This window comes from Odontesthes bonariensis, chromosome 17 (assembly GCF_027942865.1).
Source record: "Odontesthes bonariensis isolate fOdoBon6 chromosome 17, fOdoBon6.hap1, whole genome shotgun sequence".
In the NCBI taxonomy this organism is placed as follows: Eukaryota; Metazoa; Chordata; class Actinopteri; order Atheriniformes; family Atherinopsidae; genus Odontesthes; species Odontesthes bonariensis.
In genome coordinates this window covers 26,797,885-26,938,308 of record NC_134522.1, presented here as the reverse complement: position 1 = coordinate 26,938,308, position 140,424 = coordinate 26,797,885, and the positions used below count along the sequence as shown (strand labels likewise).

Genomic DNA, 140,424 nt, shown 5'->3' with positions numbered 1-140,424 from the left:
CAGTACCATAGATGGGTAATGCATAACAGTGTAGTGACAGCAGCATATAGGTTCAGTCTTCTTAGGAATGTGTTTGACACAGTTATGAAGTGTTTCTTATTCATGTTTGACTATGATAAACACAGCAAACGCTTCACTTTTGACTCCTTTTGTCTGAGTTACTGAGTGCAATCTTAAAGATTTAGCCAGTTACTGACATTTTTGCTTGTGGTCTCTTGCCACATCAAGTTAATTGTTCCACTAAGAGAAGATGCCCTTATAAACTTATCAGATCGTGTCATCCAAATTAGGGCTTGAGGTGAGATTATTCAGTCTTTTATGAAAATTGTTTTTTTTTTCTTCTTTTCTGTTTCATCATTAATCTCACAACCTTTGAGATACATCTTGTGAGTCCCAATAAATGTATTGGCTGCCAGCTGGAAACTGCCAGCCTAAACTTACCGACCGTGTAAACCTCGAACATACTTTGCACCAGTAATAGTATACAAACATAATGACGTAGATACTAGTGGAACTGTGCATTTTGTAGATGATGCTTTTGTAATTTGACAGAAATAGGCTTCTTGAAAGAACTTGAAGTGTTTTTTATAATATACTCAAATTGTCTTGCTGATTTGTGTGAACTCAGTAACTTTGTTGATTGTCCACAACAGCCTGTGTATGCAAAGGGACTTAGAAAGATTTCCATGAAAATCCAAAAGTTGCAACATTCACTCTGATTGCCTGCTCCACTCTGCCATGACACGAGTGGAGTATTGGAAGTCCACAGTGAGAACTCCATCCATCCATCCATTTTCTATACCCACTTAATCCGTTGGTCGGGTCGCCGGGGGGGTGGAGTCTATCCCAGCAGTCATCGGGCGAGAGGTGGGGTAAAACCTGGACAGGTCTCCAGTCCATCACAGGGCCACATAGAGACAAATGAGACAAACAACCACACACATGCTCACACTCACTCCTAGGGACAATTTTAGAGACACCAATTAACCTAACATGCATGTTTTTGGACAGTGGGAGGAAGCCAGAGCACCCAGAGAGAACCCACGCATACACAGGGAGAACATGCTAACTCCACACAGAAAGGGCCCAGCTGGGAGTTGAACCTGGAACCCTCTCGCTGTGGGGCGATGGTGCTAACCACCACACTACCGTGCAGCCCCCAGTGAGAACTCATGACGTCTAAACGTCCTCAGGACCTGTTCCTGAAGGGGCCTTGATTCAAGTCCCGTGCTAGGTCATTGTTTTCCCACTCAAGCTGTTCACACATGAACTTCATAGTTTGACATTTTTCTGCTTCAGACTTGCTTTCACCGCGTGAAGTACAAGTGGGTGAGCATCTGATGAAAAAAGTGTGCTGTGGAAATTGCTGTTTTCTACCACAACAAGTCAATAATGGCTGTGGCTGTGGCAATAATGGATGAGGCTCCTTTATGACTATTTAAGGGTTGGTGTCCATGTTATTTGACTGTATCCACAATATTGATAAGGGAGTGTGAAGCAGTATGTCAGTTAGCAACAGAATGAAGCAGCAACTCTTACTTGTTCCGTTACGTTTAATTTCAATAAATGCTCTGGAAGATTTGCTGCTATGTTCACACATTGTCTCACCTGCTTTTGTTGGGGCCATTTTACAAGGCGGCTAAGTGGAACATCACCGCGAAAAATCTGGAACGAAAGCTGCAGACATTTGCGTGAAAAAAGCTTTGACTACTTCTTGAAGACTGATTATCAAATGAGTCGCGTATGAGAATATTGCCTTGTAAGTGTCACGCTCTTTTGCAGGTTGGTTATGTTTTGGCACCAAAACAACTCTGTTAGGGTCAGATAGTTGGTTTTAGCTAATACTCCTTTCTGATTGCACTACAATCACAGACAAAAAATGTTTTAAATGCTCATACGTTAAACCAACCCAAATAGTATGAAATAAAAGCTCTTAAACCAGACTTACACACCCAAATTATGCAGTTGGGTGTTGAATCCCTCATGCATGTATACACTCAATTGGACCCAATGGGCCTAAGCACTTCACACATGCCGCAGAGTTCCAACTTTTTGCACTTGTTTGTAAAAACAGTACAAGTATTTGCATATTGTAACACAGCTGATTTCCCAATAAATCTCTTCTTTTGAAGTACAGCCAAACACATCAGAAATTTGACTGAAAAGGTGCCCATTAAGATTACGTCTCAATTTGAGCTCACGTAAAGCGTTTTGTTGTTGTGCTCTAATAAAACCCTGACTTTATGACCATAGCGTTATCTGACAAAATCATATATATATATATATATATATATATATATATATAGACACTTATATGTACGATGATCTCCCACAGAGAAAGTTAGAAGCCGCAGAATGCCTTGAATGTTTTCTCACGGTATCTGACACATTTCAGTAAAAAACTTGATTCCCCTCGTGTGCACGTACGTCCCTCCTGTGGGACGTAGCAGTAATAAATCCAAGAAAAATGATATTTTGATGCATATATATATATATACATATATATATGATATATGCAATATATTCGTTTCCTAACCTAAACCATGTTGTTTTCAACACCGAATCTTCATCAGTTACATTGTAATGCCTAACAATTATAACCATGTCATGTAGTTTTAATACCTAATCTTAACCAAGTAGTTTGTTTTGAGTAGAAAAGCCGCAATAAAGTGAGTTAATGCAGAAGGAAGTAGCGAGAGAGAGCAAAATTTCAGAGAAAAGTTACATTGAAACAACAGTGAATGAATCCAAAAATGACATTTCAAAATAAGGTTACCTGAAAACACTAGTGGTCAGTACCGGAAGCGATCTCAAGTCTCTCAATTGGCAGCCGGGAGTGGAATGCCATTTTACTTTCCCTGCGATTAATTCAAAATTATTGAATGTCATAGCCTGATAAACCAGCCTAAATGGATTGGCGTCCAGCAGTTGGCGCTGGTTTTCCAGGCTATGAATGTCATTCAATATTCAAAACAAGACTATCTGACAAAACACAGTTACTCTGGAGTAACTTCTGGAGTAATTTTTCTGTTCAGTAGCACAACAAAACAGTGGAAATCATGTTGGAGGGTAAGAAGCAATGGAATAAATTTACACGACTGTATCACTTTTTTGTTTTGAGACTGTGTCTGAATACTGGAACAAAGACAGTTAAATATTTAGATTGAACCGTAACTGGGGCTTGAGTCAGCTGTGCATGTAACTGTACTAAGTTATGTCCTTCTGCATACTCACTGGACTTGCAGTGGCAGTGCTGTAGTCTTTGGTGGTGTATGGGCTTTGATGTGTTGATTATCTTATCTGGACGCCCCGGTGACGGTGTGGATATAAAGCTTCCCAAGAAGTTCACAGCTCTTTCTGCTGCAGCTCAGGACGCTCATATTGGCATAACCTACAATTTATCTTTGGTTTCTTTATCCAAAATCTACATGTTTTCAATTGATTCAATCAATTACACAGAGATTTTTAGGGTATGTTAAGAGTAGTGTGTTTGGGTACCTATACTGAGAGGTATCTGTGCTTAGCTTTAAGTAAAATGTATGTAACAGGATTTTTTATCTTTTCAGTAACCAGCTGCGACCGATTATTTTTTTGTTCAGTTTTATGTGGGCCCATGTTTTATGCATTCATGTGCATGAAGTCTGCCCACCTTTGGTTACTTGTTGAGGCATTTCAGATGGCTTGTTTGTTTGCTTTTGCAGCTTGTGACCTCTGTGTGGTGTTGTGTTGACTACAGTTGCGACCTCTGGAAGATGTACAGTAACTTAGTGTGAGTAATGCTTACTATTGTGTTTTTACGTTTATGCATTTGGCAGACGCTTTTATCCCAGGTAGGCAGGTAGCGTAAGGGGGTCTTGCCAAAGGATCCCTACTGGAGTACCTTTCCTATGGGAGGTCAAGATTTAAACAATGATCACCCACATGAAAGGCGGAAATCTTAGCAGTACACTCCAGTCACTATTGTGTGTTCCTTGTATCAACTCACTATCCTCATCATCAAGGGTGACTCTGCAGCTATGTTCAACTTGTTATTTAATTTTTTTAAAGTTCAGATGCTTTCTAATGCTGTTCTGTGAAAGTGAACAAGTTGGTGTGCGAGATTGTAGGGGTTTAGCCCATTCCTAATGAAGGGGCAATCGTATCCGAACTTTGTTGACAACAGGAGAAATATTTGACAACAAGGTTGTCTTTGTAGATATTCAGGAAGCTAAAACTTTTCACCTCCACCTCAGCTCAACTGATGTAATGTTCAAAAACAAAGAAACATAACGGCATAGCTGAAGCTCTTCCTACTAATTATCCTAAAAATTATTATTGTCGTTTTACCAACAGTGCAAACCTCAAAAATATGTTTGTGATAAATTATATTACACATAGAAATGTATGAAATACATATAATTTTAAAGCTGGAACATTGGAATTTTGAGCTATTGTATTTAGAATGAATAAGTAGTTGGGGCCAAAACGCCTTCGACAGAAATCTGTCGGATTCTTTTTGGCGCGGAACTGTTCTTCAGAAACATGACTTCCGGTAGGAAAGTTCCGTTTCCAGCATTTTCTTCGCTCGGCGGACAAACGCATGAGCACCGCTAACTGCCAGCATCAGCCAGAGACTTCTAGAAGCAGCGGCATCGTGTAGCGGACATTCGCCAGCAGACCGACCTACTCTCCGCCTAACGTTGGAAATTTAGTTTTATTTCATTATTTATCTGTAAAAATGGCTAAGTGGGGAGAAGGGGACCCTCGTTGGATTGTAGAAGAGAGAGCTGATGCGACTAATGTCAACAACTGGCACTGGTGAGACACGATGAAAGGGCACTGACGATTAGCTTGCTTGCTAATTCTAAAAGCACGCGTTGAGCTTTTATTAGTATTCGGTTGTAGCTTTATAGTATTTTTTTTAATGATTTGCTCATATTTGTAGGTTTTATGTGTGAGTGATACACTTTAAATACAAGCAATGTGCAACATTTGAGATCATATTACCATTTTCCAAATTAGCTTCGCTTGTAGCTGCTGAAGCTCCAATCTCATGTGTCTCAGTTGTTACATGTTAGTAGTCATTATCAGCACCAACACTTGCTGCGTCTTAAGTATCTTTTGCTTTTATGTGTCATAACATGCTTTGTTGTCTATAATGCAGTTAGATTCTTAGTCTTTTTCACAAATTATGTTGAACACGTGAGGTGACCAAGTTGCAACGTGACTATTTCATAATTTCCCTGCGGAAATTAAAACGAATGAATCAAGTTGTTCTTGTATTTATTTCTACCTTGTATTGAGCGCACAACAGTTATGTTTAATGTTTACAATGAGTCAAACACACGAATATCCATGGTAACGTCAACTGGTGGTATCACGCACCTAATTTCTTCACCTCAATACTCGTAAAGCTTGTACTGATACTCTTGTCAAATGAGTAAAACCTGCTCTGTGTTACTGTGATGCTTCTTTATCAATTTGTAAGATCTGAAGAAGCACAAAGTTTTAACAGATTCAGGTAAGGGTGACTTAAAAAGTCACAGGAATTTACTGTAGCCGTCATCAGGGCTTTCACTACAGGAAGATTGTAGCACACGTTGTGCCATGTGAATATATGCGATTGACAAGCTTAACATTGATGCTAGTGGAAGCTGGCTGGTTGCTCAGATTTCATAAGTTATGTGCTTTACACGGTCGATGGCATCGAGTTTACTGCAGTCAGAACTGAGATGGTGGAAAACAACATGGAAATATGGCATTACTCCTAGTTTCAACCAGCTATGTACATACAGGTGAATGGAAATGATTCTCCAGACTGAAGGTGGTCGGCTGTGATAAATGCACTTGGCTATGACTGCTAAATGCCGAGCTGAAGATTGACATTATTGAAGTTGCTAATATGAATGGGAATCATTCAACTAATGACCATTTAAAGTTGTACCTGTGCAGAGTGTTTGTAGGGTGCAAATTCAACACGGAAAACGGATGATCAAGCCACGAGTCGTGTTCACGGTGTCTGCTGTTTTGTGGTCTCTGCTGGACTTTTCAGGACCGAAAGGGATGCGACAAACTGGTCTTCGGATAAATTGAAAGCGTTGCTTCTTGGGTTGAGTGTGGAGAATGAAGAGGGGAGGTGTGAGGTGACAGAAGTCAGCAAGGTGGAGGGAGAGGCCTCAATTAACAACCGCAAGGGGAAACTTATTTTCTTTTATGAATGGAACCTAAAAGCCACTTGGACCGGTGAGTAGAAAAAATTGGGGTCTCTGCTTGTTTTAAGTAAGATGGTAGTTTGGCCCAAATTACGTTTGCAACCAGTCATTTTCTCTTGACGGGCAGTAGGCTAATTCTCTTTGAGGTGTCACAACATTGCTGCTGTACTTTGTGTCCTTATATTCACTAAACACAGGTTTTAATCTGCCAAATGTTGAATCTTTGCTGACATACTTATTCCCTTTTTTTCCTTTTTCCTTTAAACCAGGAACATCAAACGCAGGAGTCAAATATAAAGGAGCTATCGAAGTTCCGAACTTGTCAGATGAAAACGACATGGAGGATCTTGATGTAAGTGTCACCAAACGACTTGTTTGGGGTGGTTGTGAGTGTTCAGTGGAGGATTTATGCAACAATGTCCTCTCTTCAATCTGTGTTCAGATTTCCATATCGTTGAACAAAGATGAACCCGACACACCACTGATCAGCCTGATGAGAACAAAGGGAGCCGATAAAGTCCGTTCTGTGCTGGGAAGTTATGTTGGGTATTTGAAAACAGGTTGGTGGCACAGATATTCATATATATATATATATATATATATATATATATATATATATTTATTTATTTATTTACATATTAACCCTGAATGAAGTATTGTAACATAAATGTTTCACTGGAATCTTTACAGAAACTGGCCTGAATAGTAAAAGTGCTAATATGGTAACATTTCAGACAAAAAGAAAAGTTTTTTCCTCCAGAAAATCATTAACTTAGGACTGTGCATTCATTTTTACTTTCTCACTATGGGACTTTGAGGACAACATAGCTTTTGGATAGTAGAACTTGTTTCTGTAGTGATCAGGATAAACATTGTTAACAGCTACGATCACGTGAAAAAGAAAGTACAACCTCGTTCAATTAGTTTTCGGTAGCGTTTTCTTTTTTTAATCATCTGGTGGGACCTTAACAGAGCTGTGCATTTACGCGAGCAACCGATAACATGGTGCAGAAAAGCATCGCTTCGGGTTCCCGAAGCTGTTGAATTGTGGAGTGAACTCAGCTTTTCACACACTGCTTCTGCATATTGGCGTTTGTTTTTGTTGAATGTCGTCACGGTATCATTCGTCGTGCTTGTTGTTCATCAGAGGTTAAATTGACCCAATTTTAAGATCTAGTAAGAACCAGGTGATTTTAAAAAAAAAAAAAAAAATTATGTCCTGATGTGGAAGACTTTATACTTTAAAAGCATATGCTTTTCTCACGTGACTGTCTGTGTAATTTTAGACTTGGACCCCTTTTGATTACTTTGTGGAATTCCTTTGAAAAATACTTTAAGACATGGGGAATTTTTATTTCTTCATTGCAGAATTCACGCAAGGGATGATCCTGCCTACAGCCAACGGTATAGCCAAGCTGCAGTCCACCTCGCAGTCCAAAGCCAAGTTGGATAAAACTCAGGTTTGCGCTGTTGCTCCTCTGCTGGATAAAGCTCCTGTTCCTTAAGTGATTAATGTCACGTGCAAAGCAGACAATTTTTTTTTTTTATAGTAGCATTGAAATAATAATCTGCTCTTTTCTTCTTTTCTGGAACAGATTTCCTCCACCAGCAGCACAACAGCTCCTATTAACACTGGCGTCAAGATCCCCACCTGTAAATTCAGCATGAGAGACACGTTTCTCACCTCCCCGCCAGAACTCTACAGAGTCTTTGTCAACCAGGAGGTGAGCTAGCCACAAAAGTTTGCGTTATTATGACGGACAGAAAAGCAGAAAAAAGATACACGTTAACCGAACGAACGTTGTGGCCACGGTCAGTGAAAGTTGTTGCTTTGTGGATTATATAGATGGTTCAGGCATTCACGCACGCCTCTGCCACGGTCGATGGAGAGAGGGGTGGAAAGTTCCGTCTGCTGGAAGGGAATGTTTTTGGAGAATTCACAGAGCTGGTAAGACCAACGTGCAGTCGTAGAATAAAATGGAATCTGGGTGTGAACGTTCACTGTGAATCCTCTCTCCAACAGATTCCTGATGAGAAAATAGTTATGAAGTGGAGGTATAACAACTGGCCCTGTGGTGAGTATTTGTAGTTGGTTTACAGCAGTAGAACTGACAGGAAACTTGTTTGTATTTGAAGTAAATGCAGAGCAGTAACTAGTTGCATTTTCCCATATGTTAAGAGATTAAGATCAGATTTTATTGTCCTGCATAAACACGAAATTTGTCCTCCGCTTTTAACCCATCCAGGTTGGCACCTGTTGACACACACACATGCACAGGGTCACACACTCATAGAGACAGATGCCAACTTAGAGCGGTGGGCAGCCATTCACAGCGCCCGGGGGGTACGGTGCCTTGACGTGACAAGGAGGTGGACTGACACCCCTCCAGCTGTCAGTTCCACCAATCATTTTCAGTGGCGAGAGTGGGAATCGAACCTGCCAACCTTCCGGTTATTGGACGACCGACTCTGACCACTGAGCCACGGTCGTGACCGTTGACCTTTTATGACAGAATTGTGAACACACTAGAAACGGTTAGAATTTGGAGAAATGATGATGGTGTGGATCATTTGAGATGCAGCTTGATCATTTAGTCTTTTTAATGACGTATGCAGTGTATAAAAGCTTTGAGCATCAAAATGAATTTTTTTTAAAAAAAAACTTCCGCACCCTCCATCAGTCATAGATCACCAGCTGGGGTCGTGATGTAATTGTTGTACAACTTGAGAAAGAGATGTTAAATTGTGATTGTTTGTCGGGGTTCCTTTGCCTTACAGAGCACTACGCAACAATCGTGCTGACTTTCTTGGACCGGAGCAGCGAGACGGAGCTGAAGGTGGAGTGTCGAGGAGTCCCGGACAGCCAAGAGGAACAGACGAAAGAGGGCTGGAAGAGATACTACTTCGAGGCCATTAAACAGACTTTTGGCTTTGGAGCCCGGCTCTTCTGAAGATACTGTTTATTAGTACCGTCTTCTTTTTTTGAAATCTTGTCCTTAAATCTCTCGGGCACTAAAACACCCAGTTGTACATCTGTAGGACAAGTTGATGAAAGAGAGGAAGTGAGGTCAGTTTGTCACTGTATGTGTAAATGTTTAATTTCTGAATCTATTTAAATTAAGATTTTTTCATCCTTCAGTATTTGGGTCAGCTGTTCACAGGAGTGTAAATGGACTGTGCTTTTTTGGACAAGTTGAAAATGGATTAAATAAAGCAAAGAGGAAACTACCGAACCACTAACGTAAATTGGCGCCCACTTCTATACGGATATGTAATTATGGCAGGAGATTAAACTAAATATGAGTTTCTTTTTATTTGGGGGGGGGGGGATTTTGCTTTGAACGTGAATGCTTATTTTGTACTTATTTTACTCATTTTGAGTGTAACTGTCGTGGAAAAAAAAAAAGCTTCGAGATGCATGTTTAATTTTAAATGGGCGGGGGGATTATTACTGGATCTGAGCTTTACCTGCGAGCTCTGTCACTTAGAGCTCAGGCCGTCTGTGCTGTGGCTTGTTTCCACGCGCCAGGACCATCGCTCCGCTTGGACCTTCATCTGGACATTAATGCAAATGTCTGTCAGTGTTGGAAACACACTTCATCGTGCAGGTAGCTCGCGTAGCAGTTAAAGAAAGACGTTTAGCTGTATTTGGCTTTAAAATGGACATATCCAGTAAAAGCTTTCAGAACGTGCTGCATCTATTTATTCCTCACTTCAGCCCCGTCACCATGTAAAAATAATAGTTTCTTGGAATAAAGAAAATGCCTGTGAGCTCTTGCTTTGCTTTTTATTTAGCTTATGCACGCTATGTCCGACAGTCACAGAGGTTGAAATGAACTGGTTTATTTACACATTACTTCATTTGCAAAGGCTTTGTCTTTAAAACATTAATTTACAAGTGCTTTAAAAATAGACGCCACGACGGCCGCTATTAAGTAAAACAAGCACTCAAGTTGGTTTTAAAGATTTGCTACAGGTCACATGATCAGTCTTAACAGGAAACTGAGTTTTACTTCAGTTCCAAAGCATACGGTGTTGAATACAAGTAAAACTAAAGGGAAACATTCCCAGTAACACAAGAATTCTAAACGTTGCACTTTTTTTACATTTACTCTGGTGCAAACTTCCACAAAATATTCAGGTTCTCCAAGATATCCTTAAAAAAAAAAAAAAAAAAACATCCTTTCAAACAAAAAGTAAAGAGCCCGATAACAAAAATCCATCTTTTTTTTCTAAACATCTATGACCCTGGGGGCTTAAATAAACATGACGAGAAATGTGATGAAATGACGCGCTGCTGTAAGTTCACTGCAGCTTCTGCTGGTCGTACATGCACAGCTATAAGCAGATGTAAAGCTCCGACTCCTGGAAGAGGAACAAGAAGTGAGTCACTTACAGAGACCTGATTCAGCATCTGTGCGTGTACCTGCATACATGCAGTGTGCCTCCTGATGAGCTTTTCTCTAGTCAGGGGAAAAAAGGACAATTTGTCAGCTCTGTTGGAAGTAAATGAGCAACAGGAAAAATTCTCTTCTCAACAACAACAAACGTGCCCCAAGCACAGATTCTTACAACTTTTTGATTCAGTTTTCATGCTAGAAGATGAATGTTGGTGAGTGTGATCAGGAGCGTGATACGTACACTGGAGCTCGAGTCTTTGTCCAGTGAGACGAGGCTCCTTTGTGGCGCCGCCTCAGAGGGTTTTTTAACGGAAATGTTGCGCCTATTGTTCCTTGAAAAAGAAATTCATCAACATGTTAAAGTAATGGCGAGAAGATGCATCGGTCCCTGGGGGCAGGATGGACTGACTAAAGTGAGGGGGGCAGTGAGGTATGTGTTCCTCTTACTTTCCCTGCTGGTCAATGTTTTAATTCGGCCTGAATGCAGTCTGCATGTGAAAACTGTACAGTGTGGCGTTTTAGTCCCTTTCAAAGCAAACTTGTTGTCAATTGAACAAAAAAAACATAGCCTCCAGTGGGGGTGAAACAAGTTCAACAAAACCAGGCTTAATTTGGGTAGCCCAGCTCGCCAAACCTGAACCCACACTCTGAGGTAACGGGTACGGCAACCATGGTCCTGTTATTTCTTTGTTAAGCAAAGCTTTACTCTTTGGGTTCTGCACGCACTCGCAGAAAAAAGCCAGTTGCTGCCGCCACTTCGGGACAAAAACGCACCGGTCTCCTCATACTTCATTCGGAGAAAATCATTACGGCACAAAAGCAACAGCGTTGGTGCGATGAAGATAAGGCAAACAAAACAAAAAGTTAAGACATTCCCGCTGTTTACGTGCAGCAGCACAAAGCTTTTAACCTCATAATCAAGAAGTGAATTCAGCTGTGAAACTGTCATATAACAACGCATCAGCACAGGTTCAATAGTTCTTCATGACAACATCTAAATCTGCCTTCAGTCCAATTTTGCTTTCTCAGATATCATCAGGAAAAGAATCGGTTAAAGGACCGTGCTTTTAACTGAAGATTTCATCTCAAATGCTGTGTGTTGAGCCCAGGTTACCATGGTGATCGAGCAGGTTAAAGCAGAGCCACCATCATGACAGTGAAAACTTTGACTTGAGTCTCAACATACCCTGCTAAGCCTTGGATTTTTTTTTATTAATATAAAAAACAGATTAAAAAAAAATAAAACTTTGAAGAGACCTTTACAGCATTTTACAATCTTTAAAATCCAAAATGTAACAACTGAAAATGAGCATCCAGTATCTACCTGTACAAAGGCCAAATACTCATGTCTCGGTTGTCCTTCTGGGTTGCCGTAGATGTGCCTCCTTCGACCAGGCCTTTAAGGAAATGGAAGAGCTTTTCGGACTCTATGCACTGTTTCCTACATAGAAAAAAAAAAAAAAAAGCACAGCATGCTATATGTTATTTCCCCAGAATTCATACACACATGCAACATTTTGACAAGTTGTGTGAGTTGGTTCCAAACTAAATACTGAAGTGCTTTGGGTAGATTGTAGAACAGAAGAAACAAAGTGAGCAGATTTACAGAACTTTTGAGCGCTGGGTGTGTGTGTGTGTGTGGGTGTGTGTGTGTGTGTGTGGACCAGCTGTGAGAAGGTGGAACAACAGTTGCACTTACATGTGAGCCATGGATACAACGGAGCTGAACTTTGACTCAGTTATCAGACAGGTTTTGATGAGCAGAGACTTCAGGAACATCTCCAAAACACGAGCTGATCACTGCAGTTCAGGAATTCACATTTCAACGGTCAAAATCTTCCCCAGGGGAAGCTCAAAACAGGTCCAGAGGAGGCTCAGCGAATGGAGGTGGAACATTTTGATTTATCAAAAGGACAGAACACAGAATAATGTAAATGTGCAAGATTTGGTGGAAGAGCCCGTTCAACATGTTTTCTAAAAGAAACAACCAACAAATACATGTAGAAAAATACCACAAAGAGCCACAAGACAACAAACAGGAGTTACAAAAATAATGATAAAAACAAAAAAACACAAAGACACCCTAAATAACCACACAGATACAAAAGGTGACAATGAAGAGACAACCAAGCCCAGACAAAAAACAAGCAAACAAAAAGAATTGCATAATACCCAACAAAAGACTCAAAATAGTCACTATAAGGTGTGTACAGCTACCAAGATGCCCTGAGATGCAGAATGACAAAAAGACTGGAAACTCAAAATGGCCACTAAGTGACACAAAAGCACGTAGACAAACAGGATGAAAATTAAAAAACACCCTCAAAGTGACTCAACAACAACCAATGTTCATGAGTTGGAAATTAAATTGTGCATCTGAACAGACCTTTTTTCAAAGTGTTCAGTGAACATAGGTCAAACAGCAATAGTTTTGCTTTGGCTCACTTGTTGAGAATCTGTAGGATCAAACTTGATAATCATGAGCATTCTTTAACCATCAAAGGACTGAGGTCAGTTAAGGGGAGCAACTTTTACTTAGTCCGGGGAGAGGCCAGGACGCCCCGACTGAAAATGCCTGCACCAGACTTAGGAGTTTAACATGAATCTTTACAAGATGTTTGTAATAGCAATAAAATAATTTCACATGAATTTAAATTATTTCTAAATTTAGATAATAAGAGCATAAACAATCAAGGCTACATCCTGAATGATCATTTATGACCCTATTTGTTCCTTGAACAGTTAATGTAAAAGTAAATTGAATTTCTAAAGATGCGTTAACCTGGTTCAGGCGTCTTGTTCAGCATTTGGACTACAACTCCCAGCATGCTTAGACACGATGAAAGACGATGATGAGTTCGAGGGCCGTTGCAAGATGAGTAAAAACCAATAACATCTTCACAGAGCTGATGGAATTACATTTTACACAGCATAACAACGTATGAAGGATACAGATGATCACAGGAACTGCCATCGCAATCCTCCCCACCTCTGTGTCCTTCTGCATGATTTTCTTGATGCGGCTCTGTAAACAAAAGCAATGTTTCAGAAGTATTCTTCACAAATACTGAGAATAGTTTCTGTTCTGTTGAAGCATTCACTTTTCTGTGATATAGCACTACATATTAATGTAAACTGGACGGCTAAAAATAGTAATAGTTGTTACTATTACTATTTTTACTGAGGGGCTAAAAAAAAAAAATTCAACCTCCCCCACATTTTAATACTTGATCCAGTGCACCTACAATACAGCAACTTCCGACAGTCCCTCAATGCAGCAAATACAAATTCTCGCCCTGCTATCTGAGCTAGCTTTTGGCTCGCTTTACTTGACTTTTAAACAACTTTCATTCCAATATGAAAGTTTATACTCACAGGAGGGAAACGTACGTTATATCTTCTCTTCTGTCCGGGCATTTTCCTCGCATTAATACGCGCGGCGCCACCACAGTTTTCATGTTTCTACCGCAAATCGCCGCTTCGTCCATTTGTTTACCTTCAGCAGGAAGAAACCTAAAAAACCGAGGGGAGAAAAAAAAAAAAAAGGAAAACACTGTAAGGTCAACCCCATCTGACCCCCAACAGTGGCGCCATGACATCTTGGTAACATCCATCAATACATATGATGGAGATGTTTTACAGAAACACAAAACTATGAATGACTTATTATTAAATCTAATTTCTTTGAAAAAGAGAGGATTGCATTTTCGTCGCACTATTTTATTTTCTTTCATCATAAAGGTTCAACAGATTAACTACAATTTGTTCTGTTGAGGGTTAAAATAAATCATTTCCTAAATCCAAAAGATGAAGCTTCAAGGTGGAAATAAATCGCTGCATAACTTCAGATTTGATCCTCAACAAGTTCACACCGAGCTTTTAGACAAGTCTGCACAAGAGTTGAGTTCAGACGTCGTAGGTGCTATTTACGCTTTTTGTTTCCTGGCTGCTTTCCTCCGGAATGATTGACGGGCTCCCATTAAGTCAATTACTTTTCATGATATTACTTTGATACATTAAAATGTACATTTCAGCCATGCTGATTAAACCAAAAACCAAGTTAAAGTCCCCCCTTGGTGACACATGGAGTAGTTTTGTTAAAGTTTTGGCTACTTTACCGCACAGTAATTTCGTTGCCTGAAGGTCAAATTGATGTGGGTTCAAACACAAACATATTGAATACAATGCAACACCTTATTTCTCTTTTTTATCCCCAATAAATGTGTGATGACTTGAAATAAATCATGAATAATTCATTTAGAAGAAAAACATTTATTGTAGGTGAAATCTACATGGGTATGAAAGACGAGCTGAGGAAGCCTCTGACTGAAGACAGTTTATCATTCTTGAGTCAAAAGGTTGTATAGAGGCTGTGCAGTTTTTCCATTACGCTGAGCATTTCTGCAACGTTCTTCTTAGCAAAATCCGCTCCAGCAGCTCCAGAGCTGTTCCCAGCACAGAGCCAGCCTTCTTTATCAGTTTGTTCGGTTTCTTTGAGTCACTAGCTCTGATGCTGCGTCCCCAACAGGTGGGAATGTATTTGTGTGAAATTCCTGGAGGATGTTTTTGGAGCAGATTTCCTCCAGCTATGCTCTCACCCTTTATTCCATCATCCTGACATGACTACATCTCCCACCATCCCCACCTCAGGTGAGCACTGCTTCACAAACTACTGCGTGCCATCTGGGGATGCAATTATTAGCATGCCCAGTGGGTAGTTTTATTTTTGCCTTCAGGAGAAATAAACTGACCCTTGTTTTGCTTTTAATGTATAGAAATCAGCCATAACAGTTTGACCAGAATACTGAATTGGTCTCTCTTTAGCCACCAAAACAAATCCGACCCATCAAGGCATCTTGAGGTGTGCCGTCATATGTGGCTCCACGTTGTCAGTGGTGGATCTTTTCAGCCCTGTAAGTAACAAAGTGAGACCTTCCTGAATCAAGCTTTTTCGGCTACATCATCTGATAGACACCTAATTTGATTGAGATTTGGAGAATTCGGAGGCTATACCCTACCTCAGTTTTGATGTTGTGCTCCGTAAAGCATTCTTGCGCATTATACTGTTGAAGGAGGTCACTGCCATCAGGGAATATCGAAGCAGATAAGGGAGAACCCATTGGGCTAAACACGAAAACACTATGAATGAAATGTAAACTTGATGCAACATTTAGGTGGCCTATGACAGTTCCCAAAGCTAGAAGGAGCTTCGGGCCCGGATGAGTTGAGACAGTTTGCTGGTCAGACTTCCTTGGGAAGACTGTAAATACTCGGTCCCTTTGTTTTCTCAGTCGAGAGCAAGATGCAACTCGTATCCCCTGCTCAGAAGACCTAAGGGCTATAGTATTCAAGTCATATAAAGTTCACTCAGTAGCCTCGCTAGTCCTCGCTGCAGCTGGCCCCGTTTCAAGTCCCGCATCGGACGGCCCTGTGCTGCATGTTGTTCCCCCTCTCTCTGCCCCCTGCTTCCTCTCTCTCTCCACTGTCCTATCCAATAAAGGCATAACCCCCCCCCCGAAAAAAATAAGATTCTTTATTAGGATCCAGCAGTGTTGTCTATTGGTGCTGTATTTGGTTACCACCACAAAGGGGCAGTAGCGGAGTTGCTCTTGGGAGACGGTGTACAGTTATGGTGGCTCAAATAGCAATAGCCATGTTACACATCCTGAAATTAAAAAGAAAAAGCCAGCTTATTCGCTGATCATTTATTTCACAAGAGGTATCATAGTCACTTTGTTTCTGTCGTAGACAGCCGACTTTTGCGGATGAAGTTGGGAATAGCTCAGGTTGAAAAGAGTTTCTTCAAGTAAACTCTGTGGCAACGAGAGAAAACGTCGAAAATGGCGTAAAAAGGAACAATCAAAGGAAGTTAAAAGCCTATCTCGAAAGGTTGGAACAGTTCTTCATTGGAAATGGGCTGGTGGGGGGCACACTCTGTCTGTGGACTTATGTGCACCATTGAAATCGACAGAGAAAGAGCTGTCAGGAGTTAACTGACTTCCTTAAACTTACTGCATATTTTGTGCTTTGAAGCCAGACAGACTGTGAGTCTACAAACGTACAGACTCCTTCAACTACTCACTATGTGTTCACACTACTTGTCACAAAGCAGAGTTCTACACAAAGCCAAATCCAGCTTTCAGTGAGGCCTGACGCAGTGTGAGGTGAACCTTTCAACACTGCCAGTTTGATTTGTGCTAGGGCTGGAAACGTTTCTGATGATTAATCACAGAATACAACAATTCCTCTTTTACAAGCCCTTTTGGTGTCACATCGCAGGGATATGTAAGGCCAATGAACAGATCTGTAGATGAATGGATGAGGCATACAGAGTTAAGTAAATGTGTGTGATATTCTTGACCACAGGTGCTCCTCTCGCCTCACAACTTCATCCACCACACTTTTCCTTGCAGATGTAACTGCCAGCTGTGGCGGTTTGCTGCAATACGTTTTTCCACATTTGCAGACTATTTCTTTTTTTTATATATCAAATGGTAACAGGTTTAGCCATTTGATCTGTCATTCCTGGAAAATTTCATCTCTCATTCTCTGACTTCAGGCTGACGGGATCACTTTGGCTGATATGATGTAAATGTTGAGCAGGAGTACAGCACAGGCGAGCTATACTTGGCTTGTAAGCATAAAGTCTTTGGCATGTCAAATGTAAATGATTCTTCCTTTAAAGGTACAGTGTGCACGTCCGGTTTCAGTCATTTAGAAATTTGAATATGTTTGTAAAGTCAGATGAGAATACCGGAAGGATTCCGTTCATCCAGTACAATGAATGTCAGTGTTAGACGTTGAGACAGAATTTGTTCGATGCAAATCTCAGCCAGAAATACATTAGCCCTGAGAGCTCATGAATGTGAAAAACCACAACACAAATACTACAATAGCGGCTTGCTACTTGCTTGCTAACTGAAGTGATCACACCACATCAGTGTGAGTGAGTTAACAGAAGTATTGCTGAATGTTTGCAGTGTAACCGATGGACTATCCTACACTCTTGAAAGAGAAAGCTTCACAGTAAGTAAGCGGAATTTGTTTGGCAGTTATGATTAATGCTGCCACCTCAGTGTCCTCATTTTTGTGTACATTGCCATCTAAAATGAGTTTTTATGCAGTAACGTTTGCATTCAGGCAGTTGATGAACCATAATCAATCGAAGAAAATAAGCTATTCTCGCGCTGGAGCGAATGGTATTCCACCACTCTAACCAACTGTAATGTTCCGGTGCACTTCCCAGCCAACACACACATGTGAGGATAGCATCAGGGCTCATATTTGGGGCCTACTTGGGATACGCAGTTGGGGCCCGGCTAATTTTTTGTTTGCACAGATGGGTTTATGACGAGCCTCGGATGGGCCCCACAGTTGATTCGGTGATGGATTAATGGGTCTACTGGGCCTTGCACAGACATATTTGAAGATACACAGCATTCATGTAAAGTGCACATATAGATAAGGATCTGTACAGTTAATGTACTTCAGCTACATTGTTTTCCTTATATCAGAGCTGTTACTTTTGCACTTGTGTTGTGGCTGGTTGCAGTGCGGTCCACAGCAACAAAACAAAGGCAGGATTTAACTCTCTTCACATGAGCAGAAACATTTCCAACCTGTCAGTAATTATTTTAGTTTTTTTCTTTCATACATTTAGCTTTTTTGGTAACCTTTCACCCCTCTGCTGCCTTACAACACTGAAACCACGACAGAAGGCATTCAGAAATGTGACAAAGCTCACTTCCACGGTCAGAAAGTAATGATTGGTGTCCTCTGGTTTCAGATCACCTAGGTGGTGGTGTATGTGGTGCATATTCTTTCCATGAAGGCCTACAGAGAAGTTCAGAAACTACTACAGCCACAATTTGGTCGTTTGGGGTCACTACTAAATGATATTAAGAATAAGGTGAGTATTTCCAGTCTGTTTTTAGATGCTCGGTTAGAGTTAACAGTACAACTATCATCTTTATCTTTCAATATGGATCTTGGACCTCTTCTGTTTAACTTGTATATGCTCCCTTTGGGTCAGATATTGCAGAACTTTAAGATCAATAGTCACAGTTATTCAGACGATACACAGCTTTATGTGTCTCTGTCACCGGACGACTGTAGCCCAGCAGACGTACTGTGTCAGTGTCTGGAGGAAATAAACACCTGGATGAGAGAGAATTTTCTACAATTAAATGAAGACAAAACTGACATTATTCTGTTTGGGAGCAAAGAGAAGAGGGTCAGCGTTGGTAAATATCTTGAGACTCGGGACCTTTCAATCACTGACCAGGTTCGTAACCTCGGAGTGTTGATAGAATAGAATAGAATAGAATAGAATAGAATAGAATAGAAAAATACTTTATTTAACCCCCAATGGGGGAAATTCAAATTCGTCAAGTAGCTCAACATTTTTTTAAATATTTACAATGATTGAATTAACAACAATAAAACAACAATAATAATTCTACTACTAACAAAATAATAATAAATGACTAAATGGCAAAATAAACAAATAAATTTATGATATGAATGATAGACTCAGATCTGACTTTCAGCAGCCACATCAAAGCTGTCACCAAGGCAGCTTTTTACCATCTCAGAAACATCAACAGAATTAAAGGTTTCCTCTCCCAAAAAGACCAGGAGAAACTCATCCATGCATTCATCTCCAGTAGACTCGATTACTGTAACGCTCTTTTAACTGGACTTCCCAAAAAGAGCATTAAATATCTGCAGCTCATCCAGAACGCTGCTGCCAGAGTTTCAACCCGGACTATCTAATCTGAACACATCAGACAAGTTTTAAAATCTTTACACTGGCTTCCAGTCAGTCACAGAATAGATTTTAAAAGCCTGCTGATGGTTTACAAATCCCAGAACGGTTTAGGGCCAAAATACATCTGTGATATGTTCAGAGAATATAAACCCAGCAGAGCTCTTAGATCCAAGGACTCAGGCCAGCTGGTCCAGTCCAGAGTCCAGACTAAACATGGAGAAGCAGCATTTAGCTGTTATGATGAAAACAAGTGGAACAAACTGCCAGTGGAGATTAAACTTTCACCAAATGTAGACATTTTTAAATCCAGGTTAAAAACTTTTATTTTCTCATGTGTCTATGCATGAAATCTGCACAGTATCTTTTAACTTATCTTGACTGTTGCTTGTTTTTAAATTAATTTAAAAACATTTAAAAATTTAAATGATTTTCTTTGTTTGATTTGATGATTTTATTTGTTTCTCTTTATATTCTTTTATGTATTTTGAATGCTTCTTCCACTCCCTGCTGCAATGCTTTTATTTTATGTAAAGGACTTTGAATTGTTTGTACATGAAATGTGTATACAAATAAATTTCATTTGATTTGATTTGATATGAAGATATGGTTTGATTTACAATGACTATTCACAGCTACGTTATATTTCATTAAGATAAGATCAATTTATTTCAAAGAGATAGACAAGACTTCTGATACAAATGTCTTTCCAATTTGTTTATTATCATAATTTAAATGTGACTGAAATTTCCTTTAATTTTACCCATCCATTCATGATCTTCCTCTTCTGCGAGGTTGGGTCACAGATGTTACAGGTCCAGGAGGGAAACCTCTCTCACCCGATGACAGTCTCCAGCTCCTACCCTGGGATCCCGAGGCGTTCCCTGACTCCTTTCAAGGCAGAGAAACAACGCCTCTACTCTGAGCTCCCTGCATACTTTATGTGTTTTTTTTCCATTTAATTTTTACCAACACAACATATTCAGCATTTCACATTTTCACCTTCTATCCAATACATGGGATTTACAAAGCGTAGATATTAACACTTTTGGACGTCATCTGATCCTTTAAAATCGAACACGAACATCTCTGAATGCGAGTTACGTTTTTCAGGTATGCAAACTGAGAACTGCAGACTTGAGAATAAAGTGAAGTAGGATACATAACAACAAAAGGAAATGATCTGATCACACCATTATGCAAACATACACTGTTCAACCACAGTGAAATCTTCGAAAATAGATAAAGAATGTATAGAAGTGTTTTACAATGTCGAATTAGTTGGAGTGGAATTTGAAATGGGCGAATAGAGTAACTAAAAACACCTCACTCCTGTCTCAAAGGAACACTTAAATGGTCCAATGTTTGCCTGCCCACTGGCAAAATGAGAAGTTTAGCTGGCGTCATTTTATGTCTTAAAACTTACATCTTAAAGATATATAACAAAAACTGGCAGATTTTTCTGCACGCTGGTCAAATTACTGAACTCTCTTCGAAGACAACGTAATCTGTAATTTGTAAAAAAAAAAAGCTGTGAGCATTTATGTAAAGAAATTATTTACACAATTCTGACCTTTTTCTATCAGTTTGTGTATATGCGACCTTTTGTGCTGATGATGCAGGTCCTATAGTGGTAGCTGGTAAAAAATCAAGCTGGCTTGGCTGAAGCTCTAGGTGGAAACGTCGTCAGACCTGTTTGTGAACAAGGTGACATTTACCTAACTTGCCCTTACTTTAAGGGAATTAGATGCAGGCTCCATGGCCATTCAGTGGCAGAAGGGCCTGGTAAAGTTGAATAGGTACCAGCTGGAGCATTACCTTTTGGTGCTGGGGCCTGTGAGCCTATTTCTGTGGTGTTGAAGCTGCTGTGGTTACAATGGTGGACGTAACTTTATTATTTGGTTCTGGAGCTTTCAGGGTGAATGCTAAGCCTTGTGAAGCTGTAACAGTGCTGAGGTCCAGGACGGGGTCAAGGTGTGTGTTAAAGGGATAGTTCGCCTCTTTTGACATGAAGCTGTATGACATCCCATACTATCAATATCATTTATGAACATTGACTTACCCCCTGCTGCGTACTATGAGCCGAGTTCCAGCCTCGTTTTGGTGTTGATGAAGGTAGTCCGGCTAGTTGGCTGGGGTTTAAAAATTAAAGCATGTTGCTTCTCAAAACAATATGCGTTCAAAAGAGTAATACATTTGCATCACAAAATCTTTTTCCAGGAAAAAGTCAGACCTCACAATTGCGTGGCGCTATTTTCTCTCCCTTCGTATCACTGCGTGCTGTGTAGACCATGCAGACCGAAGTGCAGAACGAGCAGTCCCCTGCTTCCGAGCAGTGAACACCGTAACAGGCGCGGCTGTCGGCAGCACGCAGTGATACGAAGGGAGAGAAAATAGCGCCAAGCGATTGTGAGTTTAAGTTTTAAATGTCTGTTCATGAAAGACATTGCTATCAACAACGTTTCTTCCATACCGCAAGAGCATTCTTACTTCTATACCAAACCTCCTGATTGTATCGTCCACACTGGAACATTTCACTGTGAAGATGATGGCTCTCCTTTCAGTATTCATCAGGTATAATCAGAATCAGAAACAGTTTTATTGCCAAGTTTACACATACAAGGAATTTGTTGTGGAATGCTGGTGCTTTGTTTTCTGAAAAGTTAATTAAAAAAACAATAAATAAGAACAGTAAGTAAAAGTAGAAGTGAAACAATGGAATGAGTATGTACAGAGATTGTGTAGACAGTCAGTGGAGGAGATAGTACACATTAATGTAATGTGCAGTGGGTGGTGAGGGTGGAAAATCAGTGTCAATGGGGGTCTCTGGTCTTTATATAAGCTTTAATAAGCTTTAATTTGACAGACAGATTGAAGCACAAACACGTGTGGTGGAGGGTTTTATTTATTAGTAATTCAGCTGTAATACTGACTAAGAATAGTCAGAATATCAAAAAACATACACCCTTTACATGTTATAAGTTTTCTTAATTTTGAATTTATTTCTACTTAATCATTTTACAGTTCATTAAAGTAGCAGATAAATATACTCTCACACTGTCTGCATAAGGTTTGCACAGATAAATTATCATCCCACTAAGCTAGATAATGTATACAACTGATGTGTGCACAGATAGATATAGAGCTGAGTATGTTGCAGTACTTGGGGTGACCACGGGGGGCAGCAGAATCAGTGTTTACAGCATGAGGGTAGCAAGCAGCTCGAGCTCCTGGCTGGTAGCGTGGAGTTGAAACTAGAGACACCCAGAGAGGAGGTCGCTGTAGTACTTTTTATTTTTTTTAAAAAAGTTATTGAAACTCGCAGAAGAATCAAATTATTGTGTGTCGTTTTCATGGCAGCCAACTACTGATTTGGAGGTAATTGTTTCTTGATATGAAACGGTCTATCAGCGCGGAAAAAATAATTTAACTTGGGCTCGCTGGCTTCTGCATGGTCCCTAGCTAGCTAACAGTTAGCTGCAGAGGCTACTTGGCTAGCTGGCTAGCGAGGTCCAGCCCAAAATTTGTTTACCTCAAGTTGTGGATGTGGTCACCCCATTAGCTTTTCACGACTTTTCTCTGGGATTAGAAAGCCAGGACCAAGAATCCACACTGGATTTAACACTGTGCGCTGTTAGGAAACTAGCAGGATGTCCACCGAGGTTGAGTGTAGTCAGGTTGACTCGGGTTTGACAGCGGCCAGCTCCAGTGGAGTGCAGGAGAAGAATCAAAACAAGTCGGAGGAGGCTCATCTGCACAAAGAACAAGAGAATCAGGGGCAAAAATGCTCGGAAAAACAACTAGCAGATGCCCATAAATCCGAGTCAACCAAGAGCCCAACGGACACGCACAAGAAATGCAAAGAAAAAGATAAAGAAAACGACCAAAGCAGCAACGCTGACTCGGCTGTTGAGACGGTGAAGAAGAAAGTTGTTGAAGCTCCTCCACCGAAAGTCAACCCGTGGACGAAAAGGACCACGGGCAGAGTGCCGGTTAATAATATGAACTCAAGCTCCCAAGAGAAAGGTGAGATGGTTTTAAATTTACTCGCTTTTAGACAGATGAAGCTCAACAATATGGTAACAGCAGACACAATCCCTCATCAGCAGCGATTGGTCACGTTGTTGCTGCATTTTGACAGCTTCACTGCAGGGGAATCAAACAAACTCTACTGCACGGGTCTGTCATAGCTCATTCAAGCACAATGAGAGTTGGATAGAACGCATAAATTCGAATGTCAGCGCAGACAAGAGGCGATGTTGGTAGCACATTTGCCCCATCCCCCTCTGTGCTCGGATTGCCACTGAGCACCACGTGTTGATTGCTGACAACTGCTACTTCTTTAGCCGCCACCAACTATCGCTCCTGGTGCTTTTCCCTTAATGGGAATGCCGGTGACAAAGGGCCAGAGCTAGTGTTGGTGAAATAAAGTAAAGGGAGAAGCTTGATCTGAGCCGAAATCGGCCTCGTGTGTGTGCTGCAGGGTTGACTCGGTAGTCAAAGCTAAAGTAGCCAGGCTAACTGCTCCTGCTGCTGTAAAGGCACGTTTTGCATGTCCAATGGCCTGTCTGCCTGCAGTTCCTCCCACCAGCCAGCTCGCTGTCACAAGCGAAAGCACACGTATGTGAACATGGTGGTTGAACAGGTGGACAGATAACATGGGTTCAGGTTGTGAACTAACGCATATTTGTGATGTTGTCTAAATGGTTAGAAGGTACATTCCGAGATGTACCAGTAAATGGTAATTACAAGTGAAAAATGTTAACACTGTGATAACCTCCACCCTTTAAGAGTGAAAGGTTTGGGTACATTTACCCAATCAGAATGAATGAGCACATATGTCCACATTTTTGACTGGGAATGTATATACCAATGGCTGGATTGGAGTGAAAGGCGTGGGATTGAAACCAGTTTCACTCAATTCAATTCCTCCATCTTCTTTATTTTAAATGTGAGCTATGCCTCATTCTGTCCAACCTATGCTTGAAAATCCAAAGATACTCACTTAACACTGACATAAGATCTCAGGTTTTAGAAGCTGAGTCGCATTTCAGCAGGTTTGAAGACCAAATATGACTTAGCATTGTGATGCGTTGCGTTTTTTTTTGGTGTTTAGCACCCAGCTTCTGTTGGACTGCTTTCATATGATCAAAAACGATGGCATCGTTGACATCAGTTTTTTCTTACTTTGAAACCAGGAAATTTGCGAAGCTGTTGCACACTCTTTCCATCTGCGGACATGTAGAAAGACGTGAAACCAGCTGCAGACTGGGGCCAGACACCACGTTGATAGCAATGAGCTGTAGAAGAATCGGAAAAGTCTATGTACTTAAAAAAAAAACAACAACAACGTAGTATCATGCACAATTATTGACATACAGATAATTATTTTTTTGTCCTTGTAACTGAATAACAACATCCAAAGAATACATATATTTACACATGAATTTCAGCTGACATTTGGAACACGTTTTTTTAAAAAGTTAACTCTTTGATCGTCCTCTTTGGCTCGTACTTTTCCTGAAACCCTGTGGTGTGCAGAGGTTGTAAGAAATAAAGATGCAATCAAGAGGGATTATGGGAAATGAAAGATTCCAGGGATTTTGGTTTGTTACAAATAATAGAAAGTAGAAGTCTGAGTATCTCAAACTACTAGTAGCCATTAAATCATTAGTTATCAAAATTGGCCTGATTCCTCTTATTACGATTAAACAACTCATTAACCCGCTAATCATTTCGTTGAGATAGCGAGCTCTGAAATAAAACAGCAGCTTTATGTGTTGAATTCAAACCACACAGTTCAATGTGTGTTCTGAATGTGTGTCAGAGCACAGAGCAACTAGGGGGGAGCTATATTTGAAGCGTACAGCTCTGGCACAGGCATCATTTTACAGGGTTACTGTACAGCCAGCTCTGTGGGTGGATGTCTGCAGATTCACTCAGGCATACACCCATTCATATGGAAGCCTCGGCCCTGCATGTCTTATCAATTCAGCCATCCACTGCCGAGTGATAGGGACTGTCGGGCTGCAGCGGGCCACTCCCAGCCTGTGGAGACGCAGCCACATACCGCTGCTGGCTGTACACAAAACACCCTCTACAGCTTCAGTTGTTCAGTCCCCCAGGAAGGAGTATATTTATTCATTCTGTACTGACAGAAATTACTAATGCTGCCCAAACACAGCAAAGCTGAGTGTGCAAGAGTAGATGACTGGACTTTTTAACTGCAGTGTTGAGCAACTATTCTAGGCTGGCAACCAGCTCACTACTGTTGTTAAAACTCTTGAATCCATTTGTTGTTGGATTTAGGCCTCTACCGCCATTTAAATGTGATGATGTCTGTTTCCCTTATCGACTGTGTGTCTGCAGATCAACAAAATGCTCTGAAAGTTGTCCGAGCTAGCAAGCCAAGAACGAGGAAATCCAGCAAGGTAATGTTCTTTACTTTTCTATCTTTTGCTTTTTAAAAGCTTCCACAGACTCTCTTGAACCATAGTGAAATGTCACGCACATTAATCCTTAGTATCATTGATGTATGTATGTACAAGTGATCCCATAGAAATGCTCAATAGTCGACACGTTCCGCTGCTTTGGTCTGTTGTTTAATGTCTGAGCTAACGTACAAATTTGCCTCGTATAAGAAGTTGTAGGTGACGATTGTGTTGGCTTTGCGTTTTTCTAATTTGAAAGGAAACAATCGTGTTCGGCTCTTAGAAGTTATCTCATGTATCTCTATTACCATAAAGTACTGCCATGCAGAGTGGGAAATTAACATCTGCTGCCAAATGTTAGCTGGTTTAAGCTGCTATCCAGCAGATGTTTGCTTTTCCAACCAGTTTTCCCACTGCGCTTCCTTTAAATGAATCGCCAAACTCTTTAAAGTTGGGGAGAAAGATGTATATGAAGCAGGGTAAGATTTGACCCAACAGTGTATCCGATCAGTGGAGCTTTATTTCTAAATTTACATTAGTTATTATTTATGTCATCTCATCTCCATGATAAAGGTGTGACATCTATTCAGATGGTTTTGAACTTGCTCCATGCTCTGGGTTTTTAAGTATTCTGTTGACCCAGAATACAACCTGCTGACAGTCTGGAAGGCCACACTAGCTGGAACATTTTTACATGCTGTTAAGTTTGCATTGTAGTCATTTTTATGATCACATAATAAACATGGACATTTTCAGGCTTTAACAAAACACACACTCAATATTTATACTGAAGTTTAAAAGCATTGACTTGTTCTAATGTTATGGCATATAGAAGTATTTTACAGTTAAACAAAAATTGAGATAACCTGTTTTGTTTTTTTTTGTTTTTTTATGGATAGCTTTAATTCACTGTAAACACCCGGTAAAAACAAGTCTTTTAACGTAAACGCAAATGGAAAACTCAGCTAAGTTGGCAATGTTTTGTCAAGCAGTTTTACATGTCAATAATCAATCCAAATGCAGTTTGAGTGGGATGAATTCTCAAATCACAAACCCAAAAATCTACAAGAAAAACTCTGTAACAGTATTAACCTGTTACAGGGTAATAATACACATATACGTGCATACACGTGAAAATGTCTTTTAGTTTCCTGGAGCTGTTTTAAAGTAGATGAAGAGAAAAAAAGACAATTTTGCCAAGTGAACGAATAATTGCACTGGCCCTATTTTGTAATAATTGTTACAGGGCTAGTTATTACCAAGTGTCTTTTCCCAAGTGCCTTTTTCTACATTTTTTTTTTTCATAAAATGTTTCCTTTTTTATATATATATATACTTTGGGTGAACTGTGGCTTAAACCTCTCAGTCAGTGCACTCTCATCAGTAAACATGGTCACAACTTCCATAAGGATCAATGCTGTTGGCCTCAATCACTCCTGTAAACTCCCATTTTAGGTGCCCTGTCGTCGAAAACCTCTGATCGAAATTTCTGTTTTCATCTCTCAGCTCATCTTACTACACAGCTCTCAGTGGAACCACACTCACTGCCTTTTTAACCTTTATCTCGTATCATTTGTCCACATTTACAACGTCCACAATGGTGGTAAATGACTCGGCCTTTTATAGGTGTTTGCCGTATCCTTACATGGGAGCACTGACCTCCTTTTCCTCCCAGCTGATCTTTACCTGTTACCACACAATGTCGAAATGACTCCTGGTGACGGAGTCAACCTTTGACTGCTGAAATTATGACATTGCTGTTGATTATAGTGTTATGTGTGTCTTGCTTTCACAGTCAAGTGACTTCAGTGATATCACGAACTGGCCCACACCTGGGGAGCTGGCCAAAGAGGTAAGACACGTGGCTGGATGATAGTGAGAGCGAAAGCTGAGAGTTGAATCATACGACAAGAAGTAGTGCTCGTTTTCTCTCCGGTTTTACTGAATGTTGTTGGTTAGATCTTGCAGAAGCTTTTCTGATTCCTGCTCACTAGATGGAGCGCTAAAAACATTCAGAAATTTTCTGGGTTGAGCTTAGCCTAGCAAGCCAGACCCGTACAGCAAAAAGCTGTACAGGGGTCTAGTGACGCTGGATAGCAGTGTGGGCGGGATAAACGGCTGTCTGTCAAGTTCAACGCCACGCAATAGGATGGCGCAACAACCAATCAGAGCGATGAAGTAGTTTTACGTAGTCAACGCGACGGAATGGTTTGTAGTCTATGGCCTGAAAAGCTGATTTATCTTAAGCTCTAAACTTTGTAAATATATAACTTTAGCAACATTTGAAACATTTTCAGGCGAGAAAGTAGTCGTTTAGATCCCCAAGGTGTTGAAAATCTGACAAAATACCGGCTATTTACAATTTTGTTCCCACGAATTCGGCACTGCTAAAGCTAGCCGCAGTGAGCAACGCACTTCCGGTTTTGTCGTTTTGACTACTCTCGTCCCGTTAACGGAATTTGACCGTTCAAATTCCTTACCGGAGAGTTTTGTCAGTTCTGAGACGAAGATCGGCCCGCTGTCTTTGGTACATCATGCTCGCAATTGACTGGGGATTGCTCTCAGATGTAAGTTTACTTCGTTTCCCTATAAATCTAAAGAGAGCTAGCTAAATAGCTAATGGGACTTTTTTTTTTTTTTTTTTTTTTAATAAACCTCTCTCTGGAACTACACACTGAAACGTCGCACCTCTGTCGTCACTAGGTAGCCCGGCCTCCGACCCCGCTCCTCACGATTTGATTGGCTCGATTAAGTTTTGATTTGGAACCTTGCAAAACGACCACAAATGACTAGACTAGCCCCGGAGCAAATTCCATTTGCGGCCGCTAGGGGCGTCTAGATTTCTAGGCTAGGTTGAGCTGTGCAGGTGGCCCTCAAAAGTGATGTGCAAAATAATTTTGTATGTTTTATAACATGTAAAGTGTTTCTGATAATGCTGAGGAAATCAAAAGAGTCAAAATCGGTTTGCATTGTTTAGTTTAAAAATAATAGTTTAAAATAGTTTAAAATCAAACTTCTGAAATGTTTTCTATTAATTTTTGTGTAATGAGAAACACTTTTTTAGACTAAAAAAGCAGACTGAAAATGTATAGATTTTAATAATCATTTTTGGAATCATTTGATTCCACATTTAAGACCTTAAATAAGGTTTCAATTGTCTGCAAATGCATTAGATTGTGTTTAAAAGAGTTACGTTTTTGTGTAAAAGAAACAAAAGAGGTGAGAATGAAAAGACCATATTGAATTCTTCCTCACAGTATGAATGAAAACTTTTTTCACGTTTGTTTTTAGCAACAACAAAATGTCTTCAACAACGACGGAAAGAAGCCCCCCTCACGCAGGGAGAGGGACAAGAGAAGAGAGCGACCAGACAGGAAATCGGAGAGCAGCCACGATGGAGGTGAGAGCAAAGAGAACCAGGAGGCTCAGCTGGACCCGCTGGGGGAGCTGCCCAAAGACCGAGAGTCAAAGGTGGGACAGGACAACAAGAACACCAACCTGAAGAAGAGGGGAGGTGAGGGTGAGGAAACCTGTTCCTTTTTTTTTTTAGCATTGTTTCAGTGTTTTAGACAAGGCCGATGATTGTGGCTGATGTCCTAACTGCGGCCGGTCACCACACATTTCACTGCCTTAAAAACTTCCCACATTTTTTACAATTTGGAAAAAGTTTTCTAATCTTTATGTGGATGCTGTGATGAGCCTAAGAATCCACTTTACCGAAAAATTGGTGATGCATGTTTTTTCACCTAATTGCATTGATTTCTATACCTGATAGTTGCATAAGAAGCATGTCAGATTAACTTTATTGATCACTGTTGGTAGTTGCTGGTTGGTGCATGCTGTGCTGTGGTAATCTAATCTGTTCCACTTCCCATGATTCACTCCCACCTTTTAGATATTAAACCACAAGCAGCTAATACAAGACCTGCCATCAACTGTCTAAACCAACGATGAATTGAAGAGTTTTGTTCCAAAATGAAATGTCATCGGCTTTGAAAAAAGTTTGTAGTTTTTAAGGAAACCTTGATCTGTTCAGTAAAACGGGTTTGGACTGAATATAGATTTAAAATGACGTTATCATTCCATTAATCTCTACTAAGTCGTAAATGAGAAGCAGTGATATTGGGCATTGGGTATGACCTTCCAAACAAATTCAGACGAAACGTTTTATCACTCATGACCGTGTCTGTAACATCTCAGAAACTGCGTCCACAGTCAGAATTGCAGCACAATGCATTATCCATTGTATGGTGTATCTACAAGCCAAAAAACAAAGCAACAGAATGTTGCTGTAGTTCACGCTGTATCCTCGATTTCACGACACTGTGAATCAATTTGGAAAAGAGGAGATTATCCAGAGAGCCGCTTTGATCAGCAGAAAAGTTCTGTATCTGAAAAAGATGAATGCAGAATGTGATGATTTAATGTAGGAATTCTGTTAGCAAACGCACAAACCAAGCTAAATTCCTGATTTTTCACTTTCTTTAATCTTGCTGTTGATAGAAGAAAATACTTTACAAGTTGATTGTTGCAACAAAAAGAGTCTTTAAGTTGATGTACTGACATCCGGAACAATACGGATGTTACCAACCAGAAAGGATATTACTGCCTTAATATAATATTATAAACCAGAAATGATATTACCGACTTAAAATTATATTATCAACCAGAAAGGATATGACTAATTAAGAAAAAGACAGTGACTGCACACTATGGTTTCGCACACCCATCAGCCACCATGCTGAGCTGTTTTGTGAAAGGATGTTGGCAAAATCTATGAAACCCGGAAAACACAGAACCATAATTGAACATTTTAAGACAAATGCTTCCTGTTTGAGAGTTCAGACAGGCCAATGCCACTAAATAAGAGACTGAGGTGAGGCAAGCTTAGAAAGGAATGGAGGGTAACAAAAGCTACCTACCGTTAACGTTCCTAATGTAGACATTGTTCTATGTTTTTTTATTGTTCTTTATTTTTTTTTTATGATCTTTTTTTTGTGTTTATATGCCTTTAAAGCTATGGTAGGTAATCCTAGAGAGCTAGCAAGAGAGCTAGCAAGATTCGAAAGTGTCCCCTCCTCTAAGCTCCACCCCCCCCCTCCCCATTCCGTCAGTGCTTCATCCAAAGCCGGTAGAACCGCGTGCGCACATGGAGCAGGGAGCCGGCAGAGGGGGGCGTAGGCAGAAAGCAGAGGCATCTGATTGGTTTTTTGTAGGCGCTGATCTCGGATTGGTCAGCTTTTTCTCAGTCCTGCAGCTGCCACAGAGGTCTGATTATTTTCGTCCCTTTTTCTAAATACATCTTGTATAGATTTCTCTCAGGATAGACGGACCATTTCACCCAGTATTACAAAATGTGTTTCTGAACAGGATTACCAACCATGTCTTTAATGGATAGGACAGTTTAGAGAGACAGGAAGCAGGGGGCAGAGAGAGGGGGAACGACATGCAGCAAAGGGCCGTCCGATGCGGGACTTGAACCGGGGTCAGCTGCAGTGAGGACTATAGCCTCTTGTACATGGGGCGCCTTTGTACCCACTACGCCATGGACCATCCCATTATAGCCATCTTTAGTCTTCACTTGTTGTTGTTGTGGTTTAGTAACCTGCAGGAAGAGAAAGAAAAGTGATCAGAAGTGAACTGCCAATCTTGCAAGTGTTGGTAATATAGCTAGGAACAAAAGATTTATTAAGATGATGATAAAAGTGATAAATACGGCATCTGCTGGGATTTTTATTGACTCTTCAGATGTTGAATATTGATGTGCATTCTAGTGATATTAGCATGTAATCTAGCAATTGGAACATGTCATAACTCAGCCAGTTCAGTCAGTTTTTAGTGTAGTATTTTATAGTTAAGCAAAGCTTCATTAATCTTTTTTTTTTTTTTTTTTTACAATGAAAGTGTTTTAAACTTCAACAGATTCTAATGTTAAGAGCTTTTAAATCTTCAACTTGAAAGTTCAATATAATGAGGTGTTTAGACAGGAAATGTGTGTGTCGTGTTAGTAATTTGCTGAGGTATAGTCATGCGTAAATCTCCCTTAGAAACCCCAACCTGCTGAAACTCAGCTGATGATGAAATTGTTCCAAACTGGAACTTTCTTACTCTTTGCATTTTGGACCAAAGCTCTTCAAGCTGTCTTCTCGGTGTGCAATCATGGCTAGGTAACAAACGTAAGTGGGTTTCTCTGCCGCTGGAAGAAGTGTCCCGAGACGATCTCGACAAGACGCCTAGTGGGGGCCCAACTCGCTCGGACACAGAGCCCGTCGGCGACTCATCTGACCCCACGTCGCCCAATCAAACCCTCCATAATAACAGGGCACATGATAGCAGCCGGAGTAAGTGGCCAGCAGCTCACTGTTTGTTTGTTTTTTCTTTTCTCACCATCTGCTCCTGTTTTTCTTTACTCTCTGCTTTGCTGTTTGCTCTTTACCCCTCTGATATGGCTTCATGTTTGCTTACCACTTTTCCCCAGCTGCCATCTGTCTTTACAGTGATCTTGTTTTCCAAAATGCATGGCACAGGGAAAGCATGGCATTGGGTCGATTCATTTTTTATTTTTATTTTTTTTTTTAATTTATTGTGGTTCGTGAAATAAATATGAAGATGTCACTTTGGAGTTTTGTAATTCATTTAGAGGTCTAAGATCATTATCAGAACTTTTAAAAACTTAAGCAAGTTGTTGTGAAATACCAGGATATTTATCAGTGTTAGAAGTTGTAGCTGTGCTTTTGATAACCTCAAAAATTGATTTCGATAATCTGACTGTAGTCAGGGTTTGTTTACAACAAATTTGTTTTAGGCGTTACAGCACTCCTAGTTTAGTCTGGTAGTTTTGGAAATGGTTTAATTTGTTTGGTGTTACTACGTTCCTCAAAAGTACTAAGTAGCCCCGTGATATAAATCATCTCTAGATTATGTAAGGTCCCATCATTTGTTAACCTCCCACGTGCATGGAATACTGACTCTGAACAAACATGTTTCCCCATCGGCAGGTTGGAGAGCAGAACCGCGGGATTATGGAGACGATACTGTCAGCAACCGAAGTGAAGGTGGGAGCGTTCGCGGAGGCATACGAGGCCGGGGGAAGGGCCGCGGACGTGGGAGAGGTCGTGGACGGGGTTAGAATTTGAATTTTATATTATTCTTCTCTATACTTTGGATGTACTTTATACTATACTTTGCTTCTTGCCCCAGTGGAAAAAGTTGATATTGTTGGAAGTCTACTTTCTCCACAATCTGTTATTTTTTTTCTTTATTTCTTGCTGCATTACGCTCAGTTATTCGAGGATCTTCTGTCACCTTGTCTTTCTTTTGGCCTCAGCACTGAGTATGTTTTTCTCTGTTGTGCTTCCGCAGGTCGGTATGAATACTCTCTGAACTTCCGCGACACTCAGTCAACAGATGGCTCCGCTCCGGCTTCCACAGAGTTCGGTAACAACATGGTTTACTACTATGACAACGGCAGTAAGGTTCAGATGTATACGGTGGACGAAAAACTTCTTAAGGAATACATCAAACGTCAAATGTAAGTTATTTAAAAAAAAACTTCTTTAAATAATCTGTTTGGCTGCAGAGAATTGGATTTATAAATAACAGGTGCACTTCAAGAAGCAAATCTACATCTGGAAGCTCGTAGACACATTCTTCAGAGAAGGTGAACGAGACATGTTGCATGCTGGGATAGGAGCACAATCTTTAAAGGAATGTTCTTCTGTTGCTTCCGCCAATTGTTTTTATTGTCCTGTTAGTTTTGGTTTGTTTGGCTAAAAGCGGACAAATCTAAATTAGAAAGAAAAAGATTGAGATTTGGTAATGCTGAAATCTAAAGTCATTCCAAGTGGTAATACAACACGATGTCTAAACAGGCTGACGTGTGGCGACATGTGTCAACTTTTGAGTTCTATATACTAAGTGAAAAAGAAGTGGTTCCCCTCAACAAAAAATCATAATATGCAGAAGCTTGAGTTCTTATCTTCTAATATGTTCATTTATGCTTTTTCATTTTGATTTCCACATCTCCTAGATATTGCACAGTTCAAGTTCCCATTCACATTTCCATTGTTCAGCAGATTCCAGCTGTCATCATATGAATTGACAACAGCCATTTTAATAACTGAAAAATAGTTTGACACTTTTCAAGCTGTTTGTACTTGCAGCTTTTCAAAAGTTTGATTTACTGTTCATTGGTCACCCTGAATTATAGTAGGTGGGGAAATGTTTTTGTGGGATAAGGCTCGTTGCTAGATAGTGCATGAGAATAATAAAAATATATGTGAGTAATTAAAGATTAGAGCTGTTAATCTTCACTGATCTCAAGATTTGATTAGTTTATATTTATCTGGTGTTGTTTTGATGCGTCTAAAGATGCATTTCAGGGTGTTGCATCACTAAATTACTGTTCAACCACACATAGTATGACAATCAGTCATATTAGTGTGAAATCCTGTGTCTGAGCTCAGTACTGTACACACTGAATGTTACATACAAGTCAGTCACCTCTGAAATCTACAAATGTCCTGCCATGGCTATCTTGACTAGCTTTACATACCAATTTCTTTTCCATTTAGTTTGGTTGTAGGATACAGACATAGCCATTTCTATAAAGGGATTATGTGATGGAAGCTTATACCTTAGGTTCAATATCTTAAACTGCTGGTAAACTAGGTGAGCTGGGGTTCTCCACCACTGAGTTAGCCCATAGGTCTTTAGCTTTTCAAGTTGCCACAGATTTGGATGGCACCCTTCCTTCTCTCAAAGTTGCTGCACTCGCAGTGCCTCATTAATTCTTGACTCATAAGCCGTTTAGGCAGTGCTGCTTGCTGTTGTAGATGTTCGGTCAAAGTAAAAACAGCTAATGTAATTTTTCAATTGAATTGTGTTACCAGAGTAATGAATTTACACGACCTGTATGTCTCTTATAGTTTGTGCTCTCCATTAAGTTTCTAAAAACAAATATGTGTCCAGATATCCACTCAAAAAATACTCTGTGATGGGCATTTTTATCACACATCACAGTAAAGCTGAATAACAATAGAGCTACTTAAAGGAGAATGCGGTATTTTCAACATTAAGCCTCATTTATGAGTCGTCTGCAGTGTTTTAGAACCCCCCTCACCGCTTTTTTGATGTTTACTGCTGTCTCCGGTATTTGCCTCATTTTGATTCTTCTCAACCTGCTTCAGAATGGCAAGTCGTTGCGAAAAGTTGCGTCTGTCGTGTTTTATTTGACATTTTGTACTGGATGTTCGTTGATATTACTCTGCCACCGCGAAGAAAATAGTGCGAGCATGAACGAGCTGCCAAATAAAACACGACAGAAGCAACTTTTCGCAACGAAATTTGATATGGATTACCAGTGCACACCAGTAACCACTCCGGTGAGTTGATGATTTTGAAAACGGATGTTTATGGTGCTTTTACGGACCTTTTTGTACATACACCGTACTTGCCATTCTGAAGCAGGTTGAGAAGAATCAAAATTAGGCAAATACCGGAGACAGCAGTAAACATCAAAAAAGCGGTGAGGGGGGTTCTACAACATTGCAGACGACTCATAAATGAGGCTTAATGTTGAAAATACCACAGTTCTCCTTTAATGTAACTTAGTCTTTATTTGGTGTTTTACTGTAGTTGAATCTAACATGCTGCTTTAAGTGCAACTTTATTGTTTTACTGAGGCTGGAAAACCAGTGGTTAATGATAGAATCTTTTTGTAATCGAGTAATCTACCGATTATTTCATCAATTAATTGGATAAAAGATAATTTTGTGTTATTAAACAACAAATTCAAATAATGCTTAATGGAAATGATGTGGCTGTAAAATGATCAAGGAATTGGCTCTTATTTCTCAAAAAAACATACAGGTATTTGTTCCAACTCCAACACTTTGCTCCCAAACTAAGCCCATTCATTGCAACTTACCCATTTAGTGCTTTTACGTGCCAGTGCCCCTCGGCTCTCCGCTATTGCGCCAACTGAATTCCGAATGTAACACCATTGACATTATACACGTAGACGCCTCATGGCGTGCTGGAACGTAATCCAGCGTTGCCGCCATATTGGGTGGTTCTCCTCACTCTAGGCTAGCACCTGAGTTAATTGAGTCGACGGAGAGTGAGCAACTGTGCACGTATTTTGTGCAGTTTATGGTTGCTGGATTGATACCAGATCGCGTGGGATTACCTTTCACAAGTAAGATTGAACAGTAATTTTGGTTATTTTACCATATATAATATTATGTCATCGTAACTAACATTACTTGCGTGTAACGTTATTACAGCGGGAACTGGTACTCTCTCTCATTGTCTTTTGCTGTTTTGTTTTTTTTCTTCTTCTTCATATTTTGAAGGTTTCCCAGTGATATAGGGTTGAGGAGCCAGTGGGAAGTTGCTATAAGATGGGAGGGTTTTGTTGCGACTGAGTCGTCAAAGCTCTGTAGTGAGCCCTTCAAGCCTGATGATGGGGGTGCGTGTGTGTGTGTGAGAAAGAGAAATAGATTCAAATAAACAATCAAACTCGTTTCTTTATTAAAATATAAAATTAATTGATTTATACATTTATCAATATACCATATGGCTTCGTTAAAGAGCATAATACAAAGTCATTCAGCATGAAGGCACGTATTTTTATTGTGTGACAGCGTCCTGTGTCATAGCTAAATATCTGCTGTTTGTAACAAACTAAACCGTGTGAAAATCTGGTAAAAATTCAGGGAGTTATGAGTATTGTAGTTGGGGATATACACCATCCTCAGTCGAAATTTTAATGCATTGGGGACCCATCCAAGATGGCGGGCGCGCTGATACGTCAGCTCCAATAGGCGGCGTCAGTCTGTGAGGCATCTACGTATTTTATGTCTATGTGTAACACGCTCTAGTGGTGTGCTTCCTCAAAAACGGTCCGTGTGGAACAATGATCCCTGCGCTGAGCAGGGAGCATAGGAATTTAACGAAACTTCGAGGAGTTTTTGCCTCGAGGATTTTTTGTAATCGAGTTACTCGAGTAACTTGAGGAATTGTTTCAGCCCTACTATAATTAAATATAGGCTGCATACTTTCAAATATGTTCTATCACAGCATTGTTGCTGAATTGACATATTAGAGGATAGAGAAATTTCCACACTTGTAATAAAGATGGACAAATAAACTTAATGAATGTAGAAGTCATAATGGCACTCCACCTCTCTCTTTTTTGTCCAAATACACAAGGTATTTATTTGATCTTAACTTAACCCTTTAGATATATTTCTGAAACCCTGTATTGCAGCTGTATAGTTAAATGTGCCGGTCTGAGGTGTGACTGTCTGAGGGAAACAGTTCAGCCTGCAGGGGGCAGCGTGCTCTGTGTCTTCCTGGCAGTTTTAGCCTCATTAAAGATCAGACTCCGACCAGTGGAGGGTGAGCGTAAGGGGAACTTCTAAATATAGACTGTGTGCTTTTGAGGGGACAGGCAATGAATTATATGCCGGACTGAGAAAGGGGGGAGAAAAAAACGGATAGAATGGTGACTCGTGAGAGAAAGATGGAGAGGAGGTAACAGTGGGATAGGATGTTCTCGTCTTCCTATCACAGTTTTTTAGGCTGCTCGCTCAGCCAACGTCACTCCACATGAAATAACGTCTCACTGCCTGCAGGCTGAGCTCGACAAATCCAAGTGCTCATGTGCGCGTGCAGAGGCATGCCATGGTGACTTGAAGTGCTGTGACAAGAATTAGACCAGGAGCATTTAGGGATCAGCCTACATTTGGTGCTCTGGTAAGAATGTTCAGTTCAATAGAAACACGATTTTGCTGCACTATAAAGCAATATCAAAGATATGCTGTTGTTTTTTATTCATAATAAAATAAAACATTTAGGAAGGTTGTGTAACTGAGAGAGGTGTGGTAGTAATGTTCACCTTGAATGGATTCAGGCAGCGTTTTTTTTTTGTTTTTTTTTTTTAGCTTGGCAGCAGCTGAGCTAATCAGTACACTTAGTGTCTGCAGGTAACAGGTGAAATCTCTAAGTAGACAACATGGACTGAAACTCACATCATACAGTTGGGTACAGCTGGGCTACAGAGATGCTCCTTTTCATCTGTTGCTAACAAGCACTGTAATTCTTCCTTATTCACTGTCCCCTCTCTATCTACAGGCTGTCTGCCCAAATTTAATTCCATTCACTCCTCTTCAACTCATCTTGATTTGGAGTCTTATTAGTCAGTTCGCTGCTCCAACGGGTTTACAACTTTCCTGTTGCCATGGTTATGGATCATCAACAAAAAATGTACACACTTACAAGCTGAAGTTCATCCAAACCAGCTCAGAAAATGCTTGAAATGAATGCTCTGCATTCCTTGACATCTCTTCTTCAACTCATCAGGATTTGGTGTTTTATTTACAGCATTACCTGGGGCTTTGGGGCTCCATCAGCAGCTCCCACATGCAAAAAAAAAAAAATGGTTATGCATCATAACAAATTTTTAAAAAGTGCCAGAGGTTACCAGCAGATGTCATTCCAGCAGCACAACACCCAAAGCAGCATAGAACAATGTTGTTTACTTGTGAAAGTCGGTGTTCTCTGGAGAACCTGAACACTAATCTCTAATACAGATTAAAACAATGGATTTCACATAAAACACCAGACAGAAACTCCCACAGCCTTTTTCACAACTCTCAGAGGTACTTCTTACATCCAAAACTGGTGCTGTGTGTGTATATATATATCTTTTACATCAATACTTGGTTGTTGAAGTTGTTACTATAGCTCCCAGTGGTTGTTTTAACTTGATTGAGTAATTTGTTCATTTCAGCATTTTATTAACGTTCAACAGTAAAGATTTTGTTCTCATTGTCAGTTGAAATAAAAGAAAAGTAAATGTGCTTGTGCTTGTGTAGCGCTTTTCTAGTCTAGCTGACCACTCAAAGCGCTTCTAAATAAAATACATTTAACACTACATGCCACGTTCACACACACACTCATACAGCACGTCTACGTGCTTTCTAAACACGGATGGATTTATCGGTAGGCAACGTGGGATTCAGTGTCTTGCCCAGGAAACTTCGACATGTACCAATGAGGACTAAATGTGTTCTGTTGTCTCCCTCCAGCGAATACTACTTCAGCATCCACAACTTGGAGAGAGACTTCTTCCTGAGGAGAAAGATGGACACACAGGGCTTCCTGCCCATCTCTCTCATCGCCAGTTTCCACAGAGTCCAGGCTCTCACCACTGATGTCACCCTCATTGTGGAGGTAATTTCACATCATCATTGAGTCAAATGATCTGTGAATGTTCATATAGTATCGTTTGCAAGCTAAAAATGTGGATACGACTTTCCCTCTGGGATTTGGAAGCTTTTATATGCGTTTGTCTCTGCAGGCTCTGAAAAGCAGCACAGAAGTGGAGCTGGTGGACGACAAGATTCGCTGTAAAACAGAGCCCGAGCGTTGGCCCATCCCCGTCCCTCCCGTTGTGGGTTCCCCTCGCACCGACTTCTCTCAGCTCATCAACTGTCCCGAGTTTGTTCCCCGACAGAACCTTAGCTCCACAAATTCTGGTCAGTTTTCGACTTTTCACACCAAGTGAAAAAATAAAAGCTGGTGAAATTCACTGTTTTGTCAACAAACACAAAACAAACTGCAACCAACAACGAAGGTGTCTCACTCAAAACAAAGCCTGACACATCTTTGTCTTCTGCACTGTAGTGTGCTCCATTGATGTTAAAAAACGAACAGAAAATTCCCAAACCCACTTGAATGCTGGCTTAAAAACTTTGACTACAACATGCTGCTGTCCCAAATACTCACTTGAGCAGCAAAAATGGATTCGCTGGGCAGGGAATAGTTTGTGTGAGATGCACTGTTTCCAGCAGTTACTCCTGTCCTGCCATTTCTGAGCGTTTCTATTGAACTAAATTAAACTATACATTAATTAGTAGATGGAAGGGTTTACATGTGAGAGCTTCTAACAATGTAGTAAGTTGGAAAGAATTAAGAGACAGATGGTTGGTTTTTATCTTATTGGGAAATTTGTTGACAGTATAAACAATATTAAGGGCTTTCTGTGTCCTTCAGTAAGTAAGGAATTCACCACTGTTGGTTATTTAAAAACTAAACCCTTGATTAAATACACAAGCAATGTGATGACTGATTAATACTGGCCGATGGAATATGATGGGATTACCCCCGAGATGTCAGGAATCACGACTTATTTTCTGTAGTTTGGTACCGTACAGTGCGGTTTAACGGCTCTTCTATGCTTAATTTTCCACTTCACACCGTGGCCGGGATCAGTGGGTTAAATTTGCAGCATGTGTGAAGCTGCAGAGACAAAGAAACAAGACACACAACTCCACTGTATGTGTGTTTGTTACATTAGGGTACATTAAAGTAAAAGTTTGTAACAGGCTTTTTGTTCAGAGGCCATAAGTGCTTCTCTCTGCTTCACTATGTCTACTCTCAGTGGGTCAAAGCAGTCACTGATCATGTCACCTTTAAAGTCTACAGACTTTTACTGTTTTATACCTTCAAAAAATAAATCTACCTATTAATAAGAAATTGGCATGTGCTTACAGCCCAACTCTTGGGTGGCAAAAAAAAAAAGGAAACTGAAATTAAATGTCTGAAAATATGGGTTTTATTATAATTTTCAAAAAGTGCTGCCAGATTTGATGTGTTTTTAAAGCATTAACAGTTTTAATTTATCGCTGTTTCGCCATGAATACAAGTGAATGTATGTTTATTTCAGTAGGGTACGTAAATAATTCTGATTACAATTAATTGAATTCCAATTGGCTTGAATTTATTATCTAAGTGCCTTGAGATGACATTTGTTGTATTTGGCGCTATACAAATAAAAATGAATTGAATTGAATTGAATAAAGCCAACTTGATCACAAGTAAGCCAAGCAAAAAACGGCTGTTTGATTTAAGCCAGCTGTTGTAGATCAGCACGGCACAAAATGGAGATAATCGTAAGAGTGTGAAACCTGGATGTATCTGGACACTTAGTGGCTAATTATGAGTAATGCAAGCACGTGGGACTGGATACATTTCTCAGCCGTGTCAGACTTCCCAAAGCAGCTCACCATCACATTCGCCACCTTCTTAAAGGACGAGGCTACTGGTAGTTATGATACATTTGTTTGAGGGTTTTTGCATGTTTAAAATCTTTCATCTGGGAAGATTCACACACATAAGTCCGTGCACCACCCCAAGATTCAGCTTTTAAAATGATTAAGAAAAAAAGTTAAATAAATACAGGATGTGATAAATGCAAGCAAGTAAAGCTGGATGCCATCAGTCTGCAAAACCAAACATTATTGTTGAATTGTCGTTGAAATACACAGACCTGTATAGTGTTGAGATTTTAGTCCTCACCTCTGCACCTACACAAGAGTTGCCGGTGTGATGAGTGATTATAAAAGTGCACTTACACACGTCTGAGTGTCTGCATGATGTGTTGGGCTTTTCAGCTTCATCGCCTGTGAAGGAGACTCCTCTTGGGTCAGCGCAGCCTCGAAACTCTGCCGAACCCAGCTCCTCCAGCCAGGAGTCCCTCCCAGCCGAGGACGGCTCTAAAGACGCGGCCACTCCCAAGCCCAACCCCGACGCCTGGATCCAAGTGGAGAAACGCCACCGACAGGCCTCCGGAAAGCCAAAGGTATCGAACGGGAACAGGGAAAAATCCCAAGGAACTTTCCTCAGTAAAAGGGTTCCCTAAATATTGACTGCAGGAATGAGCCTTTTATGGAGTTTCTTCATATCAGTGATAGTCAGCACAAATAGGCTTGAACATGAGTGGTGTGGCCTTGCCTTGTGGTTTTGGTTAAAAACCTGGCATCTGGGCTCTGTATAGTCTGTTGTTGGTTATATTAACTTCGCTATGCATTATGAATTAAGAAATAAAAGTGAAAAAATACAGGATTGAGCAGAAAATACAAGAATACACATTATATTTCCAAGATTTAAGACCACCATTCCCACAGCACATAAGTCACACCTATCCATGTTTCCATCTTTCATCCTTTCTTATCATCTCTTCCAATGTTTTGCTTCACCTGTCATCTCCTCCTGTCCTTCTCCCATCTTTTTGCCAGCAGCATGTCAAGGATGATGTGTGTGCTGCTGGCTCATCTCCCCCCTCAGTGCTCCAGCCTGACCTCCTTCCCCCTACAGTTGAGTACTTCTTCCTCTCACTCGCGCATCTTAGCCTGTCTTCATCTCCTCCTTCTCTTGGACTCTCATTTATGTCATTTCTCATTTAGCTTCCAGTTTTCTAGGCACAACTGTAAGCACTTGTAGGCACACAACTGACATATCCTCGTCAACAAAGAGAATATTTGTGAAACTGGCAACGTGTTAATTTCAAAACTCCTCTTCCATTTTATCATTTTTCTCCTGTTTGTCTTGCCTGTTCTGTTCTTAATGCCTTTGCGTTCACTGTGTCGTCCAGGGTGACAGCAAGACACCTCCTCCCGGCCGTCAGGCACCTCCGCAGGTGGAGCAATGCCAGGAGGAGCTGGACTTCATGTTCGATGAGGAGATGGAGCAGATGGCACCCAGGAAGAACAAGTTCACAGACTGGTCGGATGAGGACGACTCGGACTACGAGCTGGATGACCAAGACGTCAACAAGATCCTCATCGTCACCCAGACTCCTCCCTACATCCGTAAGCACCCCAGTGGCGACCGAACAGGCAACCATGAGTCCCGAGCCAAGATCACAACTGACCTGGCTAAAGCCATCAATGACGGGCTGTACTACTACGAACAGGACCTGTGGAAGGGAGAGGAGCAGATTGAGTGCAGCAAGGTAGGAGCAACAGAGCAAATTCAATTTGAAATAAAAAATTTGATTATTAATGAATTTATTTTCTGTTCTTTATAGGGGATTAGAAAGTGTTTAAAGTTAGATTTTAGAAATATATTTTCTTCTGTACTGCCAACTACTGCAGATTTGGACATGTATATATGTCATACTTTTACAATTTACTTTGAATGTGTAAAGCTGATTAAATCCATTTTGTACTCAAACTATTTCAGATCACATTCACAATAAGCTTCAGACATTTTCAGAACATTAAGCACTCTGTGATTACTCTTTCTGGTGAAAAAAGACGTGAGAAGTGATCGTGAAGACAACCAATTCCATATATCTGAACTCTAATTCAGGTTTTTCCCTCTGGGGGTGAAAACTGAATAACATCACATCAGTTTAGAGAGTCTAGCTGGCATGTTTAAGCAGGTCTGTTGCAGAGAGTATGAGAAGAACAACCAGTATTACTTCTTCCAGAAACTTAAAAATTTTAAGTCTCGTGTATTCTCCAGCTTGTTCTGGTCATTTGACCTTTACTGCGTTCCTCTTCCTGTTGTTGCTTTTCAGCTGCTTCAAATTTAACCCCTGAGGTATTTGAGCTTCGCCCAGCTTCAGTCCCTGTGACAGTGGGTCATTGGGTTACTGTCCAAAATCAAACCTCAGAGCCACCCAGCATGTACAGTAGAGCTGCAGGTTTTGCATACGAAATACACTCAGTGCAGTGTGTTTGTAAGACCAGCTACAGTTGCAGCTCGGCTTGGCCAGTTGATTGGACTCCTCCCCTTTGTCCTTGTGTACAAGTAGGGACCAGGAACTGAGTTATTGACTGACGTGTCTCCAGTGGAAAAACATTCAAAGATGTTCTGCAGCTTCTTTAAGTATAGAAAGAAGTACCATTCTTACATGGATATAAAAATGGAGGGTTTATCTTGTCAATTTCATAACACTATAAGCTCTTTTTAACCCAAATCATTCTTGTTGAAAATGCATCAATGACTTTGCATACACTTGACACATTATACCCTGTTTCTGCAGTCAGTAGCACATGGACACCCAGCACAAAGCACTATGACATAAAGTCTTAGGGCCAGGGCTGTTAAACCTTAAACTGTGAAAAGGGGACCAAAATACACTCGGCCACCATAAGAGCCTCTGGACTCCATGCGTGCCACACAGCTGCTTTCCAGAACTGAGTGACCTTCTTTTTGGAAATACTCCAGTGTCTGCAGAAACCACCGCACACGTACAAACTTTAAAAATAGGTTCCACAGGATGACGCAACATTATGTGAGGGCAAGGATTCTGTTTCTCATGGCACATAAATCAGTCTCCTTTTACAACGTTGATAGTATTGTCTTTTTTTGTAGAGATTTCCTTTACACTCCCGAGTTGTTGCTGAAAAATTCATACTAAAAGTTGAAAGTAGGTGAAAATTCTTTGATCTCATTTACTCGAGGCAACAAATAGTCTCCCAATGTTTTCGTCACAGGGGTCGTGATTCAGGAGTTAATCAGGGACACGCTTGTTGATTCAGAACAATTCTAGCTTAAAAAGAAAAAACACACAGTGGTCAGGGTCCAGAAGAAGAGAAAAGCCAGGACCAGCAGCCATTATTCAAAATATTGTACATTGGCAGGAATTTCAAAAGGCAAAAATAAATAGATAAATTTCACCCTCAATATTAGGATTGTAAGATTATGTACCGTCTGCAGTGCTTGAATTTGCCAGATGTGGTCTTGGTGAAAGGGAAGTGTTGGGTCAGAGGTCCGCAGAAGGGAAATGAGAGTGAGAGTGAAAGCCATTCGTTGACCTTTGATACGCATGAGCTACAGCAGTAGGCTGAACATCGGGGATTCTGACGCCCCGCCGGCCTCGGCACGCTCCAACACTCACTCAAACAAAAGTGGATTTGTTCCGATGAGATGTCCGTGTTACCGTTTATCAGTCAGACTCTATCATCGGTACAAAGAAGGAAATATGTTGCGAGCAATGCGTTTGATTTAAAGCGTTGTCCAAAAATTGTCTACACCTCGGAAAATACAGATTGAACTCACCAAATATTACAATATCATTAAAAACTAATGAATGATTTTTTTTTAAAGCTATTCAACGCATGGATGCAGCAATACTGACATTTTAAATTGGTTTATGTTATGTTTAATGCGAATTATCCCCCTCTGATCAGTAGATTTTAGATTTAAGAATATAATGCTGCCCTTCTAAATAAACTGGAGCAATTTAAATGGATTGTGTCCTACAAAATATGAACATTCAGGTTCCCTTAAATATCCTAATCCTTGTTTTCAGCAGCGTCAGCTCATTCTAGGCTCAAAGGTTGTCGGTAAAGTCACTGCATGTGGGAAATACTACGCCTGAACACACACACACACACACACACACACACGACGTTCCGTCCTATGCTGACGTGTAAAGTACAAAGTCCGCTACACATCTGTTGTGTGTCACACATGCCTGCATGGCTGCAGCCACTGGTAGTATCATGGCACGCTGTTATCAGTTCAAACAGGCTGTTGGAGGCCTGAGAGGTTGGCGTGTTGTGCTGGCATGAAAAGAAATGGAGGGTACCAACACTTTTTGGGGGTCCTAGCAGCAAAGCTGCAGGAACCCATTGTGTTAGTAGCTTTTCCTATTATTATTGATCAATTTCTGCTGCAATGTAAGTCTATAGGCTCGTGTATACTTCGCAGCAGTGTGTCGCAGTGAGCTTGTCGCAGACACGACGCAGTTATTTTTGATTTATGCCTTGAAGCGCTGTCTGCGCTATGTTAATCCCACGCCACAACGCAAGAGGGACATTCACGAACAAGCTAGGATTGTGGGTGTTACGGTTACGGAGGTCATTCAACAACAATGGCGACTGGACGAATGCGCACTTTGATTGACATGCAGCTGATCGATCTAGAAATAGAAGAAATATTGCTACTACTGGAGCTGGCAGAGAGGGAAAGAATCGTCACGGTTAGCACGGTTAGCGTCAGCCGGTTAGCAAACCGGAAATACGCATAGTGTAGAGCGGATGTAGAGTTGACCAATCAGAGGCCTCCTTTCTCTCCTCCCTGCGGCGATGTCTGCGGTGAGTTACAATTTTGAGGAGGTGCACCCGAGTGTCTGCGTAGTGTCTGCGTAGTGTCTGCGTTAACTGCGACACACACGCAGACGACCTGGTTTCCGAGTATAAATCAGGCTTATGGCAGCCCCATGAACGCTATGGTAAAAAGTTGTGAAATTTGGCACAAGTAATCAGCCAAGTGCCAAATTAAAACTCAAGAATTTTCATGCCCCAAGAGCTTACTCTCTAGCGCCACCAACACGCCAAAGTTCAAAGTGCATTTAGCCTAATAACTTTGGACTTCTTGGTCCAAATTTCACAAATGAGACATCGTTGGAATCCTTGGATCATGACGAGTCCTATGACGTCAATTTGCGTATGCCTAGATTTTCCGCCATTTTGAATGTTATCAAAAACCTTAAAAAAGCATTTCAGGTCACACAGATTGTCCAATTTTCACGAAACTTGGCACATAGACTCTTAAGACCAAGCCGCACAAAAGTTATCATGTGGAATTTTTAATTAGGCTTCCGTTTTTCCATGAAAGCCAATCACACTCGAGGTTAACGCCGCCAAACCGGAAGTGAGGCCATATCTTGGCAACCATTTGATGTTATGACGTCAGACCTCTAACACAGACTCAGGACCATGGCGGAAAGAGGCCAACCAAGTTTGGAGATGTTTGGCCAATAGGTGGCGCTATATGTAGCAAAAATGCATTTTTGTTCATATCTTTGGACCCCTTGGTCCAAATTTCACAAATAAGGTACCGTTGGAATCCCTGGATATAGACAAGGTCAACGCACCTCATGACGTCATCAGCGCCATCTTGGATTTTCCGCCATTTTGAATTTAATCGAAAACCTTCAAAAAGCATTTCAGGCCACTGAGATTGTCCAATATCCACGGGACTTGGCACATAGAATCTTCAGACCAAGCCACACATAAGTAATCAGGTGGATTTTTTCATTTCACTTCCGTTTAACCGCGGCAGCCAATCAAACTCCATGCTGACGCGCAAATGGGACATTTGGCCGTATCTCTATGATGCATTGATGTATCGATGCCAAACTTGGTGCATGGACTCACGACGCTTTCCTGAGCAGCCCAAGCCTTCCCTATTGTGCCATTCTGCTAGGACCCCCACATCGCTGCTTGAAGCTATATTTATATTAGATTTTTCTTGCATTGAATGGTGCAAAATGGAGATATGACAATAAAATACATTTTATACAAAAAAAATACAAAAGTGGCATTTTTAAAAACATATCAACGCGTTTTTTTTCCTCTTTTTTTTTTTTTCTCCTGTTAAGATGCAACATAATGTGCTCATTGAGTTGACGTTCGTTCATTTGTATTTAAAGATGTAAATGGAACTGATTTTTCTTTCTATGTACAGATTTTTTTTTTCACATCCGTGTTTGCTTGGCTTTAGTTTAGGCTCTAGACATTTCTTTGACTGTGCACATATTTCGGTTCCCCAGCAGGACGTCGACAACTTCAAGAAGCTGAATGTCATCAGTAAAGATGAGTTTGACACCCTCACCCCCAAAGTGCCCATTGACCCAAACCAGGAAGTCCCACCTCTTCCCATGCCAGGTGGGTTTGTGCATTTTAACCATAAGGATGTCACACTAGTTTTTTTTGTCTTTTTCACCTGAAGATATCAAGCACCAAAATGTTTTTGCCAATGTCAAATATAATGCCAGATAAGCATCATACTGGCACAATAATGTACCTGACATGTGACTATGTTGGTTGTAAATTGTAAATATTGAGATAAATGGTGTTACCAGTTCTATGTTTATCAGAGCCGTTGTCCTCATGACATGGAATCGGTCTCATCTGTCATTATGGGAAATAATCATTTTGTGCATGTTAATGTGCGTTCTCAGTGGACAGTGGAGCAGAACTGGCTCGCTCTCTACCGGCAACGGTCCCAGAGTCGCCCAGCTCTCACCAACCCCGGACCCCCAGGACACCTCGCACCCCTGGACGCCAGGACCCCAGCAAGACTCCACGCTTCTACCCCGTTATGAAGGAGAGCGGCGCCATTGATGGACAGGTGAGCTCTTTTTGTACAAATGTCTAAAGGATCACAATCTGGACCCAAGTCGTGGACCCTCAAAAGCATCCCGGTGGATGGATGCTGTCACTTTATGGGACAATTTTTAGGTGTTAAATACTTTAAAAGACCAGCCTCTGAGTGCACGACAAATGACCTTTTATGTTTTTTAAAAGTTGAATCTGTGATATGTCAATATATGAGGTTTCTTGTGCATTGTGAAGGATTATTTTTGGTTTAGAGATAACTATAACAGTGGCTGATCTTATGTGAATTGTGCTTGATGGCACCTTCATGCAGGAAAACCAGTGAATAATCTTCTAAAATAGAAATAGAAATTATGTTGGATCTCATGTTTTGTTTTGTGTTTTGTTTGTGCGATCATTTTTTCTTTTCTTTTTTTCCCATGTTGCATTGTGCTGTTCTGTGGAATACTCTTAACTGCTTCAGAATGAGCTTAAATTACAGGCAGGCAGTGTATGACGTTGAGTTGGGCCCAAATTAGACAAACGGACTCAACTAAAGTTTGATTTGAACTCCTGTACATAAAAAGGTTTTTATGTTCGACCCCCTGTCTGTTTCAGATGCCGAGAAAGAAGAAGACCCGCCACAGTTCGAATCCTCCTCAGGAGGCCCACATCGGCTGGGTGATGGACTCCCGTGAACACCGACCGCGCTCTGCATCCATCAGGTCCGACCGCTCGATTTCTGTAAAACCTCAGTGATGATTACCTGTAATAATTCTGCCTTTCTGGTGACGTTTTGCAGTGTTTGACTAACAGTCTGCACTGAAATATGAATTTGGTTTTGGTGCTTGTTTGGAAACCATGAAAGTCTAGAAGTGAAGTACTACACCTAATGATACATTTGATTATAAGTTGAGAATTCAATTTACCATGTTTTAGAATTATATCAAGGAGAGACGAAAGAGAAATTAGTTTATAATATTTGGTGTTGTGTTGTCTTAAGACTACGCTTGATTTAGTCAACATATGAGAGAGCATATGAATTTGTTTGCTTCACCACTCAAACATCTTTCCCTCCATCATTCCACAGCAGCTCCAACGCCTCTCCATCAGAAGGAGCACCGCTGTCAGGAAGTTACGGCTGCACCCCCCAGTCTCTGCCCAAATTCTGGCATCCATCCCACGAGATGCTGAGGGACAACGGCTTCACTCAGCAGGGATATCACAAGTACCGCCGACGGTGCCTTAATGGTATAGCATCTGTAAACATGGCAGCAAGCACCCCTCTGCTCTGTAACCCCAATGTTTTACAAAGAAGAAGAAATGCCTTTGTATGGACCTCCTGTGTATTATTAGCATTATGGTTGTCTTTTTCTCTGCAGAGAGGAAACGGTTGGGGATCGGCCTGTCTCAGGAGATGAACACTCTGTTTAGGTTCTGGTCCTTCTTCCTCAGAGACAACTTCAACAGGAAGATGTATGAGGAGTTCAAACAGTTTGCAGTTGAAGACGCCAAAGAAAATTACAGGTCAGGAGGATATTAGTTAGTTAATTATTCAAGTTAGTGGTCAGCATCAAGCAAACAAAACGACCAAGGAGACCTGGAAGGGTGGTGGTGAACCATCAACTTCCAGCAAGAAATGTGGTCGGAACTAAATCTTGAATGATCCTGATCAGAGATCACTTGATCACTGATCAAATGTTTTAAATTAAAATTAACTGTAGAAGTCACAGCGATGCTTGAAAGTGAAAGTACGAGCATTTCCACACACAATGCTATGAGATCCAAAGATATTGGGACTAAATAGCGATGCTGACTCAAGAGAACCATTTATTCATGAAGCCAAATGGGATAAAACGGGGTAAGAAAAGCAGTGGAGGAGGTGGTGCTCCCATAATGCCTGGTGCCTACCGTACACACCTGGGGGGCAGGATTATGATCTGGGGTTTTTCTTGCCTGATAACATGGGCATACTCTACGATGTCCAGATTCATCAGGTTCAAATTGTAAAAGAGTTACAAGAGTCCAGATCCTTATCCCATTGAGAACCTTCGGGATAGGCTGGAGGAGATTGTTTCCAGCTGTCTGACTCCAATCATCAATACAAGAAAAATTAATACAACTCTGGACGGAAAAACATTTTGTGACATTACATAAGCTTATTGAAAATATGCCGTAATTGAACCTACAGGTGGTTCAGTGAAAGATACACGTGACTTTCGGCTGGATGGTGTATGTCGAGCCTTCAGGGGTTAAATGTTTAGTACCTTTTAACAAAGCAAATTGTGGTGGAAATGAGCCTCAGAGATCAATGAACAGAACTAACAAATTGTTCCATTTAGTGTCACTTATCCACAAAAGCCACACAATCGAGGCATTGAGCCCCATTCACAGTTTGTGGAGGACCTGATGTTTGAGTTTGTTACTATTGTAATTCTGTCTTCCACTTTAAACAGTCGGTTCATTCAAAAATGGCAACGAATGGTTTGGAAAATGCAAAACATTCCCAATTACAACTTCACAAATCACACCGGCTGAGCTGGAAGATGCAAATCGAGATATTTTTCATTAACCAGTCTTAAGTCGTCCGTTAATGTAACATTTTCTGGTCCTTTGACAAATAAACAAATCATTTCAGTTCGTACTAAAGCAAGGCAACAGTCCGCGCTTTCACTTCATCCCGAGTCTCCAGATTGATGGTTCTCTTCTGAACAGAAACATTTATCTGAAAAACGACAGCCTTCCTCATGTAGAACTAAACTAATTGGATGTTTTTTTGCCTGCGGTGTTTGGGTGTCATTGCACAGCACAGGGTTAACGGTGAGGGCTGCCTCTGGGTATGCGCCTTCACACACATGCCAAACCTACATTCTTATCTACACAAGTGGCTGGCTCAGCCCTGCATGTTGAAGTGAGAGTGAGTTTGGCGTAATAAAGAACCCCTCGTCAGCTGGTTGTGCAGCGACTCACATAAACTTCATTACCAAGAAACTGGTGGACCCGTCTGTCTGGTTCTTCTGCCGATTGCATTAATAGCTGCTAATAATCCACCAAATGAACAGCTCGCTGTTGTGAAATGTTTGACACTCGTGAGAAAATGTCTGAAAGGTTTGTTGGAATCAGTTTGGCCACATGAGACACAGTCAGTCTAAATATACCGTATTTGATTGTTATGTGAATTCGTTTCATAGTAAATGTTTGTCGTCCTCCTGCAGGTATGGACTGGAGTGTCTCTTCCGATACTACAGCTACGGTTTGGAGAAGAGATTCAGGTTAGATCTCTTCAAGGACTTTCAAGAGGAGACCCTCAGAGACTTTGAGAAAGGTAAAGAGCACCGAAAAGTAACTGGGGTGTTTTAAACCTCACATCAACTTCTTAATGTAAGACCACACCTCTGTTCATTAGTGACTTTTATGCAATAATGAAAGAAAAAAATTTAGGGCTGTAAAGGAAATAATCACCAGTTGTTTGTATGGTTTACTTTAATGAAACACACTTCCTGTCGGCTGACTGGAAATTGAACCATGGCCTCGTTTACCATCCTCCATGCAAATTAGAGAATAATTCATTCAGTAAGTTTAGTAATGGATTACATTCAGACGACAGGCTCATGAAAAATATTTCAGCCTCCACCTTACACCCCGTATCATTTCCCCGGCAGCTACATTAACGACACAGTTGGTGACAACACTGAGCAAGACAGCAAATTGCAATTATGAAAAGTTAGTTTGAAAGAAAGACAACCGACTTAAAATGTCTGACTTGCTCTTCAAAACATAATGTAGGCAGTAAAAGTAAGAAACAGAAATTAGGTTCTTATCCAGCAATGATATATTTTGACCGAACAAATATTGGAGGTCTTTCCTTCTGAATCGGCTTGCACAGAGCCGTTTGACCACTGAACATTTACAGATTTCCTGCTAAATGTAAAGTTGGATAAGCCGGCCCCATCTTAAGCCCCCAGTCAGTTCCGATTGGTCAGCTGCAGTGACGTCAGGAAATGATAAAACCATTTTTTATTCATCGTTGAGTTTTATACTGATGTAAAATATATGTGACATAAAAGCACTCAAACATCTTCCTTTGACTCAAAACAGTCTCACTGTTTCTTTTACCGTCAACCGCGTGTTTGTTTGCTTCTCTGAGATCTCTGCAGTTTCATCACTTTTTTTCTTTTTTTTTCTTTTTACTGTGCAAAGGGAGGGGGGAAATCAGATTAAAGTCTGTTTCTCAACCTGTTTCAACACTGTGTGACTCAGTGGAGCAAAATGGAGGATTGCCAGTAACGGCTGGAGCCACTTATTTCACTCGGTGGTTATTTTGTTGTTCAGTCAAATGTTTCTCATTCAAAGCGGAGGCTGATCCGTCGCTCACAGAAAGGGACTTAACGGCACAGCGGGCACTGAAATGTTTGACTTTGAGAAGTGTCTCTCTGCTGGGGTTTATATAGCCTTACTTCCATGCTTTGAAATTTTTAAGGAAAAAAAAAACTAAATTTCAAGATTACATCCAGATAAAGAATGTGCTCGCTGTATTTCAGTAGTATATTTTAAAATCCCGACATCGAACAAACTCAGTTCAGATATAAATCTGACGACGTCATAAGTTTGTTGTTCCATTTCTCTCTTCTGTTCTCTGCTGACAGCTGTACGGTAAAAGACCCCAAAAGTACTTCTAAAACCCAGAAATCTCAGGTCTGTCTGCATCCAAAGCAATTTGAACACACTGAGCTAAACGCAGGCTTTTTTAATTTGTGACTGGTGTATCAAATATTCAGAGGAATTCTGAAAGTGAGGATTTGTGTCGAGGACTTTAAATCTTCCATGAGGAAAAACTTTGTAGTAAATTCAGACCAGTTGTTGAAAGGAAAATCAGAAATGAAATATTTAAACTCTGTAACACGATAACTTGCTACAGCATCGGGCTGCCAGCTGTGGTCATCTACAGGCATCAAATTAAGGCAAAAAAAAAAAAAAAAAACGACTTTTACACACCTGTTACTTAGTGCCGTTCACACTAACGCTAGGCGTCCACTATTCCGGCACGTCAAGCCGTATCCAACGCATTCAATTCATTTTCAATGAAATCCGGCCGATCGTTGTCGCCGTGCTCGCAAAGCATGCTGGGATTCCGGCACGGCGAGCGGGGGACTTGCGGCACGTCAAAAAGTTGGGCTCGCTCGAAGTTTATGCAAATTTGCCACGGCAGCCGTAGTGCGTTATCCAATGACTGTAGATCATGTGATCTCCTGTGTCGGCTCAGCAGCAGCTCTCCTCGCTCGCAGATCCACAGCCATGGTGAAATACGAAATAATTTTCCATTGCTGACGATTTATACACATTAATTTCCCTCAAACTCAAATTTTTAGAGGGAGAAACTTCGGTTGGTTAAAATCACAAGTTATTTACTTTCCCCCGGAGCCCGTATGTTCTGTCTACAACTTCGTATACAGGCCCCTCTGTACACGCCCACTGCAGCAGCAACACGGCGACACTAGGCATCCAATCCGGCGAGTTACGTTGACGTGCCGGAATAGTGGACGCCTAGCCTAACAGTGAATAGACTGTAAAGAGCAGATGTTGGATCTTTTTTGAAAATGGAATATTTGTAATTCGTATCACAAGTGGCTCAAGAACTCTCGGTTTTATCTGGGTTTGCCTGAAACAGGCCTATTTTGCCCGGTTTTATCAAAGCGACTTTGACCCGTGACTCAACTGATGATATCCACTCAGTCCTCTCTGCTCTTCCTGCCCCCCCTTCAGGTCAGCTGTATGGACTGGAGAAGTTTTGGGCCTTCCTGAAATATTCAAAGATAAAGAACCAGCCTATCGACCCAAAGCTGCAGGAGCACCTCTTCCAATTCAAGAACTTGGAGGACTTCCGGGTGGTGGTGAGTGTCAGCCGGATGTCAATCAGCTATGAGCTAAAAACCTCGACTGAAAATGTGTTCTTCTCATATCACTTTGAATCTCCATTTATTCTTTTCTCATCTACCCTTTGATGATGAAACAGGGTTTGTCAAAACGTTCGGCAGACGATACAAACTCATTTGTGATCATCATTAATTATTTGTTACAGGACATTGTAACATTAATTGTAGAGTAACAGGACCAGGCAGGGGACTGTGGTTATAAGTGCGTTTTTGACGTGATAACGTCTCGTCTGCAGCCACCGATGGGAGAGGAAGGAGGCAGGAGGAGACGTCACTCGTCCTCGGCCGGGGATGAAGGGAGGCGTCGGGGACATCCTTCCAACACTACCTCAAAGCCCTCGCAGGCCTCTAAATCCTCCAACGCAACCTCCCAGCCTGCCGCCTCCATCGCACAGACCACACCCAAAAACAACACCCAGAAAACGGGAGCGGCCCCGCCGGCCCACGGGAAGAAGGCCGATGCCAGAGCGGGGAAGAAGGAAAGCGCCGCACCACACAAATGAAGCTCCCTCCTCCTGGCGTCGGTTTGAGTAGAAGAGATGTGGAGTAGGCGGCGGCTCTCAGCTCAGCATTCACTCTCTCAGAGGCAAACCGTCTGAGTACGAAGAGAGACTGAGCGTGGGCGACTTAATTTGATTGTTTTTAGCAGTGCATTTCATTTAAAGCAAACAAGCATAGGCAGCGAGCTTGAATCTGTTCGCGCGACAGCTCATAACGTTTACAAAACAAACAAAAAAAATGCATTTCCCCTCCATTTTGCCTTTTTATCTCTCAGATGCCAAACTCTTGAAATACATTGATCTCCGTAAACTGCTCTGATCTGCAAAGAGCTGTTAAACTGTGATTCTATTCTGCCAAGAAAAGAGATACCGCAGATAGTCTCGTGTGCCTTAAATCTTGTTTTTATGATGTCAGGAGTGCATCAGGAGCAGCAAAATTGTCCTAATCCTGCTTTTTTTTTTTTTTAAAGGTCTTCCTAATGAATTTTCGGGGTTTAAATGTATTTAAAAGTGGCAAGGCTCGCAGGTTTTTTTTTCTTTTTCCAAACACCTTCCGTTCTTCATCGTGACAATCGGGTTGAAAGCAGCAGTTGTGGGTTTGTGAAGGACCGACCCCCTCCCCACCCCAACACGTTTTTCAGTCTGCCAGCCACACTTCGCAGATCAACAATGTCGGTTTTTAATTAAAAAAAAAACCTTAAAAATCATGACACGTTTATATGGGAAAGCTTTACCTTAAATCCCATTTTACACCCAGAGATAGTTTAATTTATTGTTTCATTTTTTGTTGTTTTTCTTTTTTTCCATTTACTTGATTGATGGAATAGTCTTAGGCAATCATTGCAGTTTTTAATGGCTTTTTTTTTGCTGTTGAATGATTTAAAAAAAAATATATATACTTCTGCTGGAATTATGGGTGTGAGCTAGCATCATAAAAACTGTTTATTTTAGCTTGAAGTTGACTTCGTATTACGTTTGAGGCTTGGTGCTCTAGAGCACTTTAACTTTCCTTTTCTTCGGTGGACTTGAGAGGTTTTTGAGTTGAAATAAAAGAAAAAAAATGTAAATACTATAAAAAATCAATTTGCTATTCAATTTACCCGTTTGATCTTAATAAGTGATTTGTTTTATCGGTAGTGTGTTTTTGAGTGTATTAGGATAAAGAAATGCATGTTAAAAGAATTGTAAAATACAAAAAAAAATCTATAAAATAACAGCTGATTGTACCAACCGGTGTTTGTGTGATCTGTCCTGCTTTGCATTAGTGCCTGTTGTTTTTGATATTATGTGGTTTCACCAAGGCCGAGCCATCAAGCCTGATCAACAGGTTTCCGCTCCCAGCGGTGAACTTGGCTGTCATCACGAAGCTAAAACACAGTGTGAAGGTCTCAGTTGAGATCTCAAGTCGCATTAGCTGCAAATCGCCAGTTATTCTCTCTTGCCTACATGAATGGGCTGAGGTGAAGAAAGCAGGGGGGGCATTGGGGGGGACAACCAGCAACAAAGGCAGCAACAACAACAACAAAAAAAAAATGATTAAGACCATTGGTTGTCTCTGAAATTCACCTTTCCTTGCAGTTTAACATTATTAATACATGACCAGAAATGTCAAAAGTAAGTATGAGGAAGAATTAACAAAAATCCTGACCCATTTTAGGTGTATTTCTTTTTTTTCTTTTTTTTTTCTTTATTAACACTGGGCCTCTCAAATGGAGGAGCAAAGAAATCCAGCCTGAGTTTATAAAGGTGGTGGGTGAGTGATTTGCTGCCTTCAGGTGTCCCTTGTAAACCTCATTTTTAGTTGATATTTCAGTATTTTGAAAGCGTTAAATCACATTTTAAATGAAAACGTCAATTAGATAAAACTCATTTGCTTTAGTTTGTTCGTCTATCATATTATCTGATGTCTCTTGTGTATATTACACAATGTGGTTTATCATAAAATGAAACTAGCCTCATGGTTTTTGATCTATTCTTTTCTTGAAATCCCAACAGCAAAGGTAAATAACAAAGGGTAATTAAAAGCAGAGTGATAAACTGCAGAACTTGGTCAACTCCAGCTTACTGGAATCCAGACCAGGGCGAAATGAGTGTAGAAAATTAATTGAATACTATGTTCTTTGTTAGATTTTTCATCTAAATGTATTTCCGTCCCCTATTACAGTTTAACACTGCATCATAAATTGCTCCTTTTTTCATCCCCTTGTCCAAATCTAATGATACAAGGAGCTTGGCTTCTCGGGTGTCCTGGGGCAGGGTGGTGGTGGAAATTATCAGTTTGTGTGTTATTGTGATAGCTTTACATCCCAGTGAGGTTATTTTAAGTCACATGTTATTAATTTGGGTCGTCTTGTGACCCATGATGCTTATATTTGCAACTTGCATTCTATTTAGGTTCAGAGGTGTGACCAGAATGGCATGTGTGGGTGGGCAGTTAGCTCATCTGGGGGGGCAGAAAACAATACCTGAAAAAAATCGGTGGAAAACCACTACTACAACTTCAAGCATAATAATAATAATAATAATAATAATAATAATGGTAATAATTCAATTCGGTAATGAAATTATGATCACACTAGCATAAATCATGACTGTAAATTTTGTTAACATTGTGGAATTTTTTTTATGAATTTTTTTTGTTTGTTTTTTTGTTTTGGGGTTTTTTTTTGTAAAGAAATGTAAAACTTGTATGATGCAATAGCTTTTGTTTAACATGCTCCACATTCTCCATTGAGGGTTTAAATTCAAGTAGATACTTGGGGCAAGACATCCAGCCAACTCCAGCTTTTTATTACCTTCATTAAGTCTACATTTCAGATCATTATATACAACAAAAACATCCGAAAATGTGAAAATCGCCTTTTTTTTCAGCAGCAAGGGGTTAAGGTTACAAAGGGGGGGGGGGGGGGAATACATAACAAAAAAATAAATAAAGCTATAAACTTTACAGACATGCTTTTTAAAAATCACCACCTGCATTTATTCTATCAATACAAGACACAAACAGAGATAATAAATCGTGGCCTTTTTTCTGGCCAGTTTTCTTTGGATGGCCAGGGCATTTCTCAGGGGGGCACCCACACCCCCACATAGCCACGCCCCTGTTCAGGTTACGTTGTCTCAGCTTTCAGTTATTTCGCTTTTTTTTTTTATAGCCATTCAATGTTTTTTTTAGTCTCATTTTGGCTGTTTCGTCTCTCTCTGGAATGCATTTTATAATTCTCGGACAATTCTAGTGAGCCTGTTACTCCGTGGACTCTTGAAGCTCTACGTGACTTACTTTTTTGGCCTATGTGTCCACGGTTTGTCCGCTTATCCAAATCAATAATCCACGACATTGAACGTTCAGTCAACTAGTGGTTCCGCCGTTCCCGACAGGACCTGAACGCAGCATCTTGTCAGGGGCGGGTAGGCGCTAACTGAGCAGTATGGCGGACGATGGAGACAGTTTGAGCGGACCAGTTGACACAAGCGGTGGCCAAGGGGCAGCGGATGAGTCAGGCGGGCTCGGATTTGGCGGAATGTTGCTGAATATCAGCATTTTGGTTCTGGTAGTGGCGGTTTGTCTGGCGGCGTACCGGCGGTGGGGCAGGCGGCCTGGCTCTGACGCGGCCCGTAGCGACGAGGCCTCGGCGCTTCCCAAGATGAGGAGACGGGACTTCACTTTGGAGCAGCTGCGGGAGTACGACGGACTCCAGAATCCCCGCATCCTCATGGCTGTCAACATGAAAATTTTTGACGTGACAAGTGGCAAAAAGTTTTATGGTAAAGGTGAGTGAGCAATGTGTGGGTGGTTCTCTTAAGAGGGGTGAGTAAGAGGACACGTTGCCGCCTTGTAGTGGGTCGTCCTGGAGCAAAATTTGGGCGCAAACCGTTTTAGCTTAGCTCTTTGGCTTTGTGTTTTTGAATGGGATGCTAGTGGCTAGCTAAATAGCGTGACTTTTGAAGTCGTTGTGGAAACACATCGACAGCCAGTAGGCGGTACGTGGCACTGTTTTTGTTGAACTTAGTTAGTCAAGAATGCTGTGAAAGATTTGGAAATATGCTCTGCTAATGTTAGCTTGTTAGCCAGTTGACATGCAGACAGTGCAGTCTGGTTGTGTAGTCTGGACCTGATGATGGGACTCAGCCTACATCAAAATTGGAAACCGCACGAGGGTTTTCTAACCGACACGTCTTGCTGCTTTGATACTATTGTTGGGGCTGTCTATGTTTAGGAAAGTTAAATTGGTAAATGGAACTCAATTCAGAGAATGTGAGCGAGTTAACAAATGTATTCCAGGCACATAACGTCTCCATTATATTCTAATAATAAAAGCCTCTCGGCAGTTCCTCATACTTCGCAGACTCGCCCGTCAACTCTCTGCACTAAACTGAAATAATTCGAACTCATGCCCAGCAGTCTCAACTGTCAGTCTGCTGCTCCACTCCGCCAGAACAGAGCCAAGTAGGCCCGAATATGTCCACATCACCAGAGCCATTCTGGACTTGACTCGGTCATATCTTAAACTGTACAGCTGGTGTTCACAGTGGACTCGGAACGGAGGCGGTTTGAGAATGCACGTGCCAGTCGACGGTGTTGTCACTGACGACGTGGTCAATGGTGGGTTTTAAAGTCCGACTTTAGGTTTTTGAGGCAAAGAGTATTTTGTCGCTTTAAGCTTTGGGTGAAACGGACAGTTTTCGCTGTTTCAGCAATGCTCTGAACGATCCAGTTAGGTATGAAGTTGGACTTTTCATAGACTTGTGAATTAGCCAAAAAGATTGAAATGGGCCTGTTGCATCCCTGTGCTGCCTTTAAGAGGCAACTGGGGCTGTCATTTAAACCTGACCATCTCCAGCATGTAAGATTATTGGTTTATAAAAAGCCTGCATCTTCCCCAAAGACAGAAATCTGAGTGTTATTGGTGCTCCCGTGTTACTCTGGCTTCGGCTCAAGTGGGATTTATAATTTCATCTGTAAATCGCTTGGTGTGAGTTGTGCAAGGGAAGAGTATATCTTATCTTTCAGCAGATCTTTCCTTGTGTTTATTATTTTAAGGTTTTTCGGTCACTGGGGAAAACATAGTTTGGGGGGGGTTCACATGCTCATCAGATGACGCTCTTGTTGGAGGATGAGAAAGGCTTCAACATGGAAAAACTCATTATCAGCCTTTAGCAAAAGTTCTGAGACAATATCTGCCCTCCCTACAGATATCAGAGTCTGACATCAGTCGCGTAACTGGAAATTTCTCAGTGTGGCTCCCATAGGACAAGCATGTCATCCCTTGTTGGACGTGCAGGATGGTTGAAATGGTAAGATGGTGAAGATGCTGTAACTTAGAGGGATGACAGGACAAATCAAATCAAATTTATTTATATAGCACATTTCATGTACAAACAGTTCAAAGTGCTTTACATAAAATAAAAGCATTGCAGCGGGGAGTGGAAGAAGGATTAAAATACAAAAAAGAATATAAAGAGAAACAAATAAAATCATTTAAATGAATTTAAAACAAGCAACAGTCAAGATAAGTTAAAAGATACCGTGCAGATTTCATGCATAGACACATGAGAAAAGAAATGTTTTTAACCTGGATTTTAAAATGCCCCAGCAAGAGGGGCTGGGAAACGCTGGGCATGATGCCATGTAACTGATGAAATTCATTTGCTGGCTGCATGTTGGTCACATTACTTGATGTCATACGACTGAAAGCAACAAATCATGAAATTTGAGTGCTTGAAATCATTTATTTATTTATTTATTTATTTATTTATTTATTTATTTTTTTTAAAAAAAACAACGTGGTGTTTATTGCTTTAAAGTCAGCTGCTTATATTTGCAGGTACTTTTATGTCTGCCAGCTACTTGGTTACATCTCTGCGTCTCCAAAGATACGGCGTAAGTCATTTTTTAACGGTTTCTTTTCCTTTTCTCACAGACCGGAAGCTGATCGTATAGATTTCATTCAAGTTAAGCAAAGCTGCAGCTAATAACTCAAATATATCCTCTAATAACCGGTCTTTAAGGGGAAAGCTGTTACCAAAAAGTGAAAAGTGGACAATTATCCACACAACCTGAGCTGATGCATTCAAACCGTTTCTCATATTCAACAGCAGTCCAGACTGAAAATATATTACATTTATTCTCATATGTGACAAAGAAAATGCTGCTTTCGGTGAGTGTTTGTTGTTGTTGTTACTGTCTTTGGATGACTTGGTGATTATCCATTCCTAAGTCATCGCAGCCCAGTTGGACTTCTTATGCAGCCATAGAGACCATTAAACGCTCTTCTCTGAATGTGAGACTCACAGACAGTGTGGCGTGTCACATTGCACCATTGATTTCATGTTGATTTTTATCTTCCAGATTTTATAAATATGTTATGAAAGTAGAAAATCTGCTTATTCACTGTCAAAAATCAGTTTTCTGGAAAAAGACGCATGTCTTGAGTTCACCGGAGCAAGATGTCGCTGCCTTGGAAGGCTTTAATGCAAAGCAGCAGCAGCAGGAGTCATAAGATGAGATAAGATCACCAGCGGGTTATCCTGTTGCTTCATTGGAACAATTTTGACTACTTTTTTCCCCCCCTTTAAATTATATGTCAATTAGTCGATGAATGGAAAATAAAACTCTGTTTTGGCTCTTATTCACACTTTTCTTTCTTCTTCCCACTTCTTCTTCCTCTCCAGATGGCCCTTACGGTATTTTCGCAGGCCGGGACGCTTCGAGGGGTCTGGCAACATTCTGTCTGGAGAGAGATGCCCTGAGAGACGAGTACGACGACTTGTCAGACCTCAGTGCAGTACAGATGGAGAGCGTGAGGGAGTGGGAGATGCAGTTCAAGGGTAGGCTTTTAAAGAAATGTCCCCAACAGAGAAAACGCTCCGTGGATATTGATTTGGCGCAGATTTCTCTCTTGCGTTCTCTTTACTAACTGCTCATTATGCCTCTGAATATTTAGTGAGGGCGAGCTGGCCATCTAATATGGACGGTTTCTGATTTTCGTCGTCACGGATTGAATGATTTCTGATGTGTCGGTGTGTCCGCATTTCAGTCACTCCCCTCAAGACTCGTTCCGTTGTCATTCTGAGTTCAGATTTTAAAAGATATTGAACATGAGAGCAAATGTGAGAGGTAGAATTCAGATGCATAGTGAGAACTATGAATGTTACAGTTGTAGTATTAAGTGTTCATAGAAAATACGCGGATACTGTATTGTATCACGATTCAGTTTAAAAATCCAGAGACGTGAATTTTAGTCTGTCTTCCCCAGGGCTGCAGCTATCCATTTTTTTAATGATCGATTCATCCGCCACTGTAATCGATTGATGAATCGAATAATCGGACGTGGCTTTCTTCCTTTTCTTTTAAGATCCTGTGACCGAAATGCAACAGGACAGTTGTAACTGTAAAAAAACAGGTGGATATCTATTGCTGCCAACCTTCCTGCATTTAAGCCGTATCTTTTGTCGAAGCCTCCGTCCAGCACCACGGAAAGCGGACGCACGTCTGAAACTCTCATGTTTAAAATGCTGCCAGCGTCTTCAGCTGAGCGTGGTGGCTTTGTCCGTAGAATGCTGATTCCTGAAAGATAGAGGGGAGAGGTGTGATATACACCCAAACACGGTCACCTTCTCAATAAGAAAAATGAACCAAAAATATCCATCAAGTGAGGTTCCGTTAGAAGTGTGACTATTGTTTTCTTTCTGTAATGGAGATAAAACTACATCGTGCCAAATAAATCGGTACAATTGAAAATTAAAAACACGAAAGGGGTTATTTGACCAGAAAACATTATTTTTGTCTCATCTGTCCATGATATTTATATATTTGAATCCTCTTTAAAGGGAGTCTCCACCTCCCATGCTTAACTTAAAATAACACTCTTCCAGAAATATCTGATTATTGTTTTTGACCAGAGCTTTCGGAACCATCCTGCTGCAGCACAGTGACTTATCGATGTCTCATCTGTGTCACACTGCTCTCTTGCTTTTTTTAAATTTCATTGTGGAAGATGAAGAAGAGCTGCACTTTAAATGTCATTGTAGGGATGTAAAATGACGGAAGGCATTCTAATGCTACGTCGCACCATAAAGTTAGCGTTATCGTCACCTCGCAACACACCGAGGAGAAGAAGAAAAAAACCATTGGCTGTTAGCGGTAGCAGCCAAATAATTTTCAGCCACATGAGCACAATTGGCACAGCTGACTACACTGTATTTATCTTCACTTCAGACCTGAAGTGCCCGGATGCTTTCTGCTGAGATGCTGCGACATGGAAGTCGTGCTGTTGCGGTATGCTAGCTCGGCCTTACAGTGCATGCACAGTGTTTTCCTCGGGTTTGAGTTTGAAATGATCCCACACTCGGGACACTTTTTGACGTTTTCTCCAGCTGTTTTTATCCCTTTTTCTGTCACCTTGTCACGTTTTTAGCCCCGATCCTCCCACTTTCCAGAGAGGTCACCTCTAACGGTTGAGAAGATAAAAAGTAGTTCAAACGTAGGGCCACAGCGGAGGCGTGTTTTCGTGACGGCCACCCTGACCGTTAAACAGTTAGACTGTTGTGATCTGATACATTGATTGTTTGTTTGTTCTCTCCAGTGTTACTGTTTCCTCTTTGGCTTTGGAAATGTAGAACCTGCTTCTTTCACTATTCTCTTATATTTTATTAGACGCACAGTAATGAAGTAAAGGGTCAACAGGTTGTTAATTGTGCTCCTATGAAAAACACCGTGAAGAAGAAATGTACACCTGGGCTCAGCGGCCCACGAACCGCAGACGACGATCGCGCAGTCGTCTAAATTTCCCTTTGAAATGAAATGTACTAACCGTTAGTAATGTGGACGCTGCGGACGAAACTCAACTGCTGATTCCACTAAAGAAATTCTATCGGACTCCAAAAAAAACACTGGATCTGTGCCGACAACAAGAACTTGACCAGTTATTTGATCGGCTACATTTCATTTTGTGATTTGAAAATGGCCAATCTTTTGGCTGTTAGAAAAGTCGAGCTTTTCCCACATTATCAGAGCAACGTTTTCTTGTTTTATTTACGAGATAATCCAGATATTATATGAACTCATTCTATGAAACCTTTTTGAAATGAGTCACTTTCTGCTCTGAGCTGAAGCGGTTCACTGACATCAACCCAGAATTGAACGTTTTTTTATTTTCAGCTCGTGTATTGTCGGACACTTCAGTCACTTTATTTCTGACCCTTTTTTCCAAATGGGAAGAAATGATTCGACTAAAGCGAGCAGCAAGATTTCTTGGAGGCACCTGAAGTGGAACCAGACTTCAAACCGACTGTGCAACAAAGCCACACTAAAAATATCCCCCACGTGTGCTGGAAAACAGTTATGGCAGGAAACCCAGAAAGTGGAAGGAAACAAAGGCCTTCATTTCATGATGTTTGTCATAATCTGAGGCTTATCCAGCAGCCAGTGTGCGTCTTACACAGTTTAGCTCATTGTAGGTTTGAAACGTTCCTAAAATGTGTTTTCCTAAAGGGCTGGTGTGTTCGGGTCTGAACTCTGATGGCTGAACTCTGTCAGGGTAACGTGACGTCCACCCCTTAAATCACAAGTCTGAAAACACTAAAAAGCTTCTTTTGAAACGGGACGGTGCAGCTTTTAGCGGCTGGCTGATTAAATCATGTAAGAAGTTGTTAGTAAATTACTCGCAGCATGTTTTATTTTAACTGCGCTCACTGGCCCTGTGTACTTTTCGTTCTTTAATTAGTCAGGGGCCAGCTGTGGAGCCAGAACAGTTGGCTGATAAACCCATTAGCTGAAAGTGCATTGGCACTTTCTGCTTCCAGGGTCTAAAAAAGGGACTTTCCTCTTCTGGTGTAAATAGAATAGCTTTGGTTCTGTAATGTTGACTGCAAATGGTTTAGAATTCTTTAATGATTTGTTCTCATCATTAACAAATCTGGTGTTGACTTAGTTAAATATTCAGGTAGTTATCTGGTCTAGAAACCATCAAAAACTGTCTGTTATGGTCGGCTAAAAGTCGGCGTGGTGTCGTCAAGTGTTTGCTCAGGAAAAAAATGATCTTTACATTAAATTGGGAAAGTTTCCGTCCGTAATATTTATTTCCAAACACATTTTAACTTTCTGAAAATCAGCATGAATGAGAGAACGGCGTTTAAAGAAAAATACATTTTCTGATGAAACTTAAAGGGATAAAAGCTGATAATATTTAACTGAAATGATGAAATGTCAGTTTGAATTGGCAACAACAGTTCTGGTACATGGTTCGAGTTTTTAATCATTAATCTCATTAGTATTATATAATGTGGCAAACTGGTGAGAGCAAACAAAGAATTCCCAAACAAATTCGCATGAGTCCGAAATGAACAAAGTAAATGCAGCTCCGACGAGCTCGAAGCAAAACTTTGGACGAGTTTACATGACGTTGAAGTCGATAAAAGTAAAAATGAAAATGTTTTTTTTAGCGTTAAACTTCTACACTATTGTACTTCCTTTCAGAAAAATACGATTATGTCGGGAGGTTGCTGAAGCCCGGCGACGAGCCGTCGGAGTACACAGATGAGGAGGACATCAAGGACCACCTGAAGCACGACTGAGCAGTTCCATCACACCGACCAAAGCCAGAAGCCCCAAACAGCTGCGACAGACCGCCCCAGACTCTCCTCCTTCTCCTGCTCCATCAATATACCCTTCACTCCCTTCCGCTGCATCACTCCTTGAACTCCTCACCCCCCCCCCCCCATTGAATCTGTCTGGAGCTGGGGCTGTTTTGGAAGGGTAGGACTCAAGTCTTGACAGCCAGACCTCCCTCCCTCCCTCCCTCTTCATTTGACGAAGACTACCACCAGAGAGCGATTAGGAAGCTTCGATGAAGAGCTTAAACAGCAGCGAACATGTCGGGGGGAGGGGGGGAGGAGATGACTAATGCCATTAGATGTATTTGAAAGAAAACCCCAAAATATCTTAGTCGTCTGTCCGGGTGGGAACAGTGTGGTCACTACAGGGCGTTGGGTGGAGGTTGGTCGGGAGTTGTCAGAGAAACACATTGGTCTGAGATGATCAGTGGATCGGGATGGAAACAGATTTCTCTCTCTTTTTATCTTTGGTTTAGTCACATTGCAACTGAAACTGCTTTGGCTTCGAACAGCTTATCAATCAATGAGTCAATCAATTCTGTTTCCGTTTTTTTTTTTGGTTGTTGTTTTCTTTTGTTCAGATCATTTTCCCTCCGTGTTCAGAGGGCAGTGCTGTGGCCTAACCAAAGGCAATTGGCAGGGCATCGCATTTTCCTGTTGTGTTTGTAGTGTATGCACTACTAGTTTTCTTTGTTTGTCACCATGTGATTGTATTTGTTGAGTAGCATAGGGAGGGGGGGCATGCGGGAGGGAAGTTTATGCTTTTTTTTTTTTTTTTCTATATTATTTCTTTTTCTTTTCTTTTTTTTTCTTTTTCTTTTCTTTCCTTTTCAGATGGGGTGTGTGTGGGGGAGGGTCAGAGGTCCTTGCCATATAAAACCCGTTTTCGAAGCTCATCAGATTGACTAAATCACTGATTGGGAAAACAAAGGGAAGATTATAAGGCAGTCCTAATCAATCGACTCAATTGTTTACATGCCTCACAAGCCAGCTGCAAGTCTGTAGATTCCCCCCTGAAAATGGTCCAAGTATTTACTGTGCCTTATTTTGCTCGTTGTGTCAGTGCTGACCGGTCTAACGTTCGGGCGAGTGGAGGGATGGGAGGTGTTGGTTTTTTCCTAGACTCGGTCCCCCAGACTTTGAAGAAGGCATATGATGTGTCGGTCGTCCACACACAGACTGTAATATTTCCCCACTTCACAAACTCTGTAAATAATCCTAATGAATTACTCAGTGTTACTGCCATATTTATGTAGTGGATAAACTCCATATACGTATAATGCTATGTTGTATTGGCCAAAACCCCCATTGTTTGTGTTTTGTTCTTTTATTTTGTTGGTTTGTTTTTGTTTTTTTTTTTTTTCTTTTTTTTTCTTTCAGTTGTTTTTAATGTGGGTGAATTTCCAAAAAACAAAAACAAATAAAGCATAAAAATGAGCGTTGCAAAGTGCTGCAGGGTGGGACCGAGAGCTGTTCTTGCGAATTTTTGTTCGTAGACATTGCTTATCCTGTAAATATATCTGTCATTTTATTAAAGCATGTGCAACAACAAAGTGAGCTATGCCGAAGTTCCACCACATCATGTATTTAATTGTTGGGTGTGCGTGCGCGCGTATGTGAGTGTGTTTGTCTGCGTGACAGAGTCAGGAAGGGATTTGTTCATGCATAATAAATCAGTTTGGTTAATAATGGAAGATGTCTGGTGTTTGTTTGCTTTAAGAGTTCCACGATTGGGGTGCTGCTGGGAAAATGGTTGATGGGCGATGAAAATATTTGACCCCTAAGTGTCTTTCCATCAGGTTTGTTTGCCTCCAACTCAGATTCCCAGACTGTGATGGAGTGGGAGGTTAAGTGTTTGCATTAAGCTTGTCAGCAGACTGATGATGGTGATAAATTCAAACTCAACTCCTGTTTTTTACAGCAAAGTCCAAATAATATGGATAGAAGAAAACTGAAAACCGTAGGTAATCATTGGACACTGAGGTGGAAGCAGCTAATTTATTGAATTATTACTTAGAAGAATGTAAATTATGGGCTTTTGAAAAGCTTCCTTTGGAAGAAATGGAGGGAAAGAAGTCATTTAATTTTTAAAGTGTTCAGAAATGAATACAAAATATTCTTTTAGAAATACTCATAAAATGGGTCGTGTAAGAGTCAGGATTTACTGTACTTGTGATTTATCAATTGAATGGAAAATTCTAGAGAAAGTGAAACGCAAACAAAAGAGAAACCGTGATAGAAATTTTCTTTAACTTATGTAACATTTTTGTTCAAAGCATGTCAATATAAGAAGCTTTCTTAGGCCCAATCCCAATTCTATTTTCTACCCCTTCGCCTACCCCTCGCCCCTTCAAACGTAGGGGTAGGCGAAGGGCTAGGAATGTCACCCCTTCGAATTGGGACAGCACTTCACACTCACGAACGTAATAAGTCCGCGCCGTCAGTTGTTACGTAACCAAAAGCGACAGCTTTAGCCAGAAGTAAACAAACATGCCTGCTGCTGTGGTGTTCGCGCTGTCCTGGGCTATTCGGATATTTTTAGAAATATCTGCGTCGAATCGACGGAGTGCCATCAGGCGAAGGCGTCTTCGACATCTGGGAGCATTGCTGGATCTTGTTACGGTATGTAGAATAAGAAATTAATGCAAATAACGCTTGTGAGTGAGCAGCTGGTAGCTTCCAGAGCCGGCGTGTGAAAATGATTGTATGTGTGTGTGTTTGAAAGTGCTTCTAACTGTACATTTGTGATATCGTGTAATATAGAAACAATTTGCTTGTCTAGTTGGATTTGCTGATTTATTGATTGGAGTAGTATCCTAACCTGGCTAACCTAGCTGAAAGCATAAGCTAACGTTTAGCCTTTGTTACTCGCCTCGTTCCGTTTGGAATAAACAATGCGTTTTTGAAGCGGTTTTCTTTGTACCAGGTTCAGATTTGATGACTTAAATAAATGCACTGCCTTGTGTGTGCTATCAATGTGTTGGTATGGGAGGATGAAAGTCTGATCTTTCCATGTTTTTCTTTCCAGCAGACGGGTCATCCTACAAATTATTGCCCATTGGACCACAACATGTACCCCAATTTTTTTTGTTATCCCTTGTATAATAAATCTCTTCATACCAATATCCGTTCCAGTCGTTCATATGATGTTGATGTGATAATCATGCTCACAAACCTTTTGTCCTTAATTTCTTTTATTAGGCTCACATTACAGACTGGTAAGGCAGCTTATTTTCAGAAATAACAGCTTAAAGTGTCTGCTGTAAAGTGTGTGGTGCAAATATGGACAATAAACAGTATGAATATTGTATTAAAGGCTTTTATTCTGAAGTTGCGTTTAGTGAAGTGACGCAATCACCTCTCGTTGCGCAGCGAGCCGCACAGCCGACAGTTGGGACATCAGACTTTTTCTCCTTTTCTCCTTTCTACACCTTGAGACACCTGTGGTTACTTTAAGTTGAAGACTCTGTGTCCAATCCTGCGAAGAAAACACCTCTAAGGAAAGCTTATTGTGCCTACTGCCAGAGTGGTGAACATTACCTCAGTCAGTGCAGTGAGGTTGCCAAACTCTCTAAAGAGCAGCTCAAGGAGTGGATTCAAGTTAACAAACGATGCTGGCGCTGTGCACGAAACCACCAAGCAGCTCAGTGCACACTGAAGAAACCCTGCAGCATTTGCCAAGGGAAACACCTCCTAGCCCTTCATGAGATAAACCTGAGGCCCGAGAGAAGCAATAAGGAGGCTGTAAGGAAGGAAGAGAGCTGCCTGACTAGCTCTGCCTCAGACTCCCTCTACCTTGACCGACCTGGAGTCAGCAATCGGGTCATGTTGAAGGTCGTCCCGGTGCTTCTACATTATGGAGGGCGTAGTCTCAGCACCTTTGCTCTGCTGGATGATGGCTCAGAGCGGTCCATGCTGTTACCTGCTGCAGCCAAATCACTGGGAATAAAGGGGGCCCCAGAAGATCTTTCTCTGCGAACAGTCCGGCAGGACATCCAGGTGCTCCATGGACATAAAATATCCTTCCATGTTTCTCCAGCTGCAAACCCTAAGATCAACTATAAGATTGATGGTGCCTTCACAGCTCGTCGACTCAGTTTAGCTCAGCACACTTACCCCATAGAACAACTTCAGAAAAGGTATAAACACCTCCGTGGCCTCCCCATAACTGCCTTCAAGGATGCCAGGCCATCGCTCCTTCTCGGTTCTGATCAGTCGCATCTCATCACACCAGTAGAACCAGTCAGACTTGGACCGCCTGGTGGCCCTGCAGCAGTTCACACCCGGTTGGGATGGACCCTCCAAGGTCCAGTCCAGTCCATGGGGCGGCCAGATAATTCCGTGCAGTGTCTCTTTACCTCCCTCCCCACCACAGATGGATGAGCTGTACCGTCATGTCGAGAGGCTCTGGCAGGTGGACACTGTACCTCACCGACCAGAAAGAGAAGTGATTAGGTCAAAACAGGACCAACAAGCGGTTGCATTGTTGGAAGCCAAGACAGTCCGCACTGATGTCGGCGGAGTGAGGAGGTATGCTACACCACTGCTACGTCATGCAGCCATACCGCCATTGCAAGCACCTAAGGAGTCAGTCATGGCTCTTCTGCGAAGTACAGAGCGGCGACTCCTAAAAGATCCTGCACGAGCTGCGATCTACAGAGCAGAAATGCAGAAGCTCATTGAAGCAAAGGCAGTTCAGGAGGTCACCCAAGATAAAACCACCTGATGAGTGTTGGTACATTCCCCATCACCTAGTCACTCACAATGGAAAGAATCGGCTCGTCTTTAACTGCTCTCACCAATACCTCGGGCAAACTCTGAACCAGTACTTACTGCCTGGCCCCACCCTTGGAGCTACCTTGGTGGGCGTCTTAGTAAGGTTCCGGGAGCATCCCATCGCAGTAAGTGGAGACATCAAGGGGATGTTTCATCAGGTCCGCCTACTTCCTGAAGATCGCCCTCTACTGAGGTTCCTGTGGCGTGACCTGGAAGTGGATGAGCCCCCAAGAGTATTTGAGTGGCAGGTCCTGCCCTTCGGTACAACCTGTAGCCCCTGTTGTGCTACGTATGCACTGCAGCGCCATGTTACCGATCATTGCCAGCCTGAAGACATCCTGAGGTTCTCTGTCGACCACTGCTTCTACGTCGATAACTGCCTACAGAGTGTGCGTACTCCAGAGATCTTCTGTCTACAGCAGGCTTCGAACTTCGGCAGTGGGCCTGTAATGAGCCGAACGTCCTGGATCACCTGCCACAAGAGGCCAGATCGCTGAGCCTAGACCTGTGGTTGACACAAGACAAGGCCAATCCTCAAGAGTCGACCCTGGGTCTCAGCTGGAACTGGGAGAGAGACTCCCTGAGCTACAAGCACAGGCCGGTGACCTATGATGCTCCGACCCTGAGGAACATTTATAAAGTCGTAGCTTCGCAGTATGATCCCTTAGGTTACCTGTTGCCTTTCTCGACCAGGGCAAAGCTCATTATCCGGCAATTGTGGGATAAGCAGCGAAGTTGGGATGACCCGAACTTACCTGCAGCTCTGCTTCAAGCCTGGTCTAACTGGGAGGATGAGCTCCAGTTCTTACCTCTCCTCACCTTCCCTCGAGCATATGTGCCCGCCAACTTTGACTATGAGGCTATCACTCATGAAGTGCACGTTTTTGCTGACGCTTCAGAACAAGCCTACGGAGCTGTAGCCTATCTGAGGACAGTGACCAAAAAGGGCCAGATTCAACTTTCTTTCATCCTTGCTCGTTCCAGAGTAGCCCCCAAACGAGTACATTCCATTCCTCGCCTGGAACTGTGTGCCGCTCTTGTAGCAGCCCAACTCGCCAGTCTCCTTACTAAGGAACTCACTTTGGAAGTGGCTCACACCATACTGTGGTCTGACTCTACCACAGTACTTACCTGGCTCCATTCTCAGAGCTGCCGCTTTAAAGTGTTCGTCGGGGCAAGAGTAGCCGAAATACAGGACCTGACAGAGAAATGTACCTGGCGCTATGTGGACTCAAACCAAAATCCTGCAGATGACCTGACAAGAGGTAAAACTCTCCAAGAGCTTAAGGATCCAAACAGGTGGTCTCATGGACCTCCCTTCCTGCTACGGAACCCAGACAGTTGGCCAGAGAGGCCCAACGCTGAACCCCCAGAGGATCACATGGAGCTTCGAAAGACTGCCTTTTGCAGAGCTACAGTCACCTCATCTACTAACCATGGATCAGATTATAAAAGATACAGTTCTTGGAAAGAACTCATGGACGACACAGTGAAAGAGCTACAGGGAGCGACCCCCTCTGGTACCCCGCCCACAGTTGAAGATTATCAGCGAGCAGAAACCGAAATCCTGCTGAGAGCTCAGAAGCAGTCCTTTCCTGAAGACTACAAGCTCCTGGTTGGAGGAAAACCAGTATCACATTCAAGTCGCTTACTCACCTTAGCCCCTGTCCTTGATTCAACCTCTGGCCTAGTAAGAGTTGGTGGTCGGCTCAGACGGTTGGAGGAAATTGATGTTCCCCTACATCCTGTTGTCCTTGATGCCACTCATCCAGTGACACATCTGCTCATCCAGAAGTATGACAGTGATCTGCATCACCCAGGTCCTGAGCGAGTTTTTTCAGAGCTGAGGAGATCATTCTGGATCATCAGAGGGCGAGAGGCAGTCCGTAAGCATCAACGGGCCTGCGCTGAGTGTCAACGTTGGAGAGGCCAGCCTTCTATTCCAAGGATGGCTGACCTTCCAGAGGCTCGCCTCAGGTTACACAAACCCCCTTTTCACTTCACCGGCGTGGATTGTTTTGGGCCCATGATGGTGAAAGTAGGCAGACGTCAAGAGAAACGCTGGGGAATTATCTTTAAGTGTTTGACAACCAGAGCAGTACATTTGGGTCTCCTTAAGAACATGGATTCCGATGCCTATTTGATGGCTTTGAGGCGGTTCATTGCCAGAAGAGGGACTCCTGCTGAACTGTGGTCAGACCAAGGGACCAATTTCAAAGGAGCCCAACGAGAGCTCAGGGAAGCCTTTGAGAACATGGTTCCAACATTGCAGCAGCGACTTGCCCATCCGAAGATCAAGTTCCACTTTAATCCTCCCGCTGCTCCTCATTTCGGTGGAGTATGGGAGCGGGAAGTTCGGTCAGTCAAGTCAGCACTTTACACGTGTGTCGGATCACAACCAGTTCCTGAAGAAGTGTTACTCACTGTGCTCCTGGAAGTTGAGGCCATCCTCAACTCAAAACCATTGGGTTATGTATTGTGGGAGAAGGATGTCATGACATTCTCATGACTTCTGGCCTAGTTACATCCTGTGCCTTGTTAACTGGTTCATTTGAATATTGTTGATAGTTAGAATGAGCGTGTTTATGATAAACTGCGAAAGCTAGGCGCCTCCAGAGAGGGCCACGTACACTTGTTATGATAAAACGGTATAAAAGGGTGTCACAAGATGAGCTCGTCGGACATTTTGTACATTCTGTATGCATATTTGCTGTGACAGTGTGTTCAATAAACTCCCCAATGGACGGCTGACCAACGCGTGATTCGACTAATTTTCTCCACAACAGTATCTGCTGACATAGCCGACATTGATCCTGTGACACCAAACAGTTTGCTCATGGGGCGACCTGATGGTTCGCTCCCTCAGGTGGTGTACCCTGAGACTGACATCTTGAGTCGCAGGCGTTGGCAACATTCCCAGATCCTGGCAGACCAATTCTGGTCCAGGTTTATAAGAGAATACCTTCCTGGTCTTCAGACGAGACAGAAATGGCAGTCCTCTCCTCCTGATCTGCAAGACGAGGCAGTCATCCTGTTAGTGGAGCCACAGCTACCACGTGCCCAGTGGCCGGTTGGGCGTGTGGTCAAGGTCCATCGCAGTGATGATGGTTGTGTTAGATCAGTTGATGTCAACATAAAAGGACACATCTTCACATGGCCAGTAGCCCGGTTGGTGATGTTACCAGCTCTCCCACCTGGAGAAGAAGATCCTACTCCGACCTCTAGACTCTCCAAGACTGACTGAGCCTTTATTTGATGCAAATGTGCCATGCACATTTGGGGGCGGCTGTATTAAAGGCTTTTATTCTGAAGTTGCGTTTAGTGAAGTGACGCAATCACCTCTCGTTGCGCAGCGAGCCGCACAGCCGACAGTTGGGACATCAGACTTTTTCTCCTTTTCTCCTTTCTACACCTTGAGACACCTGTGGTTACTTTAAGTATATTTCGCCTGAAATAAGGTTGTTTTCATTTAGAGGGTGTTCTTATTGTGTTACTCCGAGTGTTTAAGTGGATGCACAAAAACTGTTACAACACTGAGTGCTCAATAAACCACCGCAGCCATCCTATCTGCTGGCAAGGAAATAATATCCTGTCTTCATTCCTGTGTCCCGACCGACACCGCATCTTGTCTGCTGTATAACCCAAACCCGAGCTAGCATTGAGCCTTCCCTCAGAAACAAATATAAACAATATGAATATAAACGGGCAACAGTGCAATCATCGAGAGCGAGATGACCGGAGCAGGAACAGCGGAGGTGCATGGCGCATTGGAGGTGCTGGGCTCAGTGATGTTCTGGGGGAACAAGACACGATATGACATTATAGCATGCACTTTCATCCATTGTAAAAAATTAAAAAAAGGTGTTTCAGAATGCGGTAGTGGTGGCTGTGTGTACAATAGGTGCATGGCGCATCAACTCACCGTAAAGTTTGTCTATCATGCGCTCAAACCGAGCTAAAAAGCGCTCCGTTTTCTGCTCGTGGCGCTTCTGCTCCTTCAAGCTCTCCTGTATCAGGTAATCCATTATGGGATTGGACTTCCTACTTATTTTTGGGGATGGGGATGACTTTAGAAACAGATCTTCGTTTTCGGCGCTAAACCTGATCAGGCTCTTTATTTGTGCTTGAGTCCCTGTGAATCAGTCACGTATATGAATACTTGTGATAATAGGTAGCAAAATGACGCTCATGTCACTCAAAAGGAACTTCTCTATGGTTAACCAACTACATTGCTTGTAAATACTCATGTTACAATTTAAAAAAACAACTCTTTCGCAGCACCTTCACATGCATTGACCGATTACTCCATGTAAAATAGCGTCTTTTCCCGTTTTTAGCAGAAAACAACTACACATTGCCACCATGTTAAACTCACACAATACACCAGTTATCACAACCTAAAACGGTTAAAACAGTTAAATTATGGCAAAAAAATAGAAGAACTTACATTTGTGTGGTGAATTTTTAAAAAGACTCGCGATCTCCCGTTAGTCGCGTTGTACTCTGGGAAATATATCATACCCCTTCAAACGGAGTCTGCCTGGCCGAAGCCCTCCGTTTCAAGGGCTACAACGGAGGGGTAGGGCTAAGGGGAAGGGCTTTGGAAGAGTATTGGGACAACACTACCCCTTCACGTGAACGCGCAAAGGGGTAGGGGAAGGGGTAAGGGGTAGGGCCAAGGGGTGAATTGGGATTGGGCCTTAATCTGTAGCAAAGCTTCACTTCCCCGTGCCTGCAATCAAACATCACTTTGCTAATTTTGTGAAACGACTCGCGAAAAATGCTGAATCCTCTGAGGATAAGAAACATTTCCTTTAAAGAGATCATGGTGGTAAATCTGACGGTCATTAATGGAAGCGTAAGTGTTTCAGTTACACAGCGTGATCACATGGTTAATTATATGATCATGTGCATGCTCAGTACCTACAAAATGACTTGTCCTTAGATGATTCATTTCTATTCTAAAAAGCAATACTATAAAGAGATTTTAGAATAAAGAACATTTATGTGCTTGAGACGGCTGGTGGTGGGGGGGGGGCACCAGCCGTGAGAAAAAGAAAATCCTCAAAAGGGAGGAAAGTTTGGAAGAATAACCTTCGCCCCAAACCCCGGACGGGTCAGTGCATATGAGGGCCAGCACAGAGACGAACAACTATGCACATTCACACTCAGCCCATCTTTCCATCCAAAGGAGTCACTTCATTACAGGAACTGTCTTATGAGCAAACACATTTTTTTTAAATGTCTTTTCTGCATAAACACTACACACTGCTCCTCAGTGTGAATTTGATGGGGCACAATGCTCATTTAGAAGTGGCTGCAGTGTAGCAAAAAATAAAATGACTTTACATAAGGAAAACAAGAGTAAGAAAAATGATACATTTTTAAAAAAAATGCTTGCATTGTGAAACATTACGTTGGGTCAGATAAATAAAACAACTATTTTTCATAGTAAAAACTACTATAATATGCATTTAAAATATGTTTTAACACCTATTCAGCTCTAATGTGTCAGATTATTTTACATCATTTGTCAGTAGTCTGGTCCTTTCCCACAGTAGAGAGCTGTTCACAATATTTTTGTCCCAAGGTATACATACACATATATATAAATAAAATAAAATACATTTCGGGGCAGATTTGTTCAAGTTCTCGTTCATCCTTAAAATAAAGCCCTTGGATACCTTAAAGGATAAGACCGGTTTTTTGACATTGGGCCCTTGATTTCACATTATAACATGATGTTCTACTCACCCCTGCTTGTTGTTGAACATTTGGAGCTGTTCCGAAGATATTCGAGAGGCGTCTGGCTGCTCTCTTGAGATATTCGGCCATGAAACGGTTTCCTATGGGCAAGCTTACACAGGCACAAACTATGCTGTTTATAATTTATTAATTACTGTACACTAGCACTGATAACGTGGAGGTGCGTCGCTTACTTAAAAAAATCCGGGTTACTAATTTTGAATTTTAGCCGAATGAATGAATAGGCAGCAGGTCTGTGGGCTGTCTGTGGCAGTAGCACGACGAGGACGTCAGTAACACCCACTTTACGACAAAAAAAATCAAAATTACAATAACCCGGATTTTTTTAAGTAAGCAACGCACCTCCACTTTATCAGTGCTAATGTACAGTAATTAATAAATTATAAACAGCATAGTTTGTGCCTGTATAAGCTTGCCCATAGGAAACCGTTTCATGGCCGAATATCTCAAGAGAGCAGCCAGACGCCTCTCGAATATCTTCGGAACAGCTCCAAATGTTCAACAACAAGCAGGGGTGAGTAGAACATCATGTTATAATGTGAAATCAAGGGCCCAATGTAAAAAAAAACGGTCTTATCCTTTAAGGTTTTTTTGCATTGAGTGAGATTATTTACTAGCATTATTGTAATGCTTCTGAAAGAAGTATGACCATATCAATTCATCGCTGACATCACAGACACATGTTTCATTTAAGGTTAAAGTGATACTCCGGAGTAGATTCAACCTGGGGTCATTTGAACCGTGATATCCAGCCAAGTAGCCCACCCGCAGTTTTTTCGATATTGGCTGAACATCAGCTGAGTTACTGAGTTATCCCGAATAGCTTCGTACAAGGGTTAATGGATCCTGGTCCGTATCTCCAAAATTACCACACTAAAATCACATGCCATGACACCAAACTTCTACAGTAGTACAAATATGGTCTGTACTCACAAAACGATGCATTTGGGAGTTTGTACATAGTCCAGGAGTTTATTATTATCAACACAAGCCTGATAGCTTCTCTGCAGCTAAAGCTGCGTCGACGTCACTTCAGGGAGCTGGGAGCTTCAAAGTAAGATGAGGGTTGATCTACTACTGTAGACAACAAAGTATATGCTATATTCTACATGCTTTTTTTTATGAATTTTTATGTTGTAGAGTTGTGAAATTATTTTATCAATGGAGAAATTGAGCAGCCTTGCTTTGTTGTCTACAGTAGTAGATCAACCCTCATCTTACTTTGAAGCTCCCAGCTCCCTGAAGTGATGTCAACGCAGCTTTAGCTGCAGAGAAGCTATCAGGCTTGTGTTGATAATAATAAACTCCTGGACTATTTTCAAACTTCCAAATGCATCGTTTGGTGAGTACAGACCATATTTGTACTACTGTAGAAGTTTGGTGTCATGGCATGTGATTTTAGTGTGGTAATTTTGGAGATACGGACCAGGATCCATTAACCCTTGTACGAAGCTATTCGGGATAACTCAGTAACTCAGCTGATGTTCAGCCAATATCGAAAAAACTGCGGGTGGGCTACTTGGCTGGATATCACGGTTCAAATGACCCCATGTTGAATCTACTCCGGAGTATCACTTTAACATGAACAACAAGATAACAGCGCCCCCTCTACCGTCGCGGCTGAACGTGGAACTACACCTACTATGTGTGTGTGTGTGTGTGCGCGCGTGTGGTTGAGCAGATTAGAGTTACTGTTGTTGCACATCGAACTAACGCCGCTGTGTGAAGCTAAAGCACCTTTGATCACTTTCAGCAAGATCCGGAGCGCGGAAGAGTCTCATCCGCGGATGATCCGCAGAACATTCCACACCGACCACATCCCGCCGGCAGCCTCACTGCACACCACCGACATCTTGGCTGTTTTGGCTTCATCCAAAAACTGACCGAACTGCGTTAACACCCCCTAAAAAAATTACCAGCCGCATTTCCCCGCATCTCACCCCCGGCGGCTCTTCATCTTCCAACATCAGGTGAGTCATAAAGCTGAATAAGTTTGAAGACATTCACTTAATCATTAGTTTGTAGACGGATTCCTCCGGTAGAGACAGCGGGATTATAATGATGGTGTGTCTGTGCCTCAGGAGCGCAGTAATGGCAGAGCATCTCTCCCAGAGTGAGCTGGACTACCCATTCAAACTTCTGGAGTATATCAACGGCTTCAGGGTGTCAAAGGTGACATTTTTAGGGTCTCTACACTGTTGTTATTATTATTTAATCTGCTGCATCTGATGCACTTAGGCTGCTGTGAACACTGCACAGTTTGCACACTTTAGAGGAGTAGAGGTGACATAAACCGATACAGTGATGCATTATGTTGCATCAGGAGAATTATTGTACTTTCTCATATTTATCTGAGCTTTTAACAGTCCGTAATCCTGGTTGAGCTCTGAGGTTAACAAATCAAGTTTGCTGGAAGTGCCCAGGTCAGAATACAAACCCTGGGGTGACCGAGCCTTTTCCCAAAGCTGCCCCCAGCCTCTGGAATAAGCTCCCCGTCCAGCTGCGTCTTATTTCTGACCTGGGCCTCTTCAAATCTAGGCTAAAAACCTTCTTATTTAGGATTGCTTTTAATACCCAGTAGTATGATGACACTTTTATCTTATTTTATCGTAATCGATTTTGTTGTATTTTATTGCTTTCACTGTTCTTTTATTGTTTTTACTTATTCTTCTCTTTATTTATTACCTGCTGTAAAGGATTGTCTGTAAAGGGCTGTATAAATAAAGTACATTTACATTTGCATTTACATTTCTCACACTACAATACAGCCGTGGTTACTTTGCACTTGTTGCTGTATTACAAACTATACTACATTTGTATTACAAATGAAAAGCAGCTCAAAATAGCCCCAACTTCCCCCATAAACTCTTAATAGCAATGAAAACAATCAGAATAAGTGTTGCTTATATTACCTTATTGATAGCATGAGCAGAGATGTAGTACAAATCATTCAGTATGCAGAATATATATTGTACAAAGAGCTCTGCATCTGCATATAACAAATAACACTTATTATAAGCTCTTACTTTGAGTGAATGGTGCAAAATGTTGCACAGGTCTGGCTTATTTCAGCAGGTGGAAAATCTTAATTAGTGGAATGACTCTCAGCATAATAAGAAGCTAATAAGTTACCCCCAGCCTCTCATGTCCTCAGGTGATATTTTCGGCCTGTGAGCTGGGAGTGTTTGACCTCCTGCTGAAGTCCCAGGAAGCCCTGAGTGCCCAGCACGTGGCCCAGGAGCTGGGCAGCAATGTGGACGGGATGGAGAGGTTGCTGGATGCCCTGGTGGGCATCGAGATCCTGGAGGTGGAGAAGACGGGTGGGACAGGTGAGGAGGAGGAGGAGGAGGAGGGATCATCATTAGGGATCTCCTGCTGTGACTGATAGGCACACTATGAGTCAGACAGCGAAGTTGAGCCAATCGAAAGCCAGCCAGATTTATTTACGACATTAAGAATCGAGATAGAGAACACGGCCAGAAGAGCGTGAACCAGAGCAGGTGTTTTAGGTTTTTACTTAGATTTAGCCACCTGTCTGCATCGTTGGAACAGGGATAGCATGTGGGGTATGTCTTTCATACAGAAGCTGAGAAAGGCCATGCTCGAAGATTTAAAAAAAAAAAAAAATACTATCCCATGCTCACAGGATGAGTATTTCCTTATCTTAAGATAACAAAGCTCTTTTTGTTATACCAATAGATTTATTTTGTGATAGCAAGGCTTATTTCTGAAGCTAATGCGTTGACATATTTTCTGTGTTTGGCCTGGTAAAGATTGTTTTCCCGCCTCCACAAACAGGCAGGCGGCTATAGGCTGAAGTGGAACGTAGTGGTTAAAAATGATTGCAGGCAAGTCTGCTCTCGGCTTCCATACTACCCTCATGGTTCTGTATTTAAGAGTGCAGATGGAGCGTGCCACCAATAACTGCAGGTGTAGATCCTTTTCAGAGAGATTCTGCTCAGTGACCTAACACTCGATTAGAATAAATGATCCATGAAGTTGAACTTAATTGTCTGTCTGTGTGTGGGAGCCAGTGGGTGAGGTGAAGATCAGACATAAAGTGTGTATGAGAGTTAAAGGGATAGTTCGCCTCTTTTGATATGAATCTGTATGACATCCCATACTAGCAATATCGTTTATGAACATTGACTTACGCCCCGCTGCTTACTGTGAGCCGAGTTCCAGCCTCGTTTTGGCGTTGACAAAAGTAGTCCGGCTTGTTGGCTGGGGTTTAAAAAATAAAGCGTTTTGCTTCTCAAAACAATATGCGTTCAAAAGAGTAATACATTTGCATCACAAAATCGTTCTCCAGGAAAAAGTCAGACCTCACAATCGCTTGGCGCTATTTTCTCTCCCTCCGTATCACTGCCTGCTGTGCAGACCGAGCAGTCCCCTGCCTCCGAGCAGTAAACACCGTAACAGGCGCGGCTGTCGGTTAAAAAAACATTGAACATACTAACTGAGGCCTGTAGAGCCTGTTTTGTTTGCAGTTACTCTGAGCATTGCGTGGTTTGAGCTTGGGGTGAACTTTCTGGGATGTCCACTCCTTGGTTGGCAACTGTCTCGAATGTTTTCCACTTCTGAATAATCTTTCTCACTGTAGAATGATGGACTCCACGTTGTTTTAAAATTCTTCAAACTTAAATCGTCAGTGTCCAACCAAACCTCCTCTCTTAGCCTCTGATGAGGCAATGCATTTGAAACAAAAACTGTTTTAGTGTTGAGGTGTTCTGATCGAGCTCCCAAAGCAAAAACACACGAAAACCGTTGCATCTGGCCCAAACAAGTAACCCTTAGTTTGCAAGGTTTTTCTCTTAGTCGTCCATTTCGCCTCGTTCGGAAGCTTTCCGTTTGGTTTACTGCTTATTACTTTGCTTGTCCAAACAGCGTTGTACAGCAGCACTGATGTGGCCAACCTTTACTTGGCCAAGGGCAGCGCCAAGTCTCTTCATGACATGATCATCTACCAGTCCCAGACCATCTACCCGCTGTGGAACAACATGGTGGATGCCGTCAGGTCAGTGGTTTCTACGGATTTCAGGTCACTGAGTGAGTGACTGAGTACAAACTGTAGTTTATTTTTTCTCCATAATGCAGGGAGGGAAAGAATCAGAATGAAAAGACATTCGGTCTTCCGTCTGAAGATGTCTTCCAAGCTCTTTACAGGTCGGTGTGGAAGGTTTTTGCATTGAATGTTTTATCGTTTAATTTGGTCAGTTTGTTGTGTTGATATTCGATTAAGAGCCTGAAATACACCACACAGATCAGAGGAGGAGATGAAGAAATTCATGGGTCTGATGAACTCCTCATGGGTCCTTGATGGACACGACATCGTGACAGCGTTCAACCTCTCTTGCTTTCAGAGGATCGTGGATCTCGGAGGTAAGACAAGTGTGTTAGCGAGGTGCACCCCCTAACTAAGTGTTTTGCTATTTCTAACTAAACGCGTCTGTAAACAGTTTGCTCTGACTGAATAACTCCCAGGTTGCACTGGTGCTCTGGCCCATGAGATTGCGAAGGCCTATCCCTCGTCTTCCGTGACCGTGTTCGACCTGCCTAAAGTTGTCGAAGCAGCTCAGAAACATTTCTGGCAGGAGAACGATGCTGTCGCATTTCAAACTGGTGAGCCTCAATTCCCCTCATTCACCATTTCAGATCGAAATACATGATGCCAAATAGAATTCTGCAAACACCAATTCCACAAAAGCTGGGAAGTTTTCTCAAATGCAACAGAAACATTAATGTGTTGTTTGAATCTTTGTTTAAGAGACAAAAGAACAAAATAAATGATTTTCAGTCTCTTTACTGACCGACTTCATTGTTTTGACAAAGTCTAAACAAATTTAGAATTTAATGCCAGCAGCACACACCGCACACAAAAAAACTTGGATGAAGGCATGCTTATCGTTGTGTTGCATCACCGTTCCGTTTAATTACACGTTTTAATCATTTAGGAACTGGTTATACTAATTATTACAGTATTTCAGAGCAATCGCTGTCCATTCTTGACAAATTCAAGATTTCAGCTCAACAGCCTGTGGTTGTTGCCAGTTTCTCCTCTTTACAATGCGTCATGGATTGATCTGAATGAATGATCTGGACTGTAGGCAGGTCAATCAATTAATTATTAGTCAACTGATTGGAAAAGGTATCGCTTTGGTGGTAGCGTGTGTCTCTCCAGAATTCCAGTGTACACCTCTGCATCAATGGTGCCTTCACGCATATGTAAGTCGTCCATCGACATGGACTTTTGCATCATTCTCTGATAACGGCCTGGATGGTCTTCCTCGTCTTCGACACTTAGAACCAGACACCCGTTTCTTCCAAAAGCAGCTGAAACGTGGACTCATCTGACCACAGAGGACGTTTCCACTGTCTTTCCGTCCATCTGCGATGAGCTCTTGCCTCGACCACATGCAGGTGTTAATATTCCCGGTCCTGACACCCTCACCTGTTATCAGTCTGCTGATTACTGCGTTGGCTAAATATTCTCTAAACTTAGATCCCAACTTTCTTTGAGACTTTTTCCGGCACAAAATTCTAGATTCATTTTGATTTTCTGAATTCGCAGAAAATTATTTCCTATATTGAATTGATTAATTGGAGGCCCTTTATATTTGTGTCATATATCAAAGCATATTAAGTTAATTGGTATACCTCTGCAAATAGTTATTTAATCCGTTATGTTTCTGCAGTGTGTGTTTGATGGTTGGGTCCCTTTTACAAAGCTCAGGCGTTCATGCGCTTGAATCTTCCACATACAGGAGATTTCTTCAGCGGTGAAATCCCTGGTGCTGATTTATACGTTCTGGCCAGAATTATTCACGACTGGCCTGAGGAGAAGTGCGTGACACTGCTGAAGAAGATATATGACTCTTGTAAACCCGGTGAGTTTAAAGGTTCCCTTTGAGTTTTTGTGAAAAACACTTGATGGAAACTCGTCTTTTGTTTGTTTACATAAATGCCACAAAGGTCATATAAAAGTGCATGCTTGTACCAACTGATGAATTTGTGACTAAACGTTTTTTTTTTAAACCTGCCTTGTTTTTTTAAAATTGTGTATTTTCTGTCCATACTGCATTTAAACTCAGTCATCACATTTGTTATTCTCATTTTTGCATGAAACACATTTTTCAGGCAATTACTCTTTTATTTCCATTTTCAGTGATGGGTGCTCATGCTTCCTTGTTGAGGCACGAGACGATCTGAACCCTTCTTTCATTTATACACACAGCTCGGCTCATCTTTTACTGTTCGGTGTCTTTCAGGCGGCGGTGTCCTGCTGGTGGAGGCGATGCTGTTTGAAAACAGGCGTGGGCCTGTCATGGCTCAGATTTTCTCCCTCAACATGCTGGTGCAGGCTGAGGGCAGGGAGCGCCCACCGTCCAAATACACCCACATGCTCAACAAGACAGGCTTCCAAGACGTTCAGGTCTGCAGAACTGGCAAGTCCTACGACGCCATCTTGGCCATCAGATGAGCTCAGCAAACACTCAAGTCACCTGTCTTTTGAAAGTTAAAAAAAAGAAAATAGAACTGGAATGTGGCTTTGTAATTAAAATGTCGTACACGGGGATCTCGAGTTTTTGTCACGGCGAACCCCAGTTATACTTTTCTATGATGTGTTTGCAACCTTCTAAGTCTCATACTAATGCAAACATCCTCGGGCCTAAGGTTGCTGCAGTATACAATTTATCCTGATGACAGATTTCTGCATCTTCCAACATTTTGAGTCAAATACATTTCAGATTGTATTTTGGAGTTAGATGAAAAGGCGTAGACTACAGTCATGATAGTAAATGACAGGAAACTACAAATGAAAACCTCTAGCCTCAGCTCGATGGTTTAGCTTAACACAACGATTAAAAACAGGAAGACAGCTGGCCTGTTCATCTGAGACTGGTACTTTAGAGCTCTATCACCTCTTATCTTCTTAGTTATATCTGTATATATTTGAAATAAGTGGTACATCTACAGTGGGTTCTATTTCCTCTCTAAGCTAAACTGGTTTTAGCATCATACTTGATGCAGAGTAGCTCAATCTGCTCATCTCTCAATTCAGTGCAAAAAAGGAAAATAGCTAGTATTTGTCAACTGCTACTCCTTTTGAGGTTTCTCATAGGCACCCTGTGTAGTTTCTGTTGTTAATTTTACATTGACGAAAATACACTGGTTTGGATTTGGCTCCTGAAGCCACTATTGGTGTTCATTAAAAATAAAAATAAATCACAGTAGATTTAGAGGCTTATATAAATAAGTTAAATTTAGTTTATGTGCATTGTGCCAGTTCACAATAAGATAATCTCAGAGCTCACATAGAGAAAGTAATTTGGAAATGTTAGCATGCTATGATGCTAAATTAGATTACCTTCTTAAAATGCAAAGTCTGAAGTATGACCACTAATCAAGAAATGTTAGCATGCTAATATGTAAAAAAAAGAGCACTTTTCATATTAGCATAACCTGAGCTAATTACAAAATATTAGCAAGCTAAGATGCTAAAGAAGATAACCATCTCAGAAAATGCTAAATTGTTAACATGCTATAAACAAGATCAATTTCTGACAATATGAAACGTGTTAGCGCTGTCATTGCCAATTAGTAAAATATAGCCTGCTAACATACTAAGTAAAATTTTTTCCTCAGAAAATGGACAAAACTGTTTTGTTGTTTTGTTTTTTTTCCCTAATTATATACATACTAGTGTGTGAATATTACCACGTTAAAATGTAAATCTTATTAGCATACTCATTGTAAGCAGGTTAGCATGCTTACGTTAACATGATATCCCTAGACTCACAAAACATGTGCGTGATACTGACTTAAACTAATTTCAAACCTTAGGTACAGTAGTAATAGTGAAGTGATACCACAGCCAACTTTTTTACATCAACAAGAACCAACACATCCAATAGTTCTGTCTTTTATATAAATCTTGCTGTTTTGTTTTCTTCCGACTTAATTGTTGTATCTCTGTGTGGGTGTATTTTCACATGTACTATCATAAATTCACTCATTGTAGCAATGGTTATTCAGCAGATGTGTATAGGAATACCATTTACCAAACTATTTTAGGTATCAACAACTGTGTATGACTTCTCTGAGTTCTCAACCATTTATCTTTTCTTTTATGTCTGGCAAATAATGTCTCCATCACAAGTACAATCATCCTATAGTCACCCTATAGAAATACTTGTGTTGGATGTTTAGACCTTTAGCAGTTATTCCAGGGACTTATTATTATTATTTATAAATATATGACTGGTTTGTAATATTATATGTTTTGGGCAGTCTCACAGTGCCAAGAGAAATTTACCCCAAATATATGTGCATTATGCAAATTATTCACCTTTTGGTTACTAATTTGTCATTATATATTCTATAAATTAGTAACGTCAAAAATCAAGCATAACTTACATAACAAGCTCCACACAATATATGTGTGGTTATCCTTGAAAGAATGAAAGAGATAGAACTGATTTAATTTTTAATTAAAAAAGATATTATTAGTATTATTCCAAGGAATAACATATCCAGTTCATGGATATGTAGTGTTTACTGTAATTCATTTCATGATCTAATGAATCTTATCAAGTATCTGCTGTTAGTGGGTCTTAGCCATTCACCCCGAGAGTAGCGTGCTGTGAAGCTGTGGCGTGTTTAAATGTGTGTCTGCCCAATCCCTGTTCACAGTAATGAGTTCAGGTTCCTTCTCGGACTGCACGTAAAACAGGTCCAACTCAACCCATCATGATGTGCTTTCCCTAATTAAAGTTTTTTTTGTTCCTGGTTGACAGAAAATAGCTGTAATATTGTCTGGCAAACTGTTGTTTAATGCATTTCTGGGTCCATTTAGCTGTTTTATGTATTTTGTTTGTGATTCATGGTGTGTTACTTAGAGATACTGGCAGCAGCAGGTGTAAATGAACATCTGAAATGAGTCTCAGCTCCAAACACCTGCTGATTAAAACTGTATGCACACCAATTGCAGCTCCAGTGAGGATTTCTCTTTCGAACATGCTTGTGTGCCACTGACTGTGTGAATATAATTGATCAAGATGTGCAAAAGAAACTGAATCAGTACATGGTGCTCTGAGCTTGTTTTGTGTTCTGTTATTTTACTACACGTGTTGAAAACACACAAAATGTTGATCCTCAATAAAAAGTAGATTTTTTTTAATGATCTTTCTATTACAAAACATGCATGTGTACACAGCCTGGTGGTGAAGTTTCTTAACTCACCTGATTATAGTTGTTTGCAGTTTTTGCATGTTAGGAGGTAGTGTAAACGATGTAACCAGTTTATAGTTTTTTCTTAATTTCACCATAAATCCAGTTTTCTCTTGTTCACATTTTGGTGTTGATTTCAATGCGTATACTTGTTTTTGTAATATTTTTTTTTATGGGGAGCATTTTATTTTGTTTTTATTGCGTTTATTAACTGGTTACATCGGTTACATCCTCCCCTCCTAGATTTCACTAAAATCCAAACAATACCTCTGACCAATCCAAATAAATCATGGACCAAAGCACTGGGACAACAGATCTAAAATGTGAAAATCTGGCTAGGATGCACTGAAAGCCTCTAAACTTTAACATCAGTTGCATAAGCCACCTACTAATATAGGTTCAGAGAAAACTTAAGGGTGATCAGTCCCTCTTTGATTAATATGATGCCTTTTTCCTTCAGGTGCACATCTCAAGGAAAAGGGACACTCTTTTGAGGACAATAAAGTCCACATGCTGGACAGAGAAGACAGTTGGTTTGAGAGAGGAGTCAAGGAAGCCATCTGTGTTAAACTGGTTAAACCATCTTTGAACAGAGGAGGTGGTCTCAGGTATCACCTCCCCAGCACCTACAATGCAGCATTGTCACTCTTTTCCAGGCAGTTTCACAATCATTCACACCTTGGATCCTGTGAGCAAAGCCCGTCCTTTCAGGCAGGTAGACAATTCAGAGGCGATTACGACTCGTGTTGGTCCAAGGGTTCGGTGACACATGTGATTCTGACGACCCTGATTCTGATTATAAGCTGATACTCCCCACCATGTAGTTTGGAAGTGAAGAAGCATTTTGGATGAGAGGTGAAATGTCTCCAAGATCCAAGGAGAAGTCCAGTTGCCCTTATTCGAGCTCTTGTGATAACCATGACCTGGATGACTGAGAATCTTCATCAACATGTGAGTAACAAAAGTCAGTGTTCTTCAGCATGAGACAGAACAACATAGCTTTATGGTTAACAAACTTTTTTGCTGTTGCTTTAAGGTGTTTAAACTCAAACATGTATATATATATGAAGAATAATTCTATGCTTAAACTATTGACTTGTTTTTACATTACTTTCAGTTACAAAAAGGGCTGAAATGTTTTGTATAATCTTCATATTTACATGTTTATATCTTGTAACTTATTTATATTTCCCTTATAGCCCGTATCTTTTCTGTATTCATATTTTTTACATCCAGATCATAAGTCTACAGAACACATTAGTTTTATTTTATATCTTCTGAGCCTGTATTTTTAATTTTCTACAATATGATTGTGAGTTTTCATCTCATGCTCACAATGTGTGATTATGGCATCATTAGTGTCCCCGTTTGCACGTACATAGAAATAACAGAGAAAATAACTCAAATTTGAGGGGGTAAATAAACTAGGCTCTATAAACGACAAGGTTAAAATATATAGTAAAAACACACTTTAAAATCTATCAAATATAAGCTATGTGGTATTTGGAATAATATCCTATTTAATCCAAATTAAATATGTCAAGGCCTCTCTCTCAACTCTGAAAAAAGAACAAACTCAAGTTGAATTTACCTCAAACAAATAAGCCAGAAAGCAGGTTTATGAACTAAGGGTGTATGGAGGTGATACTGAAGGAAGCGATCTTGCTTTAAATGGAATTTCCATTATAGTGGAGCATGCTCTGTCCCTTTAGATATGATATGTCTATACTTGCCAAAAAAGGAGTGACCAATGGTCAGTGGTAAAGCTGGGTCATTAAGAAAAAGAGCGCTCTGAGATAAGAATTATGTTCACATTGTTGTGTTTGTTGACACTTAAAAAGGCAACCTGGCAATGTAAGGAATGTGCCGCAGCGGTGGGAACTTTCTGCTTCGGTCCTGCATTAATCCTGGTATCTGCTGGATTATTGCTACCAGCCGGGTTGGTTCAGGGGGTTCTGCTGCCCTCCAGCGAGCAACAGGCGCACCTGCAGCCTGAGCCTGGTAACCTCCTCCCCGGCCACCGCCGCTCTGTGTTTGTGTATGTGGAATGCGGGTCAAGCGGAACTCACGGCAAAAACTGCGCTTCACTTCAAACTCAAACACCGGCTTACATCGGCCCGACGTGCTCTGTATGTACTGTGCAATTTATTTGAACTAACTGAATCCATGTGCATATATAACAGAATATTCTTATCAGGTTATTTGAGCGAGTTTATATTTCTGGTATGGTCGCACGAGCAGTCCGCTAGAAAAACGCGACATCGTCATTTAAAATGGCGCCAAAGATTAACCTCAGCCAGTGGATTGCTGGTAAACATGTCACATAGTGCCGTGCTGGTTAGCCGCAAATATAGACAACCGATACTCTCATATTTAATAACACTTCTAATTCATACGTTCTTGTTTACTTTAGGGTAGTTCGTCTGAATCAATATCTGACCCTTAACCTTTGACAGATGGTTTACTGTAACTGAGTTTTAATGAGGGGCACCGTAAAATGTGTTAGCAACAACGGCTAAAGCTAAACACAAACCACTGCAACTGACGTGTAGCCTCCAGCTAACAAACTAGCTGACGTTGCTAACCCCTAGCGTCAGCTAAATTTAACGTGATGTGTCCGAGCAAGAGTAAACAAGTCTGATATCAAACAGACTGGTCTATATTTGCTCAATTGTTCAGTTTAATTTAACCAACGATTCTGCTCAATTTGGGAACGAAAATAAGTCCAATGCTGAATATTATTTCCACTCGAGGAGCCGGGTGTGGGTGGGCCCGCTAGTTGCATAACGGCAATCGGAATTAGCAACCAGGCTAACATTAGAGAGCTACAATTCACTGTCTCGTTAAGATAAAGAACACTATGTGGTCTGCTTAAAAGTTGTGATTACGTTATGCGGACACAGCGCTGTCTTGTGTATATGTTACAATATTGTCAGAGAAACTATAAAGCACATATAGCCATTTGCTAGGTTTAGCAGCTAGTTACATTGGAACTGCATTCGACTGTTTTTATTGGAATACAGGGCGTCACACAAACCGGTGGCTCGCCCAAGTTTAGCCTACTCTGCTAAGTTATTGTTAGCACCTTTCCCCTTGTGCGGACCCTGGAAGCCCACGCTGACGTTTATTGACAAAGGCTTGCGTTCATGACACAGCTTTTTGCTGTTTGTGTTGTGCATATGGAAACTCGTTGTCATCGCCTGGACGCCTACTGTGGTGTGTACACGTCTCTGACGCTGTGAGATCACCCAGGAAACACGTTTTAGACTCTTGCCCTACTGCTTAGATTTAAAATGATCTGCGTTCAGTACTTAATATTTTATTAATACATAATGGCGTTAGCCAGTGATTGAGTGGAGCATGATCAGGTTTCTAGCTCTAGCTGTGGGGAGGATGCTGGATATTAACCTGATTGTTTAGAAATGAAACCGACATTCAAGTTGTCTGTTTAATTCAGCAGCATCAAATGTAAATGCTTTAAATAATATTTTCGTACACATTGATTCTGTCCTTAACGGTGTAATGTTCGTATGCAAAAGCTTTGTGTTTTATGCATAACTTGAGTGAATTCTGTGCCAGTTTTTAAGTCAGATGTATACACTCATCTTTTTCACAGTTGTGTATCCCCTGTGTGTTTTGTAGTCACTCATCACCCCCCTGTGAAGCTTAACATCCTGTCTTATTTGTGAAGTGTCCTCACGCCGGAGCTACACAGTCTGACGACCATGAAAAGAAACAGGCACCCCAGCAGCAGTGATGACTCGGATGATGGAAGTAAGCAAAAAAAAAGAAAAAGAAATGTCTCTGCTCACTCATAAAGGTCCAGATATAGACACAAATGAAGCTGGTACAAACATGCCACTTTTTTGGCAGTAGAAGTGAGAGAAGTTTAGCAAAAGCAAGGCTTTGGAGTTAGTCAGAAACATTTTCTTACAATGTTGTTACTGTCAGAGAGCGTAAGTCTGTGCTTCATGTTCAGGGCTGAAACCGAGAACGAGAAAGAAAGGCAGCAGGTCGACAAAGTTGACAGAAAAGCAAAAGAAGGCCTTCAGTGTGAGAGACAGGAGGCAAAGTAGGGACAGGAGGCGCATTTGGACCTCTAAAGATGTCCAGGCAGGTCAGGTGGACAGGCTGGAATGACAGCTCAGTGTACACTTTCAAAAACAGCGATGTCTGAAAACACGGGGCTTTCCCAATTTGTTCAAATTACTTGAGGGAGTTGTTGATTACCAAAAAACCCACAAAACTATACAACAATAATAGTTTCATTATGAGTGTTTAAAATGTTATCTGACATGAAAAAAACTAAAGTAATTTACTGGCTATCGCTCACAGTCTTGTCTCTTGAGTTGATAGTTAAATGTCAGAGGAGCACATGAACAGAACTGTTCTTATGTGAAGTTGACATCATTCAAGCGATCTTAGATGCTATTTCACAGGGACTATTGCCTGTAATTTCAGAACTGCACTGCAGTGAAACTGAGAACAGAAAATGTCCCACTTGGATCATTTTGACGGTCTAGTGACACCCGTCCACTATTTCTGGATGTTCTGTATTACCCTTTAGGGTAAATCCACATGTTATTGAGGGTGTAAAGTTGTTCATTAAAGCAGAAGCAGTTGAACAATGAAGCAATGAGACCCATTAATCTCAGTAATGTTTCTCCTTTAGGCAATTCCACCTGCTGGTCTCAACACTCGTCACAGCACAGGAGGGGAACGGGGCAGAAGCCCTCCGAGGTACGTGTGGTGTTGGTTACAATCTGAAAAATGTCTGTTAGTTAAAGTTAATTACCTTTATTTTGTTGTCAGTCAGTACCCTACAGGCATACCTTTGTTTTATTTTGGGAACTTTACTGTCTGCAGTTGTTTAGTAGGCTATGCATCAAAGCTTCGCTATCTAAGACCCACAGTCGATGTAGTCCTTGAGATGGAAAAATTTTCTCTGTTATCTACTGTACAGTGTGTGGACTTGGTCCCTGCATCAGCTGTTCCCGCCCCAAGAGTAGAAAGCCAATTAAATTAAAGAAAAACAGTGACTCTTGCCAAGGCAGCAACCCGATTGGCTGGTTATTAGCTGTTGTTGCTACATGGTGGTGTTTTTAAGCTGCATTGCAAATGGTTGACTAAATCACCGTGGAAAAATGCACACGGCACATACTTATACACACATATATACATATACATATACAATGGTTAACAAAAAACAAATTTTCCACATTCTTTTACAACTTTGGGGCATATTTTACATTATTCTGAGTGAAATACTTTGTTCGGATAGTCTTTTCTCACTTTCTCTGGCATCCATAAACTGTTGGTGAGCAAAAACAATAAGAAAATGAATGGGGAAAAAATTTAAAGTACTCGATGTGTGCGGCAGGTTTTCAGGACAGACCTGATCACAGCCATGAAACTGCACGACTCGTACCAGCTGAACCCAGAGGACTACTATGTCCTTGCTGATCCATGGAGACAGGAGTGGGAGAAAGGTGTCCAAGTTCCCGTCAGCCCCCAGTCCATCCCACAGCCTGTTGCCAGGTAGGACAACCAAGAGACCCAAAAGTCCCAGCTGTAACCCTCCATAGTTTCAACCAAGACAGGAGAGGAAGCATAACAGACACAGCCTTAAACAAGCTCTCTTCTAGTTATTACAATATGATCTTAGAGTTAGTTACTGAACCTGTATGTGTCTGAATCATTTATTTTCTTTTACACACAAGATAGTTTAGAAATTTAGAATGGACGGATGGATCATAAGTGTGTGCCAGATTGTTACTTTATGTTTGTTGTGCAGAGTACTGGCAGAGAAAGGAAAGGAGGTCATGTTTATCAGGCCAAAGAAGTTGATCCGGACGTCAGGCACCGAGGTGCTCGGCTACGTGGACATCCGGACGCTGGCAGAGGGGATGTGCCGCTACGACCTGAACGAGGAGGACGTCTCCTGGCTGCAGAAAACAAACGAGGAGTTTGCAGAGATGGGTGAGTCGATGACCACGTTTGCATGGCACTAGAAAGCAATGAATTATCGTGTTAGTCCAACCAAAACCGAGCTCCTCCAAACTGGACGAACACATCCAGATAATGCGGTTGTAGTTGGATTTACCCCGGCATGCAAGCGCTCAACTAAACTCAAATTGGACTAAACGGTCCGCACATGCTCCAGAGTTCCATCTTTTTATGTCAACTTGTAAAACCCTTAAAGTGTGAGTGTATGTTAATAATATCTTCCTGTGTTTCCAGCCCTGCCGCCGCTGGATGAGAGCACAATGGAGCGGGTGATGGAGGAGTTTGAGCGCTGTTGCCACGAAAACATGTCGCACGCAGTGGAGACGGAGGAGGGGCTGGGCATCGAGTATGACGAGGACGTGGTGTGCGACGTTTGCCAGTCGCCAGACGGGGAGGACAACAACGAGATGGTGTTCTGCGATAAGTGTAACATTTGCGTTCATCAGGTCAGTGGTCAACACACAGACTGATATTAGAAAACTCAGACAGAATGGTTTTGTTAACCTGTTTGCTAAATATAAGTTTAAAGTAAACTGCTTCTTTGACTTCATCTGACACACGCTTGTGTTTGTTTTGAAACTGCTTGCTCTCTGGATGCTGAGAGGCCCTTTGTTTACGTTTCTCACCAGGCGTGTTACGGCATACAGAAAGTCCCAAAAGGCAGCTGGCTGTGCCGGATCTGCGCTCTCGGCATCCTCCCAAAGTGCCAGTTGTGTCCTAAAAAGGGTGGAGCCATGAAGCCGACCAGAAGTGGAACCAAATGGGTCCACGTTAGCTGTGCCTTGTGGATTCCAGAGGTGAAAATCAGTCCTTCCTGGTTGAATTCTGTTTTTAAGATATACGATTCTTTCTTTTATTCTCGCTGTCTTCTGTATGTAATCCTGTACTCGTGCTTACATTTGAACGCCCGCCCTGCTTTGTGTTATTATGTTAATCTGCTGCGCAGGTGAGCATCGGGAATCCAGAGAAGATGGAGCCGATCACCAACGTGTCCCACATTCCCAGCAACAGATGGGCCCTGATCTGCTGCCTGTGCAAAGAGAAGACTGGAGCCTGCATACAGGTACAGCCACAGCTCACATTTCACACACAGTAATGTAATGAGGCACCGAAAGCCAAGCCATGACGAAGCGTGTTGGAGTAACACGCTCAGAGTGGTGGGGAGTGTTAGCGCTGCGAGACGTTCACAGCAGGCATCAGGCTGTGTGGAAAATGAACTCTTATTGATTTCACAGCTCAGCAGACTGGGAGGAGCACTGAAGCTGATAGGTGGGCTGAAATGTGTTTCCTGTCAGTTATGTTTTACATCAAACGTTAGGTTTTCTTCAAACTGTGAGGGTAATCTAGCCAGCATTTAGATTTTGCACACATGAAAAATTTCAACAGCATGTGCAGTGTTTTGGGGGTCAAATTCTAAACAAACTTATTTAGTGGACAGGGCGGCCAATCTGTGGCCTGCTTTACGTTATGCATGAATTCTCAGCTTCCTGATGTGTCAACCTGGGCAGCTGTTCATTCGGCTGCTGTGCAGTTTGATGCTGCTGAGTTGTTTTGTTTTACTGAAACACGTTTCCAGGCCTTTTCAATCAGCGACTGAACCATGTTCACATGACAAGATTATGTGCACCTTTTACATGCCGTGAACAGAACACGTCTGAGGCAAATCTGAGGTTGTCATTCGCTAAATGTGAACATTTCAAAGACAGGATTTCTGAGGCTTGCAGAGACATCCCAGTCCCTGACTGAATATCTAACGGGTTTGATATTTTCAAGGAATCCGAGGGAGGGAGGATTTGAGTGAGCCGTCAGTCAGGCTCTGCCGTCGTGTGGTACGAACAAACCAGGACTTTAAAACATCCCAAACATAAGTGAAACACGTTGCGCTGTGTGAGCAGTACAACGGTGTTACAAAAGTGAAAGTCTTGTTGTCTGAACTTTGCTGAAGAAATCAAAAACACTCTGATGATGAAGACCTTTCAGCAGCAGCTACATCCTTCAGAATGTGAAACTGAACATTCTGATAGTCATGACAGAGGATTTATTGCGTATTATGTTGGCAGATTGTCATCATGCCTGGCTGTGTGAGGTTTGGATGAGTAAAGCAGAAAATATCTCGGGTCCGAGTAGTTTACCTTAAAAAGTGGTAAGCTGTGATAACGAGCCCACCTTGGTCCTGCCGTGAGCTGCAGAGTGACTTATTTTCATCCGGTCGGTGGTCGTGACGAGCAAAGACAAGTGTAGAATAGAGAGAGATGGGAGGCTGGCGGTGTGACAGTTATGGAAAGGGTGCAGTTTAACAGACCAGATAGGGGAGTAAAAATATTTTTCCAGGTCTCTCGGTGTTGATATTACAAACCCTGAACTGCGGATGTAAAGCAGGGAGGTTACAGCTGCATATCAACAGATCTTTAGTCATCCTCACAGCAAAGAGAGTCGGAGGTGCTTGAAATTGGTTTTCTCTGGCCTAAAGTGGCCATAAAACTCTTTCTAGCAGATTAAAAAAAAAAATGAGGAAGGAATTATTTTTCTGGTATTGGTTGTAGCAGAATGTCACCTGTTACATCAATAAATAGGACTGACTTTTAGCTCATATGTTGGCTTCTAACACATGACAATGTGTGACTGAGTAGGAATGCTGCTGTTTAATATCTAAAATTCAGACGTGTTCTGCTGTGTTTGCTTCTCAAGTGCTCAGCGAAAAACTGCCGGACTGCCTTCCACGTGACGTGCGGCCTCCATGCCAGCCTTGAAATGAACACCATCCTCACCGAGGACGACGAGGTGAAGTTCAAGTCCTACTGCCCCAAACACTCTGGGCTGGAAGGCGCCGAGTCCAGGGAACGAGACTCGGGGGACGAGGAGGAGGAGAAGGAGAAGGAGGGTGCCAGAGACAAGAAAGGAAGGAGGAGAGGCAGGGTGAGAGGGGAGGACGGCGCCGCCTGCTTCTCTTCATCGTCCTACGTCCATCCTCAGCTCGACAAACCACCCATCAACCAAGAGGAGCTCAGCAGCCGCCAGCAAGAGAAAAGAGTCAGCCTTCGCAAGCTGAAACTGCAGGAGATGGAGGAAGAGTTCTACCAGTTTGTGGAGGTGGAGGAGGTGGCCAATAACCTGAAGCTGCCACCAGAGGTGGTGGACTTCCTTTACCAGTACTGGAAACTGAAACGCAAAGCCAACTTTAACCAGCCGCTACTCACACCCAAGAAGGACGAGGAGGAGAGCCTGGCCCGCCGGGAGCAGGAGGTCCTCCTGCGACGGCTGCAGCTCTTCACCCACCTCCGACAGGACCTGGAGAGGGTAGGTTTCCATTTCCCCTGGGTGGAGACTCACAGGAGCACAGAGAGCAGCAGAGGCAAGAGGAAGCAGACCTCCAGGAGGGGAAAGGGGCAGTCTGTTGGTCAGAGAAACAGCTGATAGACATCTTAATAAACACGGACTCCAAAAGAAAGTGTTTGCTTGTAGATCAGATCCAAACAGGGAGTGACGGCAGCAAGAGAGAGAAGAGAAGCTATTTATCATGCAAAAATAAAGTATTTTAGTAAAGCAGCCGGATAGATTACATATCTGAGAGCTCCTTCCACCTCTCACAGTGTTCTGCTTATTTGTAGTAGCATTAGACTCTGAGTAACATCCTGCTGATGAGACAGGAAGTCGTAAAATCAACGTCCACAAAACATATACAGGTGCTCATCTGTCTGAAACAAGCGTTAGCAAGCCTTTCTCTGAGGTTTTATTAAGAAACATTTAGGCTCAGCTGTGCCGTGGTGACTCATGAGTGCTGCTGGCCGTTTTCTTCACGGAACACGTGTTTACGTGTGTTCACATCTGTACTCCTGTTAGCATATCTGAAGCTAAGTCATCCATCAGTGCAGTGGCTGGAGATTTCTGCTTTGAGCCTGCGGAGCACCGCCTGCAGTCTCAGAAAGGCGAGGTCAGGCAGTTCCACATAGAACATCAGAAGAACCGATCTTGGCTATTTCCTGGGTTAGGGCTGTGCAGGTGTTTTGCATGTAAGGAACCTATGAAATGATTAGCTATTGAGCTCCAAGGATAAGTTAACTGCTGACTGCGCCCGGCCAAACAAGTGGGTGGAGAGATGGATGGATTAGCATATTAACGCTTCTCACTGAATGAAGTGCAGTCATATCCAGGCCATTTTAAGACCACCAGAGGAAATAAAATTTGCAAATGTACAGTTTTGAGGAACACAGAGGTGTGTTTAGGGGGATACTAACTGCGCCAGCTATGTTTTTTAAGTTTAAAACAGAAATAGGACGCCTCGAAAACCTGCTCACATCTAAGATACTTGTTTTCTTAGCAAACGATCCGTGTTGGTGTGGACGGAGTCCCGTCCATGCTGCACTCTGAATGCATTCACTCACTCTGAGTAGTGGCAGCAGATCTGCACACAGCCTCGGTTCCAGAGTGGGAAGACACTTTAAACTTAGTCAAAGCAATCCGTCTGAAAGAGCCTGCTGTTGCTCCTCAGGTCCGTAACCTGACGTACATGGTGACCCGGAGGGAGAAGATGAAGCGCTCGCTGTGGAGGGTCCAGGAGCAGATCTTCCAGCACCAAGTCCGACTGCTCGACCACGAGCTGCTCAGTGGTGAGTCAGTAAGAGTTTTGACTCGATGTCATTCAGTAACATTTTCACTGAAAAATTGGGAAGCCACAAATGGTTTCATGGCCATTGTGGTGTCCATCATCCCAGTACGGTAGCTCCAAAACAGATTCTATGAGTTTGTACTGAAGCTGCTCATCCCTTGTGTGTGTTGCAGGTGATCCTTCTGCAAAGGATCTGGAGAAGCTTTTCTCTCTGGGCTGGTTATCTTCTCAGGGCTCCCAGTCCAGCGCCTCCTTGGGCCACTCTGGGCTGAAGACCAAACGAGGGTCTCAGAAGCAGGAAAGGAGAAAAAGCAGTGACAGAAAGAGCTCGTCTGACTCATCGCACGGTCACAAGAAGGACAATCAGAGCAAGCTGCCGGAGATGAAGGAAAGCAAAAGCTCCCGAACCACAGACGCTGCAGGTGACGCCAAAATCCAAAAGCCAGACCTGAGCCAGGAGGGGCCGTTCCCAAAGCTTCCGAAGCCAGAGGTCATTCAGGAAACTACTACCGTCAAGCCGCACAAACCTGAGAGCAGGAAAGGCTCCAAAAGGGAGGCCTCAGGACCAGAAGCTGAAGATCTGGTGGGACAGAAACAAGAGCAGGAGGAGCGGGGAAGGAAGAGGAGGAGCGACGTCACGGAAAGCTTCCCCTGCCAGGTGAAGAACAAGTTTGGGTCAAAACATCTGGAGAAAACTGTGTCCATCAGGCTTGTGGATATCAGAAACTCTGACTCAGATGAGTATTTCATAGATGAAGGAATGGCCAAAAGAAACGCCGTCTCTCTGGACGTGACATCCAACACTAAGTTTAGCAAAGCCAGCGTGGTTCCGGACACCTCTGCTGCCTATAAAACCAACGGCTGGCTGAGAAAGGCCCCCAACAACGGCTCCAACTCGCCTAACGGACCCGTCTCCGGACATCTGAAAAGTTGGGGGAAGTTTCGGATCCCCAAAAGGAGCGAGAAGCCTCTGAGTGCGACTTTGAAGATGCAGGAGCAGGCGGAGCAACGCAAGCCTCTGCTCAGACCGCTGACCAACACGCCGGCGCCGGCGTACCCCAGGACACGACTCCGCACGGGGACAGAAAACGACGGCTACACCTCTGACTCCAAAGCCGGCGACGGGGAGGTGGAGCCCTGCGTGAAACGATGCCACTCCCACGAGCTGCGAGGGGACTCGACTCTCGGGCGCCGCTACGGGTCCGACATCATCCGCCGAGGCGTGCTGGCCTCCTGATGGCGGAGAAAAACTCAGAAAATAAGCTGCACTGTGTTAGTCGGAAAAGAACGACGGTTGCTCTTTGTACCTTTATTTTTCTCGAGAATTCCTAAAATGACTAGATTAAAAACAGAGCTGATATTTATTTTTTATTTGTAACATAATGTACAACTGGGAAATATTTGACTTTATTTTGAGCTAGTTTTTATTTTTATTCCCTCAAAGTAGAAAGATGTCAAGTTGCCACTTAAACCGCTTGCTCTGATATTTACAAGCAAAAGCATCAACGAGGGCGAAGTTGTGATTGTTGTTGGGACCATAAGCTTGCAATGTCATCTGTGTTTGATATAGTATTCAAGTCGGCCACGAGTCAGTTGCACATAGAGCAAAAAGCTCAACCAGAATCCTGATCCTGTCGGCAAATACGACTCTACTGGTCTCTTTTTCTTTTTTTTTTAAAATTGAGCTTCATTTGATGTTAGGCGCCAACAGGAAGTCAGACTGCCCTTTTTAATGCTATTTAACCCTGTCAGGCTGCAGCCGTGAAACATTATGAACTGGGAATCCGAACAAAATGGAGTCAAGAATAATGTTTTACTCGTCGTCAGCACTTAAGTGTAATTGAACTGCGATCGTATCCGTCATGTGCCTAACTTTTATTTGAAGCGTTTGCACTACGAGAGGACGGCACAGGTGTGAGGTATGAGAAAAGTTATTTTTACACTGAAAAATGGAAAACGCATTTTGTACCCTCGGCCGCTGCTGTACTACTGTTATGCAAAATGAATTCTTTTGGGTTGTCGTCTTTGAAGAGGAATTAAAAAAAAAAAAAAAAAGACTGAAGACGTGAGTGTGTGATCAATCTGTTCATTGTTTTCCAGAAAGTTTTTAGTGAGGCTGCGGGCTGGGAAGAATTGTTCCATTTGGTGCGAAACACTTTTAGTGGAGCTAAGTAGCAATGAATCAAAATTAGTCACCATTTACTTTTTTTTAGTCCGCGTGCTTCACATCATCTTGTTCAAATGAATGGTTTAAAACATCACAGCTGTTATTAGATGAGCACTTTTTACTAAAAAAAACAAAAGCACCTTGTAGGTTAGTTATCAGAAATAGTTTCTGCAGCAACATATGAGGCCGTTTTCCCTTCATTGGAACAGAGAAGTGTGTGCACATAAGGAAACAAAGCTTGGGCACGTGAGGATGTCCTGGACGACAACACAGCGAGTTTATTGACCGAAATCAACCACCAGACCCCTCTCAGTATAGTGACAGAAGTGTACCGTCCTCCGCCATAACTCAGCCAACAAACAGATGAAACGCTGAACTTCCAAAGATTTTAAGACCGTTTTGAACTGCTGTAGATGGTCCTAAAGGAGGGCGGTCTTTTCCTTAAGCCCACCTTAAAAATTGGGCCAGAATATCCAAATCGAGTAACTTTGGTTTAAAGTGGAAACGATACAGCCGGCAGATACAGAGAATGTGTCAAGTGTAGTTAGTGACATAATGAAATTATTAGTGAAAACTTTCATTTTCATTATGGCTACCAAATATCTTTTGATGTTTAAGTTTTCAGACATAAGAGTCTGCATCATTTCCTTTAAAACTATTTAAAAAAAAAAAAAAAAGAAAAGATAAATACTTTCAGGGAGATTTACTAAAGAAATGTTTTCTGAAATTAGACTTCCAAGCTGATGTGGAGTGGTGGGTGGGGCCTAATCGACCTGATCAGGCCCCACCCACCACTCCATATCAGCTGGAGCTGACCAATCAGAGCACACAGAACCTTTCTGGAAGTTTCCATAGTAAATATTTAAATATGGAAGGTGCTGTTGAAGCTGTGGGATGAATAAAAGCTGAAAAAGTAACTGATAAAACATTCGTTCCTATGGACAGATCAAATGAAGCTGTAAAGAATCCCTCATCTCACTCAAAACACTGAATAAATAACAATTTAAGGTTCTTAATTAGGGTTTAAGCTCAAGTTTAAAGGCAACTTTCCTACATTTAATGGCATTAGAACCACGGCGGAAGAACAAACAGGACAACATCACAGTTGACAAAAGCTCAGGTTTTGTCCAAACTGACCAAAAAAAAAAAAAAAGTCGAATCTTTGCATGTCGATTAGAAAAACGCAGTATTTCAGGGAACAGATGGATGTTTGACCACTTTATTGCACGATTCAACTGATGTGAGATCCTGCACAAGTGTTTCAGCACTGCATAAAGAAAAAAAAAGAAAAAAAAAACATGTCAAGGAATTGTATATTTACAATAGATGCATCACTATTCCCACTTATACATTATGTACATATTAGTCTCTGGTTTGCTATGACAGTAGTTACAGAATGAAACACCTACGCGCACACATGACACTTCAGCTCTACAGGGAATTACAGTGCTTACAAAAATAACTGACTGGACTACATTCACTCAACATAAGGTTAGGATGAACAACGTTACACAGAAAATACAAAGAAATGGGGGGGGGGGGGGGGAGAAAAATAATCGAATGAGACGCGCTGCACTTGTGGACATGTTCCTGTTCACATGCCCTGGGAGAAACAAAAGAAAATATATATATTTAAAAAAGGTGCAGTTATTTAAAGATGCTTTTGTATCTGTACACATCGTATCTGGTCTGAGGGGGTGTTTTTTCTTTATTTTTAAGAGACATAGCAAAGTGGATTAAATGTAAAATGCCCAAAGAAGAAGCCACTTGCTCAGAAAGTCCCGATGCCTGCGACTCAAAAACCTCAAACCCAAAACACGGCAGCGAGACTAATCACACGACCTCTCCCGAATCCTCAATCCGAATGCTCGATGAAGGCGAACAGCAGCACGTATACGACAAAACCCATTTAAATGACAATTACTTTCCAGGCAAAATCTGACACTTAAAACACAAAACGCAACGGATTATTTCCCCCTCCACTAATGTGCATGTTTTCAAGCAGAAACAGTGGTTTTTTTCAAGACTCCCGATCATGCTCGCCGCCACATTTTGGCTCAGCTTTAGTGTCACAAATTGCTCCACTAAATCCATTTCTTTCTATGCGTGTAAAGGCAGACGACCAGAACACGCAGAGACCTTAAAGCAGCTGTTGCAAAAAAAGCAGAGGGTGGATGAAAAGATTCTGCCGCACAACGAAAGGATTTGCGAGGGAAATTCCTCCGAAACTCATCCAGATCGCCAACATCAAAGAATAAAGGGACGGCGGAAGGAGCGGAACAACCAGCCAGAACGGAGACAACAAGTTTTTAATAACAACAAAAAAATAATTAGAAAACCTTCATAATGTTTGGAAGCGACGGGCCAGACTCGAACTGTTCACTGCCGAGCCGCTCCCACAAGGCCCACTTAAAAACAGTCCCATGAAATCATAGCTTCAACTATAATAAGTTTAACATATATCAGGGCTGATTTGGGGTCTAGAACATGTACGATTCAAGTGAACGGTACCAATCACACTTGAACGAAATGACTTCTTTAACCAGTTTCCTTTCCACGCCAACATCCGAGGCGAGCTGTTCTCCTTTTCGGAGCATCTGATCAGTGGACTGCATTCATCTGTTGGCACTCTATTACTCTCAATCTTTCCTCCGAGAATGTTAATATGAACAGCGTTTAGAAAAATCCAAAACTGGATGCAATTCATGGATGCTCGAGGAAGAATTCACGCCGATGTTGGGCCAAATGTGCAAGTATGAAGAGGGGTTTGATCAGTCCAACACATCCCTTCGCTCTACAACTCAGGTTTAAGCGTCAGCCAGTGTTGAAGTATTAAACAGTAGCCAGTGTGCATCTTTGAGACTAAAACTTCCTGAAGATTTAAAAAAAACAAACAAAAAACCCCCAAACAAACAGAGGTATTTCAATAAAAATCCCAGCCAGCGACACAGACCTTCAGTTTCCAGAGGGCATGACTAAAGTAATCACGCTTAAAAAGTCTTTGAACCTCACATTTCAGTCATCCAAATGGGATGTTAAACAGCACCCTTTGACAAATGATCAGGAATCGCTCTCAGTCCCTCATTGATGTGGTTCATCATCCAACAAAACAGGAAGTGTGCGACATATCAACCTCCCAGTAGTGTTTTTTTTCCCCCTCTATCAGACCTTAGGTTTCCAACAGGTCTTTGATACCTTCTGTAATCCCTTGTCTTCTGGCAAAGATTTGGAACGCCATCATTCAGCACCTTTGTTTAAAAAAAAAAAAAAAGGAAAAAAAAAAAAAGGGGGGAACAAAACTGAGCTAAAACAAGTTAACAGGCTATAAAATAGCAAACATGTCTACAGTTACGTGTGATCTATGGCTACGCAAAGAAGTAAAGGTCATTGGAAGCCTATCCATAGTGTCTTGGTGTTTGACATTACATCTGGCATATATATACTATATATAAAAATAAAAATCCATTTGGCAACCTATTAGATGTCGAACACTATCCCAGGAATCACCATTTTGGTTTTTGATATACACACATATAGATATAGCTATAAAACTCTGCTGTTCAGGATGCTCCATGTTGGGGGGAGCTGACTGAGATTCAAGTTGTTGCTGTGTTACCTCTGGCTGGATCAGTTTTTCTGCAGAAACCAACACGTTTCTTTTGTTATTCAAAGAATCAAGTAATCAAAACAAAGATGAGGAGAAAAAAAAAAAAAAAAGAAAAAAAGGGGGGGTTGGGACAGTGGATGCAGTCGCTGCAGTTTCCTGATCCGTGCTCGTTCTGCTGAGCTGTGCTTTACCACAGGCGGTCAGTGCAGACTAGAGAATAAAAACCTGAAGACGTTGAAAGAAGAAGTACGAGCCGGAGGTCAATGCCGAGCATGTGAGAAAGAAGCAGCTCTCCCTGATCGTGAAGATGTACAGTGCGCCTCAGTTCCTGCGATCTTGAGAACAGAACATTGTTGATGGGAGGAAGTTTTCCGAGTCTGGTTTGGTCTTTCGGCTCTCTGAAAGGTCACTTCAGGCTTCCGCTGCTTTCCTCTTGGAGCCCCTTGTTTTGGCCTCCGCTCCCTCCATCTTCCTGGAGCCTTTGGGACGGCCGACGAGGGCGCCCGTAGTGGCGGCGGTGGCGTTTGTTTCCGCGTTAAGGTCCTGGTTGTCGGTTCCCTCCAGCTCGTCGTGCTCCGTGCAGCAGAGCTGCCCCGTGGGCGGCCAGGGACGCAGCGCCCCGTCCTGGTGAGCCTTGCAGAAGGAGTTGGGGCACAGCTGGCAGAAAGCCTCAGAGTTTTTGCCGCATACGTCACAGTGGTGCCAGGGGCAGTCCCAGCGGCCTGCAGGGAGCCAAAGATGGGAACAAGTTTAGGGTCAGGGCTGAAAGGATTATCACTGGTTCACCTTCTGAAAGTATAACACGGGCTCAGAGAAATAAACCTGAAAACCAGAATGATAAAAAACAAAAGCAGCGTGAAAGCTGATCATCTGCTTGTGTTGTGTTGGAGTGGCAGCTCACCAAAGGGTCTCTTGGTGAGGTTCAGGCAGGACAGGTGGTACGCCTTGGTGCAGGTCTTCTTGTCACAGAGCACCAGCTGCCCTCCGTCTCCACAGCGGAAACAGTCGTCCTCAGACTTCTTCTTTCCCTCGCTTTTCCTCCTTTTCTGTTTCCTCTTCGCCCTCTTTCCTTTTGGCTCGGCTGTTTGGCCGTTTGAGTTCTTTGAAGGAGATGAGTTATTAACGCGGTGCTCACCATAACCGGTAGAGTTTCACACAACAGAATACATCTGTGCTAGATTTCAGAATCAAAGATCTAAGTTGTAAATGCACTTCCTGGTTTGTGTCCATAACCTGAACGCATCTCTGATTAGCAAGCTGCTAAATGAGTTTGGGAAAAAAAAGATGCCAGATGACGCTCACCTTCGGTCGATCTCCAAGAAAGCCGCTACAGTTAGGAGCGCCGCAGCGGCAGATGGTCTTCTCATTTCCGAGGCAGTCCAGGTTGTAGTTGAAGGTCAGCTCGGTTCCTGGGACACAAACATTTCATCAAATAAATAAGAACTCGGGCAGTTCACATTCGGATTCAAGAATTCATTTTCTACAGTTTTGTACAAAAGTCTTGAGACCCCCTTGCTTAGATATGCCAAGTATTTGGCTAATAGCTTTCATACTGTAGATGCAGCTATATAAAATCAAACTCCCATTTCTTTCCAACATGCTGCTGGTAACAAAGTTCCTTTAAAATGGTTTCTTTGCTACATTCTCTTTAAAAGATTACAACAATGTCTGGAATAAAGAAAATACAGAAAAGAGGGGACTTCTGAAGAGTAATGCATGGTGAAACAGTCCCGTGTTTAGCTCTAAATAATCTCACCTGCAGGTATGTCGCAGACTGCAAACAGGCCGACACGGGTGTCACCGTTCACCGTCCACTTCTGAGTCTCACAGTTGGGCTGACAGCTGTGGTTCATGAAGCGGGAATAGTTTCCTTTCGGCCCTGCGTCGATGATTCGGTCCTTAAAGGCAGAGTGGGAGTTGGTTATTTACTGCTTTTAGGATTCACTCTTTGAGAATCGTTTGCACGAATCCAAATTCCACGCGTTTGTAGTAATGTTGCAGCCGTCTGCCACGCAACATTCCCAAAGCAATACCACCGCGTTCATGTAGCTCCTGGTGGGAACGGTGCAGCAGAGCACACAGCCCCCCGACACACTGTGGAGCAAACAACCCCCCCACGCTGCCACCGAGTGTTCGTCTCCCACTTACTTTGTCGATGGTGAGCATGTAGAAGTTGGTGATGTTGTTTTCGTGGGCGTACTTGATTCTCGCCCTGCACTCCTCCTCGTCGACCAGCTCTCCGATGTACTCGTTGACAAACTCACCCTGTTTTAGAAAAGTTTTCATGAGACACGGACTGACGTCGATGTGAAAACGCTGCTGATCTTTTAGGAGAAATGCACATTAGATGTGTGGCAGTGATGCGGGTGGACCTGTAGCAGGTCACACAGGCACGGATTAAACTAAACAGATCTGTTCAACAGGTTTAAAAGTTTAAAGCATCATTTCAACAAACATTAGTGCCTTATCAACTCTGCAATAAGCAAATGAACATGAGACATGGCGAGATAAGAATTGAAATGAGCCCTGGCCTCACCTTCTTGATGTCCCGCAGAGAAATCAGGCCCCAGCCTTTGCCGGGCGTCTTAATGATCTTGGTCTCCGGGTAGAGGCGTTTGGTGAAGTCTTGGTTACAGCAGCGCTCCCCACTGGGACACACCTGAGGGTGACACTCGTACTGCAGCATGCGGTTCAGGCACTCGGACTCGAAGCCACACGGCCGCTCGTCCGTCGGTTTGCAGTTGCATTTGGGGATCTCGGAGATGTCGGCGGTGTAAACCTGAACCTTGCCGAAGGGTTTGTTGACCTGGGGGCGTAAACAAGAGGAGAAGACTTAAAACACAAAGCCATGTACCGCATCTGTCCTGGAGAATAGATGCAAAACGGAGACGGCAGATTTGTTTTAAAAAAGGTCCACAGTGGCATTTCTAACCTTGATGAACTTGTATGGGGGGGGCTTGCGGCTGTTCTCTTGTGCCTCCTTGGCCTCTCGTTTCATCTTCATTTCCTTAAATCGAGCCTCGGCCTCCAATAGAGCTGAAGGAGGAACACAAGAAAGAGACTTTGTTCAAGCACATAATAGTTCATGCTACCTGTGAAAGAGGACGTTTCAGAATTAATGTCACAGTAACACAGCGGGTTTATGATTACACAAAATGGGCAGCAAGTTAACCGGCTGAGTGGCTTTTTAGAATGCATTTTTCTGTTTATGTGTTTGGATACAATTAAATATTTCCTACGGTCTTAGTGGGTTAAACACAGAAAGGTGAGGTACTCCTGTGGCTTGCTAAATGGGTCAAAGTGCCAGGTAGGATTGAATGCATCTCAGGAACTGGGATTGGGCCTTCATGTCTGAAGCTGGCACACTGGTTTGGTTGTTGTAGGGTTTGTAGTTTGGATCATTACCATTCTTAAAGACTTTCCCGATGCCAGTCCTCTGATGTTTGCTGCCCCGGTCACCTTCCATGTAGGGAAACACTCTGCCCTGGTGGGTCCAGAAGTAATCCTTGGAGCCAAAGAAGAAGACTGGAAACTCTCCAATCTCGTGTCGAAGGTGCTGGATATTGGTGGGAATGTTTCTGGGGTGGTGGATCTCTGCTGGCCACCATCTAACAGGAAAAATGAAGCAGAATGTCTGAGACTTGCTCACCAGGGTCAATAAATACCAGAGAGCAACAGTCAATAACTTGCTCCTACCTGTATGTCCCCAGTTTGACCCATATGATGTCTCTGTACTTGGGTTTCTTTCCGGCTCGGCAGTCGTTGCAGAACCAGCTTCCATCGGGCATGGCGATGTTCAGACAGTCGGGGTGAAAGGCTGCCGGGCAAGACTCACAACACAGCAACTGTCCTCCTGCAAAACACAAAAGAAAAAAATCCAAATGAGAAGTACAGATATGAATCAGCAGCAAACCAACAAAGCTGATAAGCAAATCTGGCTGAACAGCGACCATCAGGATCTGCTGCAGGTCAGCATTTTCTCTCAGTTTTAGCAGCAGCAACAACAGGTGGTAATATTAGTTCATTTCAACTTTTAAGTGTATAAAACTTGTAAGTGAAACATATTAAAGCAGTCTTAAATATCAGAGTTGGGCTGGCTCGCCTGAAGCAGACTTCATATCTAAAAATCTGACAAACAGAAAGATACCGCCTCGCAATCATTTGCCAAATAAACTGATCAAGAGACAAGATGTGACATGACCTGAAAACAGAGGAGCCTTCAAACAAGCAGTATGAACACATGGCTGTTTAAATGAGGCCAACCTTTGGAGCACACGAAACACCAGCTGACATTAACGTGACTGTGGTGGCTGTAGCCCTTTTTGGCGTTGAAGTGGTTGGTGCAGATGATGGCACTGCTGGTGATCATCTCGCTTCCTGCGGCCACGCACAGGTCGCCGATGTGGTACGCCACCGGGCACCGAAGACACCGCATCAACCGGCCTGCAGCACAGGTGGAGGGGACAGCAGGTCACATAAACAGGCGTGCAACAGGGCGGTATTGGAAAAACATGCAATAGCATAGCTTAATGTTGTGGTGGGATACGACTTGTGATATAAACAAATACTTGAATATATGCTGCTCATCTCGGGTGAAATTAAGAGGGCTGCAAAACAATACATTTTCAATTGTGTAGCTCCTGGGGGCAAATAACTGAATCCTCAGCTGATATATTTCTAAAGATTACTAGCGACACAATTTAAAAAGTGATCTCAAACAGAAAGTTGAAAGTTGAAAGAACTTAACGAAATCTGTCCCACAAGCAGACTTCCCACGAAGTCTGCATCTTTTGAGACTCCTGTACTCAGAGTTTGTAAGGTGTTGGTGCTAATTTTCAACTTATAGAGCTCCAGAAAAGCCACAACAGGAGTTCATCACCTGGTCTGACATTTAGAATCTGATAAAGAACAATTCCTGACCGAGTAAACAAACAATAAAAGTGAGTTGGGTTCATCTCAGACTGCTTATCTAACTAATTGAGGCTCACCCTTGTTAGACCTTTGCTTGGTGCGACAGCCGTAGTGGCAGCTGTGGCACGTGTGGAGCGGGCAGCGGAAACCCTTGTTGTCGAACACTGTGAGGGTGTTGAGGCGGACGCAGGCCTCGTGGTAAAATTTGCCGCAGTGTGGGACGTGACAGCGCCGAACCTCGCCCTCAGACTGCTTGCAGATGAAACACGAGTGAACTCCTGAAAAAAAAAAAAAGGAGAAAAGGAGGAAATTTTGTTCAAAAGCAAGAATAATAATAAATTAAAAAAAAAAAAAAAAAACAACTTATCAAACTACTGCCAGGCTACTTTCACCCATTAACAATTCAGTGGTTTATCGGCAGTATTACATCATCTACACACCTGTTCTGCACGGCTGGCAGAGCAGCTTGTCGTCGGGTTTGAGGGACAGACCCAAGCAGTGGAGGTGAAACATGCCACAACACTGGCCTTCACAAGGCACCAAGTCCTCCCCAGCCTGCTCACAAACCTGTGGAACACACACAGATCCAAACATTCAAAAAGTTTGCAGTAGATATAAATAAGTATAAGTAGGAATAAACGCCCAGCAAAGGACACAGAAAAACAGATCTGAGGACGATTAGTCTGAGATGAGGTGTAAAAGAAAAAACTCAATGTGTGCGTTTGTCACAAAGGAAGCCTAAAAGGGTCATTTTGCCCCCACAGCAAAAACACATTTTCCAGCGCTGTGCTCTTGTTCCATGTGGTGCAAAAAGTCTCCTTTTAAAATGTTCGGTGTAGATAACTAGCACGCTCAAACTTTGGACGACATTAAAAGCGATAATACATCATTTTAATGCTGCAGATAAGCCAGAAAACATTAAAAAAAAAAAAAAGCCATGGACTCCTTTTCTCCCCAAAGATGAGAACATACTGAAGAAGCACAGCTACCTGACAGACAAACTCTTTCTTCCGTTCACCCTTCTTCGTCCCGTCCAAGCTGTCACTCGGAGAATCAGGACGTTCTTCACTCCCAGAACCCTGCAGTAAACATCCCAAAACGTCATGTTAAATGACACATAATCCAGCTGAATACCATTTATTTACTCTACATCTAACAAAAAAATATCAACAACCATAAACATGGCTTTGTTGTATGAAGAAGTCTGGCCTCTGACCTCAGGATCAGGACAGGGGGAGGCCACGCTCTTCTTAGCTTTGGAGCCAGGGGCCTGGTTCTCTCCATCCTGCTTCCTTTTCCTCCGGTGCTTTGGTTTCTCTGCATTTTGCCCATCTACGTAGAGTCAAAATGTTTTTACTCGTGTTTCAGAAGACATGGAGCGTGAAGCAAACAGGGAAGGGACAGTAAGAGGGAATAAAAGCAGCGATTCCTGGCAAATACAGAATTTAGCTTCTTACCATTAAGCAGACCTTTTGTCTTCTTCATCCGTTTCCTGGGTTCTTTAACATCTTTTGAGTCAGTTTTCTTCCTTCTTCTCCTCTTTTTGTTAGTTTCCTCTGAACTTGAGCCCTGGGAAAGTAAACTCACTCTCAGTATGTGGACGTTCGACGAAAGAATTTAGATTTCATTCCTCGGAGCTCAAGTTCCGTTTCGGGTAGGAAAATACGTCAGATGTTCAGATTTGATTTTTGCAATGCGCAGACTAAAAGAATCAGCACGTTTCTCGTCTCCTTCCCCTCTGTGACCGACAGCAGCACATCAGATGGACACTCACCGGTCTTTCCGTATCTTTGCCAGTTTTACGTCTCTTTTTGGGCTGTTGATCCATGTCTGCTGTAGCATCCGTTAACGGCCTTTTAGACTTCTTTCGCTCTCTTTTCACTAAAAATAAGAGTTAAAAAAAAAAAAAAAAAAAAAAAAAAAAAAAAAAAAAAAAGGTGAAACACTTATTTGGTTCGGATTAAAACACGACATCACTTATGAACATTTAGGATGTGCGGAGCCGACATCGTGTCTCCAATAATGATCCAAAAAAAACAGGCAAAGACTTGAATAAAATAGCCAAAGACATTTCACGGTGGACGTAGCTTAAACATACAACATGTGAAGTCTTATCCAAACATTTGGTGAGAACTTGCTCATTTGAGAATTCAGTTCACAGCTCTCTGGCAACACTTCCCGGTTTTAAACAAAGCTAGATGTACAGTACTAGTCAAAAGTTTGAACACATGTACACATTCGTTTTTAAAACGTTTCAATGAGGGTCAAACTATGAGAAGTTGTAGAAAACTGACTCAAGATTCATCTATTCATTTATTTTTTAACTCAGCTCTCATTAAAAAAAAACAAAAAAACATCCCAGAACCACAAAAATTGAACTATTGGACTGCAACTATTACACAGGATCTTGGATAAAATGGCTGTTTATGACAGATAAACAGGTTATATTGTTTTATCAGTCTCTTTTCAAGAGGAGATTTCCACACATAAACTTGCCAAATGTAACGATGAATTACACAACAACCCAACCTCTTCACAATTGTGACAGCCACATTTGGCAGACCAAAGCAGGATATCTCACACCCGTTGCTTTTTAACCATGTTCAGATTTGACCAACCCTTGGCTGACTGCTCATGTTGATCTGCTGCAGGGTTTCAATTTTCAACCAACCTGGAACTGAAACCAGAAGCATGAGTGCTTCCGAATTGTCATCTGTCGAAGAAACCAGCTTTGTTTTCCTTTTCTTCACAGGATCCTGACTGTTGGCTGCAGATTTGTTCCGTCTCCTCCCTGTTTTAGGAGCAGACAGAGCCTCTTTGGGTCTTCTCTTTCTCTTCTTCTGAGGTACAACTGGTTCAGCTTGTGTATGTGGTGCAGAAGTTGTGGGATTCTGCAAAGAAAACAACTAAATGATTCAATTCAAAGCTAAACATTTAATCACACAGTTAAAATAAAAACAAAACCTTCTTATTTTACCATTTCAAACTGCTTCCGATTTAAATTGCAGTTTTTAGATCCCACACTTTTATTTCAGTTGGAGATGTTGGCCTTTTCAGTTTTACATCATAAATATTTGGGGATTTGGATTGTCATTTGGAGAAAACAAAAGAAGAAGTAAGAAGAAGTAACCTGAGCTGGAGCAAACTTACGATACTTTTTCTTTATAGGGCTTTAGTGACAAGGAAAGTATTTTGATGTCCTTGGCTCCTTTTCTTTTTAAGTTTTGTTTCAGGGTTTTTGTCTTGTTCTCTGTTGGAGCGTTATCTTGGGACTGATGAGGATTCGAGCTGAGGGACTCACCAGCAGTGAAGGGAGACCTGGGCTGAGCCTGGACTCTGTCTCCTGGTACATCTCATTACTCTGTTCTGGCTTCAACTTCTCTAAGATTCGGGGGTTCAAGTGAGGTCCGGTGTCATCATAAAGAAACCCAAAGTTTTCCATGCGGTTGTCCAGTGACATACTGAGAGCCTCTTTGGCCTGGATGACGCCCATGTTCCACTGAACCTTGAGTTTACGGGGCACAGAGGGAGAATTCTGCATGACAAGGTGAGGAAAAACAACAAGGTAACGTAACGAGTTACAAATGACAGCAAACATGGGGACCATAAATCTGCTGAAAATACTCTTTCACGGTATGTTAGCATTGCTAGCCATCGAAAATGAACATCTCTTTGGACTGACACTGAGGTACACAAAAAAAAAAAAAAAAAAAAAAAGATATTCTGGCATTTCAAATTAAACAAGAAAAAATAGATTTAAAAAAAAAAAAAAAAAAAATCAGCGTTTTTAAAAAGGATTTATCATCCTAATTGAATTTTCTAGAAATGTTGTAAAGTTTCAAAGTGTGAGAGCAAATGCAGCTAACATGCAGGGGCATTGAATAGAGAAATCTGATTTACCTTTTTATGGTTGATATGAGAAGTCGGCGGTTTGTTGCCCTGGATAAGCTCCAGGTACTGATCCTCCCCTGTAAAGGGCACCATATTCTTCTCAAAGATGTATCCTCTCTCTGGGGCATCCCCAAAATACTGCACATGGTAAAGGAGGCCCAACTTGCTGTTGGCTATTGGAAAAAGGAAAATAGAGAACGATATTTGAAAGGTTTTCCATAAACCACGAGTCTTCAAACCGTTAATGTTTCAGGTGACAGTGAGGGTTTCACACCTTTCTGTTTCTGTTTGAAGTGAACGCTGAATTCTGGGTCTGTGGTCACCATGCAAGGCCACCAGGGGTAACCCGACACTTTTGTCCAAACCAGATCCCCAACTGAGAAACAGGTCAGCAAAGCAGACTTTTCTTTTTCCTGCTCCATCAGTTCTGACACGGAAGCAGGCTGGAAAAGAGAAGGAAGAAGAGGTTAATTAATACAGGAAAACAGTTAACATGTCTTGTACTGAAGCCATTCATCCTCGCACTTGTTAATAGTGGCTAACAATTACACACAATACATTTAAGCGTCCTCTGAATAATTACTGGTTAGGATGAAGAATACAAATATTTTTTCTCTAAAAGGGTAAAAATTCATGTCAAACCTCATCAGCTGCTCCAGATTCCTCGACAACATTTATGGGCTCACATGGCTCCACAGGAACGACAGAGGAACTGCAGTTTACTTGGGGTTTAAGTTTTAGAGGTCTCCCCCTCCTTCTCTTTGCATCTTGTCTCTCATCAGGTCCAGATAAAGTATCTTCAGTGGCTGTCACCAAGCTGGGTTCATTAGCACAGCATGGCTCAAACAGCGGCTGCTGCACCACCTGGGGTACAGTCGCCTTCAACTCAGGTTCAGGATGAGGCGTGCAGTTGTGCTGATGGGTGTCGTTAGTAGTGGGGGCTTCGGCACCCTTGAGCATCGGTGGCTCTGGAGTACAAAGCTTGGGCAGCGTGTCTTGGTCACCGTTCAGCACCAGTGAAGTGAGGTCTTTGAGCCTCTCGTGGCTGTGGTTGTTATGACTGTGGCCAGCCATCTTCTGAAGAACACCGTCTTGTAGTGTGGCAGCCAGCTGTGCAGCAGCTTTGTCCATTAGCAGAGCTGGGTCACTCCCCAAATCCCCCCGGCCTTTACGCACACTTAGGGACTCTGGTGGCTGCTTCATGCTGATCGGGTTGGCTGGTTCAGGCATGGAAGGCAGGGAGCTACCTTTGCTGTCCATCCCATCTAGCCCCTCCAGGCTCTCTGAGCTACAAGACAAAGAACACAATCATTTCTTTTTTCCCCAAAATTAAAATACAGCAACCGTGTCATTGTGCTCTTTATGGTGACATATATGCAATCTTAAATATGAATCCTATGACCATAACGTTAAACAAATCACAAAATGGCACTCACTTGCTCAAACGGAGCATGAACCGTGAGCTTGGAGTCGATACAGAATCCTGCACCTGTCACGGAATGTCCAAACCGCCCAGTTTAGGATGCTTTTTTTTTTTTTTTAAAGAGGAAAGTGGAGCGACTTGATTGACCCCAAAGTCTGAAGCAACAATACTTCTTTACAGTAAAACATTAATCCCTTAATAGAAAATGAAGCATGGCAAACACATTGATCTGAAGTAATGAGGTCAAGTCAAACCCACTATAGTTTACATCACTGAACACATTAAAAAAAAATAAAGGAAAAGGACAAAAAAAAGCAACGAGCGGCCGTAAACACGCTTACCGCGACAATTTTAAGTTGGCTTTCTCTTAGACGAGGACTAGCTAACTGTTAGCTGCATACGGTGGCAAAGCGGCGTAGAGAAGGCAGTCTGCAGGCTCCACCATATCCAGCGAATGCCCAATAAGTGGGTGGCGAGCTGTGTCGCGGAACAGCCGCATTACAGCTATAAAAGCCGCGGAAATGGAAGCAAGTGACAAGTCGGAGTGCGAATAATTGCTGAAGCGAGATGTATCCTACTTCAGTAGGATCTGTGATGTTTATTGAGTGCTACAGGACAATGATGCTAGCCTTAGATGCAACGATTAATACACAACGATTACACGGATTAAGTTACCGAATAAAGTTGAAGTAAGGTTATAACAAGCGTTTCAAACAACTGAAATTCAAAGACTTTTGCTGGCTAGCGTACAATAACAACTTTCACCATCATGTCATGCAAGAAAGCGGCTCCGACTATCATCTGAGGCGGAAGCCACAATGAGGGAATCTCGTGGATTCTAGCCACGGACAGGGGGGACAAGTAATTCCCTATTGAACCGCATCTCTGTCATCATTACGGTCAGCCATTACACCGGCCTCCAGCAAATAGACAAAGCCGAAACCCAAACGCTGAATACCACTAACTTATTGGCAAGTCGATTAAAAAAATGACGCAAAAACTAGAATGGTGGGTCAGCTGAGATAACGTGCATAAATTGTTTTGCCATTCTTTAAGAGATATACCTAAATTGTGGGCGCCATGACAGCTTGCTCCAAAAAAGCTAACCGTGCTAGCCAAAGCTAACCAGCCTACCATTGAAGCCAAGCCAAACTGCACACCATCGTTAGCACAGTTAGCTAGTTTGCTAAAATGGAAGGTTGGCCTGAACAAATGTAGCTGCAAAAACTCATCCCAGGTATTGTATTCGGAATGACAATATCATGAAAGACCGATTCTCTGTAGTTACCTGTTGGATGTCCTCTTCTGTGGTTAAAGGGAAAAAATGCCCATATTCATCCCGTAAAGCGAAGAATTTCATTCAAGTCGTATCAAAAGCTTGCGGGAAACTCAAACTCTGCGGCCAACCAGCGCGAAAAATACTCACTTCCGATTGGTCGGGAGCAGAACGAAGATCCAACCGGTCCTTTCAAAAAAAACCAACCGTAGGAAGTAGTTGGCCCCACTGTCTCCCGTCTCCTTTTACACACATTTTCACGAGCTTTCAACTTTCTAATTTTTGTTGTTAACATATGAATTTACTATATACGTTTATTTGCGTTTTTAAACAGTTGTGTAAACTGACTGCGACGACTTTACCATTTTGCATGTTGTTGCACGTTTAAAATAATTGTTTATGGTTTCTATTGAAAATATAGATACAGCACACAAGTATAAAACATACCACATTTGTCACGACCGCTAAGAAACCTAAATCTTAACTCAGTTCGCTGTATTCATCGGGGATGCGAAGAAATCGTGTGGGGAATACAGTAAAACGATGCAGGTTGGGTATCAGGGAGGTTCATTCCAGACATGAAATACCTCGCCTGATTTTCAACAAGGAAAAAGAATTGCTTTTGTTCTCTCTTTCTTTGTTCTATTGTTACTTTTTGCTTAGTTTTCTTTTTCTAATATGTTCGAAACAAATCTAAATCTCTAAAATGCAGCATATGTGACTGAAACAAATTAAACTATTAATCATTTCTTTTTTGTAATATTTTTGTTGGGGCTTTTTATGCACTTAATGATAGGACAGCTGGAGAGAGACAGGAATGCAAGGGGCAGACACGCAGCAAAGGGCCGCTCGGTGCGGGACTCGAACCGGGGCCAGCTGCAGCGTGGACTATAGTCTCTGTACATGGGGCGGCTGCTTAACCCACTACGCCACCAACTGCCCCACTATTGATCATTTCTACATACATTGACGGATGACATAATAATAGCATACAAGCCCCAAAATACACTTCAGCTCAACATTTTCGTACTGTATTTTCGAACACAAACATGAAGTACCTGGGCCGATAAGGGGCGTAAAACACAAAAATTGTATGTACTTCCAGTAAAAAGTTGGCCTTCCAAAATAAAAGCTGCAGTCCCTGAAGGAATAAAAAAGAGAGCAATAACTGACATTCAAATCCATATGTTGACATTTAACGAGTACTTTCGATATGACGGCTCTTTTAGTTTATTCACTGGTCACAATATGTAGCAATCTTGTGTTGGACATAGTTTCCATTAGTTTGTTAAAGGGCATTTTGATAGTTAAGCTTTGCAGGGACAAGATATGATCAAAATTTGGATTAAGGCTCAACATGTTATATACATTTTTTTGTGGCTAAGACTAAAGTAATATTAATTTTAACTCAAGTATCTCATCAACTAGTAACTACAAGGTTACTGACCAAAGTAACTAATGAAGTTACTGACCAAAAAAAAGTGATATAATCTGAATACTTTTGGATTTCTTTAACACTGACAACTACCACAGTATGAGTCACAAGTTCGACATGACTTTATGTAAGTTTTTCTTTGACTATTTTTCAGAACACTGAACAACATTGAAGACATCCAAACAATGAAATAAATCATAAAGAAGTGTTTAAAATACAAAAATGTTTCAAATTTCAGATCTCGTCATTTTATGCTTTGGTGACAACTTTGCAAAGAGTTTGCTGATATAATTATTCATTCTACAAATATAACAACGACAAAAATTTCAATAACTCAAAAACTAGAACGCTTATAGAATTGAGACTTAGGGGGAAAGTATCTCCTCAAGCTGCAAATTCCACATCCTACAGGATAATTTCTTCCATGTTAGGAAGCAGAACCTGCAAACAACATGCAAATACAAATATACCAAAATTTCTTAGAATAAATGCCCACATTTAAATATGAATGCTGAATATCTATGTCCAAATTGCTTTTTTATTTATTTTTTACAATAAAAATGTTTTGACAGGTTTAATAACCTGTATTCATTAAATGACTACAGGTATGATAAGGTGAGGTTGCTTTCATGCGCTCCACCCCGAAGCTCATCTCGGAAATAGGGGCTTGTAGTGCTCTCAACACTGACGGCATAATTCACTTTCTTATATGTGTTCTGTTTTCTGTTATGTTGTTGGTTCATTGTCTTGAATGTTATGATGCATTTAATAGTTGCGGTCTCTTTAAGAGATCCAGTGACGTTTCAGGATAACGGCTGTTCTGTTGTTGCGCGAGCTTATAGTTTTGTCAGTTAATAAACGCGACTCACGGAGATGTGAGAAGTTTTCGGCTCATCTTTTCGCCTAAAGGCAACTTCCACAGGCTTTTACTTTTAAAATGTATCGGAAGTTGACTCTCTCAAGCTGCCAAATGAGCGCCAGAGCGGCGTGAGCACGTAAGGCAAAGGTTTGACGTCAATTGAGTGCTTGGCCCGGCTACTGTCATCAACGTCAGAGGCAAGCAAGGACGTGACATGGAGCTAAAATTTCCACTGAACAGCTATATATGTGTCTTCGCTTATTGAAATCGATCGACGACTTACTATTTTTGTGTTCTACCTTAGCGATACTTTGGTTTCGATATCAAGCAGAAGCTGTTGCTAGCTAACCCAGAAGCTAGCTTGTAAATTACAATAGCGTTTAAAGGTAGCGACTTCAGACTTTAAAGCATGGCGTTAATCCTGTTTACGAGGTCGCGGGCACCCTTAATGAAAACGTCGAGATCGTTGAAGAACGAATTTCGGAAGGGTAAAGGTAAGTTTTCTTTTTTGGTGTATTCTTTAAAATTCCTACCTAATCCTTATTATGCCAGTGGTAATCGGTTAGTGCTGTCAGTTAGCTTTGACATATTAGCATCTAGAAGTGTTTCGTATTTTTATTAGTAGGTGGTCTTGTGTTGGCCCTGTTTGAGTTTTATGGTTTATTCAAGGTGACGGCAGATAATTGGGCCTCAAGCATTATTTTTTTATGTCAAAGTTGCAAATTAGCAACTATTTATCGTCAGCGTTCTATTGTCTTAAAAGGACCATCATCTAAGTGAAAATATAGAGGCAAACATGATCAAGGATTTAGGTGATTTGAGGACAGCTTAGGTCTGACCTGAGAGCGCCTCCCCCACCCCTCTTGCAGGCTGAGATGATGCTGTTGCTATGGCAAACAGGTTCCTCTCTGATCATTTAGCTTACACAACAGATCATTGCTCAGCAAGAAGGAAAACAGCAGAAGGCTCTTTGTTTAGTTAAAGCTACGTTTGGGCTCGGTGTTGAATTTATGTTGTTGATTCTAATGCCTTGTTTTACTTTCATGATGATGTGCTGTTCATTTCAGTGATTCTTACAATTCATTTCTGTGTTTTTCAATGATTCATAACATTGCAATATTGAGCCACAGGAATTGGAGATGTTGCAAGTGTAGAGGGCTCTGGACTGCTATTCGAAACTATGGAGGCTCAAAATATTTCAACGAAACACTTAACTTCACACCATCCAAATTATTTAGAGTTGGCAAGTGATCTAGTTCATCTGTGTACGGACTGTTCTTGAACTGGGCATCTGTCAGAGAGAACGTGGCTCCATGGCAAGGTGGTACTTTAGTATCACTGCATGTCTTTGAGGAGCCTGTTAAGTTTGGCTGCTGTTGTATAACCAGAGCAGATATGAAGGTGATGTGTCTGTTGCACTTTGGTTATGTAATTCCTAAATAGATCATAGTGGTGTGTGAGTGCCATTGAAGAAAACTGTAAGACAATGCTGCGTAAGTAATAATTTATTTGTGTAGATAGGGTAATGTGCACCCTCAGTGCGTTGAGTCTGGTTATATTAATAGATTCAGGGGGTCATGCTGAGGACTTGTCTGTCTGCAGTGACTGAGACGGTGCTCTTGGCCATAGTCCCAGATTAACAGACAAGTTGCATTGCTTCCCTAAGTAAAGGTCGGTGCCGTTTATATCTCCCCAGACAGACTGAGCTGGATTTTCCCATTTAGTTTTCAAGTTTTCGTTGCCGTGAGTGGTGTCGCATAGCTCTGCTTGTAAAACGGAGAGCTCCATAATTTGAACGAATAGAAAACATTCTTTAGTTTAACCCCCTAAACTGAAGCACATCCGTCTTTTACACAGGTTCTTACTTTATGTTTATCAAACACAAATGACCTTCGAAAACTGCAATTTCCTAAACATTTTGGATACAAACAGGGAGGGTATTGTTCACAGCACATGAAAACAAATTCCTTTTTTTGAGATTTTTTTATTTTATTTATTTTTTAATTTTTTGTGCACAATATTTAAAAATGTTAAGTATCATCTTAGTAAATTAATTTTGACAGCTTTAATATGTTACTCTAATAGCTTTTTAAGAAGCCTAATTATCTGGTCTATATTTGTTCTATATAAATTTCTTCAAAATGTAAATATGTACGTGTGTACATACATAAGTCCGTAAACAACCTTGCAGTGTAATGCTTCTTATCTACTGCTGTTGTTACATTTTCTATAACTTGCATAACTGCTTGTATGTTACAACCAGTTTTTCAGGTACTGTTGAGAATGAAGGTAGCAAACACTATAATTTGGTCTATGAATTGACACAGTGTGCTAATTTACCATGTTTGTTTCACGGATTGGAATTTTAGTTTTTAAGATTCTTCTGAATTTCCGACGAAAAAGAAGGTTAATTTGCTTCAAATTTCAGTCTGTCGGATGTTTTCTTCAATAAAAGAATCCCTGATCTCATGATGATTTGCAGGCTATGAACAAACGAGAAACCATAAAGAAAACTTAATCTTGAGGTTCAGAGTTCTGGGTAGCTACACCCGTATTTTCAGTTTTCAATCCTGCTGAGGCAGCAGAACATGTGACCAGCATGCAGCTTTTGCAAAATGGATGTCTGACTGTAATCCACTTTGATGTCTTGAGTGTAAGGTCAGAGAGGGTAAAGATTAGAACATTATCTAACCGTGTCAATATTCTACAAACGAGACGATAAAGTTTCAGTTGTGATAAGTTGATACGGGTGTACGATATGGTGATAAGGTGTACGGGTGCATATGAGTTAACAGTCATTTCTTTTAGATGACATGGACAACACAATAGATAGCAGTTTATCAATTTATTTATTTGTGTTTTGTCTTTGTGGGTGTTTTATCCAGCAGGGACAACTGTCCCTAAAGCTCAGTTTGCCATTGTAGTCTCTGCACTTGTTTTCAGTTCAGGTAGGTATGTGTTAGGGGGAATTACCCAGAAATACCATGTTTTATGGGTGCTGGGGAAGAAAGAGCCATCAAAGCTACATGGCATTCCAATAGACTGAAACCTAGAATCTAGCTTCCAAGAAAGCTTTTTTTAAATTTTTTTTTTCATTTTTATTAAAGCTCTTGTCACATCTGCATCGAAGCTGCATTTTGTTTACACGTTGACTACATGTAAACGGTTACACTTTGAGAATGCACAGTCATGTGAAAAAGAAAGTATATCCCCTTTCAGTTTATGTTCTATGTGTAAGGACGTCATAAAGCTGACACAGTTTATCCAATGTTTTAATGAGATGTCTGGTCTGTGGTCAAAATAACACAAAGTGTGCCAGCTCTACTTTCATCCAATTTCATCTAATTCGTATTTCTATTGAAGAAGATGATTTTACAGGGCGGAATGACCCACTCCACTCCACCCTGCCCCTCTCACATGAACTTGCGTCCTTATTCCTCGATCACAAATTGGCTCCATAAACTCTTAACTTCATTGTCTCTCCATTCCTCTGTGTTTTGCTTAGGTCTTTAACAGCTAACATTAAGAACTGTTGCTCATATGGGGAATGTTTCCCAGAATTTTGTTTCTGAAATGGCTGTCATTGATGCTTTATACTGGTGGTCCATTCAATGAGTTAATTTATAAGTATACTAGTATATTTAGTTCGAAGTTAACAAAATTCATCACATTTTATGTTAATAGCAAAGCAAAAAGCAAGAGCCAAAAAATGTCAACTGCCGCTTATGAATTACAGCATCATCTGAAGCTGAAGCTAGATGGAGATAACATTAAAATGGGCTGGACAGTGTCTTTACTATTCAAACAAAAACTAAACCGAAATGTAGCAATGTGTGAACAACTACCTACGCCCCACGATTCACTAGGTCGGCAGCAATTACTTGGAAGTAACAATTTTCTGTAAGACATTATCTGTGTCTCACATCATTGTGGAGAAATTGTTGCCCATTCATCTTTACAACGTTGCTTTAGTTCTTTGATATTTGTGGATATTTGTTTATGCACAGCTTTTCAGTCAGATTTAGGTCTGGGCCATTGCAACACCTTGAGTTTTGTCGTTTTGCTGCTGTGTTTGGGATCATTGTCCCGTTGATGACCCAGTTTCAGCCGAGTTTCAGCTATCAGACACACCTTTTTTTACATTTGACCCTAGATTACTTGGATATACTATGGAAATTATGGTCGACTCAATGATGGCAAGGTGTGCAGGTCCTGTGGCTGCAAAAGTTTTGCTTTGTTGTTTGTGCTGATATGCTTCTTTTTGTTCTTTTCTTTTTTACCAAACATGCTGCTGTGCATTATGACCACACATTTCCACTTTAATCTCGTCTGTCCTAAGTAGATTGTTTCATAAGACTTATGGTTTGTTCAAATGTCACAATGCAAACACAAGCTTTAACGTTTAACATGCTAACTGAGGCCTGTAGAGTCTGAGATGTAGCTCTAAGATTTTTTGCAGTTTCTCTGAGCGTTGCGCAGTCTGTGTTTGGGGTGAACTCGCTGGGATGTCCACCCCTTGGAAAATTGACAACTGTCGATGAATGTTTTCCATTTTTGAATAATCTGTCTCAGTTTAGAATGTTGGACTCCTATTAGGTTTGAAATGGCTTTAATAACATTCCCTGACTGATGGGCAGGAGCCTATGTGCTACTATAGCTGCAGCTAGACTGGAAAAGCTGAAATGTAGTATAAAAGTTTATTCCACCTCAATTTCCCATTTTAAAACATTTATATAACACATTTCATTGGCGAAATTGCACAGGAAAATGCTGTACAGGTTGGACCTAAGTGCTTGGGAAGAAATGTGAAAGAAAAGTAAGAAATGGACCTTTTTGGTCATGTCTACTGCTCTCACAGTGCAAGAGGACATGTAATTCGGCTGCATTTGTAGCGCCTTAAAACCCAACAGCTGCAGGCTGGGGGTCAGACAGGAGTTAGTAGTTGCATGTGAAAGTCAAACAGGCAGGAGCCACAACTAAGGTGTTAATCATGTTCAGTCTGAGTAGAGACCACATCAGTGCCACAGAAAAGCCTAAACAGTCCGCATCGGGAGAGTTTTTTGACTAAACACTGTAGCTGAATGTAGCTGTGAGTACAGTGGTGTGGAGTAGAGTAATCTGCTGTATTTCCAGGCTTTTCTTTCTGTGCCGGAGTAGATGGCCACTCGGCCACAGCGATGACGCTGTTCCAGTAAACTCTGTGTCCTCCTGACTGCAAGTCACAGTCTGTCATGTTCATCCAGGCATTGCTGGATTCTGTCCAGCCGGCCACGTGAGTCGGGGGGGGAAAGGCGTGGCCAAGCTGACGGTTTCCATCCGATTGGCTGAAAGTGTCTCCCCACTCCGCCTTCTCTGAGCGCACGCATGACTCCAGTTTGAGTTTGAGAGGCCCACTGTGGGCCTCTGAGGGTGTGAATATCCTATCTACCGAGAGGCATCTGCGGAAGGATTTTAACAGAAGAATAACACATTGGCAGAGTTACTTATAGACTGAATGTGTAACACAGGAACACAAGAATTTCCAACAGGATTGAGTAGTTCAACATTTTTCTCTGAACACGGATGTGGAAATGAACATATTGCCACAAGAGAGAACAATCTATTTTGCAACACTTGTCTGTATGTGGTTTTTAAATTGATGTAATCTTTGTTTTAGCTTCATACTACTTATGTGATGAAATAACTCCTCCAAAAAAGAAAAAAAACAACTTTTGGTAGGTGTTCCTTGATAGCTGTTTGCGTAAGACACGAGGAGTGATGTCACATTAGATTATGTCATATCGGTTATATGCGCCGCATGTCTCTGCCGGTATCTGCCTGTAATTCTAAAACAAAGTTCCATAAATGTCTGAGAGTGGGCAGAGCCTGTACATGGCTGCTGGTGTATCATTTCAGCAGCAGTTTATGAAATTTCATACAGTCTGTGGGCATGTTTGTGTTTGTGTATGAGTAGTATTAGTTTGTGGCCTGTATAGTCTGTTTTGTGCCCTTATTTTCAGAACAGCTCCCATTGGTTTTTCTTCTTCCTTTCAGGGAAACTTCAGGATGGCGCCTCTTTCAACTGCACAACCTTCAGAGTTGCCAGTCAAAAGTAAGCCAAATGCACGTGACGTCCGCAGACTGTCTGGAGTTATTGAAAATGTACTGGCATTACTTGCAAGAAATTGAACTAACTGAAGATAAAAATGTGATAAAACGATGCTAAAGAGCAAATAGCTCAAATTCAGTTGCAGCAGTTTTCACTTTTCAATCTTGTGCTCATGAGCATTTAAACTCCCATTTCTGTCATCTCTTGCTTAGCTTATTTGTCTGTTTGTAATTTATTTTGAAATATTGCTTCTCATTTTACCCAAGACTTGGTTAGAGTTTAGTAATCTGTAACCTGTCGTCTCCTTAGACTTGATGGGCTCAGACTTGGCAGCCTGGGCCAGGCGTCCTCGTTCAGTCCTTCCCTGCCCTTGTCAGATGAAAACGCAGGAGCCTGTCAGAGCTTAGACCCACAGCGGCTCTACTGTGCTCTAGTAGCCGGGTCCTCCGCCTCACCGTACCCTGCCATAGCAACGGGCTCCCAGTGGACTATAGTCCGACCACAGGACATCCCTGGCGTCAGGTGGATACACACCTCCAGGAGTAGATGGGACGACTCAAAGGTGGAGAAGTCACTGAAGTCATTAAAAGACAAGAAAAAGAAACTGGAGGAAGGAGGGCCGGTGTACAGCCCGACACTGGATGCAGCACCTGTCAGAAGGACGCTCCGACAGTGGGCTATTGATGAAGTCAAGCACTACTACCACGGCTTCAAGCTGCTGTGGATTGATACCACTATTGCTGGGCGAATGCTGTGGAGGGTCCTGAACGGGAATGCCCTGTCCCGCCGTGAGAGGAGACAGGTGAGGAAGGAAGGGAACGTAGATGTGCTGAGGATCTGAAACATTATTTCTGTTGGTCAAAGTTCATTTAAAAAAGAAAAAATAATAAATTTATTCGCTTTACTTAAAGGTGGGGTATGAGATTTTTTATCATATTGTCTGAAAACCTCCTCACGACCCCATTGCACCCACTAAAATAGAATGTTTGGGGGAAAAAAATAATCTTTTAGTCCATTGTAGAGGGTGTAGCAAGAGGAAATGTCTGACCAATAGAAGTAATGATGAGAGTTACTTCTATTGGATTCTGACATGCCAATCAACCGTCAGCCCCCCTCACCCCTCCCCCCTGCGCGTTCACAGACTCGTGACTCGTTCATGTGTTTTGAAGGCGTGGTTTCGAGGGGTGGGCTGAAAGGAGAGGCAAGGTTGTGTATTTTCAAAAATATAGCTTGCAGGAACCGTTTTTCCAAGATCTCATACCCCACCTTTAAGGGTATGTTTGCTTTTCAGGCTCTTATTGAAGGTCCAAGTTCAAGAGCCAAGACAACTTTGCTCCTAAATGTTTAATCCATGGCTTGTCTAAACCAATGGGATCAATTGCAGAAATTTGCTGCCTGCGGAGTGTTTACACAGCAGCCATTCAGCAGATTCGTCTGCTTAATTAAAGCTCTTTACGGAGAAGCTTTACATGTTGCAGCCGTGACCCAAAACTCCATTAATCCTTTATTCCCACCCAGTTCTTACATTTCTACCAAAATGTCAGGAAATTGTTGCTTTTTCTCACCGGCTGGCTAGATATCTTGTTAGGTTATAAAAAAAATAAAAATAAAAGATTGACTTGGCCTAAACATATCTTGGAATAGGAATTTTTTTTTTTTATATTTTTAGTTTATACCCTTGTATCATCTTTACAAGGAGTCTCTTTAAGTTTAGATGACGCTTTAATCACTCTTTTAGTTTAAAAACAGATTTTATGCTCACTAATTCAAAATGAATGAAGAATAAACAATGTTTCACTGTTAGTTGCTGTGGAAACATTGTTTCACGTCCTGTTTAAGTAACTTTGAACTTTTTCATCATCATGTGCACCTTTTCCTGCCCTTTTTCTGCCCTGTGTCCGCGGCAGTAATCCGATGATGGTGTATGCATGTAGATGTCAGTTCAGTGGAGGTGAGGCTCAGCTGTCGGCTCAGCTGACACTGAACTGCGCCGGCATTCATCAGTGGTTCAGGATTTAGGCGATACTGTTGGCTCGCTGCCGCTGCTCTTCCTATGTGTGTGACATGTAGACTTACTGTTGTGGTTGTTTGACCATCTGCTGGGCAGCTGGGAATCATTCCATATGCTTTGGTTTGAATAGATCCAAACTCACCAACTGCTAAACTGCCATTTAACTCATCTAAGATGGGTTAAGAATGATTAAAAAAAGTTGTTTGAATGTTTCCAGGTGTGATACAAATGATTTTTGAGAACTTTGCTTTCAGTCCTTTTCACGCTCAACAGGTCGTGGTGTTTCCAGACTGTCGCTTTGCTCTAAGAAAATCTGGATTTTACTAAGGGAATTTGCTCCCAACAGAGAAAGTTAAAAGTGGCAGAATGTCTCACAAAGTCCCTCGCAGTGTTGCTGCGTCAGAAATACTTCAGTTCCCAGCTCGGTTCTCCTGCCGTGCATGTATGCCGGAACAAGGACAGCGGTCCAGTTTAATGGCCCAGTCCAGTCGTAACTTTAGCTCGACTCAACTGTGCACGGAGCTGAATGGAAATTTTTTTTTTTTAACCATACGTACAATATAGGTAACAGACATTTATCCTGATCTGGGTTTAAGAAATGGGAGATAAAGCCTCACCACAGTGCTAATGGGTGCCGGTCAGTACTGATGACCACTGTTTTACCCCCCATTTACCAACACCATGACCCCCTATGCACCTTTTGAAATGCAGCACTCCCTCAGAGCGCATGTCCTGAACCCATCTACTCCCCATTCACCTAACATAGGCCAGCTTTGGCTCCTTAATCTCCTCCTTTCATATTCACTTACAATACTCAGGCCTCTGTTTAAGGCTGCCTCTATTTTAATGTGTCACCCCCTCCTCCCCTTCTCTTTAATGCAGAACTCTGGGGTACCATATATACATGTCAATGGGCCTGCAGACAAAGGCCTTTTCACTCAGGCTGGCCTAAATCCTTCACCCCACTGGCCCACTGACACGTAGGTGGATAGGGCAGAGAAAGAAGGAGTCATGTTTTGGCTTTCTCCTGTTTCTGTACATTGTGTCCCAGTACGGCCAGTAAGCCACTGTTGGACAGCTGTACAATGCAGCAGCCTGGGGTAGGCCTGGTGCTTCTGTACTCAGAGGATTGTTCAGATCTGTGCTTAACTAATGTGCTTCCCGTTGGATAAAGTGGACAATTTTGGAGCCCTGTGAGGCAGAATGTTCACTTTGGTCTAAAGCTCGGTACAAATAAAGCAGCTGTGAATCAAGTGCATTTAGAGTGTGTGGGCACAGGATCAAACTGCTGACTCTTGAAAACTGTATATAGAGGTATTGAGCATGGTGATTGTATGTGGAGACAAAAAAAAGGAGTGGTAAACATTTACTGGAGTTTCTCTGTGAAATGCTGCTCTCTGCTGGCGGTTTATGTAAACTACAGCCAGGTGGAACTGAATGGTGCTTTCAGGGTCACGTCCTGCTTGCTGTGAAAAGCCTCATTTAATAGCAAAACACTGGATCATAATGGTCATAGTGGTCATAATTTCCCAAGAGCATTTTGGCCTATATTTAATATTGCCAGACCTCAGTATACCCAAAGTTTACAGTCACAATAACATTAGTCACATCACTCATTTCTCATTTCTTCTCAGTTTCTCAGAACGTGTGCAGATGTCTTCAGACTGCTTCCCTTCCTGGTGTTCATCATCGTTCCGTTCATGGAGTTCCTTCTTCCTGTAGCTTTGAAACTCTTTCCCAACATGCTGCCGTCCACTTTCGAGACTCAGACAAAGAAGGTAATCGGAGCACCCTTTTTTTTGAAGCAGAGCCCTTTGATGTAGACAAAAGGCAAAAGATCAATTTGGGGCAACATCTGTTGTTGTTAAAATCTATTGTTGCTATTAAAAAGTTGTTTATGTTTACAAGTAATTTCATAGTGGCTTTAGACATAGTAGTAATCGCATGTTCCTCAATATTATTAGCAGCTTTAGTTCAGCAGCTTGTGTCAATATTTTCAGATTGGTATGATGTGCTGAAAACCCTGACATGCGTTTTTCCCCACTCACTGTTACGTGCACATTTTTGTGTCTTTCTCATTTATTTTTAGGAGGAAAGATTGAAAAAGGAGCTGAGGGTCAAACTAGAGATGGCCAAGTTCTTGCAGGACACCATCGAGGAGATCGCTCTGAGGAACAAGGCTGCCCAGGGCAACGTGACAGAGGAGTTCTCCACCTTCTTCCAAAAGGTTGGTGAGCAAGGACCGAAGCTCTCAGCATTGCCCTCTGCTGGTGAAAACGCAGAAACGTAGTCATAGTTGGTGTGAGGTTTGATGCATTTTGAATACGTTCAAATATTAAGCTTTTTAAATCTCTTTTCATTGCACAGTTTTGATGATCGGTGAGAGAATTTATTAGGAACATGAAGGAATCTTTCCAGTAACTAAATTGCACAGCGAAAGAGTAGTCAAAACATCTAATATCTTTAGACATTTTTAAAGAAATTTGGTCCCATTTGAAACATTTGAAACAGTTCCCAAGTCATAACTTCTATAATTCTGTAGATCCGGGACTCTGGGGAGCGTCCCAGTAATGAACAGATCATAAAGTTCTCCAAGCTGTTTGAGGATGAGTTGACTCTGGACAACCTGACCCGACCTCAGCTGGTGGCTCTCTGCCGTCTCCTGGAGCTCCAGTCCATCGGGACCAATAACTTCCTCCGCTTTCAGCTCATTATGAAGCTCAGGGCCATCCGTGCAGACGACAAGGTACCAAACCCTGCACTTCCGTTCAGTTTGAAGTTGTTTTTAAATGTTTACATTTACTGTTATTACCTGTGAAACCTGAACAGACAGATGGGCTTTTGTAAGAGCTTATGAAATAAGTGGGAATACAAATCACCCTCCTCTTTTCATTTGGATGTGTTTATTTAACAGTCACATATTTTTAGGCACAGCTCTGTAAGACCTCTGTGTTCTGTTTACCCAGCTAATAGCAGAGGAGGGAGTGGCGAGTCTGAATGTGAACGAGGTCCAGGCTGCCTGTCGTGTCAGAGGGATGAGATCTCTCGGAGTCACTGAGGAACGACTGAGAGAACAACTCAGCCAGGTAGCAATAACAGCAATAACAACAAAAAATAGCAATAACAGCAACCGCGTCGCACAGACGAATTATATTTTCCTAATTTAACTCGAGACAAATTCTGCAAACTCTCTTGTTCATCTTGCATTGTCTCACTGATAGCAGTTTTCTAAGGATATTAAAAAAGGTTAACATGAGATCACAGCGTTGTCCCTAATTCTTCTACTCCTGTAGTGGCTGGAGCTGCACTTAAACCAGCAGATCCCCACATCTCTGCTGCTTCTGTCTCGAGCCATGTTCCTTCCTGACACTCTGTCTCCTGCTGACCAGCTGAAAACTACTCTGCAAACACTTCCTGAAATGGTGGTATGTTGGCTGCGATATGTGGCATACCAAGTATTTCTGTTTAAATGATTAAAACTTTGGCTTTAGTGATTACTTTTCTTTACCTCTGTTTGGATAGTAACATGCAGCCATTACTATTATATTCAATATTGTTATTGGAGTGGTAAAGGCTGTTCAGTTTTGGCTGTTAAAAATTGATCATTCTATCCTTCCCTACCCTCTGCAGACCAAAGAGGCCCAATTAAAGGTGGCAGAGATGGAACTCTCCAAAGTGGACAACAAAACCAAACTGGAGACGATGCTGCAGGAGGAGGCAACCATACGGCAGGACACCAAGGACCGGGAAATGGAGAGGCTGGCTGACGCTGCAGAGAAAGCTGCCAGGGTAACGTCTGTTCCTGTTTAGGAGCCGCTGTTGACCGGGGTCCTGATATCACATTATTGGCAGTTTGGTGTATTTTGTCCTTTGAATACCAGCCCTCTCCATGTTTGATCAGTTGCACATTTGCTGTCTTCTGCAGGAGCTTGAGTTAAAGCTTGAAGCGAGTAGGATGAAGCACAATGAGGTTACCAGGGCAATGCATTCAGAGACACTGAGGGACACCGCTCCTGTTATTGAGGGGATCAAGGTAATCGCACTAAACAAGCAGTGGACACACACACAGTTTTGAATTCTTTCAGTTTCTGACTGGCGATTATTACACAGTGTTGTTCTGCCACCTTTTCCTTTCATTGCGTACCACACAGTTTGATCAGTGGCAGACATTTCTGCGCTACCAGGTTAGCTTTGATCATTCTCCCTCCTCCCTGACCCCACATACCAACCTGTCCCTACACATGCAGAACTTTGGTTTTTCCAGTGCGCAGACCTGGATGTGGGTTAAACATACGATGCTGGTATTTCCTTGAATCTTTTCAGCATTGAGAACAAAGTCGTAATAAAAAGAAATGACCCAAAATGAGAAGTTTCATGGCTATTTTCTCACTTATAAGAAAATCCCCCTGATAATTCCTGACTCAGGGAATTCAAGAAATGCTGAATATAATAAATGGAATGTAGTTTGACTTACATCTACATGGATTATGCCTTCTCTTTCCCTTCTCTATCTTCGGATTAGTGTCAACGACTGAATGTTTTTTTTAATTTTTTTACCTTTAAAACCGTCGTAGCTCCACAGAGTTCCTTCCCTCTCGTGGTTATGTGTTGAGTTATAGCGAATGTCCCAGTATTCTCTCTGCCTTCCCTCTCAATCCAGCTTAGTGTTTTTGATTTTGTCTATTTTTTGCTTTAAGCACCTTAAAGCACATTATTTCGTGTTCCTCAGTTCTGTTTTTACATTCCAGGGTGAGGAGATCACCAAAGAAGAGATTGACATGTTGAGTGATGCCTGCTCAAAGCTGAAGGAGCAGAAGAGACTTCTGACTCTGGAGAAAGAGGAGCTGGAGGACCTCAAAGACGACGTCCAGGAATACAACGAGGTGACTTGCTTTGTCCGTAGACGGATGATATTCTAGCTTTACACTCGGATATTTTCATGAAAGTTTTACACCAAAATTAAAGTAAATTGTGATACTTTACAGGAACACAGGTGATGCATTTTGTGCGTTGGCAAACATGCTTCGATAGGCTGTAGTTAGTTATGTGGCCGTGTGTGTGCTTTCCAGGATCTGGAGGAGATAAAGAAGGAGTTCTCTATGAGCGGTCAGGCAAAGGCCATCGAGGAGTCAAAGGCCAGCCAGCGCTTGTCGAAGAGAGTGACCCGTATGATTGGTCGCATCGACAAGATCATCCTGGAGCTGGAGAAGGACAAGGTCATCCTGGACGGGCAGGTGGACAGTGGAAGCAGCCCGCCTGTTGGGTAAGAAAAAAATATGTCATTTTACAACGACAACCTTTTCTGAAAAGGTTTACTCCAGTTATCCCACGTCCATTTTGTTCTTAATGTTTACTGCTAAAATCTGAGCCATTTTCCATAAAAAAAATTCTTACCGAGTGGAGAGACAGTTCACAGTTTGGGAAATGTTCTTTTTCTGAAGGTGTGATGGGAGGACCATCAGGATCAACTTCATGTCTCTGTCTTCAGTGCAGAGCAGAGAGTAACACTTTCTTTCATTTAAGAAAATTTATCTCTTCATTATCTTACTTCAGTGTAGTTTAACACAAAGATCCGAAAAGCTCGGGGAACAGCAAGTCAGGCTCTGTTTGAACTGAAAGATCATTCTCAGTCGTCTCATAACTCACTCTCAGAAAGAAAGTCAATATTGTAATATTCCCCAAAATGTTGGACTGTCCCTCTAAGAAGATAACCTGGCTTTGCAGGACTCACGAGCCGTATCTGTGCTTGTAAAAGACACAGTGGAGCTTTTGAAAGTGAACGATGCAAAGGCAACTTTTGAGTGGAGAAGACTGCCGTTGTTGACACATTTAAAAAGTCTTTTGTCAGGAAAAACTGGCTTGTTTAAAAGGACTTCAACAGCTAAAGCAATGGAAATTAATTTGGCAGATTCTGTTACGTCTACATGCACTATCCTTTCGCTGATGTCAGATGTTTTCCTGCTGAGGATTCTTCAGAGATAAGCCTAAACCTCTAATGACATATGAAAATGTAAAGATAAAAACATGCAGCAGGTAAAAATCACAGTCGCTTACTTTGCTCAAAATGTTGCCTGTGGATCATTTATTTAATCCAGCTACAGCTATTCACCATAGCCTTTGTAACAATCAGTGTCCTCATCCTTCTCATTACCTTCATCATAATCATCCTCATCATTGCGTTCATTGTAAAATGGTGGTGGAGATGACATTAGGAACAAAAGGCTCCCCATCCCAAGAAAAAAACCCAAAAAACTGTTTCATATACTTTGCAGTTATATGACCAAATCCAATCCCTAACTGATTTGAAATTTTGCAGATTATTCTTTACTAAATATAGTGACACGACAAGGTAAGCTGAAATGTGTTAAACCGCCTTGTGCTTGCTTGTCAGTGCTAACACTGCATCGTAGTTTTCAGATGCTGAAATTGCACCGTAGAGGATTGGCCGATGGTTGCACCTTGTTCTTAGCCTCCATCTCTGCTTCCTGCTGCCAATAAGTTAATGTGTTCCAAATGTACCTAACAGTACTAGCCTCTTAATGAAACCCCATTGAATAGAGGGATGACAATCTTTCCGCTTGATTTGCATAGTTTGGACTGATTGGGTGTTCAGACTCTAAAGATTTTAGACCTACAGTTTGTAGGGTTCTGATTAATCACATGGCATCTGTATGCAACGCTGCACACGACTTCTAAGGCTGATTGATTTGTCTTTTTAAAGTTGCCCAATGCATCTTTAAATGCAAAAAAATCCAGAAATCAGGTTGAAAAGAATCACTTGAATCAAAGTGTGCTACACTGCATTTCAGCATGAATTAACTTCACTAAATTCAAGATAGAAATTAGAATTCAAATTTGATTGATTGGTGTGATCTGGGAACCTCGAATGCAGCCTGCCAACCTCAGACTTCTCCACCACATTTTACGGCCTGTCAAAGCCGGTAACCGTTTCCTGTATACAGTCTGTTCTACACCTTCAGGGAGAACCTGATCAGCATTGACGAGTTGATCAGCATCATGCGACAGATCCAGAGCATTCCGGAGGACAAGCTGCAGAGGATCGCCGAGGCCCTCGATGACAACAAAGACGGGAAGGTCGACATCGACGACGTCATCAAAGTACGTTCAGCGGAACATCTTCTGTGAGAGATGTACAGAAATGCTCATGACTGCATGTCCGTTGTGTTGTTTATTTGAATACTTGTTTATAGGTGTTGTTTTCAACAGCAAGTTATGCTGCAGAGGCTACGAGATAAACCATTAGCCATTTAGAGCAGCTTTAACTGAATAAGGGAATTGGGCAAGGCAATTTTATTTGTAGAGCACAATTCGTACATAAGGCAATTGCTTTAAAGCTGCCGTCGGCAGGTTTTCAAAATTCCAAGTCTAAAGTCGGAAAATTCGAACCGATACAACTTTCAGGTCCCTCCCCCTCTGTGGACGAGGTTGTGCACGTGAGTTCACACCAGTGTGCGCGCACACAAGCTGGGGGCAGACTCACGCTCAGCATGGAAGACGTGGTTGGTGACTGTTCTGCTCAGATAATAGATCAATAATAAACCTAACGTGATTGGTTAAAAACAGCCGGGAGCGCTCGATTTTTGCAAGCACGATTACAGGCTTTAGAGGGAGCTACAGAATTCGGGATTTTTCCTAAACAGCCTATTTAATATTCTCCTTTCAGAATCCCATGACAGTTCAACCTAATATGACTAAAAAAAAGTTGCAGACGGCAGCTTTAAAGTGCTTTACAGCTACATAAAATCACAAGAAGGCAATAAAATCATTCCAAAAAATCCTTAATGAATTAAATTAAAAGTGAAGAGTGCAGATAAAATACTTTCAGGTGTCATATGCACAGCTAAATAGAACTGTTTTCAGCCTGGATTTAAACATTGTCAGAGTTGAGGCCTGTCTCACATCTTCTGGAAGACTGTTCCAGATTTTAGGGGCATAAAACTGAAACGCAGCCTCACCTTGTTTAGTCCTGACTCTGGGCCCCAGCAGGAGACCCCTCCCTGAGGTTCTCAGAGCCCGAGTTGGTTCATATGGCTCTAACATGTCAGAGATGTACTTTGGTGCTACACCATGAAGAGACTTGTACACAAGCAGAGCTGTTTTAAAGTCTATTCTCTGAGCGACAGGAAGCCAGTGCAGAGACCTGAGCACTGGACTAAAATGGTCGTATTTCCTGGTTCTAGTCAGGACTCGAGCAGCAGCGTTCTGGATGTACTGCAGCTGTCTTACAGCCCGTTTAGAGAGCCCAGTGAACAGGCTGTTATAGTAGTCTAACCTGCTGGAGACAAATGCATGGATTACTCTTTCTAAGTCTGGTTTAGACGCTATTCCTTTGATTCTGGCAATGTTTTTTAGATGGTTTGCTTTTCGATTCGGTTAACCAAAATAAAGTTGACTTTCAGTTTAAAGTTGAAACGTTGAGCATAATCTGGATATTTTAAGGATCAGGGCGATTCATTGGAGTTGAATTAAACCAGCATTGGAGCATAGACATTGTACTCTCTATGAAATCTCTATGAAATGCAGAGACATTTCTTATCTCCTCATCTAAATATGCTCCATCCGTCCCATTTCACAGGTGGTGGAACTGATCGACAAGGAGGATATCGACATCTCCACCACGCAGGTAGCTGACATCATGGTGATGCTGCAGAAGGAGGAGAAGCTGGTGGAGAAGGGGAAGGCCAAAGAGAAGGCTGAAAAGGAACAGGCAGCCACACTCAACAGCTAACTCATTTTCCTTCTCGACACAGAGAACTTGTACAAATAAACACTGAGAAGTTTGTGGCTGGTACCTGGTCACAGAGAACTCTCGACAGCATTTCTGAACAGGTCAAAGGAGAATTACAGGGTAACATCTGACTGCAGAAAGGTAGCTCCTAAAGATTGTTCAGAGTGGAAAAGAAAGGCTTATTGTCGTTTAAAATGCACAAAAATCAACTAGATAGATAATTGCAGTTATGTTCTACTTTTCTGGAGTGATCATGTACGATATACAGATACTTGATTTGTGTAATTTTACACAATTATTTATTTATACTGGGAACACAATGACTTGGAATCATGGTTGCTTTCTCAACTTTAGAGTTGGTAAAGGACAACATTGGAAAAAAAAAAAAAAAGAAACTCATGTACGGGAACTATGTAGTTAGATCCAGTATTTCAAGTTTGTGGTGAAACATCATGCCTTTCATTTCATTCATGCCGTCATCTCAGAGGAATGAGACTTTGCACAGTAAACATGATGGTCAGTATGGTCATTCCACTCACTTCCTTTTTATTCTCATTGTTCATCCTTCATCCGCAACGAATGTAAATGAATCTTTTTTTTCTTTTGGTGATTTGTACTTGGACTGGTTTAAATGGTAGCTGCAACCAAAGACGACATCAGACGCGACGTAAAAATCATAGAAATCTAACGGCAAATTAAAAGAATTAAAAACAACAAAATCCTAAGAAAAAAAAAATAAAGCAAGGTTTAGTTTCTTAGGTCTCTCTTAAGGTGGAGGTATAGGAGATTAGTGTTGAAAGCCAAGAACTAAAGTTTTCCATTAATGAAACTTATCAGAAACCTTTTTAGCCTTGATTCTTATTTTTCGTACTCAGCAGCTCAGTATTTCTTGTTAAATGTTTCAATAGGAAACGTCTCGTTGCACAGCTCATATCACCACCTGATATTGTGCTGGTCCCTCGGCTCTGATCGGTCGGGGGACTGTGCACAGGACCTTTTGAGGCGTCTCGCGCTGATGTTGTGGCAGTGAATCATTCGGGTTGTTGCATGCTGTGAGCCTTTGTTTGCCACGTCGAGAAGCACGGTACATCGAAGCGGCACCCACATGAACGCCAGAACCCAAGGTTTCCCTACAAAACATTGCGAAACATTAGCGTAATTCGCTCAGTGGTTGTAAGACTGTGGCTGTTTCGTGTATTCACTCGTAGCTTTATGTAAAATGCCAAAGTTGCACTGTAGCACATTTGCATTCTGATTTATTTTTCAAATGAACAAACAAACCAGCCAAGACTGACTGACTGCATATAGAATGTGAGGATTGTAACAAATACAGAGACGTTAAACGCCACCCCCGACCGCATATTGGTCAGCTGTTGCAGTGACTAGTGTGATAAAGTCTCATTTCATGCTAGTTGGTTTGAGAACGTGGCAGAAAGCTGTTTGGAGGTCGTGTGGTTGAAGGATGAAAAGAGGTAATTTAGTAATGCAACGCAGTTCTGTGCACGAGTTGTATGACAATTGTTGTAGTCTTAGCCTTTATAGGTTAAATGCAAAGTGGCCTTCTCATGCAACACATATCATTATTATGTACTGTTGTATATTTAATTTTTTTTGTAGTATTTTTTTAATTTTATTTTTTAAATTTTCTCTTGTAGTCTCTGCACTGTTGCTCTGGTTGCGTGTCGGATGTTCACCAGGAAGCACTAATCCTCTCGGCTACATTTTTCCAGGGACCTGTTCATGTATATTTGTCTGTGCTCACACTGCAAACAGCCTGGCACTTAGCATTTTCATGTACTCTGACACCACATTCCTTTCAGGGCTGCACCTTACTATTGTTCCTTTTGATTATATCAGAAGTGGAGACAAATGGCCCTTTTTCTCACAAACAGCCATCACCTGTGGGTTTATTGTGAAATGAAAAGAGATTATCAGGAGTTTCTCACGAGTTGAAACGAGCAGATGTTTTGTCTTCTTTGTTGTTGTTTTTTAATCCAGTCTGAACAGTTTGATGAGTTAAAATTTTTACTAAAAAACAATCCAAATAGAGCAGTTATAGCTACGGAGTAAATCCAAATATCGGATTGCCTTTTTTTGACTTCTGATGAATCCCGACGCCCTCCACACGTCGACGTTGTTCATCGTCTTGCTCGCGGCGTGAACCCGCAGCACTCGCTGCCTGCTCTCTGGTATTCCTCCACAGTAACTAGAGCAGATCCCTTGTGTACACGAAGATGACGGAGTGGTACTTAAGACAATGCCGAGTGGATGACGCTTCATTTAATCTGTTCCCGGAATCCGCTGCCATATGCGTGGATGATTAAGAGCTTGTCCGTCTTCCATCAGGCGTTGTCCGGGTTCATAGCCGGTGCTGCCTGACGGGGCGAGGGTGCAGGGTAAACACTCGCCCATACATGGGCCAAAGCCAGCTCCGGCGGAGGGTTGTGTTTAGGTTAGAGACGCTCCGCCGGGACGCAGCATGCTCTCTGCGGCGTTAATCAGCAGCCAGTGTAAACGTGTCAGGGGACCGTAGCGACAAGATCCTGGCGGCACTCGGCAGGAGAGAGTGGTGTCTGTGTGCCTCCTCGTGCCTGACAGGTCGCTCTCAGGGCGTGCGTTAACAGCACACCACTGTCTGAAGGCATGGAGAGGGTAACAGAAAGGATGGAGCTGACAGAATTTCAGCGTTAGGGCCACTGTTTGGGCAGTTGCTGCTTGAAGGCAGCACTTTGTTAACAGTCACTTCCGAACAGTCACTGCAGGGGACCTTTAACTTGTATTTCCCTTCTACTTCAAGTGCATTCACTGCAGCAAAAGTCCACAAAGTCTCGAGTTTAAGAAAGCTAAACCCACCAAAATGTGGTCCTTTTCCCCTTTTGAACTCAGCAGTTGTTAGAATGTGTGTGTTCTCACACATGCTGTGCTACTGCAGACCTTCACTATAATTGTATACACTGACTGGTTATGCAGAATGGATCTCAGCCATTTAGTCTTGGATACGACATGTCAGTCCATGTTTCCCACACGCTTCCAAAATACGACCGATATGAAAACCTTTCCAACCTTCAAACGCATTGAAGGAATCCTGATCCAAATTTTTTGGAACGGACTAACAGCTTGGAACCTCGATGAGATTTTTCAGCAGAATGCTGCTGCTTATATCTCCCACAGACACGCGCGCCCCAAACTATACAAAACCTTTGGCTGCGGGCAGGTTCACTGTTTGCTGCTGGCGTCGGTTTTTGCACCATCTAGTATAAGCTGCTGTCTGTCTGTAAGGAGCTCCCTTCGAAGACGTGGAAAAGGAGGTGGAGTTGGCAGAAAACGGGAGAAGCAGTTTGACACCGAGCTGAAATCGGATGACTTTGTCGTCAACCAGTGTGGTTAAAAAAAAAAAAAACTAAAACCCGGGGTTGTTTTTGCCACCTCCTCTTTTAGTTCCTTTTTGATAGTGTTAAAAAAAAGAAAAAAAAAAGGCAGATTTTGAGCTCACTGGCATTTGGTCTGACTGTTCTTTGCAAAGAATTGCCACTGTATAAATGCACTGTTCAGTTTTGATAGAGTAGATGTGTACTGAATAACTGCAGGACTCAGGGTGAGAATGTTCTGTCTGATGCGGCTGTAGCATCGGCCTCAGCAGGGAGACCTACTATACAAACCGTCCTCTAAGCTGTGGATGTTGTGTATTAGAGGAACAAATATTTAAAGCAATAAGTCATTTATGCATCATGTACCCTTGTTAAGTGTCCCCCCCCCCCTTTTTTTTTTTCTCAGCAGAAGAGCATTTAACCAATTGAAGAGAGATTACAGTATTCATAATTTGCGTTCTACATTAATCTATCATCACGTGAAAACGAGCTTTGTGATCCCGATAAATGCATTGATTTAAGTAACTTCCATGAACAGCAACAAAATGGGAGGCTTTGATATCGGAGTTGTGCACTATTGTAGATATATGATTAAGTATTTTTGCACACGGGCGTTTTTATCTCTATAGGAATTGATGCGTTTTGTAGAAGAGATGCGTTTTCTTTTACTGGAGATGAGGAGTACAGTGTAGAAGTAGCTGAAAAACAGGATCAGCTCTCTTTTCTGCAAATAAAGCCTAAAGGAGAGGTTAGGCTTTTCTCACATTTATGCTGAAACGAAAAGTAAAGGCAGCAATCCAGATGTAACTGCATTTCAAATCGCAGTACAGTTACCATTGGGAGGGAAAACATAGGAAAGTTGTTTAAAGGCTATTGCCTCCTGTCAATCACACAGGTATTCTGCTCGCCCTCGTGCCCCCAGCTACCGTGTCTGTGTGTTTCTAACAGCTTAAGCCCATCGTCATTCCCCTCCAGTGTCTCCCTCTCTTCGTCACATGTCGGATTCTTTCTGAACACATGACAAAGACCAAAATTCATCTTGAAAATGTTTAGAAGCATCAGCTGGGCCACCGACAGCTCACATGACAATTAAGCCCCAAATGTAGTTTATGACTCATTTAAAAAAAGAAAAAAAAGACACAAGGCTGAAATCAGGAAAAGTCTTCATGGCTTGAACGGTGAAGCTGCACTTGGTGGAGTTTACAAGGACCTTCTGTTTTTGAAACTAGATCAAAAATCTATATTTGGGACTAACTCAGCTTAGAGTAAAAATTGAGTTTGCTTAATTCTTCTTCTTCTTTTTTTTATTTTACAATATTTATTTATTTATATAATCAAATTTAAGCATTTTATTTATCCCAGTGTGGAGACGCGATGATGTTCAGGACATTGATTTGATGAAGATTTGATTTTTAGTTGAACTTGAACTTGAATCTCAAATGTATGACGAGCACATAACGCTTTTTGTGTTTCTGTAAAGCATCATTTACAAAGTGGATCATAAGTGTTGAATAAATTTGTGAATTATCTTGTTTTCCTTTCCTTTTCTTTTTTTTTTTTTTGCTTGGTTTCTGTTTTTCCATCTCATCTCCCTCTCATCAGTTTCATGTGGCTCTCCACTCGGCTGTTTCAGGCTTTGGGTGTCATTTAAAAAAAACAACAACAACAACAACAAAAATAAACTTCCACAAAGACATTTCCTTATTATTTCTCATCCTTGAGTACTTACTCAGCCTCCACACTCCTTGCCATTCCCCATAGAGCCTCTGCCTCCGGAATTGGGTGTTTTACCAGACTAAAGGACACCCAAATCATAATTATTTTTTTTTAACCCCTTTTAGTACAACAGTCCTCTTGTGCAAAGTAATATTGTTGCTAGAAACTCAGTTTTTAATGAGAAAAAACTCTTAATATATTTTGCTTGGTCAGTCACGCAGCAACGATGTCCTCCCAACTCCCAACAAATGCCCTACTTGAGATTTTAGAAAAACAACTTCCTTATGATGGCGCTATCATTCCATGGCTTGATTACAGAAAATCTTAGGTTTTATTCCACAAAATGTTTCCAATGACGTAACTAAATCCTCGTGCAGATTTTTGGCCTGTTGCAGTTCGTATGGGGATCCGACACGAAGCCTAGCGTTTCCGCAGAAACAACACGTAGCTATTTGAGCAGTTCTGACATTGCGACAGTTTTCAAACGCGCTCCATCTTGTTGGGCTCGGACAAATTTGGAGTTTAAAGGGCTCCATCCAGTGTTTTTGGGAGGTAGAGTTCCTGACTGGTTAAGTCCTTGCAAAATTTGCGTGCGTAAATAACTGTGCAGACTTTGCGCGGTGAAATTTAAACACCTGCCGAAGCCGCTGAGAGCTTTTGACGTCCCGTATAGTCATTTAAATATTTTCCTGCTCTCCGTTTCCACTCATCCTCACGAGTCTACAAAGAATCGATGATATATAGGCATCTGTCAGTTCTGCAGGGAGGGTGCGAGGAGTCTGTCTGAGCTTCAGCGCTGCAGCCTCTTACCCGCAGAGGTGCGTTGGTGTCGAGAAGCGAGAGCTCTCTGCTTCAGGGAGTTTCTGTTGTTGAGGTGCAACATTCTGATGAGGAGGTGATGATTACAGAGGAGGAAAAAAGGTTTGCCTCAAAGGTTTTGAGTGGCTTCAAAAAGACAAAATGATGATGTTGACAGTTTTATGCATCTAGCTTCGAATCAGGTTTATGAAGACAGAGGCTTGGATCTCTCTTTGTTTCTAAGGCTTTGAAGTATCAGTTTGCTGCCAGAGGTCAGCCGCCCCAGAGTTTGTCTGAGAGAGAATACGAGTGTCACACTTGCGTCTTGTTTGATATTAGAGACTTTACTTGGAAAATTGTCAAATGCAATGATTGTAAATGGCTTTTTTTTGCACTGGGAAAGTATTTACTCTTAAGTTTAATTGTAGCGTACCTTTTATAGTGAAACAATTTTGACACTGATTTATAGATTTTTGCCATTTTCATGAAGATTCAGGGCAAAAGGAAAGCACAAGCAAAGGAAAAAGATGATTTATTTTAGAGCAACACCTCACTGCAGGAAGCTGGTGGCTTATGTGTGTCTGTATGTTTGTTACCAATATGTGACAGATATGAAGCATAGAGGTAACAGTGGTCACAAATCAATCCCTCATTTCCACAAACAGAATTCTGCTTGTGGTTATTTCCGCTTTGAAATGACAATCGGGGCGAGAATTCTTTAAAATATTGAGGACCAAGTTCCAGATTTTCCCTTTATGAAGTTTAGTCTTCATGATATATTATATATTACCCCCTTTCCTACTGTACGGCGAGGCTTTCTAGCACTTATTTTCATAGATGCTGATTAACATTTTGAAGTGTAAGGTTGTAGTTCTAGACTCACGGATTGGTTCGATGTGAAATGAATTCCATGATCAACTCGTGATCTATGAGTGTCTAAACATTAAAATAAATACATAATGAATGAAGCCTTAGCTGCTGGATATTTTATGCAATATTTTTTTATGAATATTTTGAAAATCTTCCCGGAATTCAAATTTTTTGTCACTTTTGGCAAATATCCTTTATGTCCTTGTATCTTGAAAAATAACCTTTAGGAGTGAGCAAAGTGAACACGGTAAGGGAACATTATATTGTTAGTCATAGCGCACATGTTCAGAGACGAGTTAAATGAAAATGAGCCATGGAGAAGATGTCTTCATGGGCCACAATTAACAGAAAAGCTCCAAAATCCTGCAGATCGTTAGTGAGGATGTGAGCGATCAGACACGCTGGGTGGTCACTAAATGGGATGTCTTCTACGTCCTGCCAAACTCCCCTTATGGTAAGAACTTCATGCAAATCCATTCACAACTTCATGACAAAGACAAGCTGGCTGCGTTAATATCAAGAGGATGGACTCCTTTTGAAGTTTAAACCGGTGTATACATTGTACGTAGGCCTTCTTTAGAGCACAGCTTCCTTGTAAATAAGTAGGGAAGATTTAAGTGAAGTCACTTTACTGAAAGGTAAACTGAGCACGCTCGGTCTATCTTTGCTATGAAAAAAAATGTATCTTGTACCAGGTTGCATGCAAATTTTCTGGCAAATGACAGTAATGTCTAAAATTTTTGTGCATGCAACATTTGAGGGAAGTTTCCTGTTGTGGAAAATCTTCACCTGTAAAGTGTCATCTTGTATATTTCAGACTCTGCTCACAGCTGCTGTGTCCATCCGACAGTTTTTTCTTTTTCTCAGACATCTGAAAGATGTTTCACTCACTAGCTCTTTATGTACTGTTGAAACACAAGAGGAAGAAGTGACTTGTTTCAAGTCACACATGACGTCTTCTCAGCTGAAATGTATTTCAAGTGCTTCATGCTCCTGTACTGTAAACTCTTGCTCTCCCATTTCTTTTTAAAGTTTACTGTTTCATTCACAAGAAATATTGTCCGGGGATACTTTTAGCTTCTGATTCAAATATATCCTGCCCCCCCCCACCCCCCCTCCCTGGTTTTGGT

General features: G+C 41.9%; 8 protein-coding genes and 1 long non-coding RNA gene across 23 annotated transcripts; 7 read left to right on the top strand and 2 right to left on the bottom strand.

The window, feature by feature from the left end:
- The first annotated feature begins 4,573 nt into the window (after positions 1–4,573).
- ahsa1b (AHA1, activator of heat shock protein ATPase homolog 1b) lies at positions 4,574–9,437 on the top strand. The gene is made up of 9 exons (XM_075447963.1): positions 4,574–4,797; positions 6,032–6,222; positions 6,461–6,543; positions 6,634–6,751; positions 7,560–7,651; positions 7,787–7,915; positions 8,038–8,139; positions 8,215–8,266; positions 8,970–9,437. Exons 1-9 carry the CDS (start codon positions 4,718–4,720, stop codon positions 9,140–9,142), a joined length of 1,020 nt encoding a protein of 339 aa, XP_075304078.1. The 5' UTR covers positions 4,574–4,717; the 3' UTR covers positions 9,143–9,437.
- Positions 9,438–9,959: 522 nt separating this feature from the next.
- LOC142366154 (dr1-associated corepressor) lies at positions 9,960–14,372 on the bottom strand. 3 transcript variants are annotated; one of them, XM_075447966.1, is made up of 6 exons: positions 13,967–14,372; positions 13,544–13,616; positions 12,291–12,384; positions 11,916–12,032; positions 10,833–10,923; positions 9,960–10,556 (listed from the first exon to the last, which is right to left on the bottom strand). In XM_075447966.1, the coding sequence occupies exons 1-6, from the start codon at positions 14,006–14,008 to the stop codon at positions 10,530–10,532; spliced, it is 444 nt and encodes a 147-aa protein (XP_075304081.1). In that variant the 5' UTR covers positions 14,009–14,372; the 3' UTR covers positions 9,960–10,529. The 3 variants fall into 3 exon arrangements, with proteins under 3 accessions (XP_075304081.1, XP_075304079.1, XP_075304080.1); XM_075447964.1 differs by having other exon boundaries at positions 9,960–10,923; XM_075447965.1 differs by having other exon boundaries at positions 9,960–10,923; positions 13,982–14,372.
- A 3,167-nt stretch (positions 14,373–17,539) lies between these two features.
- LOC142366505 (uncharacterized) lies at positions 17,540–21,339 on the top strand. Its single transcript, XR_012766837.1, has 3 exons — positions 17,540–17,617; positions 18,378–18,500; positions 20,165–21,339. It is a non-coding gene; the product is annotated as an uncharacterized LOC142366505 (long non-coding RNA).
- A 1,234-nt stretch (positions 21,340–22,573) lies between these two features.
- On the top strand, positions 22,574–55,343 carry larp1b (La ribonucleoprotein 1B). 8 transcript variants are annotated; one of them, XM_075448688.1, is made up of 20 exons: positions 22,574–23,384; positions 25,728–25,789; positions 27,585–27,641; positions 29,081–29,303; positions 31,957–32,130; positions 32,788–32,913; positions 33,152–33,320; positions 38,884–39,028; positions 39,156–39,333; positions 41,251–41,438; positions 41,875–41,952; positions 42,231–42,590; positions 47,148–47,262; positions 47,559–47,728; positions 48,313–48,419; positions 48,785–48,945; positions 49,077–49,221; positions 50,910–51,019; positions 53,458–53,585; positions 53,864–55,343. In XM_075448688.1, the coding sequence occupies exons 1-20, from the start codon at positions 23,009–23,011 to the stop codon at positions 54,128–54,130; spliced, it is 3,339 nt and encodes a 1,112-aa protein (XP_075304803.1). In that variant the 5' UTR covers positions 22,574–23,008; the 3' UTR covers positions 54,131–55,343. The 8 variants fall into 8 exon arrangements, with proteins under 8 accessions (XP_075304803.1, XP_075304800.1, XP_075304801.1 ...); XM_075448685.1 differs by having other exon boundaries at positions 29,081–29,309; positions 41,878–41,952; XM_075448686.1 differs by having other exon boundaries at positions 29,081–29,309; positions 47,151–47,262.
- Positions 55,344–57,525: 2,182 nt separating this feature from the next.
- Positions 57,526–65,476, top strand: pgrmc2 (progesterone receptor membrane component 2). The gene is made up of 3 exons (XM_075448121.1): positions 57,526–57,898; positions 60,800–60,955; positions 64,605–65,476. Exons 1-3 carry the CDS (start codon positions 57,556–57,558, stop codon positions 64,700–64,702), a joined length of 597 nt encoding a protein of 198 aa, XP_075304236.1. The 5' UTR covers positions 57,526–57,555; the 3' UTR covers positions 64,703–65,476.
- Positions 65,477–76,924: 11,448 nt separating this feature from the next.
- On the top strand, positions 76,925–85,487 carry asmt2 (acetylserotonin O-methyltransferase 2). Its single transcript, XM_075448420.1, has 9 exons — positions 76,925–77,253; positions 77,365–77,455; positions 78,438–78,612; positions 80,171–80,300; positions 80,381–80,449; positions 80,547–80,665; positions 80,768–80,905; positions 82,048–82,170; positions 82,552–85,487. Exons 2-9 carry the CDS (start codon positions 77,375–77,377, stop codon positions 82,761–82,763), a joined length of 1,047 nt encoding a protein of 348 aa, XP_075304535.1. The 5' UTR covers positions 76,925–77,253; positions 77,365–77,374; the 3' UTR covers positions 82,764–85,487.
- A 2,015-nt stretch (positions 85,488–87,502) lies between these two features.
- jade1 (jade family PHD finger 1) lies at positions 87,503–98,671 on the top strand. 4 transcript variants are annotated; one of them, XM_075447633.1, is made up of 11 exons: positions 87,503–87,642; positions 89,205–89,287; positions 90,186–90,253; positions 90,894–91,051; positions 91,308–91,492; positions 91,754–91,965; positions 92,149–92,316; positions 92,466–92,582; positions 94,208–94,816; positions 96,009–96,126; positions 96,299–98,671. In XM_075447633.1, exons 1-11 carry the CDS (start codon positions 87,554–87,556, stop codon positions 97,360–97,362), a joined length of 2,871 nt encoding a protein of 956 aa, XP_075303748.1. In that variant the 5' UTR covers positions 87,503–87,553; the 3' UTR covers positions 97,363–98,671. The 4 variants fall into 4 exon arrangements, with proteins under 4 accessions (XP_075303748.1, XP_075303749.1, XP_075303750.1 ...); XM_075447634.1 differs by having other exon boundaries at positions 87,554–87,642; positions 89,156–89,287; XM_075447635.1 differs by lacking the exon at positions 87,503–87,642 and adding an exon at positions 87,805–87,823 and having other exon boundaries at positions 89,156–89,287.
- An 826-nt stretch (positions 98,672–99,497) lies between these two features.
- On the bottom strand, positions 99,498–113,522 carry nsd2 (nuclear receptor binding SET domain protein 2). Its single transcript, XM_075448074.1, has 22 exons — positions 113,413–113,522; positions 111,344–111,989; positions 110,976–111,144; positions 110,711–110,874; positions 110,112–110,345; positions 109,482–109,701; positions 108,585–108,691; positions 108,268–108,379; positions 108,027–108,142; positions 107,800–107,889; positions 107,251–107,377; positions 106,888–107,088; positions 106,163–106,342; positions 105,596–105,752; positions 105,305–105,507; positions 104,832–104,935; positions 104,436–104,705; positions 104,048–104,164; positions 103,656–103,797; positions 103,202–103,308; positions 102,801–102,999; positions 99,498–102,621 (listed from the first exon to the last, which is right to left on the bottom strand). The coding sequence occupies exons 2-22, from the start codon at positions 111,959–111,961 to the stop codon at positions 102,311–102,313; spliced, it is 3,948 nt and encodes a 1,315-aa protein (XP_075304189.1). The 5' UTR covers positions 111,962–111,989; positions 113,413–113,522; the 3' UTR covers positions 99,498–102,310.
- Positions 113,523–115,700: 2,178 nt separating this feature from the next.
- On the top strand, positions 115,701–137,444 carry letm1 (leucine zipper-EF-hand containing transmembrane protein 1). 3 transcript variants are annotated; one of them, XM_075448407.1, is made up of 15 exons: positions 115,701–116,188; positions 121,728–121,785; positions 122,092–122,584; positions 125,428–125,571; positions 125,883–126,020; positions 126,336–126,539; positions 126,760–126,879; positions 127,087–127,218; positions 127,424–127,582; positions 127,719–127,826; positions 128,542–128,676; positions 128,863–129,056; positions 130,110–130,142; positions 130,756–130,912; positions 132,390–137,444. In XM_075448407.1, the coding sequence occupies exons 1-15, from the start codon at positions 116,104–116,106 to the stop codon at positions 132,540–132,542; spliced, it is 2,313 nt and encodes a 770-aa protein (XP_075304522.1). In that variant the 5' UTR covers positions 115,701–116,103; the 3' UTR covers positions 132,543–137,444. The 3 variants fall into 3 exon arrangements, with proteins under 3 accessions (XP_075304522.1, XP_075304524.1, XP_075304523.1); XM_075448409.1 differs by lacking the exon at positions 130,110–130,142 and having other exon boundaries at positions 115,702–116,188; positions 130,774–130,912; XM_075448408.1 differs by lacking the exon at positions 130,110–130,142 and having other exon boundaries at positions 115,702–116,188.
- The last annotated feature ends 2,980 nt before the right edge of the window (positions 137,445–140,424 follow it).

Excerpts from the sequence above, each read along its gene's own strand:
- larp1b (XM_075448684.1), top strand. The coding sequence starts at position 23,009 with ATGTCCACCGAGGTTGAGTGTAGTCAGGTTGACTCGGGTTTGACAGCG. Across the intron at positions 32,914-33,151 it reads TGGGAGAGGTCGTGGACGGG|GTCGGTATGAATACTCTCTG; the intron begins GTTAGAATTTGA and ends GTGCTTCCGCAG. Across the intron at positions 51,020-53,457 it reads CCTCAGAGACTTTGAGAAAG|GTCAGCTGTATGGACTGGAG; the intron begins GTAAAGAGCACC and ends CCCCCCCTTCAG.
- ahsa1b (XM_075447963.1), top strand. The coding sequence starts at position 4,718 with ATGGCTAAGTGGGGAGAAGGGGACCCTCGTTGGATTGTAGAAGAGAGA. Across the intron at positions 6,223-6,460 it reads CCTAAAAGCCACTTGGACCG|GAACATCAAACGCAGGAGTC; the intron begins GTGAGTAGAAAA and ends CCTTTAAACCAG. Across the intron at positions 7,916-8,037 it reads GAGTCTTTGTCAACCAGGAG|ATGGTTCAGGCATTCACGCA; the intron begins GTGAGCTAGCCA and ends TGGATTATATAG.
- nsd2 (XM_075448074.1), bottom strand. The coding sequence starts at position 111,961 with ATGGACAGCAAAGGTAGCTCCCTGCCTTCCATGCCTGAACCAGCCAAC. Across the intron at positions 109,702-110,111 it reads CAGGTCTCCCTTCACTGCTG|AATCCCACAACTTCTGCACC; the intron begins GTGAGTCCCTCA and ends TTTTCTTTGCAG. Across the intron at positions 103,309-103,655 it reads AGTCTGCGACATACCTGCAG|GAACCGAGCTGACCTTCAAC; the intron begins GTGAGATTATTT and ends TTTGTGTCCCAG.
- letm1 (XM_075448407.1), top strand. The coding sequence starts at position 116,104 with ATGGCGTTAATCCTGTTTACGAGGTCGCGGGCACCCTTAATGAAAACG. Across the intron at positions 121,786-122,091 it reads TTCAGAGTTGCCAGTCAAAA|ACTTGATGGGCTCAGACTTG; the intron begins GTAAGCCAAATG and ends TCGTCTCCTTAG. Across the intron at positions 128,677-128,862 it reads ACGTCCAGGAATACAACGAG|GATCTGGAGGAGATAAAGAA; the intron begins GTGACTTGCTTT and ends TGTGCTTTCCAG.
- asmt2 (XM_075448420.1), top strand. The coding sequence starts at position 77,375 with ATGGCAGAGCATCTCTCCCAGAGTGAGCTGGACTACCCATTCAAACTT. Across the intron at positions 80,450-80,546 it reads GTCTTCCAAGCTCTTTACAG|ATCAGAGGAGGAGATGAAGA; the intron begins GTCGGTGTGGAA and ends TACACCACACAG. Across the intron at positions 80,906-82,047 it reads TGCTGTCGCATTTCAAACTG|GAGATTTCTTCAGCGGTGAA; the intron begins GTGAGCCTCAAT and ends TTCCACATACAG.
- LOC142366154 (XM_075447964.1), bottom strand. The coding sequence starts at position 14,008 with ATGCCCGGACAGAAGAGAAGATATAACGTACGTTTCCCTCCT. Across the intron at positions 12,385-13,543 it reads GGCAGTTCCTGTGATCATCT|CTCGTGTTTTGGAGATGTTC; the intron begins GTATCCTTCATA and ends TGCAGTGATCAG. Across the intron at positions 12,033-12,290 it reads GTTGTATCCATGGCTCACAT|GAAACAGTGCATAGAGTCCG; the intron begins GTAAGTGCAACT and ends TTTTCTATGTAG.
- pgrmc2 (XM_075448121.1), top strand. The coding sequence starts at position 57,556 with ATGGCGGACGATGGAGACAGTTTGAGCGGACCAGTTGACACAAGCGGT. Across the intron at positions 57,899-60,799 it reads CAAAAAGTTTTATGGTAAAG|ATGGCCCTTACGGTATTTTC; the intron begins GTGAGTGAGCAA and ends CTTCCTCTCCAG. Across the intron at positions 60,956-64,604 it reads GTGGGAGATGCAGTTCAAGG|AAAAATACGATTATGTCGGG; the intron begins GTAGGCTTTTAA and ends ACTTCCTTTCAG.
- jade1 (XM_075447633.1), top strand. The coding sequence starts at position 87,554 with ATGTGGAATGCGGGTCAAGCGGAACTCACGGCAAAAACTGCGCTTCAC. Across the intron at positions 92,317-92,465 it reads GTGCCTTGTGGATTCCAGAG|GTGAGCATCGGGAATCCAGA; the intron begins GTGAAAATCAGT and ends TCTGCTGCGCAG. Across the intron at positions 96,127-96,298 it reads CGACCACGAGCTGCTCAGTG|GTGATCCTTCTGCAAAGGAT; the intron begins GTGAGTCAGTAA and ends TGTGTGTTGCAG.